Below are 144,179 nucleotides of genomic sequence, written 5' to 3'. Positions count from 1 at the left end.
TCCTCTCGATGCGCTGAATTGGGGTGACCCAGACGTGGACTGTGGACAGCAGCAGTCCGACAAACCAGCTGAATTCTGAAGCTGCCAGCAGTGACAAGCCCACTTTATCCACCTGAACTATCGCATTCCTGCTACACATACTCTGGGTAACGTCCTTGGTCAGAGTTTCTACTGCCACAATCCCCTTGTTTGTGAAGTTGCGAAAAGTCTGACAGAACAAATTCAGAGAAAAATTGCCTGCACCGGAGTCGCTCAGAGCTGTCTCATAACGTGTCACAAACACCAACACGAAAGCCAGTAACACAGCCGGGGATGTGAGAATCGTGGGCACGATGAAGCCACGCCGGAGAGCGTGAAGTTTACAGGCCACCACCACAAACCAGTGGCAGAGGGCTGAGGAAATGGCCTGGATGCCAAACAGGCTCAGAGTGACTATGACTGTGTTTCTTGACACTTTTTTGACAGAAGCCCAGTCTTGTCCTGACAGGGGGACATAGATCCCTACAACAGCCACAGTGACCAGGATTCTGACAGTGCTGGAGATGACATAGCAGAAGTTTTTGGAGTGGTGGATGTCCTTAATGACTCCCCGAAGGAATCTGATGTCAAACCTGGTTGAAAAATTCTCCCACCAGTTAAGGGAAACGATCAATGTCCCTCCTATAGCAAGGCCAGCATACATGTACATATCTCTGCTGGCCTTTTGCCCACTGATCTCAATTTGGTAACCAACAAGTAGAAACACAAGACCAGCTACCAGCAGGACAACAGCTAACAGAGGAGGTGCTATGAACCGTCTGGAGCTATCTTTTGTTACAGCCCGACTGGCCACTTGCAGGACTGCAGGCAATGCACAAACACCGTTCAGTATCATCACATTCGTTAGGATGTCTAAATGAGGCATAGCAACGACGGTGAGAATCGCTGCACCAGCAGCCACCAGAAGTTCACTTGCAAGCACCTAGGAGACATAACCAAGGAGTAGCAATAAACACTGTGACAGTAGACCATATGGAAAAATTGGTTTTATGTTTGCTAGAAAACTGGAAAACAGGAGAGAGACAAACACACATCACTACAATCACTTTTCACCACTCTTACTTTATATACAGCATGTTTCTCTACTCTGAATGATTCTTAAAAGTGCTCATGTATTGTATGGTAAAATGGAAATACAAATAACGTACTCAGAAACTGGATCAATAACCTGCTCTATTGTATGCTTTACAGTTTCCCAATTCATGCAGTATAAGAATAATCCAGATATACAATTAGTAGAACAGACAGTAGCATTTGTTGTGGTGATTATTGTCTTACCCAGAAGATAGTCTTTGCTGAGGGTGTCTTTGAGTCTTTAAAGGCAATTTTCCAAAGGCTCTTGGCCAACGTGAGGATGCTGGGAACGATCAGAGTGCAGCCTAAGAGCAGGAGTCCGAAGGCTCTTGTTGAGATGGTGGTAGAAGAACTGCTGGACACTGTTATTAGGAGGAGCAGGGAGGACTGTAATAAAAAGAGCACAGTAGTTGCGTCTCGTTTATAAGGATGGCAAATATTAGCAAAACTGAAATTCCGTCAAAAGAGCTAAGAATTTGTTTTTTTAGTTCAGTGGTAAATATTTTGCTAATAGATGTTTAGCACATTTTTTTAAATTACAGTAGCTTTGTGTTACACCACAATTTCAAGCACAATGTATACAACATAAGCTGTTACCAAATAATATAAATATGTTTGATTTAGCATTTTTTGGGAGCACATTTGCTGTAACTTCTTTCCTCTCCCACAAAGAAACTTCTAAAGATTTTAAAGTTCCCCTGTGCATGTGAAAATGTAATAACACTGGTATATAAATCTGCTTTTTCATGAGTCTTTGTTTTATTACAAAGCAGGCACTTTTTCCACCCTAAAGATACAGAAGCAGTTAATGAGAATCAGGTTTGATATCATGTGGATTGAGGGGTATCGACAGTAACTGCCTTACCTTGCTGAAAAAGCCAAGAGCAAAGACTGTCAGTCCAATTAGAGTGCAGATAACATAGTGGATGAACCTGAACAGCTTCCTGGGTTTCTGTTCATCCTGAATGTCGGGCACCTCTCTGAAGTGGTCCCAGGACTGCCTGATTGATGAAGAGAGACAGTCAAGTGGTAAAATAATTGTGTGAACAAATACTATAATTGTTGTTAGACGTTTTAACTGATGATACCCCCCATATGTTTCATGTCATAAAAATTACATTTCCCTCTCCATCATTCAAAATACACAATCAAGCCATTCCTGATCTGCTTAAGATATTGTACTACATGTGCTTTGGGGTAGTAATTAAATACTAATGTATTCTATTTTAGATTTTAATATAAATGCATAATAAATAAAAATACTTTTTTCATTATTTATTATGATTTGGTCACAGTATTTAACTTTTTCTCACAGAGCTCTGCTAATTTGGGATAATGCTGTTGTATCTGATAATATTAATAATTATACAATGTATGAATTAACTTAATACTTAAAAAAAAAAGGATGTTACCTTATTTCTTCTTTCTTCGTTCTTTCATCGTCCATAGTTCCTCTACTCTGCGCACAAGTGTTTTGTCTGGTGTGAGTATCAGTCAGTAGCTTTACCTACTCTTATCTGTAATAACTGGTTATATTATGCTGTACACAAAGAGGTGTGTCCTTTCATATTCATGTAAATAATCATAAAAATACATGACCCTCCCCAAAGTTCTTGTAGTTGCTGTATTAGTGTAGGAATTTCACACCCAGTTAAAGAACGTCATACCAAACAACACACCTGTTCTGGTGTTTTTTGTGTAAAGCAGAAGCCACGCTAGGGATTGTTTAGGAAATGTCTGTATCATTTTGGGGGGAAAGAGGCTTTAAAATGTTGATTTACAAAACTTAAGAACATAACATTTCTAAAACGATTAAATGCAATTTCACAATATTGGCAAAACTCTATTCTTACAGCTTTCTGTTTAAGAACAAAAGTCTTGGGAGGCAGATTATTTCCTGCACTGTTAATTATTTTTCCATACAGTAGGTGGAATAACCCTGATTCACAGTGAGTTTGGTTAGTGTTGCTGCCTCACAGCGCTGGGGCCCTAGGTTCAGTTCCTGAGGTACTATCTCCATGCACTTTGTACGTTCTCTCGGTGTTCATGTGGGTTTTCTCCTGGTTCTCCAGTTTCCTCCCACAGTCCACAGACATGCTGGTAGATTAACTGGTTCCTGTAAGAACTGAAGCCAATTCAGTGGTCCTGGTGTGAGTGTGTGCATGTCTGAGTGTGTGGCCTGTGATGGACTGGCGTCCTGTCCAGGGTGTATCCTGCCTTGAGCTGATTGCTTGTCTCCTTAGGTTCTGGTTGCCCCATTACTTTGTACTGAGTAAAGTGTTTTAGAAAATGGATGGATAACCCTGAATTAATAATTACATGATCTAACCTAAATTAACATGTACAGTAGTAACATGGTGTTAACTAATGCTAGATAAAACTGTTCTCCCAGACACATGAGCTACAGTCTCTGGACCTTCAGCTTCAATTTTGGGACTTGAAGTTACAAGCGGGAGCTGGCTATAGTGTTGCTCTTTCACCTGGAGTTCTGCCTTTTCTTTGGAACCTGCATGAGCACCTCGGGGCTTTTTTCTTTGGAAAACTTCCTTATTTTTTTCAAAGTAAAACAAAGAATTATATATGTCAAAAAGGAAAGATGAGTTATAAATGATGCACGAATAGGCAGCCTTTTTCTAAACCATATGCAAAACCTTACAATACCTTCAATTCCTTTATCAACCTACTGCCTTCACACACAAACTGTTTCCACCACGTCTTGCTTTGTAACTGAAACCAGTTGACCAGCCATCCAGGCGGAGGGGAGTCCCCATTACCTGTAAAAAGCGTTATAAGTAAAAGCAATTATTATTATTGAAACATCAGACTACGTTTTTTATATTGTCTTCTGTGTTTTTTGTTGCTTGATTTAAAAGAATATCAACAACATGCTTTTTGAAAATGTACATGTACATAAGCTTCAGTGGGTGCCACAGTTTTGTAGTTAATTTTGAAATACTTCTTGTCATTCAATCAGGACTTTAGCCAGCACACAAAATAATAAAATTATATTGATATGGGTAATGTAATACTGCCATATTGTGCTTAGGGAGACAAAATACTGCATTTCCAAGGAAATATTTCAGTGAGAATTAAGTCAGCTCAGGGTGTGCTGCAGCTGCAGGGGCCGGAAATGGAGGGGATATACAGCAGCTGTTGTGAACAGGGCAGGTCTGTAAGCTAACACAGTCTTCAGGCAGGGACAGACAGGGGAGGGAAACTGGTGGTCAGCTAGGTGACCTAACCTTTCTGGTGACAGGCAGGAGACTGAAATTATCAGGGATGTCAGGTTCTGAACTGACATGGAAGTCTTCAGGCAGAAAAAAAACTTTGGACACACAGGTCAAAGCTGTTTAGCGCACTGCTGTAGTCTAAGAAGCTTCTCAATGACAGAGCACCGCACCAGTGCCATAACAGGGTTTAAATAGAGTGGTAATTGGTCAAAGGGAGTAGAGCTATCCATCCCGAGCAAGTTTGAGTGGCGTTGGGTGGAATATGGCTTGTTGTCCAAAAGCAAAATTCCTGTCATCACACCTGAAAGCCCCACGACCGAAATGTTGTGTTTTTTCTTCTCTTTTCAGCATGGAATAAACATATTACTTGTTCCTTTAAAGTCATTGTTATTACTGTATGACTATTCGATTTTTTCATTTTCTCTCCATTACTGTTCCTTCTTGTTTTTACTCACTTCGCTTTTCATGAGAATGATTACAAACCTGAATAGCTTGATAGCTATTTACAAACTTGATTAGTTAGCTAGTATTTATAGAGATTCATGAACTAGTTTGTGAATTTGCAAAACCCCTTTCATTTATACAGTATAAATTAGGAGAAGCAGTTATCCTAATGCAGATCCCTGAGGTACACCACATCACACTATTTCAGTTTTTATCGCTTATCTGTGTCCTTTGTTTCATGTACTACTGCCTGCAATTTGAGAATCAAGAAAAAAATTCTCAGAAAAAGATGTATTGCCCTAAAACAAACCACACTGGAGCTCTGTTGTTTATTTAGCAGCTCCTTTTTTCTTGTGGGAGCCCAGGCCAAGCATCAATCTCTATTTCCCTAGCTCTCAGCTCTCCTGATACAGGTTTAGGCTCCTTTGCCTCTTCTGTCCACTGGCATCTCACTTGACATCCTTCCTGACTTTGCCTGTGGAGTAAGAAATGCTGTCACTGGCCAAATGGTCATGCTTGATTTTTCACAAGAATGCCCTGTACTGTGGCTAAGGACCTGCATCTGTGGCTGGAAGGTTGCCAGTTCGTATCCTGCGGCCAGCAGAGAAATCCTACTCCATTGGGCCCCTTAGCAGGCCCTTCACCCCAACTGCTCCAGGGGCACCGTATAAATGGCTGACCCTGTGCTCCGACCCCAAGCTTCTCTTCCTGTCTGTGTGTCTCATGGAGAGCAAGCTGGGGCATGCGAAAAGACAATTTCTAATACAAGAAATTGTATACAGTATGGCCAATAAAGTTATCTTAATTCATTAATGGTTACTCACAAAATTCAAACATGAGTAAACACAAAAACAAAAAAACAAGACTGTTCTCAAGTATTTCTTAGAAGCTCCTTTAGCTTCTAAGCTATAATGTATTTTACTTTGTTTATGTCCTTATTTATTTTTTGTATCATGTAATGTATCTATTTCGCACACTGATGACCCTACTTTGTCTTTCTAAATGGTGAGGATTCCTGAAAGCTGTTATCTTGTTTTTTGTCTTATGCATGTATGTTGCTTATTTGTAAAGGGGTCCATGTTGTGTTAAATGTATTGTGTATTTGTAATGAAGCGAGGCGGTCTGACAAGCGTGCTCACAAGCAGATCTCAGGCAGCAGCGAGGTGAGGAACACCGCAAACAAAAAAAAAGTAAGTCAAAAAGAAAAAGAAAGACACAAAAGTAACCCAACACTCAGGGCTGCAGAGGTGTACTGTAGGTGCAAAAAACAAAGAAAGCTCTAAATACTGTATATATTTAAGCTCAAAGCCGTAGAGCGGAAAAAGAAAACTGGTGTAAGGATGCTAGAGTAAGCAGTAACTCAGCTAATAACAGAGCCCTCAGTGAAGGGCAAGGGAAGTATTTAAAGAAATAAAAAGAAAGATATTTAAAGAAACAGGAGGTGCGCTGTCCCGCGTGTGTATGCATGACAGAGTCAACAGAATACATTTTCCATTTATTTAGAAGTACAGTAAGTGACTGAGGTAAGAATCTGTGGAAGGTGTGTATCAGTGAAGTCCTCATATCAAATCCACAGGCATAGACGAAGGCAAAAAGATTCTTGGAATTAAAAATACAGTATTTAAAATAAAGAAGAAATGTAAAACCTAACATTGGTCATTCATTTGAGTACTCAGTGGGGGTGTACTGTTTTCTGTCTACTGTATATCTTTTTCTTTCTACTGATAGACTACCTGATACATTCAGGTGGGTGGCTGCGTCAGCATGCGTAGGCTGCAAAGGAACAAGTAATAGGTTTATTCCATGCTGAAAAAAAGAAGAAAGAGAACACAACATTTCGGCCGTAGAGCCTTCTTCAGGTGTGAGAGAGACAGGGCAGTAGCAATGTATCAATACCTGATACATTGTCAACCCTTAACACACATTCTCAACTGACAGTCAGCCAAGTATCCTAGCCCCCATAATGGATCCTAGATCAACGATCCCTGCATCAAATACCTCTTCCAGCAGAACCTTTGGTTTTCCCAGGAGTCTCCCATCCAGGTACTGACCAGGCTCACACCTGCTGAGCTTCAGTAGGTTAGCAGTTGTGAGCTCCAGGGTGACATGGCTACTGACTACTTTGTGAGATGACCTGCATGTGATTTTAAACACGCATAAATACAATCATTATAGGTAGTGCTGGACTGCAGACAGTTAATGTATTCACCCTTGTAATTTATTTGCTGAAACACTGCTTAGTGGAAAAACATCATTTTAATCACTGCCAAACTGTCAATGTAAAATCACTGAAGACATCAAGAAACATTAAAACATTAAAAAATATGAAGTCCAATTTTAACTAAAAGCCATTTTTGAAAGATTTATCTTCAGTTTCACATTCAAAGTACTGTACTTCAAATTCAGCTTCAAAAACAGATGTGGCAACAGCCATACTGAAAACATCTCATTTAAAATGCATTATAAGTGTAGTGGACAGCGTTGAAACCGAGCTCCTTAACAATGTAAAATGTTTAACAAAATGTATATTCTAAATGTTTACCATAATGAATGTTTTGGTATTTTAATTTTAAACATCTGTTATCTACAGTTGTGCTGCACTATTATGTAAATATCACCAGTCTATTCATAACCACAGCATTTATTCAATGGGCCTTGTTCACGAGAGTCTGACTTAAGACACATGTAAACACAATCCAGTAGAATTATTCTACACAGGTAAGATGTGTCTAATAATTATCAGCTGCTATCCCCAAAGGTGAATTACCCCTTATTAACACATACAGCACAACACAACTCATTAGTGTATCCTTAGTACAGCAAAACAAGCTTCATTTCAAGACTGAGTTAAACTGAGTTTAAAAAGACCAGGATAGCCAAGTATTTACAATTACAGTAGCAGTGCCTTAACAGAAATTGCACCTGCAGATAAGGCACATTTTATCTTGGGGGATATAATTTCAGCAGGGTCGGTGATAAACATATGATCACAGCAATGGAGTGGTGAAGTGGTGGCTCTGTGGCTCAGGATCTGCGCCTGTGGCTGGAAGGTTGCCGGTTCGTATCCTGTGGCTGGCAGAGGAATCCTACTCCCTTGGGCCCCTGAGCAAGGCCCTTAACCCCAGCTGCTCCAGGGGCGCTGTATAAATGGCTGACCCTGCGCTCTGACCCCAAGCTTCTCTCCCTGTCTGTGTGTCTCATGGAGAGCAAGCTGGGGTATGCAAAAAAATGAATTCCTAATAAAAGAAATTGTATATGGCCAATAAAGTTATCTTATCTTATCTTTTTGGAAAATGATCATATATAGTAAGATAGTCTATAATAGGGCAGCACAGTGGAGCCTTGCAGTTCTGGGGCCCTGGGTTCTATTCCAGACCTGGGTTCTGCTGTACAGTATATGTGTAAATGCCAGGATCTGGCAAATTTTCACATTTTGAAAGCTGGCTGACAATGAAAGATTTGGCACACAGAATTGTTTACGGCTTCTGGTTTTCTCCTGTGACAAGCGGAACAGGGTTTGCCCTACCCCAAATTTTCCCCTGGCACTGGTCCAATTTCATCTTCCTTGTCTCTTTGATACAGTACCTATACCTTACAATGAAGGTGTTAAAGGGAGGACTTGTTCCATGAAGAGATACACCACACTTGCTGCATGACAGATTACTGTCACATAAAGTGCGGTGAGCCTTATTGTTGCAAAGCTTTGACAAATATCATGCTAATATTATTACTCTCATGGTACTGTCTTTACATATTATTTGAGTGGATTTCGCATATTTACCAGTTGCAAATGCACATTTAAATTTTCAGGTCATCTGATGCCTTTTTTTGTGAGTCATTCTCCTTGGCTCAGACACAGTCACGCCTGCTGTGAATGAGGCGCTATGAATGTAACTTTAAGAACGTTTCCAAGCTGAATGTCAGAGCTGGCTGCTACCACAGTGGTGTCCGTTTAAACATTCCTCTCCAACACTGAGAGTCAGCCATCTGAAGGATGAAAACAACAGGGACAAACCCATTAATTTCTTGCTATTCCTTCATTTCCATTGCAAATTAATTTACACAAAAATACTCACTACAGCCTTCACAATGCATGGGTATTATTTAGATCGCTTTAGACATGATGTTATTAATTCTATACTTGGGTTGCATTAAAGCATGTGCTATTTTATCCATCCATCCATCCATTTGGTTCCGATTCAGGGTTAAGGGGGAGCCGGAGACCATCTCGATAAGAAACAGGTGCAAGACAGAGTACATCCTGGACAGGACACTAATCCATTGCAGGGCACACTCAGGCACAAACCCCCCCCCACACACACACACACACACACACACACACACACACACACACACACACACACACACACACACACACACACGAGGGCCCAATATCCTGGAAGCCCATTAACCTACCGGTATGTTTTTGGACTGTGGGAGGAAACCGGAGCACCTGGAGGAAACCCACACAAACACTTGAAGAACATACGGACTCCACACAGACAGCACTCCAGGAATCAAACTCAGGGACCCAGTGCTGTGAGGAACCGATGCTAACCACTGCACCACCTTGCTATTTTATTATTTTCATTTTAAAAAATTACAGTCATATTAATTTGTGTGAATCTGAACTATTTAATTTTGAATGCTGTAATCTGTATCTTTTGTAAATTGCTTTGTATTCCTGTATGTTGCCTTGAATAAAGACCACAAATATCCACGTAAACGAATGTTTAAATCATATTCATCTGCTTCATTCATCATCTACAACATTCATCGTCTTCACTATTCACCAGTATAAACTACAGGATCTGTCTGTAGGGTTCAATAAGCTCAGAATTTCTGAAACAAGACACCATACAGTAAACAAATACACACATGCATAATCAGTCATCTCAGGAAACATCCTCGAAATTTAAAAAAAGACAAATTAAGCATTTAAAAAAACACAGATAACATGTAATCTTGCTCACCTGCATTCTTTTATTCAAGAAGACCAGTTTGTCACTCAGGAACTCCATTTCCTATCCAAAAAATGTTTTAACACAACATTTGGCTTTAAGAGGTTTTAAATACAAGTGTAGTTATATTTTACAACAACAATCTGACCATGAATGAGCATGTTGGGAAATTGACTAAACACGGTAGTTGTATATACGAAGTAGGAAATATTTAGGATTTATGACCAACATTATAATCCTAGAGCCAGAGCCTATCCCAGCAAGCAACAGGTGCAAGGCAGGGTTTACCCTGGGCGGTACGCCAGTCAATCACAAGGCAGATGCAGGAACAGATGTAAACATGCACACACTCACACCCGGGACAACTGTCTCAGAAGCCAATCAACCTACCGGTATGCCTTTAGACTGCGGGAAAAAAAACTACACAAATCTAAGGAGAACATGCAAACTCCATGCAGATAGCACCCCACATCCAGAATTGAACCCAGGGCCCAGGTGCAACTAACCACTACAACACAGTTCTGCCCCTTATGTGAAACACTTAAAAAAATAATAGTAAATGTATCATAGCCTTTTTAGTACTTCTACTGTGATTTTAAAGTATTTTTGCTAGAATCTCCTTTGGTTTTAAAATATCTTGCTTGTGTTTTATTACATAGCAAATCAGTTTACGTAACTATTTGTTTCCTTCTTTATGTAAAATGAACTATTAATATAAATGTGAAGAGAATTCTGGGAAATTTTCACAAAGGAGCAGCTTCTAAAATAAATATTCACATAGTGAATCTCAAATCTCTTAATTCTATTGATTCATTTCCATTCAAAAAGATTACCGGACATTCGATACACTTCAGAATTTCAATGCCAAAGCAGCAATTTGATATTAGAATTAGTGAATATCACTGTTTGGTATGGATGGAGGAAATATTTTGAAATGAGAGTAGGGAAAAGTTCAGGCATACACAAACATCCACAACCTTTTTAAGTCACACTGGAAAGGTAGGCTCAGACCCTTGCTGTTATTCGACAAATAACTACACAGAGCAGGTTAAAGACAGTAAAGACACTTAATTTTACCTGATTCAGCCTTCTGTGGTATCTTAGCTTCATCTCTGGAACAAGCTCTTCCAGCCTTTCCATCTAAAAGAGTCCCATCAGATGAAAATTGAGTTTTCAAGGAAAGTCCAGGAGGTACTGTAAGACCCTAGTCTTGCCCACATCTATCCATCCTCACACATGGAGACAAGTCCCGGCAACCAGGATCACTATCTCTCAGCCAGGAGACTTCAGCCCATAAAGGAAACTAATTCAATTTACGCCTCTGCTCCACCTTAATTAGGGTTTATCTAAACCACAACTTTAGAAATGTTATGTTCTACGTCGTAAAATCAGCAGCAAGAAATATACATCTTCCTTACTTATGACTGGAGTTTACACGGGGAATAAAGCACAAAAATAGAAGAGTTCAGTTAAGATGCACAAATCGTGGACAAAAGAATGGAAACATCAAAATAAAGTCACTAAACAGGATGTTGGACCACCACATGCTGTACATACAACACGACATACAATGTTTCTGCATGATTTAATCATCATTAAAAAGATATAGGCAGACACGCTGGTATAGTACTCATCAGACACCAGACTAATAGCAGTGAGAGAACTTCCTCCTCTATAAATCTCTGATTCAAACAAGCAGAAACAAAGAGAACAATAATAAAAACTAAAGGAAAGTTTAGCTTTACTTGCCCTTCTTATGATGCCCTGCAGTCTTGTCTTCACACTCTTATTGATTACAGTCATGGCAACTGTACATGGCTTTGGAACAACTTGGAAAATACAATATGACATGTACAAACAACACACAATCCATGACACGCAACACTGCTCAAGATTATCAGTATGCAAGCAAACGCTGAGAATTCATGTTAGCATGTACTGCTTGTGTACGTAACTGCGTGCTAATCTCCACCATCTGAAGCCAAACTTGTTACTGTCACAAGACACTAATGGGACATACGGTATTTTGGCATATTTTTAATTCAAGTGCAAAATTCACTACACAAAATTCAGATACAGTACAATTTTAGACAGGCTTTCCTGAGAAATATAACCATTCCTCTTTTCCAGTCTACAGTATATACTGTACAGTCGTGCTTAGATGTGCACCTTGGAACTGTATCAATTATTGTGTGAAGATGGGGCCAAATTTTGAATACTGTCCAGTTTTTAAAAAAATGCTACTTAAAAAAGTTATTAAACTGTGAAAACAAAGGTGCACCTTTGATCCAGGTGAAATTTTGCAATTAAGCAATGAAGATTGATTCAGATAAGCTTCCAAAGCACAAGTGATATAATTCTGTGGAAGACAATTACCACAGATGATACCAGTATACCTCAATTGATAAGTGTTTGTTGTGTAACATTACTGTTTTGTTCCTTCTTTATGTAAAAGCAACTGTTAAGATAAAGGCAAAGAGAATTCTGTATATTTCACCAGTTCTTAATCCACTTTACTATTGACCTGTTACTTACCATGCTGAAAAATCTTCACCACTTCCAACACATAAGGCCTATAAAGGTAAATACTAAAGATTAAATTTGATTAAAGTAAATATGTATTCCTGTTATCATATCTGTATGTGCAGTACAGAATTACTATTAATCTAACCATCTTATATACACAGGCAAGACTAAGCAATGATCATCACAGCAGTGATTTCAAGTCACAAATCGGTCACCGTTTTAGGCATAGCTTTTTCTAATTACTGAATGTTTATTGAAGATAGACTGTGACAGGTTTCTGCTGATTACTGTTACAATTGTGAGCATGAAATTGTTATTATCATTTACATAAAGGTTTAGCCGTTATTCTTGTTGTTTTATGTTTGTTGTTTTCTGCTCCCAGTTACTGTGTGTAAAATAATTTTCTATACCCTTTCTCCACCCAAGGATGCTATACAAAGTGATAGAGAAGAAAAAGAGAATAAAAATACAATAAAAAGGAATAACATGAAACAGGAACATACAGGATAAACTGTCAGGCAATTATTTATACAGCTCAGTCCTTAATACGCAGACATAATAGTAACATAATAATAATAATAAAGAAGAAGAGGGACTAATTTAACCTGACCACATTTATTTATTTACTTCTTTTACTGATTTACATGACATTGCCAGACATGTAAATAAATCAGAGGAATTCCACAAAAACAAGGAACACGTTTCAAATGCGAATCATATGAAGTGAAAGAGACAGACGATGGTGAGCAAGTCTTAGAAACCACAACCCTGCCAACCCAAACCATTTCTTGTACAGCTCTCCAGGACAATCACGAGCGGTGCTTTCCCAGGAGTCTTAAACAATATCACACACTGCTTCAGTGCGGCATGTGTGGCTCCGATGATAATGACCTCTAAATGTATGCATGACCTTGAGGAGCTCAAACTATGAGTAGATTTAACAAAATAAATGGTTTGTATAAATCAGGATTGTCCAAATTAATTAATATTGTAGGTGGCAAAAGTGTATGAAGAGGAGAAATTATGATACATTAATTAGTAAAAATTGTTTTATTTCTAAATACATACAATTAAAATGGATTCGTGTCCTTTGTTAACATATCGTCTGTTATTGTTTAGGAGAATCTTTGAGCCATGACTGTTTCCTAAAACTTCACAAAGCCTCCAAAGCTTGTGGAAACTACTGAAAGTTACTCTCATTTGTCCCTTGGAGTTTAAGAAAGCTGAAAGCAGATCACAACAGGCAGCACCACATCATCCAGGGGAAAGTCGGAAAATTATTAAGGTAAAGGGTTATTGTGATGGTTGTAAAACCATCAGAAATGTGGTCTGGGAGGATACCTCACACCCTAGGGCAACAAAGGAACAATGGAACATCATTAAAAAGCTCCACCTGATGATGTTTTCTTAATCTTTAAAAGTAACAAGAACCTGACTCCTTCTGCTAAGACTCTATGCTTAGCCATAAATTAACTTCCCTGAGGGATAGCAAACCAAACAAGTTCAAATATGCTGACAAATGGTTGCTGGAGTGTGAATAATTTTGAATGTCATCTATTCTGAAATATCAGTAAATGTTTCAGAATAAAATTGCTTCCTTTGGGATATCCAATAATGACAGTCACCCAATCCCAAAGCCTTTGCATGTTTTCCTTTATTTATGGAAAAAAAAGGAAATTTACGTGTTTTATTTTTTCTGACACTAACTTACAGTTGCATTGCATCTGTAAAAACATGAAAACAAACTGAGCTAACTGTACTGTACTGTATGTCACCTACAGGCTTCAAGGAAGGCCTGATCATCAAAATTATTTTATTGGATTTTCAAAGCTGCTCTAGAAAGTGTGGGTCTAGACCTAAAGGTACAGTAAATACTGTACCAAGAGTTTTTTTACAAAAGTTATGTCAGTGTGCCCTGTTTTCTGAATTTAATTTGGGAGCATCAAGTGCTTAACATCAATCTACTGTATGCAACGTTTTGGTCATAGTTTGATTTCAATCTGATACACTGGACTTTTGGGGGGAGTGAGTGGTGGGAGGGTGCATAAGGAAAGTGAAATACTGTACCTACAGTACAATGCACATTCAGGAAGAACGCAACACAGAAATTAATACCAAGTCTGGTACCAGTACTTACAGTGGATGATGCACAAATCACATCTTTTACACAGAAAATATTTCGCAGTTATTGTTAACCAGAGATCTATTTAAAATATAATAAGGAAAAACGACAACTTCCCTTACGACCGGGTGTGAGTGCTGTACTTACGTGTGTTTTCTGTTTGCTGGTAAGCTGCTGTTAAGGGGAATCATTGAGCCATGGCTGTTTCTTAGCTGAAAATAAATTATTTGCATAATTGTTAAAATAATACACATGGGCAAAATATCTTAAAATGGGAAGTATCATAATGTTTTACACGATATGCATACTAATAAAAGTCTTCCAGTACATGATGTATTTTAGTATTAGAAGGAACGTAACACCAGAAAGAGGAAATTCTTCTCATCTTCCCCCTTGGTTTCTGGTAGTTTATCCACCTGTATCTCAAAATAGCCCAGAGAATACCTTCTTTTAATTAATTTAATTAACTAAATAATAACTTATTTTATTGAATATAGCACATTTTATTCAGTCAATAATTAGGACTCAATGAAAAAATATTAAACTGGTTTGGCCAATACTTTTCAGTTCCTTAATTAGAATCCCCCTCTGAGCAAATACTTCTTTCAAACAATGCAGTGACTGAAAAGGAGTATAGGCAGAAATGGAGTAATTTTAAATGAAATAAAATAAACAGAGATTACCTTTACAGTCATAGTATCACTGTTCAATCCAAAAGAGCAAAAAATAATCTGGAACAAAAAAATAATGTACAGAAAGGTTGAGTACCAAAAATAATTCCACAATAAATCTGCCTAATTTAAATTAATGAAATAATGGCTAATGTGGTTTTAATTAAGCTCACCAATTAAAAAAATTAATCTAAAATGTAGGCTTTGGTTTAATTTCAATGGACTTACTCTAAATTGTAAAAGTCAGCAAACCAATTCTCACAACAACCTTTATACATGACTAATACCGATAAAAGGGGGTTTTATCATACAGCTCCCAAATCCTAAAATGATCAAGTCGGTTAGTGAGAGATTCTTTGAAATTAGGCTCCAAACATACTTCTAAAGATGGGATATTGACTCCAAGAAAATTCCAGGCATGTTGAAACACCCAGATGAGAATGTAGCTCCAAGAAAGATATATTCAATGAAAATATCCATCCATCCATTTTCTGACCTCTTTATCCAGGACATGGTCGACTGAGCCTAGCCCAACAAGCAACAGGAGCAAGGAGGGGTACACCCTGGACAGCATACCAGTCCATCACAGGGCACACAGACACACACACTCATTCCAGGGATGGCTTTTTGCCAGAAGACTACCAGTATGTCTTTGGACTGCGGGAGGAAACCCACATGAAAATACCAAAACATTTGGTATCCGTACCTCTGGGTTGTTTTCAATGTGTCTTCCTCTATCTTTGCCTTTGATTTTTTTACTATTGCAAAACCCAGATCTCTGCTAGTAAGCTACAGTGCCAATGTTGCTCATCTTTGGCATGGACTTATAATGACCAAAGCCCAGTTTCCCTTTTAATATCGAATACAGTCATCACCCTCACGGAAGTACCCTGTCACTGACATAGTGAGCTCTTGGACCAAAATAGTCTGAAGTGATCCAGTGAAGTCGTCCCCGGGCTCACCCCTCCTCGTGGAGTTGGGATATTATGAGATAAATCAACACACCATACAAACATATTGCTTCACAATCGGTATCAGTAATCAGTCTAAAAAGAAGGTCACGGTTAAAAACAGCACAGATCATCAGCAATCAGTGTAGCAGAAAGATCTTAAAGATAGATACTTCTATTTTGGATTCTTTTCATGTGATATTTAGCACCTACAACTCAAGAGTTCGCATGTGGGTACACACTCTCACATATGTTTGGGACACTTCAGAGATACCAGTTAACCTAGAGAACAGCTCTCCGGACTGGGAGGTGAAAAGAGTGCCCATCAAGAACCCATGGAGCCACTTTTTCACACAGAAGGCCAGAATTAAACTCAGGAACCAAGAGCTGTGAGGCAGCAGTGACAATAAACCATTCAAAAAAGGCTCATTTATTATTGAATTATGCAATTATCAATAAAGTCTACTAAAATAAACAGAGACAACTAAATGTTGAAAAACATTCTTAAACTTTGTGATGCAAAACATTTTCTTCTCACAGCATACTTTAATTCTGAAGCCCTGTCAGTCCCTGTATTCATAGCCGTGCATTACTGCTACAGCCCCCAGGACACACGCAGATGATATTCATGGGTTTCAGAAAGCCTTGCCTGTCTGACCGCAGCTGACTCGGCTCCTGTCGGAATGAGAACTTCTCTCAGTGCTGTGATTCTGTCATCTGCAAGGGATTTAAAGGCAATAAAGGATGTTAAAAAAAACTTATTTTAAACAATGTTATTAGGTTAGGATAGAAAAGGAAATTTCAATGATGGCATAAGTAATTTGTTGTGTTTTCCTAAATCATTTATTTTAAATTAAGAAATGAATACACCAAAATTACTTAGAAAATAAACTTCAAAGGCTATACACAAAGAAACAGGTTCCCTCACATGCAAGACGATTGTGAAGAAATTGTCTATTGCCAAGTTAGCACAAATAGTAAATAATTACTGTATGTACTGTATCACACTCAAAATTGGACAAGTACAGGCGTGATTCATATGATACAGTCATAGATAAGACCATTGAGCATTCAAGTTATTTAATGCAACAATGGTTGTATTTACAATACCATTTGTTGTTAGGCGTAAATGTAATGCCTACTACCCTTAATTATACAATAATACAATAACACCTACACGCAATTCTTTTAATAGTACAGTAACTGTCCCATAAATTATTACATGCACCATACTTTCAAGAAGAACCTGTTCAATAACCCCCGCTCTACGCAAGTGTGTTTGAACCCTGGTTGTCGCTTATAGCCTGCTTGTTGCCTAGCTACAGTTCAGCCACCTACCTGACGGACCCACCTGTTCAGTTAGCCGCTGTGTGGTCTGTGTGATCGCCACACGCTAATTCTTCAGAATTTGTACACTCATTATTTAAGATGTTTTTTAACGGTAGGAGAAAACTCTGCATATGTTACACCGTTGACTACCAACAGCAGGTAGCTGCAAATGAGCTCCTTTCTTCGTCGTCTATTCAACCTTTTTTGCAGCCAGGAAGCTCTAACAGATCTGAATTATGAAGATATTGTTAAAATACAGAGGATGCCTTGCATCTCTGATGACCAGTAATTTATGACAAACCACCCCCTTATTTACAGTTCAGATGTTCTCCCAGGCTAAACCCCAGTTAGCAAAACAAACAAAACACAATACCATTATAGTCAAGTCTTTTCAGTGCAATCCAGATTTTGGAAACACCTCGTTTTTCATCCATAGCATTGATCATCTCTTTTTGCCCAATTTCTTCTCTGGTGCGGCTTTCGCTGAGCCCAGGGAGACACTGAACCGCAATCTGTTTCCACTGGTGAGATTGGTTTCACGGAAAAGCGGACTCAAAGCACTACATTACCCAGAAACCTATGGAGTGTATCAGCGCCTGCTGATTTTGTGGACGATTGACCGTAAATTCACAGGCAATAATTAGCCTTTATCTTGGGTTATTTTATAATCGTAAACGCGTCTAATGCTAAAGGCAGTCTGCGAAATCGGTTATTAAAGTACAGTAGAGCAGGAAGCTGATATTTTTGTATTCAATTCCGGACCTTCTGCGAACAAAATAATTACGTAAAAAACTACCTTATATTTTTTTTATTAAAAGAAAAAATATTATTTAAAATGACGGTTCAACAAACCCTTATGTTATATAAATGGATGGCCATCTAAACAATCAAAATTGTTTTTACAACTAAAACAAGTAAACGTATTTCTAATAAGTAAAATACGTATACTGTACAAGAGAAATTGTAACGTATTAATATTATCATCAAATGACACTGTAAAAGCATGCAGATTTTCTCCATCTCAGATAATCCCAGATTAATAATATCTCTTTGAGAGGAGCCGCAGATATTTTATGGCAAGACTAGAGTTACCAGAAAAAGGGTAAGTAAGAATAGTTTGAATGGGGCTCTCCATGACCAGGTATATCCCCATTAAAAGCCATTAAGGACAGCTAGCAGTGGCGCAACAATAATGAAGCGGTCTTCCGGATCACAATCTGCTTCAGAAGCACGGCTGTAAAATGAACGGCCACATGATGGCGATCTAGGGTAACATTTCGGGCTTGCTTCAAAAACCGCAGGCAATAATAATTCAGCCTACGTTCAAAAATAAATTAAAGGCAAAATAGATTATTTTTAAAGATATGTACTGTGAACTTAAATTCTTTAGAAAAAACATTTGAGAGCATGAGGCTTTAAATGAGAGGAAGCTATTCAGACTGACAAGAACCTCGTCTGTTTCTGTTAAGTGTTTCAGAAACTCCCACCTAACCTCTATGAAAAGTAGCATTTTCTGTCCTAAATGCTAATTAATGCATTTGATATACAAATTAACCAGGGGTGAAGAAAAAAGCGAACGTTTTCTATTCAGAAATCCTGCTTTCTGCAAGAGCATTAGAACTATGTGAGTAGTAAACTAATATGTGATCTGTGATGAGCTGAGTAAAGTGCTGTAGGTCTTTAGGAAAGGATGTACCCTGTACAGTAGGTGCTGTCTGAAAGGGGGAGACAGGGACATAGCTCACAGAGGGAAGGGCCTTCGATTATACCGATGTGCATGGCAGAGGAGGGAGAGAGGAGGCTATAGACTCAAGGGAAAAGAGGGCAGAGCAATCAGAGGGACAGAAAGAAGAGGAGGAGAGGAAGTCTGAGGAGATGCCTGCCTCTAGGATGAGATGGCTGAGTGGCACATACTGTACAGTAGATATCCCTGAAGAAATCCAGAAGAGAAGTTACAGAAGGGAAAGGAGGGTCTGTCTGTGCATCACCACTGTGTTGGAATAATAGATTCCCAAGCAATGCCTCTCACTGGTGGACTACAAGAACTAAATCTCTTCAAGGCAGAGAGGACTACACAGCACACTCAGGAGCTACCTTTAATATCATTTACGTATTTAGGTTTTTATGTTGACTCATAAAACATACCATACAGAGTTGACAATCGGTTCAACACATGGTTCATGTCTGAGTTTTGATCTGCTTCGTTCTAAAACTGCTGTTAGTTAAGAGTTTCTGTAGTACGTTCTGGGTTGGCTTAGTCCTCTTTTGTATTTGTTTATATGGATGAAAAGGTTTGGGATTTAACGTATACAGTATGCGCTATTTTGTTACTGGTTCCCATTTCTTCCTGTGATCTTTCTTTCCCCAACATGTGACAGCTGTCAGAGATCCCTGTATCTCTCTTGTCTTCCCCCACTGCGCTGCTTCTGAAGCCATAGGCTGGAGATGCTGAGGAGACCTGCTGTCCACCCATCTGTAGCTTTCAGTAGAGTTGCTACATGTACATACTGTAGCTGCTCAGGATGTATTTTGTACAACATTTCTTCCTTTTTGATTAGTAAAACATTTTGGATCTCTGTTTACCTTCAAAAAGATCAAAGATTTGTCTAGTAGTGGTAAAAGTGCTAGACATTAATTAGTCATTTCAATACATCAAACAAGACATCAGCTGTTGTCCTTAATTCCTTGTATTTTCATGATCTGGTTAAAGTACATATTATGCTGTTACTAAAATTAGTAATATTACTGTATATTGCATATTTTCTTTTTTTATTCTTTATTGTTAATGTGCTACAGTATATGGTTCTTTATCTTTCAAGCTAGCAAAAGCAAATTAGCAAGTAACATATTAATGGATTGTTTTTTATATAACTTTTATATAGCACCATGGAAAGCTCAAAATTATTGCAATCATAACGCTTGTAACCTTATGCCTGTAAGTTCTGTGTAAACCAGTAGTTATCTCAAAGCAGCGATGACCTTGCATGTGTCTGTGTTTAAAACGTTTTAAAATCTTTTGTTAACAATATGTCCTTGTGATTCTGACATCATGCTTAGACCACAGGCAGCTACAAATTACGTTTTTTTAACAGAAAGGCAAGAAAGGAAAGTCACCCAGCTGCTGGAAGAGGGGCTGTGGGGAAATGAGAATTGTCATTTCTCTTATCTGGCTGTGAAGAGAGCCCTGCCAGGGGAAACGGGCAGGGAAAAAGAAAGGAGAGGAGTACTTTTTCTTCCTCTCATGCTACTGTGCCTTCATTTCAGCTGACATCAAGTCCTGGTGATCGCTTCACCTCTGTAGCCTGGAATCTTTTCCCAATCTCTCACCCCTCTGTCTTCAGAGTACACCCCCAATTGCTAGCAGCACTCAACTTCTACCTCAGCTGAACCCGAAAGTGTATTTATTATTTAACTTCAGTGCTGGAAGAAGTCAATCAATGTTCAAAGTCTTTGCCTTTGGGGGAAAAATGAGCAGGAAACAATGAAACAGGAAACAGGATCGCAAATGGAAATTGAAAGGGATTTTCATTACAGAGTGCTTCTTCACACAGAGTACAGGATGTTGGGAAAAGGCTTTCTAGCAATGTGGTTGGTAACCAAACTCTGGGCTCTTAAGAAATGACTGGATGAAATATTAGGTTCAAATAGCTGCAGAACTACCAAATGAGTAAGACTGACTGAATGGATTCCTCTTATTTTCAACCTTTTATATGTTCATAACTAACGATTTCTAACATGAGAACATGTCTAAATTACATACGTTTTTAATTTAGTTGTCACATTTTCCCTGATGCATCTTTCTAGCCCTGTGGAGATCTATAATGGCTTTATGGAAATAGCCATTAACTCCATTTGTCTTGAATTTGCTAATCTTTATTAGATTCTTAGGGTGAATACGTTTTTGGGATATTCTTTCCAAGAGTAATTTAACAGACATTTTATTACTTTTGTTACATTTGTGCATTATGTTGAAGATGGAAAATGTAAATTGTCATGTTTCCAAGTGTATGCTTAATTATACCGACTCTTGTACTGCTCTTTTCCTGACAAGGAGTATTTCTAGAACATGAGCCAAGACAGGATACACCTGCCTCTTAAGGTAATTAGTGTTGAACATAGCTGCTCTTGGATGAAAATCAAGAAGGCCTTTCACATCCCAATTCTAATTCAGATTATATTTGTGCTTATTAGCAATAATATATTACATGGATTAATTTAACTTGATATCAAAGATAACCATCTTTCCCACTTTGACTTCAAAATCTGGTGTTTTATCTACAGGAGGTACACTGTACAAAGGCCTCATTCTAAGAGGCACTGTTAAGTCCTTTGTGATTTAAAAACAGCAAACACAACACAGCTAAGTGAGGGTGGATTCATGGTGACATCTGTCACAACGCAGCTCCTGCAGATGCAGCCACCCTGATGGTGATGGTCAGAACCCAAATGCAAGGTGCCAGAGGGTGGCGGAAAAGCCCGAAGAGACCCAGGACGGGTGAAAGGTGAAGTAAAAGGGGAGTGGTAGGAGAATAATAGACCAGCAGGGGTTAAATCAGCCCAGGCCGGTCATCCATGAAAGAGAAATATAAGATAAGATCACTTCATTGGCCATGTACAATTCCTTGCATTAGGAATTTGTCTTTTTGCATACCCCAGCTTGCTCTCCATGAGACACACAGACAGGGAGAGAGAAGCTTGGGGTCAGAGCGCAGGGTCAGCCATTTATATGGCACCCCTGGAGCAGCTGGGGTTAAGGGTCTTGTTCAGGGGCCCAATGGAGTAGGATTCCTCTGCCAGCCGCGAGGTTTAAACTGGCAACCTTCCAGCCCCAGGCACAGATCCTTAGCCACAGTGCTACCGCTCCGCCCCTGGAACAACAGTCCTTGGTCCACTGCAAAAAACCCTGGCAAAAAGGAGAAAAGGCTGGCATAGCACAGAGCCCTCGGACACAATGCCCACAGCCCATCGATCACAATCAGGGAGGCTTGGCCTCAAGATGTGGTAAAGGAATGTTTAAATTGTCATTGACAATTATGGAATATTCTTACGTTATTCATTTGTTCAATTCATTTATTTAATTAAAAGTGGACCTGCACCATCTTCTTAAGTATTAACACTGTTCCAAGTCTTAGTAAAGTGCCTCTGTCTATTAAGGATCATCTATAGGACTAATTTTCTGAGACAGAAATTGACTGTATTACTTTCTGAAAAAGTAAGCATAAATTACATTCCACAGCTTAGGTCCTTGTATGTGAAAACAAAGAACGTTGCTGTATTATTCATGATAATATATACAAGTGCCATGTGCATTACTTGAGACTGATATTTTAGTTTCACGGTTATTTTTACAATTAGTTTATAGTGGACCCTGCAGCAATTATAGCAAAAACTAATAGTAAATAAACATGTAAGTATTTTAAATGCCCTGTGAGCACAAAGAAATGCTGGCAAGTTACAAAACCCAGGACAAAAGGCATTGTGGAGCTATAAATCACAACAGAACTGCAGGTCTTGCCAGCTAGTGTCTTCTTGATTAGCATGTGTCAATTCACAACATTCTGTACTGCAGAAGAGCCCAGGACAACGCTTTGCCTTCGACCAATTATCTGTCATTTTTCCAGAACGCAAATGTCTGCGGCATCATTGCATTCAGGAAAAATCCATGTCACATGAATCATTTCACCCAGTCAGATATTAAAGAACTCCTCATTTAACATTCAGTACATTCAGGACTAAAGACAGCTGACTTTGCAAAGGGTTCCTGATGTGTGAAACTCTTCCATTAATCTCTGTACGCAAGGCTTGTTAATTAGCAGAAGAGAAAAATACAGTACATCTTGGTCATATATTTCCTTTCAATGTATGCCAAATGTTAAAATGATTTAAATGGAGAGATGATTTACATAAGGATTACAGCATATGACTGAGGAAAGATGTACAAGATGAAACAACTAGCCAACGCAGTTTTGATGTTGTACTTTTACCAAGTAATCACTTAAGTAATTGCACTTTGATTTGTGAGGTATCAATGACTGTTTGCTAGTGTACCAAACTGGCTGCGTAACAAAGGAGAACACATTAGGCTGAGCTGAAATTGTGACTGAAGGGAAATCAGAGCCATGTTTTTTCACAGATGTAGATTTACTCCTCTGTGCGCATCTTGTAAAAAAAATCAAGGATGAAAGGATTCCTGGCACAGAACTTCATTGTTGGAAAAACATTTATACAACACCAATTGATTTGCACACCCACATATTTCAAAACATGGGATAGATATGTTTAGCCTTTATTATATTTCATTTTGTCTGTTCTGTTCTGTCAAAATAAAAATAACATGGCAAAATAACATCCTTAAATGGAGGTGTCTTTAACTTCCCCACTCTGTATGGAACTAAATCCCCAAAATACAAAAACAAAAAAATCCCAGGTTAAAAAAGCTTCATACCCCAGCCAAATTAAAAACTAGAGAAAATGTTCCTGCTTTAAATACAAACATTTGATTTCACAGGCTGGGATAATGTACTGGAAGAACAGATTGGACTCTAAGGTCACCTAGGAAAATCATACCCCTGAATGCCCAAGGAGAGTACTTCAACCAATATATCAACAAGTGGTGTTTGTATAGTACAGTATGTTCTTCCAGTGTTTGCATGGGTTTCTTCCAAGTGCTCCAGCTTCCTTCCACAGGACAAGCTTCCTTCCCAGTGGCTGTAATTGAGAATTATACCTGATGGTGCTCTTGCATCTAATTTGCAGTTAAGTTATCCCAGGCAATGTTCATGAACACATCAGGTATTATGCTGAATGGGAGACTGAAACTAGCTTCACACATCCTAATTAATACTGCCTGCTCTGTCTTGCCTTCATGGAAAATCCTGCCTGCGGGGAATTTTCACACATATGCTGTAGTCGAATTTTACTCAAAACTATGTTTCACACAGCATTTTTTTCTTTTTATTCCTAGTACATTTCTGCAATTTTCAAAGGAAGATGTGAATCTAAATATTAATCAAGTAATCTGCCAAAAGAAATGAATAGCATGTGAGGTCAAGCCCAAACCACTCTAATTCCATTATTAATATACATTTAAAGTATCTGGCTGGCTAGACCCCAATTAGTGTTAGTATTTGAATACATTCCCTACATTAAGTTGAATACATTTTTTTGTGAAGATAGTTTGTGAATCTGAATTAAATTACTGTACATCTCAGCCTGGTTTAGACCTCTTCCCTGTGCTCTGCATCTTAATGGCAAAATATGTTGGTGCTACACATTTCAATAAATAATACCTACCATCAAACAAAACATACAAGTATGAGCAGGATTATACGTACTGTATTCTGCATCAGCAAATGGTTTCATTTTTTGTATGATTTGTCTGGCACTATAAGAACACTTACATAATTAATTCATCTCCTGAGTTTTCTACAGTGGAAAATAAAATACTGTCAACTGCTACAACTGAAGTCAATTCACCTGAAGGATTTGAACCACATTGTCAACCTTCAATGTAAGACTGTAACAGGTCTCAGTTGAAGCTGTGTATGTTAACATGATGCTCTGGAGGTCGGCAACTCCTCAGGGCTGTTCCAATCTGCTCCAAGGCAGAACTCGGATGCTCCTTAATTGCTGTTGCTGCATAACTATAAAAGCAGGATCTTTGGAGGAGAGAAGCACTCTCTACACTCAATTCCTGAGGAGTGTAGTCCTAGTGTCTTTTGATTTCTCTCTACTGTGTCCTCAGTTTCATACATGTTGGTCTAATTGTTTAATGAGCTGCATAAATAACATACCTCTAACCAGTGTCTGAGGAGATTTACATTATAGGTAACAGTACTTAAAGTTAATCTCTTTTGTAATCAACTGTATATGACCTTGACATGTGTATACAGTATATGTATTTGTCTGTATATATTGTACAGTATATGTCTAACTTAGAAAATAACTAGTTTAATTGTTGAATTGACTACTCAGGCTAACTGCATATAATGTATTATTTAATCTTTTACCTCATCTCCCACACCACAAAATTGGACAAAAGTTTGCCCTCTGCCTGTCCAATGCTAATCAGTAAAATTTTTGATCTGTTATAAATTAAGCATGAAAAAGGATATTAAGAAAACTCTTAGCTTTCAATTATGCTAAGATATACTGTGTGAAATGTTTGATTTTCATATTAAAAACTGTAATGTTACAGAATTTCCCAAAAATGCCATTCTTTTCCTATTCTTCCATTTTTAACAAGAGGTTATTGTGTTGGCTAGCACCTTGTGACTGTAAAATCTTTAAAATAAAACATTAAGACCAGTTACAGAAGATAGATTTCTCCAATGTTTTTTTTTCTCTATAGAGATTCTTTCAGGGCATGTTAGTTTTTTACTAGTGACTTCAGGCTCACCCACAATTCTGAGCTGCTTTCTCACTGGACTGAAAAAAAGAGACTCAGATATTGTAATAAAATAGACAGTCCTGCTTCTTTCTCATACGCTTCTATGATATTTTTCCTCTCAATTCTATAAAAGAATCCACTGACAAATCCTACAGTACCTGTGGGTGTTTCACGTTCTCTTTCAAGCACTTTCATTTAGGCTGTAACAAACTATAAGATCTCAGGTAAAGGACGTTCTAATAACAAATATACAATTTCTGTTTATACTTTTATTGCCTACCTTATTCTTAGGGTACCCTCATCTTTATGTCAATACTTAAGGTCGAAATCTGGGCATTTCATATAAAATCGGTGTAATCTCTTATATCTCGAAAGCAGAAATAAACAGTAATTAAGTCTGCTTTGGCAATACACTGTCTGAAAATGAAATATGTTTTGTCATTCGGCTGTAATAATAAGAATCCTTTCATTATCCGCTGCCCTTGTACTCTTGTAATAATCTAGTGGGGCTCCTGTGATTGGTATTGAGTCTATTTCTTCTAGGTTTTATAATGGGGGGGTCAGAGCTGGTATTATCTTGAGTTTAGGGATGAATCACCAAAGGAAATTGAAGGATGCTCAATAAAGAAATTACTATCGTGATTGCAGTGGTAGATGGAAACTGTTTCGACAAATCTATGTTTAAGCAGGTGGAATTCATTATTTTTTTCATGGCTCTGTGTAAACAACAGTTTAAGCTGTTGTCAAATGTAGATATTATTTTTGCAAATTAAGAATAAAGACATTGCAGACTTTGTTAAGGTTTTAGCACATTACTAATAAACATATTATCATCCGTTTACTAAATATTACTATATATAGAGTTCTTCGATATGTACATTTAATTTCCAATAAATACTACATTTTATTAAACCTGTCAAAGATCATGCATTGAGACTAGCTTGCTTCAGCATTTTAACAGAGAAAAAGTAGAACTAGACGATATTTCATTAGAATCTACAGATATATCTCTAAGAAACCTTTTTAAGATTCCACCCATCATCTAACTAAAGTCTCCACAAGATTTTACTTGTGTTCTCTAATACATCACTAACATAACAGCTCTGGAAAACCCACGTTGCCTGAAGCTGTCATCGTCCAATAAATATTTTAATGTTCCAGCATTAACTGCCAAGCGAGGTCGTAATTAGTGTCACTCACAGTACTGCATGTGCTGTAATGATCTTGGATTTTAAAGATTCTTAACCTCTGCCACAGGCAAGAAAATAAAATATAAGTATCTGTGATATGCTTGGCAACAATTTAAGCAATTTTGTGCATCACTGTACTATATTGAATTTTATAGCTCCCTTTCTGATTTACTTTTGTAATCAAAGAATTTGTCTGTACAGCAAAACAAGCTTTTCATTACTTTGAATGAAACTATTGGACTATTGTCAGGGAGAAGGGGGGTTAAAATACAAAAACTCTTCCTGCTTAAAAGAAATTTCCTTCTCAGCACACTGGCACAAGCACATATATTTTGGTAACAGTTAAACATTGGAGTTTAAAGTCTTCATGCAGGGTTTCCAAGCACAGTAGGATCATGTAGAGATTGACAGTTCTCATAACATGAAATTTAGCTGTTTTTAAAAAGCTTCAAATACGTAATTAATAAAAGAACATTCCAATACCTGTAGAGGTTTGCTTTATTCCCCCACACCAAGGAATGCTGCACTAAGCGGTAGAATAGAGAGTTACAGAGTTAAACCTCTGTATAACTCACAGCTATATATATCATTTCCAGGAGGACAGAGGATGGAGCACGTTGCGAATATTATTAAAAAGAGTGTGGAGGTTTCCAGTGAGAATAAAATATTCTGAATGTTTCAAAGAGGATAAGAGTTCATGTCACACATGAACTGGATAATTCAGGAATTCTGACCTCTGTTCTAACTTAAAAAATATTTTTGATTATATATGTATTGCTGCTTAAAATATTGAAATATTAATGAGAACTGAAGTCCGCCAAATAACATGTCCACATAGACTTATTGCATCAGATTTCACACAGTAGAGAACTTTAAATGGATGAAGAACTCTGTTTCTTGGAGACTCTGGACAGTTGCTGATGAATCTCATACACTCTGTGTGTCGATGACATCTATAGCAAATATAATTCCAGTCAGACGCAATTACAACCAGCTAAAATTGACCATACCTTTTCAAGCGTAGATCAACAGTTATGTAATTAAAACAAGAAGGACTACAGTCTAAAACTCAAAAAGCTGCAGAAAGTGAAAGACATAATAATAAGAGCCACTTTTCTCCACAGATGAAGTGTTGAAGTTAGCAGTAAAGAAATACTTTCCAGTCTGATATTTTCCAACCTTTCGCCATTGACAAGATCTGTAAAATAATTTGTCAAGGATAGAGAAACCCTGTGTTTGTTATTCAGAAATGTAAATGGTTCACCATGTTTACTCTCACACAGTTTGATGATTATTTTATTGGCAATGCTTTGATTCCTTTGAATCTACTGTATTTGATATTATGACATTGGTGGCTCATACAGTACTTGAAATGTAGTTGTTTAATCAAACAATATATAACTTTCTTGTCTATTTTGGAGACCATAATAAAGTGAAGATTCCCTGTCACATGTCAGCCTATGTTCCAAACAGTAGATGCAAAACTCGATATTGCAAACTACTGTAGTTCTATTGCGCTAATGGGTTAAACAGCATGTGGTCAGTCTAAGCACGCACACAATACTCATGTAAGACAGCAGCAGTGCAGACAGCTGTAGCTGATTTTTCAGACCACATTAAAGTGGAAGCTGAGTACAGGGGTTTAGAAATCTCCCTGCTCCAAACCTGCTGATAGTTATGACACCCTGCAGCACTTTTTCCTACTCTCCATCTGTAATGTGTATATTTTTAAAAGCCTTTCTGGATCCTACATCACATCCCCTGAATAATTTATAAATGGAACTTTCACACCGAAAACTGCAGTAGTAGGCATTAAGGCAAAAGGAACGATATTATCAATTTAAAAGAAGGTATCAGATGTGTTTTTTTAATTTATTTAAAAACATTATAGGTACAGTACATACATACTTTTAAAGTCTCTAATGCAATGACTCTAGTCCTAAGAGACCATTTCATCATGTCTCAGGTTTGAGATCCTTAGTGACTTCAAGGAAATATACAGTAACTGAACTTGAGGGAACGCGGGTCACAAATAGGTTCTAATTGCTGGGGCTCAGGACACAGATAATTACACTACAGATTAAATGCAAGGTGTGATGTGAATAAAAATGTAAAGATCTTGCAGCTGCCTAGAGAAACAGAACACACTTGCAGAAAGAGAACGAGCCACTGGCAGCCGTAAAAAGAAATACTGCAGCACTAAATTAAGGCAGCCTTAAAGATCATTAAAATCAGGTAGCAAGGCTCAGAATAAAAAAGCAGCATTTGTCTCCTCAGCTGAAACGCTTTGAAGAGTGGGAAGGCTTTGTACCTCTGACATAATGAGGCTCCTTATTTGAAATTTTAAACATGGGATCAGAAAAAGGTATATCTACCCTACCTACTGCATTATTGCTCTGAGAACTTCCTAAGAAGTGGAACCTGCAGAATGTGCTTAATAAGAGACCATGTGGAGAAGAGGTACAGTACACAGGCCAGGCTTTCTATAGCCTCTGTGCTTTTGATCTAAATCGGCAATAAACTCCACTTTATCTTCATTTTTTTCCTTCCAACACACAAAGGCCCAGCATATTTTAAGGTTCTGAGGTCTGTGTCGTTAATTACCATCAAAGCACCAAGCTCAATTTTAAGGTCCAATGAGTCTGGCATTTAGAAAATGCACATCACATGGAGATCATGCCATTAAAGAATCAATTAATTGAATTATGGAAATTCTGAGACAAAGAAATAGCTTTCATATAAAAAGGAGGTATTGGATATTGTGCAAATAGAAAGAATCAAGCAGTGATATTGTGGCAAGTGTCAGTGTCTCCCTAGTATTTCTTAACCTTTTTATCTTCTATCTAAAAAAGTGTTACTTCAGATTTCGGATTGCAGGAGTGAGAGTTTGAAGTTATAATTGCCCTAGTGACAGCTGTTCAAGAAATTACTATAAAATGAAACGTACTGACATGCAACTTCAGCAGTGATTTGACATAGAGAAGACATTTGTTTTTCAATTGAAAATTCTAGCTAGACTCTGGGAAGAGATTCTGCTGTAAGAAAAAATCAATGGAATATTTTAATTTACTCATACAGATTTATTGAGTACAACTGATTACAGAGTTTTTTTTTTCCTGGACACAGCACACAGTGTACAGCGGTGGTTCTCAGTCTTGGTCCAAAGGGAGCCCCGTGTCTGCATGTTTTCACTCCAGCAAGACCCTTAATCACTGGTGCTAATTGATGCATGTAACTGATTTACTTGCTTGTTCAGATGTTTATCTGCACCGGGGATTCAAAACTACCTAAAGTACAATAATTTACCATACCTTCAGTAGACAGAACATCATGCAGTCTCTCCTCAACTTACCAATTAGGAATTTGCTTACTACCTCTTATTAAAAAGCTCCTAATAGGTGACCAGCTTAAGTTGAACAGACACCAGTGGGAATAACACTGTATCAGACAGTCCAATGAGTGAGTGTTTTTCCTTCTGCTTACATTCAATTAGTACAATTTCACCCAGTGAGGGTTGCTCATTGACAGGAACTCACACAAATAGGAGGGATTGATAACAGTTATAAATCTCATTCAAATTTTAAGGAGAGGAAAGCCAATTCCAAAACAGGCTTCAGATGCCAATTTGAAATCAGTTAGCCTGTGGTTTGAATTAGACTGCTAAGCTGGGACAAGCCCCAGAGAAAACATGGACCCCTCGCATATCAAAAGAGCACTGCTGTCCTCCTGTCAATATGCTGGAGGCTGGACTATGTTGCTTGCCATCTAGAATGTTCACTAATCCATCAATAGTTCAATCAATAGGTCAATCAGTTTCTAACTTGGCAAGATATTACATTTAAAGATAGTCTGACAATGACAGGTCATGATCTGGGAAACCACTCCAAGATCATCGCCACATCACCTAAATTGTGATAGTCGGAGTCCCAGATATGTCAAACGGGAAGTTCAGCTTTAATGATCAGGGAAAGAGTGTCAAAGCACAACAGAGCTCCACTTGAAGTGACTGAGTGTTATGCTACTGTAGCTGTCTGCTGCTACATTGATCAAGTGCTGGCACCTCACTTTCGGGCTCATCTTGACGTGACAACAGTACAGAAGGACAATGTGTGTCCTCATGCTGCCCATGTCAATGTGGGTTTTTTGTGAGAGGAGAATGTGACACGTGTGCTTTAGATGCGCTATTCACCAAAGCTGAGCACCACTGAATGTTTATGGGATGAGCTGGGATAACATGTGGCATCTAAGGGTCACACGCTCGTAAACAGGCACTATGTAAGGAATAAAACAGAATACCATTAGACAGCATCTGCAGCCTGGTGCAAAGCATTTATTGCAGATGGACAGCTTGCATTTCTTTCAGCGTTGGTCACGCACTGTACTACACACAGTAGTCACAATACAACACACAACACAGGCAGCCCCCAAAATGGTCAGCTCTTTTGATGACAAATGTTAATCATCTTAAGAAATTTACTGATGCCAAATTTTATTTGAAAAACATGTCGGTGCACCAGACATTTATTTGCAAATAAATAAAAAAAAATGTTTACATTGTAATAACTTTGTGAACCTGATGCAACAACACATTTCGATTTTGATGCTTGATACAGTATATAAATCTGCGCTCAATGAGAAAAAGGGGTGTGACGTCAGAAAGTTAAGGAAATCACTTCTGAGAATTCCTTTCTTCGATTGCCTGTTCATAATGATCCAAGGGGAAAAGTGCATGTGAACCTCATCAGTGTTCAGACGTAGGCTGTCATATAGCGAAAGGAGTAACACCCTGACTGGGATGATTGGGTGGAAACAGCCCAACAGAGAAACGGTGAAGGTTTGTCACGGACTGCTGGAAAATGAAGGGCATGCACTAGATGGCAGTGTTGTTGTGTCTGAAGCATGTTCTATGTAACACAGATCTTTCCCAGGCTTTTGGGATAATTTACATAAACATCTTGACTTCTCCCAGCCATGCAGGCTACAAAATGAATTCCACAATTGTTGGGGATATACTGTTCTGTAAACTAACATACTGCATACTGTACCTTCACTAATGTCATAATAGAAAATTTGAAGAGGTAAGAACAGTGTCCTGAAAGTGTCTTAATTTTTATTCCATTCTTGTCTTTTTTTGCTTCTTGCAAAAATAAAATTTCATGGCAACCCTTCACTGAAAATGTATTCACTTTGTTTCAAACCAACAAATGATGTTAATGGTGAGGAACACCCAGCGATAAGCCAATTAGATAGGAGGGGTATAGTACTGTATATGGATTAACTACAACAAGAGTTTGTGTAGGTTATTCTTGTGTTGTTCGAGCCAAATTGTTGTGAGACAAGTTTTTGAGGATTCTAATGAACTATGTCCACATAATCAAATCACAGCCCCAGCTAAAATAAAAATGTCACCTTTCATTCAACAAAAAGAAATATTTTCTTTTTCAAATGTCTTCTTAAAGGAGAATTCTTAACAAGAGCTGAAACTTTTTTTTGTCATTGTATTAAGAAACTGTCAAACTCTATAATACTGTTCTCTCATTCTAGATCTCTAGATTATTATTCATTAATTCTAATATCATTCTATAATGCCCTACAGCCCATACATATAAGGACAGCCCTCTCCTCTGCGGGATAAACCACCAGCTCTGCTCTCTACTTCAGAGCTACAGTATGTTTGTTTATAATACACAGTTACAAGCTGAAGATTCTTTAAGCCAGGGGGTTCCCAGTCCTGGATCTGGGGACCCCCACACCTGTTGGTTTTCACTGGAGCTGAGCTCTTGACTTAAATTAATCCTAAATTGAACCAACAATATGCTTGGTTGGAACCTATACAAAGGTTGGAGATTTTAAGTTAGTTAAGATATGTAAGTTAAAAGGCAAACTCTTACATACTGAAAACTGAAACAGGTTTGAATTAAACCTATTATTTAGTCAATTAAGGGTTCAAGTATTTATTAAGCGTTCAGATGGAACAAAATGGCACAGGTGTTGTGGGGCCCAAGCACCAAGATTGGAAATCCTGCAAGTGTGTCCTTTGCTTGACAGATGGGAATGTACTGTACTTGTTTGCATATTAATTTCTTAAAACACTGGGGCTCATTCTCTGCAAATGTGAGAGCAAACTTTAATCTTTGTGATTTACTCCAGCTATCTAGTGATTCCTATCTGTATGAGATACTATATAAGAGATGGAGTCACAATATTCTTAGGATTGGACACTTAGATACTGTAGCTCTAACCACAGGTACTGTAGCTGTTAACTGTGCTCTTGTGGGGTTTCCTCCCACAGTCCAAAGACATACTGGTGGGCTAATTGGCTTCTGGGAAAATTGGCGTGTCTGTGTTTGCGTCTGCCTGCCCTGGAATGGACTGGTGTCCTGTCCAGGAGGTATCCTGCCTACCTGTTGCTTGCCGAAATAGACTCCTGCTCCCCATGTGACCTCAACTTGGAAGAAGCAGTTCAAAAATGGATGGACGGATGGATGGCTACCATCTACTCGGAGTTCAGCAAATGTTCATCAGGTTCCCACCATCTGTATTAAAGGAAAGCCTTCCAATTATCATCCTCAGCCAAGACTGCACTGTAGGACATGCCCTGCAATATTCTGGACATGGACGTTCAATGTTCATGATTAGAGGCTTTATGCGCAGGTTCTAGTTGTCTTTAATTATTATTGTCCTACTCCTCTTTTTGATGAACTGCCTCATGTTTTCCTCTAATTGGCAGTTCAGCCGGACTTTCGTTGAATCTCAGCTGACTGTTGGCATTTGCTGCCCAGTTGTAAAAAATGACTGATTTGTCAACATACAGTATGACCTAGCAGGAAGAGGTCTCTGTTATTTTCACATGGTGGACTGGTCATTGGTCACACACTCTCAGTGGTCACTTCATGTCACCCTGGTCACATATCAGATGCGTGTGTATCCTTGTTGAGCATTTGTAAGCCCTAATGACATGATTCATTCAAGTGGTGCCACACCTGGGCACTGGCTTCAGGCTGGGCAGCTTGTGAGTTACTGTATCTGAAAGCTTGTGAATGACAGCTGAAACTCTTTAATGGGAATTACCAACCTCTGCTGCTACAGTAACTAATCTAACCAGTAACAACGGTCTATCGTTATTCAGCTCTTAGCACAGGAGACTGCGTTGTCTGTGGTGACACTAACAGAGTGTGAAAGCATTGCAAGGCTCATGTCCCTACTTGAGCTTTGTTGCTGGGCTGAGTCTGCTGTGTGGTTCAGTGGGTTTTCTACACAATGCACACACCATTTCTGCTAGATTCAGCAGGTCCTCCACTTTCTTTGAGCACGATCTTGACATTGACGTTTTCAGGTAAGTGACCTCACCGTAGCAGCTCTTTTAGACAATAAGAGAGAAGGAAAACCATTTTTGTAGTATACAGCTGTGGATTGCTTCCAAGTGAGTTGTGAACCATTCCTCTGTTGTTGTCATCGGTTTACTGTAAATGTTGTTACATGAACTGATTACTGTTCCTTACCCTGCTAAAAGATGTTCTCTATAAAAAAGATTGTTTAAATATCACTTACCTGTACATTGCACATCGATCTAAAATCGCTCAAACTTTTGTTTTGTGTTGGGACTTTCCTGTGTTGATTTAATCATACGATAATTAAGCCATGATTTAAGACGTGCAAAACATTTACATCGTGGCAGCTGTGATTAAAGACAAAAGGTAAAAAGACAGGGACATAAAATGTCACTGAAAACTTGCTAGCACTGTAAATCAGAAGCCAGGTACCGGATTGTCGTAGTGCTTCGTAACGTGTGCACTTTAGGACCGAGAGGAAATCTGACCGACCACAGCTATTCGGTGAACCACTATGTAGAGGACCACACAATACTACTACATTGCTGTATCCTTACCTCAGCTCTCCACGGTCACTCCATCTCTTTTATAAAGACGAGTTGAACACCGAATTCGAAACAATCGATCGTAGCGGAAGAGAGAGAGGGATAACCATCTTAATTTTGCCAAGATTAAACTATTTGAAGAAGTTCTCTAATTCTGTTTACAATTTCGAATTTGAGCCTATTTCGTTGATTTCATCCCGGACGTGCTCAGAAAGCACATCTGCAAGGCAATGTAGTGGATGTTTGGGACTTTGCCGTAACTCCTAGAGGCGACTCACGGTGTGCAGCTTGGAATGTGGAAATTGCAGAACAGGCTGCGGCTCCAGAGAGCGTTTCTCCCATGTTTGGCACCGGGAATCCTGAACGCATAAAGCTCTTTCACCTTGGAAGGTAAGTAGAGACGCTTTAATAGTCTGATCACGGATTCTGTACAGCAACTGTTCGACACAATGCGCCACACATCATCAGTGAGGCATCGGTATTCCATAACATTTGATTCAATATAAACTGGTCATCTTGTAAAGACATTTGTGTCGGAGGTTGCAGACAAAAAAAAACTATTGATGTGTTCAGTTTGTATTACAGTACAGTACCTATTTGTGCCTGTTTGGTACCAAATGGTAGACCTCAACGACGATGAAAGTTGATGTGCCTTTGAAAATGCGAGGTGTTTCTGTCAAAATGTGCTCATTAGATATTTGGAAAATGTATAGCTCGAATGTGTATAGGTGTTAAGGGCTCACGACCACAAACAGGCATGGACATTGCCACGTAAAATTACTGGGCTTTGTGCGTCTTTACTGTTCTGTCCAATTGTGATTTAGAACACGGAAAGACTCATAATTGTGAGGTTCTCTTTACATAAAGCACCCTGTCTTTCAACTCACGATCTATTTGGTTTACAGGATCTGAAAGTGATATATTGTAAACTTAAGATAAACATGTGCTTATACTGTATCGCCTGGTCAAATTGAATCAGCGGTGAAACGCTGTGTGAAAGTGCTGTGGACAGCTCCTGAATGCTAGTTCACATCAGCCACTTAGATTTGGTGAACGTTTTAAACAGCGGGTTGCAGTAATTCAGATATTTTTACGGTAGGTCGTGTACTGGTGGCCGGAAAAAAGCTAAGCATTATCAGTCTTCACTAGCACAATAGTATTTCCATGTGTACAGTATGTAATGTGTTGTATATACTTTAGGTTTCCGTATGAAATCGTCCTTATTTTGGGCTTTGCTTCAATTTAGAATAATGCGGCTTCAAGAATAAATTAAACTTAAAATAGATTTTTCAAATTTAGATAAAATGTCTACCTGGTATTGTTTAACGGGCTGTCACTTTGGAATTTTGATCGTGTTTTTAGACGTTTTTACTTAATCTGTAAAAAAAAACACTTTTAACCACTTAACAACATTGACATATTTAGACAATTTCCGCCTGGAATTTCCTCCCCCTTAAACATCTGTTATATCTCTGCAGCAGAACATAGCAGGAGCCTGGTTCAGGTCTTAAATTGAAGCTAATCGAAAAATAATACTGTACGTATGAAACGTCAATTCTGTTTGCCTTGTCCACTGTTCTACATTTGTGTAAGTTTTTATGGAGAATACACTAAAGCTGGTGGATATTACTTTGTGGAAAACTGGAGCAGAATATGAGAGAGAAATAGAAATGTCCGCATGTTGCCAGCAGCACAACAACATGGTCAGTTCGGACCTGATGGGAACGCCGTGATGGTCTATCTTTTACATCCTAGAATTGACATCATAATATGAAACGTACTGTAACACACTGCCCTGCTCTTGCAGTCCCGTGTACTGTACAGTATAACATTGCTTTTCACAGCTACTGTATGTGGTACCTCTGGTACTTTCCAGGTACAGTACGTTCCTTTTGGTACCATTTTAGTCAAACGACATTAGCATTGAGCCATTTTCAGTTCATACCAATGTTAATAGTGTCTAATACTTTACAATAATAATAATAATAATAATTGCTTACACTTATATAGCGCTTTTCTGGACACTCCACTCAAAGCGCTTTACAGGTAATGGGGACTCCCCTCCACCACCACCAATGTGCAGCATCCACCTGGATGATGCGACGGCAGCCATAGTGCGCCAGAACGCTCACCACACATCAGCTATCAGTGGGGAGGAGAGCAGAGTAATGTAGCCAATTCATAGAGGGGGATTATTAGGAGGCCATGATTAGTAAGGGCCAATTGGAAATTTGGCCAGGACACCGGGGTTACACCCCTACTCTTTTCGAGAAGCGCCCTGGGATTTTTAATGACCACAGAGAGTCAGGACCTCGGTTTTACATCTCATCCGAAGGACGGCGCCTGTTTACAGTATAGTGTCCCCGTCACTATACTAGGGCATTAGGACCCACATGGACCGCAGGGTGAGCGCCCCCCGCTGGCCCCACTAACACCTCTTCCAGCAGCAACCTTAGTTTTTCCCAGGAGGTCTCCCATCCAGGTACTGACCAGGCTCACACCTGCTTAGCTTCAGTGGGTTGCCAGTTGTGAGTTGCAGGGTGATATGGCTGCTGGCATGCTGGCTACAAAGCAGACAAGACTACAAATATTTTAATATATTAATGTAGGTAATAAATAAATCTGTGCAAGCATTCACAATTAGGATTCCAAAACCAATTCCATTAAGATGTGTAAGATAAGAACGTGCCGCACAATACAGTATAGAAAAAACTTGCCAGGCAATGTTACAGTATGTAGGCTATTCAACCTTGTTTATGTTATTCACCACCGTCCTGTGTTTTTGCCCATGAATCAATTTTTGCTGACATAACAACACTGTTTCCCTCCTTGTGGAAGCAAAGGTTCTCTCTGAATGCGCTCAGGCAGCTTATGTGGCTTCGTCAAAATAATCATAATGCATACAAGCAGGTCTGATTTACTTTCCCAATTATTGTTTTATTTTGTTTAAATTATAGCAATAGGACAGAAATCCAATGTGCTGCTGCACTTGATATGTACTGTACTGTAACAGGCATTAATGCTTGTCCACAGGTTTAGTGAAATGTACTTGTTCTATGCTATATTTAACATCTGTTAAAACAGGTCTAGGAGAAGGTATTCTGACATCTCCGCACACCTGAGGAAATTCATGTCCTAAAATCTGACTAAGTACAAGGATTTGTGTATTGTTTCTTAGTAATGTCTGTGAAAGCCTGTAAGGTTTACTACACTAGCAGACAGCACAAGATATAAATGAGCAGCTAATCTACTTGTCACAGTTCTTTCATCTTAAAAATTCTCATGCATTTTTTGGTGCTTGTAATTTTTTTTAAATTAGGCTTTACGTGATCGTCTCCATCTAAAAAATATCTGTATATACATTTGTGAAGCCAGATTTTGATTTTGATTCAATAGATGAAAAGATTCAGTAATATTCAATTTTTAAGAAGGATCAATTCTATTCATCTTTTAAAATATCTTACATAAAATGGGCAATTATGGTTTCAGTGCAAAAAAAAAACAGTCATATGTTAATAATATTTATAGCAGCAACAACATTACCGTAGCTTGAAAGGATCAAGTTTGTTGTAGTAAAGAGCTTTTTCATTGTGCTCCTTTTAAGGATTTGTGGTGATCACATGTCGTAAATCCTGTGGGAAAGCAAATCTATTCTTCTACAGTGATTGCCCTTTGCATAATAAGACATTCAATAATGATGGACAATACTTTGAATACTAAATGTTGGAAATACTGTACAATAACCTGTCAGATTAAGCTATTTTCCTTTGAGATTGCTCTGTATCTGTGCATGTCATAGTCCTTAGAGTAGTACAAAGCCTTAGATAGAAGGTTACTTCAAGATCTCATTTAACTTACAATTGAATCTCAGTGCTCCAGCACAGATGTGTATGTTTAACAGTGCGTACCATTGAGATCGGCTGTCCTTTTCCTTCATACACCTGATAATTCAGGCGTTCATTTCATATGCAGTCTGAGAGTTTAAAGGTAAAATCCTTATTTAGTTCTTTGGGACTGCACAACCCTTCTTCATTCAAAAAGGTTAACTAACCAATGCATTTTACTGCTGAATTTATGGTGTGATAAATTAAAACTGAACAATTGCAATTTTATGAGAGAATCTCACAAAGGGCAAATGTATAGGGTATGACAATTAACCCTAGAAGGTATTGAAGGACAGACAACATCTAAGAAAGATGCATGTTTTCTAAGTGTAAAAGATTTTAACATTTGTCTTCTCCTTGATTTTCTGAGTCACCACACTCTTTAATGCCACTTCTATGTTTTAGGACTGATGTAGCAATATTGTACTGAAGGTCTATGTCTTTTCTAGTCCTCCAAGCCTATATAATCTCAGACTGCTTCAACGTTGAGACTCAATGGAAGCCACTGCATTGATTGCAAATTTCCACTATATCCTTGGTTAGCTGTAGCTTTACTAATAAGGCATTATTCTTTAAGCTCATTGTCATGAATGGCGTTTGAAAAACCTGTCTGTAGATTTCCTCAGTCGGGACATTTTATGTCTATATATATATACTGTATTCCTACAACTTTTTAGAGTATGTGCCTCAGAGCAGTTGTACTCTAAATCCTTTGCCACGTTTCACCATCAGAGGGTATCCAGCTTCTTTTCTTTGTCACACTACAAATCTTCCGTTAGGGCCAGATATCCTTATTCTAGTTCCATGTATTCCAGACTGGATGTTCTCTTGCAAAGTTAAAATACTCCATTATTTGCAGACCTAAACATGATTATTTGCAGCACCTCTGGTGTGCAGTCCTTCCTTCAGTCCAGTATGAACTCTTTTCCTGGGGTTCTGTGTTCTTTGTTCAGTCTATTTAATAAACCCCTGCTGCTTTTCTTCCTTTGCATAGTTTACTTCTGTCTACCACTCCTTTTTTGATCTTTTGTTTCTCCTCTTTCTCTATAGTATTTGAGGGTATTTCAGACTCCTGTGATGGATGTCTGTGCTTCTTTCTCATGTCTTCTTCTGCATTAGTTCTCTCCTCAAACCCTATATAGCCACATGCATTGCTCAAAACCATTCAGACTCTCAAAAACACTCTGTAAACTTTCAATTTTAATGGTGCTCCTTTGCTGCCAATTATTTCTAATTGCTGTTGATTACTGTGTAATGGGTTGTAAGCTTCAAATTCATTATAAATTATTTTTTACTTTGTTGAGTGCACATTAATTTTAGAGCAGAGATGCATTCGTAAGGAGGACTACCGTTGACTTAAGGGCACACAAAAGTTTTGTAACTGTTTAATGAGGATCAAAGTTGAAAGAAATATCATAATAAATTGGCATGAAATATGTTTGTATTTTATATTAAATGTCATTGATAAATATTTACTTTCTTCCAAAAATTAGTTGGTGTTTACAAAATTTAAAAAATGCTGTGCCTACAGTATATACCATACAGTATTTGTATACAGTCATTTTACATACTGTATAAAGCATTTTTGTGATTTAAAACATGGATTACTTTTAAAGCAGTGATTATATATTACAGATATCTTTGTAAAGACAATTAATCAAATAAAACTTCAAATCTTTTAATTTAAATTAAATCTTTTAAACAGAAATTAAGTGTACAGAACAAATCAATATATGTGGTATATAAGTGTTTTGTTTCTTTTGAAAGGGATTAACTGTTGTTCCTAAATTACTATTGTCAGTAAAAACACTTTCCAAATCTGTTATATAATAGTTATAATTAGATAGATAGTGTTTTTTTAAATGGACTGTATCATTTGATTTGCTCTCTTCTATGAGTAAAACATTCATTTTCAGTGCTGTTTTGTGCATATTAGTTTCTGAATAGTCATCACACTAGTTCACATTCAAACCTCTCTCAATAGATTTATTAATCATGTTCTATATTCCCTTCATATTGACATGGCAGCCAGCTTCCAAGCACCATAGAATTCTGCATATGTGTTTTTAATGAAGACATGATTAAAAAAATGCATAAGAGTGGTTACCGACAAGAGGAGGCCATTCACTCCATCTGCTTCATTTGTTTGCTTCCAGACAGTTTATCTGAGGCTGTTGTCCAGCCATTTCTTGGTATCTTGATAAGTCTGGGTATCGGCTTCGGTGAGGTGGGTAGCGAGTTTCAGACTCCCACAGAAGCACCTCCTGTTGGTTTTAAATGCACTTTCATGTAGCTTCCACATGCGTCCTTTGGCTTGTGCTGAAGAATAGCATTGAGTGGATTCTGTTGATGCTTTCAGAATTTTGAATACTTCAATCAGATCCTCTCATTTTCTTTGATTTTCAAGAATAAAATGGTTAAACTCTTTTAACCTATCACTGTTGCTCAGGCACTTCTTCACTTGACTGGCTGCTTTGTGTTTACAAGAAAACAGGCTCTCTCTGGACCCCTATATTGCTCTAAAATCTTTCCTACACTCTCCAAAACAAATAGAAAACAACTCCACTCCTGATGCAACAGCAGGGAAATAATGTCACAATGTGAAATGGTAATGTCATCTCCTGTTCGTGCTCAATGACCAGATACATTCAAATAATATAATTGTGCACAAAGAAAGCACTACTACTTTTTTCATTACCTTGCATCACAACAATGAAAGCAATGTGATTCACTTTAGATTGATTCATATTCTTGGGAAAACCAAGCAAATCCTGGAAGACAGCACTAATAAAGCCTTCCCAAACGTTCGTTAGTAACAGAGTGAATAAAATGTACATCCATCTCTATCAGACAGATGGCAGAAAGTGACATTCAATATCTGGAATTAAAGTAGCTACATACCAGGGGGTAGTGTATTTGGACACTGACTAAAGGGGTTTTAAGTTTATATAATTTTCCCTCTGAGATTTGTTGCTGGGTATAGTTGACGAAATGGCCATTAGAGAAACAGCCTTCTCTGCATCTATAGTAATAGCCATTTATCAGCTCAGATTTACTGCTGAGCTTTGCAAGAATCCCTTTTTTGTATTCTAAACTTGTAACTAAGCTTATAGATAAAGCAATTGTACCCGGAATGGAATCAATGTGTGCGACATCTATTGCTCATGCAGGGGCTCATTTGCATAGTGTTCGTGCTTCTGGAAACAAAAGCATACTCGTCTTTTAACACAAAAGGCAAATGAATGGATGCAATACTGTCCTTGATGTTTTCAAGGGGGTTCAGAACTGCGTCAGTGACTCACTCTTAATTTACAGCATGCAGGATGATGCTAAGTGGATGTTTTATTTACCAACAAAGACCACTCAACTAGACAGAAATTCTGGCTTTCGATTGGTAGACACTCATATATCACCACCGTCCCATATCATGCTGTACCTTCTCAATATTCATTTGCATACCAAAATTGAATTGAATTCACTATATGCTTTTATTCTTGTTGTTGTGCTTATTTTAAAATAAAATCATCACGTGTTACAACAGAAAAAAGCTTTGCATGCTAGTACATGATGTGGTTTTGTTGCAATTAAAATACTGTGTTGTTTCACTCCTTCCTGCCTTTAAAAAAAGGAGCCAACATATGTTCTAAATTTCTTTTTTATATATTGTAACCCATTTTTTCAAATAAATACCATATACGCTTGGAATGAGGCGGATTAACAGATAACATCATAAATATGATCAAATTTAATTGCCATTTTAATCTGATATTCTAATCTAAGCACTTTTTCTTTGAACTATCACAGGAAAGCACAATCTTCCAGGCAGATGTGTTCCAGAAGAGATTTATGAAAAGCACCCCAGGGGAAACAATAATGGAGGGACAGGTGGAAGAAAAGAATGTTGCCATTCACAAAAATGGCACAGAATCTACCAAGAAGAACGGCCTCATTAACACTCGAAACCTCATGGTGGAGACTAAGGATGGGCTGGTGTCTGTGTACTCAGCACCGCAGTACCAAGGACATGTGGTTGTCAACCTGCCACCACAGAACTCTGTGGAGAGCAACAAGAGCAGCCCCACTCCACAGCTCCTGAATCCCAGCACTCTCCCCCAGTCTGTGGATTCACATTATCGACCCAACATCATTCTGTACTCTGAGAACATGCTGAAATCCTGGAGTGAGAGCATGGGCACAGAGTGCTGTGAAACCACCTTCATCGAAGACCTGTCTCCCACCACAGACGGCCTAGTTTTCACAGAGGGCAAGTTTTTGGACCTCTCTGCCGAAGATGCTAAAATACAAACGCTGTCTTACGATATCGATGACGACGACGAGTTTCAGGAGCTGGAGGTAGGTGCCGTTTTTTTTCAGCAGTGCAGCTTATCAGACGTCGTAAAGGGGATACAATGGAACGAGCAGTTCACTGTGATCATGTCTGAGACAGTATCTCTGAATAATCAGAATAATAAACCACCAGGTTTACTGTACTGGTAACTGTAGTATGCATTTAGTCTATATATGGAGTTCAAGACGAGTTTCATAGTTTAACTCAGGGATGAGTGAGTAGAAAAGTACTTGTTTGACTGGATACTGTAGGAATAATACCATAATGAGCATCAACAGAACCTCAATATATGCAATCTATGCAAGTACTGTATGCTCTTAGATAGGTGTTGTCCAAATTACCCCCCTAATAGTCCCTGTCTATTAATTGGCTTCATCACTCTGTTCTCCTCCCCACTGAGAGCTGGTGTGGCACACTCTGGTTCTTGTTGCATCATCCAGGTGGTGGTGGAGGGGAGTCACCATTACCTGTAAAGCACTTTGAGCATAGTATCCAGAAAAGAGCTAAATAAGAGTAGGGATTGTTTATTGAATTGAATTTAAGCATCTCATGTCTATTCACTAACACGTTAGGGCATTCGCTCGTAATAAGATTATAATTTTCATGTCAATAGCATTGTGAATTTATTGCTGTTATACTGTAAGTAATACTTTTCTTTGATGTTCAATATTTTTTTAACTTTACATTTAAACTGTAATGTTGACTTAAAAAAAGACCAGTACTTGGATATAAAATCTATTGATGATGCCGGATAACAGCCATAAAAAGCATCAGAGTATAATAATTTCAAGATCTTTAGTGTACTAAACAGTATATTTAAGAAATAAAAATATTTGTTTTTAAGTTCCATGCAGCTACATACCTGTAATTACTCAAATTATTATTTTGAAACAATTTCTGTTTGTAACTAGGCTCTTAGAAATATTTGTCAGACTCTAATTTCTCTTAACTGTGAAATACAATATTAGCCCAGCCAGACTTGTGAGTGCCCAATTTCACTTTAATTATCTGATGGTTTAGCATAAATTCCTACAGTACATGTGCTATAATAATTTGCTGAATAGCATGTCACAGAGAACTTTTAAATCCAGTGAATGTAATGCTCAGTGGCTTTAAAGATGAACCTTCATAATGCTCTAGCAATTTTAGCACAATACAGGATCTGCAAGGCCTTTATATGTTTCTCCAGCACTACAATGACACTAATTTAACGTTAAAGAAGGCTTATAGGAAGAGCATTGGCTTGTAGCTGGATTTGGATAACAGTTTCTAGACTATCATGCCCATATTCCATATTTCAATTTTCTTTGCTCCGTAGACATCAATTATAAAGGCAAGATAAATTGTAAGGGAAACGTGCTCCAGAATACCAATGTTTGACGCCTTAGCATCTCACAGGGAAAGAGAGAAACTGCCTCAAAAATATCAGCCATTGAAAATAATTTTAGACAGACTACTATCTTGTCAAATAAATTAAAAGGAGGAAATAGAAACAGCTAATCTGATTACGATGAACTTATTTTTTGACCAATTAAAATTAATGTGTGTAAATTTCAAGTTCATTTAGCTTTTTGTCTGCTGTGATGTTGAAGGGTGAGCTGGTGTCAAATTAATTTTAATTTGGCCAACGTGCAATATTTTGCACACTGTTCACTGACATGACTTGAAACACAACTGATCAAAAATTCATGTTCCCGGAACTCTGCACACTAGTTATCATTAAAACAGGGGTCTTCAGTCTCCCACAGAGCTCTAACCCAGTTATCCTTATACAGTATTCAACTTAATTAAAGATCAGGAACACATACTGTATTTAAGCAATCAATCAATTATGCAAGTAATGTTTCTATGGAGGAAGCACTGGTTCTTGAGTGCTGAAGAATATTCATATATTTGTTCCAAATTCTCTCTCTAAATAACGTAATTGAACACACCACCTGTTGTATTGATCATACTTAATTGTTTCAGGATTTTAATAAATAAATTAAAAGCCATCTGTAATCCTGCTGCACTGCATTTTAAAGTGATTCTTATCACTCCCTGGTCCATGTGGATATAAAGCATAATAGATGGTTTATAAGCTAGAATTTAGCAATAAGAAGACTACATTTATTATGTACACTTACTGCATTACTACATTGTAATGCAGTTACAGTATGATGCTTTGTGGTTTCATTTTAACTTGTCATTAGCATATTTTTAATCATAAAACATTACAGATAGGTTATCACGTTGTAATTTATTTAATAATCTATTTGATGTCTAAAAATATTCATTAAAATTAACAAGCTTGATGGGTTACTACCTCTTTAGTTAATGGCAGAAGCCTGATTGTTTATCTGATCACTGTAATTAGAGGTATGTAAAACTTGCTTGTTTTGTTGGGAGTAATGTTGTTTACCAGAATGTCAATACAGCTCATTTTGTTCCACATTGTTTCTGCTGTCACATTCTAACAGACCATGCACAGCATCTCCCCTCTACTATTTGCATATTCTCTCGGTTAAAGAGCCACTGATACACCAGAATCATTTCCTTTTCGGCTCCAAGTCTCAGCACTTATCCCAAAATGATCCACATTCCATTAATCGGATTGTCTGGGACCCTGTGGAATCACAGCCCGTTTCCTCCTCTTTTGAACTCTGTGGCACTTCTGCACCTCTGTATAGTTGCTAATTCATGTTACTCCCCAAGATCAATTAAAACATACTGTACCTTCCCTTGGGGGAAGCAAATACTGTACCTGGACATATTGACAAGACCTTTGCAAATGAAGTGATTTCACCATGCTAGTACCATGCAGAATACAAGAATCCAGTGCAATTGGACTGTCATGGGGTGGCATGGGGACACATTGGTTAACATTTCTGCGTCACAGCACTTGGGTCCTGGGTTCGAGGTGCTATCTGAGTGGCGTTTGTATGTTCACCCCATGTTCCCTTGAGCTTCCTCCCATAGTTAAAATATACAGTACTGGTAGGTTTATTGGCTTCTGGGGAAATTGGCCCTGGTGTGAGCGTGTGCCCTGCGGTGGACTGGGGTCCCATCTGGGCTGTTGCTAGCCGGGATAGACTCCAGCTCCACTGCAACCCTGAATTGGATGAGGTGGTCAGAAGTTGGAAGGATGAACTGTTATGAAGTGTCCTTCCCGCTGAAGGATCCCAGGGTGGTGGAGTGGTGAGGATAAAACAAGGGCCATTGAGGAATGCGCCGCTCCATGATAAAGCACTTTCACAGATGTAGGTGTGAAAGAGTCCGTGTGACAGGATCACATTCTAAGAAACCAAAGTTCTGGGAAAGTGATGAAAGCAGAAGTAATCTAGTCTGCTGTCGATTGTGAGTTAACATCCTATGGTCTTTTTAAACTGCAGGACTGCGGTGAAGCCAGGCATTTCAATAATCCAAACTGCAGTGCAAGCCATTAAGAAACAAAGTAATGTGCAATTTTACGGCACATGTCTCCTTCAACATGTCCTTTTACGTCTTCTGCTGGAACCTTTTAGCTGGCTCAATACATTAAGGTTATTAAAACAATATCTCATTCCTTGTCTAATTTCACAATGTTCCCTTAGGATTTCAGCATTTGCTTCATTTTGTTTCCATTTTTTAATTAATGAGCTTCCATTATATCTGACTCACACTGTTCCTATAGCAATATGATTGCCGCCACTGGCTTCTTGCATCTCAGCTCAGTTTGCTGCACTAATTATTAATGGTGTTTCCATATTATTTAATGCAACAAATATTTTCTTTCATAATCTTTTGTTCTAAATATAGCTAATGAATCTAAAACAGAATGAACCTTAAAATCACTGAAGAGGTAAATGTCTTAGAATGTATTCATTTCTATGGGTGAACTCATAGGGTTATGCCACAAACCATCCCATTCAAAATAAAAGCATTTAGAAGGATTACAAACAAGAACCCATTGGTCCTGTTTGGTAGTTACAGTAGCAGCTAATTGAGAAAAGGATTTTATCCAGACATTTCTTCAGACATGCCAGGCTATCAGCTTCAACAACATGGCAACCCTTGGTGTCAAGACCTGACTCCTGTTTTCAGTTTTAAATGCCCTTCCATGTAGATTCCACTCATCTCCTGCATGGTGGCGGCCTGCCTCATTATGTTACTGACAAATGTACGTTGCTTTTCAGAAATTAATTATATCTCAAAATAAACAACAATCAAATAAGATGTGTGAGTGTGATATCAGTGGAGAACAACACCACTCTCTGATATGGCCAAAGCAGAATGTGCAGCTTTGAAAGTTTCAGACATTTTTACATTTTAGTCATCAAACACTGCACTCTAGAGTGCTATAAAGCAAACAAAGGACACGGGATATTAATACTAATAAGGTAATGGAATGCTTAATGTTAAATTTCAAAGCTTTATGATCTAGTGCTCAATATCCCTTTATGGTCATTTACGGTCAGAGGAAGGAGTCAGAATGGATGTGGAATCAGTAGAGATGGTCACACTTCAAAAATGTATTGCTGGAGACAGAGACTAAGTTCATCCCAAAAGTAAATTAATCAAAAGTCTGCATAATATAAGCCTAATTCATTAAATAACTTCGATCAAGGAAAAGAAAATTGCTTTCTGGAGCACGAAGGTAAGACAAGTTACTAGCTAGAGGACATTTTAACCCATTTGGTATTAGCTAAGTGATCCAAAGATCTCAACCCAGAAGAGTTTTTGGTGCTACAGTGTAGTTGGATTAGAAAAGTAAAAGATGCAAGACTCAAAAACATAACTTTTAGAGGATGAAATGCAAATTGTTAAATTCTGTATTTATTGAATATTTACACAGGTGGCCACTATTTAGAAATATACAAATATAACGTGCTCTTAAGAATAACACTGCTTACGTACTGAACTGTCTTAACACCTCTGATAAAGGAAAAAATGTCATGTTGTGGAAGCTGGTATATCTTCCTTTATTTGTATGAGACAGAAGTTAAAAAGAAAAAAAGGTTTGGTGTACAGTGCACTACAGTACATTTACTGTGGAGGAGATGAGTGGAATCGACATGGAAGGGCATTTAAAACTGAAACAGGAGTCAGGTCTTCGCACAAAGGGTTGCCATGATGTTGAAGCCGATACCCTGGCACATCTGAAGAAATGCCCATATAAAATCCTTGTCTCAGTTAGCTGCTAACTTCCACACTGCACAGGAGTGCTAAAAGAAAATAACTTGTCAGCTGCACTTCAATAAATAATAAACATTCTTCACTGACTGTTAGTATTAAAAGGCGGATCGTTGACCAGTCAGGTATGATAGGAATTACACTCACTAACTGGAAAATTGTACTTAGAATACCTATCCACAAACGGAAATAAAACAGAGCCAATCTACACATCAACAACTGGCACTTCACTATGGACACTGAATATTATTTTGTGTATGTAACTCACTAAAAAATGTTTACTGTGTATTTCATTAAAATACAATGTACTGTAGTAGTTTAAGCTTTAGTTTAAGCAAATGACAAAATTGGTGTGCCTACAGTATGGTGCAAACCAATTTCAAGGCTACCCATTATAGTATAGAAACAGGTTTTTGGTAAGATTGTGCCTCCATTTGCCATGAAAAGCAATGTGATTTGTGCCCCCTCTTAAAATCAACTAGGTCTAGCAGACAGTGAGAAAAGGAGAAACTGAAGCTAAGGATACACATTGCAGAGGCTACGTTGGATGGTCTTAAGACAAACTAAGGCATTTTCATGGTAAGACTGACTCCAAAGCAGGCTATTGAGGGAAAAAAGCACTACGCTAAAGATGCATGATTAGACCATTATACGAGCTTGTCTTCTGCAGGCACATCAACAAGTAATTGCAATCTGGGACAGGCAGAAATATTTAAAGAGTACTCAGGAGATAAACTTGATTTTAAAGCAGGAACATGGCTGTCACTTGAAGAAGGGGCGTTAGAAGGCTTTCTACATGTGGGGAAATTTGTAGGACTTTGACCATTCACTGCCCGTGCACTTCACATAAGAAGGAAATTAATTTCTGATGCAGAGCAGTTTTATTTAGCAGCTAAGCCACATAATTCTGCACACACTCTATTCATGTGCAGATTCATGTTAAATACAGCAGGTAGCACAATTACTCAGGTTATACTATATTTGAATATCAGTGCATTGTTTGTTTTATTGTTATAATATTTCCAGATTTGTGTTTAATCATTAACTGTTTTCTGCTTCAGGTCCTTTACATTGTCCAGATCTAGGATAAGGATAAAAGTTCAAGAGATACACGTTCCACACCTGTAACATTTTCTTGAAAAAAGAGCTTGATTTTCTTCAGTCCCTCTTTCTTATATCTCTAACAACCTTTAAAAAAAACACGTCCAGCGCATTCAGGATCATTGCATTACCTCATTCACTAAAAGCTCTCATCTCTGTGCCAAATGTATTCTACATCCTGGGTGCCCTTCGGTGTGAATCTTCACCTTGTCATTTGCCTCTTCTGGCTGATTGATCCCAATGATATTGGGATTGGATGGATCAGGAGTCTGCCAAGTAATTAAGACCACTGGCAAGCCCCCCATAGTGTTGGACTTGTGCTCATTGCAGGACTCGTACAAGATCTAGGCCAAAACAAAAGCTCCTTGCTGGCCTGCACCCACCTCCAGAAGCATGCGTGTGTGAGTGGCTATTGGCCTTTGACTTTTGCAGATCAAAGCTAGATTATAAGTATCAATTGTGTCCAAAGAGCCTTCCATCATCAAATGACTCTATCCAGTAATCAAAATTTTAAATGTCAGTTTCATGTGTTGAATATTAAATAACATGCTACTAAAAAGATTGTTTTTTAGTAAAAGCCCTTTAATTCTTTTTTTCTTCATCACTTAAAAAGCTTCTTACAAAATTTCTATGACGTGCATTTGAAACAAATGCGTTTTAAAGTTACTCTCAACCTGTTAGCTGTATGGCAAAAAAATAATATACTGACAGCAGTAAAAATTATGTCACATTTCATTTGTGTTCCATAAACGAGTGAAGCCTGAATATGAGCAGAAGTTAAAACCAGAACTTCATGTGCAATGCCTTTGAATTGTATTTCAATGGCAGGACTGCAGATATAGAAATATAGAAATAAAATCTAAATCTCCTAGTGAAATTACACAATCATACTTCAGAATGGAGAAAAAGCAGCAAACAGGTATTAGCTGTAGACACTGTCATCTCAATACTTGGACCATTGTACCTAAATCACTCAAAATAATATGATTTTATGCACAAGCAGTGGGAGTTAAAGACAATGATTGAAACTGTGAAGTGTGTTCTCGTATTCACTTTGTCTGTGCGTATAGCTTTTCTGACTAGGGAAAATCAGTGATTAAAAAACTGACAAGGCTCGATCAGGCTCTCCTGTCAGTAGTCTCCGATATCTCAAATGCGATGCTGAGTATGAAAATATAACTCTGTTTGGAAAAGAAATGAGCCAATATTTCATATGCTCCTTACTGTCAAACAATAAGAAATGAGAAAATTAAGAAATGCTGCCATAATCTGTCCAAAGGCAATTATTGTTCTGTTTGCTGTAGAGAGCAGTACATGTGGGTTGTATTAAATTAGCTGCTCTTTTAGCAGTATGGTTGTGGAGCAGCTTCAGCTGCGGAGGATGGTGTGCTCAGTACAACAGAGTGAAACAATGCCTTCATTATTCTCACTTGTTTCAAGGTAAAAAGGCAGGTACTGTAGATGCATCAGGCTATGGTACAAAACCACCCTCTGCGATGACTGAAGTGGTTTGATGGCACGTACAGTTTTCCTTTTATAGTCTGTCCCAATAAATAATGACTGGGACTCATGTAGAGTGCAGCCATCTGTGCTAGCTTTAGGCCCCAGCAAACAATCATGACTTCTTATACAACATGTCAGCTTCGCTCTCAGAAGTAACTTTCAGGGTTTTTTTCCCCAACAGTGACACAGGCCTAATTCAGCGTTTTGCTTAGAAAGACTGTCTTATTTTTCTAACGCTTTAAGAAAATAACAGGCAGATATGATTTGTAACCTATTTCTGGAATGAGAGAATAAGCCTCTGGTAGACAGTCTTGTTTTGGCTTTGAGTTCAGATGTGGTAATGTACCTTTAAATCAGGAAAATTGATGCACCCCGTGCACTGTTAATTTTCCAGATCTTCAACAGATGAGCCCTCATCAGCAAGTCAATATTTACCCTGAACTTTCCTGCACTTTGCTTAAGTTTGAACCTGCCATGGCTTAGTTGAAAAATGATTTTCAAGAGAGACGGATGCACTACAAAATTAGATTACTTCATTCTGATTTGTTGTGTAGTTGTTTTTGTTGGTACTGAAGATGAAGCTCAGTCTCTTGCTTTCTTTAATAGTGTCCACGTCTTTCATCTGTTTTGCAGAGTGATTATTCTAGTGACACAGAAAGCGAGGACAATTTTCTCATGATGCCTCCAAGGGATCATCTGGGTCTGAGCGTCTTCTCCATGCTTTGCTGTTTCTGGCCCCTTGGAATAGCAGCATTTTATTTATCACATGAGGTAAGATTCTTCACATCAGTCTGAAGGTAAGGGATCACTCTTGAATCTTTTCACAAGATGTGAGACCTACCTTCTGTCCATTTGGTTCAGCATTTTCTTGTGACCCGATTCCGTAATGATTTTCTTTATCCAACGTCCACTACCAGTGAACTGTTAAGGCTGTTTGAGTTGACACATTAGCCAGGTCTGATGTTTGAGCATTATAACCTTAAAGAGGTTACAAACAGCACCAAGGGCAGGGTTGGAATGAATCAGCTAGTGGCTTTGTGGCTTCACATGCTCCTACAGGCATGTGCACATGCAGTGTGTTTCTCTATAGGATTTGCAAGGCATCAAAAGATGAATGACTCCAGTGAGTGGGCTGGAATACCTACAGTTTGTGATTTCCTCAGTCACCCTGTGTAGGTATCGGGGTCATCATTGTGAGCGAGACAAAGACACTACTGGCAAATCCAAAATATTCTTTAAAAATAAAAAGGATAAAGGTGAGCAGTACTTCTGCACATTTTGCTCATTTGTTTAGTAGTAGATTCTTGATGTAGCTTCTTGATCCAAGGATCTTATCAAGCTGTTTCTTAAAGGATCCTAAGAAATCAACTTCAGCAGCTTAGGACAAGATGTTCCATACCCGCCACAAACGTGATTGCATTGATCAAAATGTCTGTCAAGGTCTCAATGTTGTTTAATGCATGATGGTGATGGATGAGGTCTGATCACTTGGACATGCTTTCAGACATTTTGAAGTCCTCTGAATCTTTGATTCTAACAACACAGGAAAACCTGTTTTTGTTGTTTTTAGTTTTATATGTTGTCAGGCTGGTATAGATCAGTGGCCTGAATAGTTGTGCAAATGGACTGTACACAAGTGCCCTGATACTTTGAAGTGATGGTGTTCTGTTGCCTTTTCTTTTGCACACAGTACACATTAACGGTCTCCATCCAATTTGTATCATAATGATCTAGTTTTATTTAAGAGTTGTAATTGATCACTTCTGTGGTGTTTATGAGGGTATTCAAAAATGATTCTGAGACAAGAAATCTTGTGTAATAAATATAGGTAGTCTGTCTGTCTATCCAACTACTTAAATTATGTTTTGTAGAAATCCAGTTATCTACTGTAGGAGTAAAGAGCATTGTCAGTCAAAAATAAGTTAAAAAGCAAGCAAAACAGTATGTAACATTGAAAGTACTTTATAGACTTCTCAGAAAAACTGAAAAGATAAAGTGTATAACAAGCTACGGTACATACCTGATTTCCACCAATATTAAAACCAAGGCTTAAAAAATATCAATCCATTTTCTAACCTCTTTATCCAGTTCAGGGTCACGGGGCCTAACCCTAGCAAGCAACAGGCACAAGGCAGGACACACCCTGTACAGGACAACAGTCCATCTCAGGGCACACACAGACACCGATACACACACTCACACCAGTTTCCCCAGAGGCCGATGATCCTGTCTTGAGTCTTGTGAGGAAACTGGAGTGACCATGGGGAGAACACAAACTCCACCCAGGTCTGGAACTGAACCCAGGTTCCTGTGCTGCAAGGCAGCCATGTTAAACATGTGTCAGCATGACTAAAACATTACAATTTTAAAAAATATTTAATTCTACATATTATTTATGTACGCTTATTTACCCTTTTAATGGAACATGAGTGGACTGGTTTTAATGCACCACGGGTTATAGGACTAGGTAGATTATTAATGTGGTGTAATTCTGAAAGATTTTTCTAGTTTTATCACTCAGACCTAGCAATGGGTGCTGTGTGAATACATCTTGTTTTAAAAATGACTTTTACTTTTTTTAATGACTGTGTTGCTTAGGCTTTTAAGTTAGAAGCCATGCAGTTTCCGCAAGCCCTTGAGGTCTGTGAAGTCATCTCTCACTGTCATCTCTGCCTGCCTGCCCACTCTGACAGTGACAGGGGCGCTCCTCCGCATCACGACTGCACACCTACTGTACAGCGTACTAGCACTCGATATAAAATGCAACTTGTGTTCCAGAGCATTGCTGCCCACGCCGAGATCAGACTGGAAATCCCTCAATGCAGCTGTAAAGCTGCAGAAAATTTAATTCGGAAAAAACGTTCTGTACTATTGTATCTACAAAGCACCATCATAGCTGCGATTAATGTTACATAAGAATCGCACGCAAAACTGGCACTACATTAATCTTAAAGCAAAATGTTTTTGAAACTCAACTGAATTAATGAGCAGGGAGAAATGTTTTTATTCTCTCATACTGTAAGTTCAGTCTAAAAGAAGAAAATCAGGGGTAGTCATGCTGTAGATAAATCTAGTTACAGCCAGTACCTGCCAATTTGTACTCCTTCGTGCTGTCTAATGATGAAAAACGTGTAGGATGCGGTCTTGTAGCATCTGTTTGCAGGTGTCAAACTGAACTGGTGAAGCACCAATGAGAAAAACTCCATGATTTAAACCCTTCAAAATCTGCACGTGGAAATGGAATTTGAACTGTTGATCTGCAAAACAAGTTGGTTTTATTTTGTACTATAGATAATATTTAAACATAATAGGAGACTACTTTTGAAACTACTGAAATAATCGATAAAACAGTAGATCATTTAGTGTATTAATACATTGTATAAAGAATATATATATATATGCATTTTCTAATCACTGTATAACGCACAGTGAAGCAGGAGACTATCCTGACCAGCAACAGACGCAAGGCAGGGTACACCCTGGACAACTCACTAGTCCCTCACAGAGCACACACACACAGACACACACCAGGGCCAATTTTCCCAGATGCCGATTAATCTACCAGTTTGTCTTTGGACTGTTGCAATAAACCAGAGAACCCAGTGGAAACCTGTGTGAACGTGTGGAGAACATTCAAACAGCACACAGATAGCACCCCAATAAGTGAGCACAGGGTCCCAGCCCTATGAGGCAGCGATATTAACTGCTGTGCCACCATGCTAGCCCAAAAGCTACCTTGTACTGTATATATTCTCTTACATTTTGCAGTTTGTTCAATTCTATTTTTTCATCTCTCTAGCAGTTTAGGTGAACATCTTCAGGACATACAATATGTATTGTGCAATAAGGCATTAAAATTACATGCAAAATTCTATGAACATATAATACACAAAATAGTGCCATTTTGTACATCATACAGTACATCTAATAAAAACTTTATGAAAAATGTAATTAAATAAAATAAGAATTGAGCAGGCATGAAGTTGATAACAGCTACTGTAGGTATTAACGATCCAACCTATTATTCTATATTCATACAGTATTTCATTTAAGCAGAGGCAGGGGAATCAAAACTTCAGTGTTTTTAGTTTGTGATTATGCAAAGGTTGGATTATAGGCTTTTGTAAACCAGATTTTGTGACAGTAAAAAACTAATGTTACTGTTTAGAGATCAACTGATTGAGATTTTAATCATGTAGATGGTTAACAATGTATTTTATTGCAAATCCATTTAAAGCATTCTCCCTCAAGTGCCACTGAGGGAGAGATTTTTAACCTGAAATTTAATGGGTGTCATTTTTACCATCGAGAAATCTCCAAATAAATTTGAGTACCCACAGAAATCTTAATTAAAATCTTTTTGGAAAAAAATGCATTTGTATTATGCTAGGTATTTTATGCTATAAATGTCATTTTTCATATAAAGACATGCAACATCACCTTCTGTAGCAAATAAGGTTTTCCCTCAGAAGGAATAAACTCCAATTATTTGTAATCACTATCAGGCTCCATGTCATACATCTCAGACTCCAGATGGAATATGAACAAAATTAATTCATTTTCATTATACATGTGCATAATTAATAAATGTATTGTGTATTGATGATTGTGAAATGTATCAAAATGTCCAAATGTGCTCTTTTTGAGTCATATTCCTAAAGTTAAAGCAGTCACTGAATATTGATAGTGAAAGACGTATAAATATGTTGAAGGTATATCTTTTTTAGTGAATGGGAGTTAACATGCCTGTAGATTTTAGTGAAGCGAACAGGATCACGGTGGTGTAGGAGTCAATGATGTACAGTATGCGTTTCAGTGAAACCTGTTTAAAACTAATTAGCGTTTCTGACGTTCATTCTTGCAATAAAAGACCTAAAGGATGGAAAGTAAGCCCTTAAGCATGCATTTGCACCACTATTTGAAAAATGACTTAAATTTCAGTGGATTCTGCAGTCACGCAAGCAAAGGTAGTTGTTTCAAGCTCTGGTTGACACTATAGCCCCTGTGTCACTGGTCAGCTCTTACTGGGATTCCCCAGAGTGGCGAAGCATCACTGGAGGTAGGGTTGGCGTTAGGTGGCCAAGTTCTCTTGTCTCTCAGTAGAACCTTGACTTCTGCTATTTCCTGCACAGCTCCAGTCTTACAGCAATGTTGAAGACATTCACGTCAGGGCTAACTTCCCTGTACAGCACATTGAACAGCATATCAAAGGATGAATGGTTCAATGGGTGAGCAGGTCTGAGCTGTCTGTCTGCCCATTTTCCCCATGTGGAACAAAAGTAATTTGTGTGAGAGAGTACAATAATAAAAAAACAAAGAAAAGTAAAAAAACAATGAGATCCTTAGTTGCTTAATAATCACAGAGGTTTGTTAACAGACACCCAACTGCATTGGCTACCATGTTCATATTGAATGTGAAAGGGGAATTATATCTCTGATATTATTTAAAGCTACTGTTATGGGCTGGGTCTCCAAAGAAGCTAAAGAGATGATGCATTTAATGCCGGCTGCGTTCTCCACATATCAGTAGCAGTTTGCAAGGTCAACCATAGTTAAAATTGGCTCCTCTAGCTTTTTTGTCTGTAGAACTCCAATTATCCCTCTGCATTGACTAGCAGCAATCGATATACAGATAAAAGACAATGAAGTGTAATAAATTATTTTAAATACAATGATCTGCATATCATATCATAGTTTTTCAGTATGTGACCTTAGGTTAGAAGTGCTTTTCCAATGCTGTAGTGAGCACTGGAATAAACCAACACACTTTAAAATACATTTACTTCAGGCCCAAGAGCAACAAGCAATTCACATAGCTGGGGGTTGCATTTAGGTCCCTAGGGATGGGTTTGTAACACAGGCAGTTTATCTCCTTTTGCTTGACACACGCTTGCCCAAAGTCTAATGCTCTGCAGGAACACCCATGATCTGTGATATCTTGCAGGGCACAACAGCCTTAAGAAGCTGAGCACGGTTTGTGCAAGGGTCATAGGTCACTGTGGAATAAGCTTCCAGTTTATACAGGACATTTTCAGCTATTGTGTACTTTTAAATGTGCAGCAGAGAGCATTGTGTAAATCCAATGAGGGAATGATTGATCAAATTATTTTTATGACCGTTCAGGAGTTGCTGGCATGGTTATTGGTCATTAACATGCCTTCTCAATAAAGACTGCATAAATATCCACTTTTAAACCTGTTTTACATGATTAAATTGTAAGCTTTAGACCAAATAGCTGTTATGAACTGGTCAAGGCTATCATTCTAATCTTATGTAATTATAGTCATCTGCAGAAATATGTAATACATATGGAATGAAACCCACTTTCTTGTTGTTATACTGTAATCATGAGGGCTTTTGAATAGGGAGCCCCAGAGCTTAATTTGCATGTTGTTGGAGAGACACTCTGCTTTGAGCATCTTGTTTGCTTCAGCTTGCTGCTCACTAGCTAACCTTGCATTGCATCTTTCATCTGCTCCACCTGTCCTGCACTGAAATCTTCTTGTAAAGGACACAGCACAGGCTCTGGCTACAAATACCGTTCAAAAGTGCACGTCTTGTAGCAGACATGAAAACAACGTCAAACTAATTAATAGCAAAATCATATTAAGCTAGAGGCCAGTCACAGTTACATAATGACATTAATGAATTCTAGACACAATGATAAATTACTGAGATGAAAATTAAACATAACAGTAAACATGCATGTTAATCCATTCTCAAATTAAGCAAAGGCTTGCAGTTAGGATGAAAACTATTAATGTGTGTTTGTAAAGAGCTCAAAGTATACTGTATGCAGCAATTTTATATTTGATCAGATAGCCTCCACGGGCTTACTGTTGACTACAGACAGCTTTATCTAAGCCTGCCTCAGCCCTGATTCTGAATTCCAAACAATCAGTGCTGATACGACACTCCCGATATCGTGAGAGCTTACAAACAGTTTGGCACACTGGAGATGACGATGAAGCTCTTATTACGGTACTGTATGTTCCTCACATCTTTAGGTCACAAAGGAATTAGGTTAGGACTCAAATTGTGACTTGATGAGACAAAGTCTAGCACACCAACTCCAACTACAGCAGTTTTACATTTCCCTTATTTGCATTTTCTTTTTAGAGTAAATGTTTCAGCTTTAAGGATGAAAGTCAAAGACCAGTTTTATCATGAAGCCAAACTGTAGCAATCCACTTGCAATAAGCTTGTAAATATAATCTGAATCCCTGCTTTTAGACCAGACTCCAACACCGAGAGTAAGCTCTTTACACAATATTTTGGCTAGAAAGCATATCAACGTGGGCAGCACGTTAATCTGCAAACACACCAACTCCCCAGGCAATAAAGACATTCTACAAAACACAGATGGTTTTCTGCATGTACTTGCTTTAACAACAAATACTTATCTTTTGCCTAAGGTATCATGCATGGCCCCCTTCACAGAAAATCTGGACCTTTTCCCTGTTCTTTGTACAAATAATGCTGAGGTGTTTGTTTCACAGGTGGATATAAACTGTAGAACACTGCACACCATGAGTCAAATGATGTGCATCTGATGTACTTTACAGAGATGTTAGTGTAAAAAGAGGAATGCACACCAGATAGTTTCAAAATTAATTAACTTTCATCATTTTAGATTTTTAGATTTTAAAATTTTCTGCAAAGACTGCATTTCATATCAGACACTGTCATGAGACTTTTCTGACAGGGACAATGTGCTTTAATATTTTGGACTATTTATTAAGATTAGTCTTAATATGTTTTTCCATTAACATCTGAAGTAAGGTCTTAGCGGATTTGTAGTTCACCTAATTTTTTAGTGCAATTAATGAAGGCAGTCAAAATTGAAGCCGTAATTACAAAGGGAAATGATTCCAGGCGGAACAAAAAAGTAATTATAACATTTACATAATTAGTAACACTAAGTAAAAAAAATATTAGCTTTACTTTTTTGTGATGTAAATCCAAAAATTGAAAATTACCAATATATTAATAACTGCAAATGCTTTACATAAGTTTAAGGATTGATCTGGGTTCAATTCCAAAACACTGGGGTGCTGTCTGTGTGGAGTTTGTATGTTCTCCCTGTGTTCACATGGGTTTCCTCCAGGCAATCCAATTGCTTCCCACAGTCCAAAGACATGCTGGTGGGTTCAAACTGGCCCTGGTGTGACTGTGTCTGTGTGCCCTGCGATGCATTGGCGTCCTGTCCAGGGTGTACCCTGCCTTGTGCCCATTGCTTGCCAGGATAGGCTTCAGCTCCCCAGTGACCTTGAAGTGGACAAAGCGGTTTGAAAATGGATGGACGCTCAGATCCACAGAATTCATTGCAAAGAATACTCAGGCATTCACAACAGTCTTGTGGCCTAGATGGACGCATACACAGACTTATTAGGACAGGAATTAACGTCTCACTTTCTGGACCGTCTCGCGTTCAGTGGACTTTTTTTGCTAGAACAGTGAGAGGCTTACAACACCATTAACAGCTCGAATAAACAGACAGGCCCAGTGCACATGAGTCCTGCTGCTCTTCTGGGACCTGGGTTCTTTCTGTGTGAAGCTTGCATATTCTCCCAGTTCACATTGGCCCTGTCCTGGTACTCTGATTTTAAAGAAGTGCTGACTATTGTCCTGACTACTGACTTTAATTGTCCCTGTGCGTACGTGATTGACTGATGTTCCGTCCCTTTCCTTCTGGGACTGGCCTCCTGCTTGCTTTGACCCTGAGTGGCTTTCTGAAAGTGGATGGATCACTGAAAGAGAAAATAATTATGTATGCAATTATTTTCACCAATAATACAGTACAGTATGTAATTATGTTCTCATCAATATATAATGATAATATAATGGTAATATTATTGTATATGTAACTAGCTATGGTATAATAATGGGAATTTATTAAATCGTATCGTTTTCAACAATTAGGTCATTAGATAATGCTGAAGTACATATTGGTCTCTCGAGCGGTTCAGCCAGTGAAGGAGCTCACCTGTGTGCAGGTTGAGCTCTGCAATCGCGGGTTCGAACCTGCGAACCGGCTGTGACCAGGATTGGCCAAGCATGTCCGCTTATAGCTTCCCTAACAACGCTGCCAGCAGCTACACAGAGGGCAATGGAAGCCGTGACCGAGCTCCCCTGCGGGCTTGTCCCCACCCCTCCGTCCAGTGAGCTGCCAGCGGGGAAGACGCATGCCGAGGGCAGGGCCCACAGAGAGGTCAAGTGACACAACCCTGCCCAGGCATGTAACACCTGGACAAGATAAGAACAGGACCCTATCAAATTAGGAAAACCGGCTAAAGAACCTGACAGACCTAGCAGCAGCTGATTAAAATTAATTACCTTTTTCACATACAAAAAGCGTGATTGCTAATTGGAGTAAATCTGGCTGTATACTGCATCTGTGTCTAAAACACTTCCTAGCAGCTTTGTTTTTCACAACCAGGGTGTGGGTTGGACAGCATAATGTTTTGCGTTCACAGGAGCTCATAAGCTTTACCCTATAGACTATACCCTAAGTGTGTCAGATTTACCTTGAGGCGAACCAGACTTTCAGGTGAATTCTGAAATTACACAAGAACTTTGCAGAGATTGCCAAGTTATTTAAGTATCAGTGAGGAGAACAGAGTTACTTGCTAGACAAACTAAATATTTTATATCAGCACGATACCACAATTATTTGTCTTTTGCATACTGTATATTCTATGTAATATTTGACATGTAAAATAATCAAATGCAGTGTTTATTATCAGCTCAACTCAAGATTGTCCCTTCAGTAAAGGAATGCCACCAATGGCAGTAAAGTACAACATCAGCTCTGGTATTGATCTGTGTGAGCAAAGGGAGTTACTTGTATCCCCTGTATGAAGTAACATCGTCCAGAAAAGATTAATCATGTTTAAATAAGGCATCATTATGCTATGCTAGTCTATTATTTCAATTTTTATTGCATCATTGGAAATCGTTAAAAAATATACAATATTATATTTGTATTTATTCATGGTTAATCTGGTTAACCCATAGGTCTCTTAAGGAAAGGTAGACATGAATAACAACCAAGAATGCAATCATGCAGCAAAATTTCATAGCACTAATACTCTCTATTTTATGTACTTAAACTTGAAATAGATAAACCACCCAGTAAAATACGATGTCTCACATTCATTTTGGAATTAGTTTTCCATTTGCACAGGGTAGATTAAACTGGAAACATTTTTCTTCAATATCTCAAAGAAAAGGCAGCGATCTGCTAAAAGTCCAAAAATGATTACTGAAATTTAAGTTTTTGAGCTTGGTCTCTCGTCTTTAATGTACTGTAGGATTCAGACTTATTTGTATTGCTGAAATCTTCTTTTTCCTAAAAAGATTAATGCTTTCATGATTTTTCCTATATTCACAGGAATATTAGCCATTTAGGTTAAATACGAAGACACCCAGTTAAAGTAGGGGAAATCATTACACAAAATGTGCTAAGAAGTCTTTTTTTACTGTAATATTCCACAATTCTTTGTTGTGTTTAAGCATGTACAGTAAGATAACAGATAAAGACATAAGACATGGAATCAGAAAATGTTCCAGGAAGAGTCGTTTCTTTAAAGGATGCGACATATATCTTATCACCATCTTCCAGTTAGTTTGCTATTTCTTGCTTTATTTGTTCCAGCAAAAAAAGCTTCTAAGTCATGGAAATAAACTGAAATGAAGCATTGCATGAGTTTTCACTTTGCTGGAAAAGATAGCAAGGTGAACAATCTCACCACAAGATCTCTATATAAGGGTTTAAAAACAATATGGAAGAATAAAAAGAAAGTATTACTGTCACCAATGGGCTTATACAGTATAGCCATTTTCAGTGTGGAAAATGATCGTTCATATGGGTTCTATGCTTTATGTAAAATTCCATATTGCTTTGTTCAAAAGAACAAGTACAGGTATTAGAAGGAACAACCATACTTCTTTGACAAAGTAGATTATTTTTTTCCCTTTAATCTCAACTTTAAGACTAGGAATAGCTAAATGTTCTAAAGGAGAAAGGAGTGTTTTAAAGGAGTGGAGCAGTGGCCCTAAGTACAGTATACATATCACTTCACTGTCACAGCAATGTGACAGAACTTCAGTAATAACTGTTCTTCATATAGCATTGTATCATACATCCCTCCATCCATTTTCTTACTGCTTTATCCAGTACAGGGTCATCTGGAGCCATAAACTATACTGCCAAGCAACAGCCGCATGGCAAGATATACCCTGGCCAGGACACCAGTCCAGCACACTCACACCGGGGCCTGTTTTCCCAGAAGCCACTTAATCTACCTGTATATTTTTGGATTGTGGAAGGATGGGAATACCCAGAGGAAGCCCACACAGACACGAGGGGTACATACAAACTCCACATTGAACCCAGGGCCCCAGCATGGAGAGGCAGAAATGCTGACCACTGCCCCACCGTGCCACCCTCTTCTGTACATCCTTTTGTGCAAATTGAATTTGCTTGGGGGTTTCATCACACCCCGGACGTCCCTCAAAGGACTAATCATCAGGAACTGAAGCTACCGATATTGACTGTCAGCCTGGAAATTAAAGGATTAGATTAGGAATGTCCCAGCAATGGTGAAATGCGCTTGTAACCTTCCTGAAAGCAGTCTTGTATGCTGTGCATGTTTCAACAGGACACTCATGACATGTCAATTGCCCCGTGTGCATGACCTTGCTTTGTTTACACCAGGATTACAGCACTGGCACATCTGCACTGTATTAGTCCAGAAGGCATAATTAAGTTTATTTTCCTCCTGATTGCGCCACATTCTCAATTATGGAAATTGTATTTAGAAGCATTATTTTCTCAGGACTGTATAAGACACCTAGTTTTCATTTTTATTTTAATCGTGCCACCATTCTCCCTCCAGTAATCTAGATTTTATTTGGCCTCCGCACTGCTCCGAATCCCATGGGACCTTTGTCAGCTGTGTATATGAATATTTCAGTCGGGGAAAGTGCTAGGAGTCACGTGCTAACTAAGCTACAGCGGTTTTAGCAAAATAAAATGACAAGAAATGCAATCAGGTCGCTCTGCAAGGCAGTGGAATCATCTTCCCCAGGACAGGGCTCAGTGCTGTGCTCTGCAATGCAGTCTCTTGTGCTGCTCAAGGTACTGTATGTGCCGCCTGAATACAAACCACAGCTGGAAAAGAGGTACTGCAGATACGTTTGTTGCTTCTCAGCAGTTACTACTGTTCTAACTCTTCCTGTTGGCATCCACTAAAAACTGAAATCACCGTAAAGACATACAGTACATAACGCTGGCCTAGAGGGGTTTCTCGGGTACCTGAAGTTATTTTATTTCCAGCTCCCCAAAAAAAGGCATTGTCTTGTCCCCCATTGTGATGAGATTAGCCAAGATGACTGCTGCCTGATCTTCTCACTGGATTATTAATGTGATCTGGTATTTCCTTTTCTTGTCCTAAACCACTGTATATACAGTATACACCTTTATATTTTTTTCCAAGTCAAAGGCTTTGGTCCACATTCAGCATTATGTTGTCACCAAAGATTTCCCCTTTCTCCGCTGTGCACAATGTGGAGGTTATCTCCATTTCCCAATCTGGCCCTCGAACAAGCACCAGAAACGCAAACACTTTCCTCCAGAACGGTGATTGAAAATTTTACAGAAGACTTTTGTGTGATCGTTCCTTTTTTCACATTGAGAGCCCAGCAGTACTCAGCGCTTCAATTCAGCGTCGGGTGGAAAAGAACTGCAGTGCTCAACGATCTGAGCGAGGGCCTTTGCTGGGTAACTCTGGAGCTCTATCCAAGCATTTCATCACATCAAGTCAATTAATAATAATAATAATAATAATAATAATAATAATGTGAAAACCTCCATAATGCAGCCTTTTGAGTTATGACTTCACTGTTGCAGTTGTGTCTCATGACTCTAATGTGACTCGGGCACCTTCCATGCTGTCCAGATGTTTTGGCAACCGTACTTGTTGCATTGCAGATGCGATTCCTCATCTGCATGGCTGCCTTTCAGAATTCAGAACCTCGCTGATCCAGCTGTTAGGTCACAGGGGTGCTTCCCGTCATCTTGTCATGCTGGGACCTACTGTAGCAATCGCAACTGGGTGAGACCTTATCATGTGATCGTGCCAGGAAATTCCTCTTGACATTCCTTCCAACCACAGTCCCAAGACATGTTTCCTCTCCCTTTCTGTGAACCACACCATCACTGTTGTGCAAATCACAGTGCCTTTCATGTACACGCACATCTTTACACATGCAGAACTCGCAGACTCACATATCACACTACAGTACACATATTATAGGCATTAACTCACAAGCTTAAATATTATATTCAAAACAGATTAAATGGTTAATGATGCATATTAAGAATTAGGGGGGTCGTTTTGGAATTGTTGGAATATGTAAATAAATTTTATATGAATTACAGATTTGTTTCCACGTCAGTATCAGACAGTATCACATGCGTGTTCGTGATTGTGTAGCCTCTTTACATTTAAATCATTGAAATAAGAAGCTTTATCTACAAAACCAGCCTTGCATTGCTATGTGCTCTCTTCTGTTCAAAGTGCCGATTGCCTTCGCTTGTTCAACAGGACACTGGAAGCTAGTATGAAAAGACTACATACATTTCAAGGTCATAAATTGTGCACATGGCAGCAGCAAATAATTTATTTTTAATTTGTCTGCTAACACTTCCCATGAAATATTCTTGCAAAATAAGCTTCACAAATTTCAATATAGCACTTTTACTTCCTCTACACAACCCATGGGGTTAAATTATCCACTGATTAAGGACAAGTGTAGAGGGGAGCTCTAGAATTGGCTTTTCTTTGCTTGATTAGGTTGGCAGGAAATGCTAAATTGTAAAGTATAAATACAGGAGTAAAACGGCAATGATCAACATCAACTGAAGATCTTTGCTGAAAAGTAACTGATGCTGATTCAAGGGTTTCAGGGAAAGAAAGTTGTAGTAGGCATCAGCAACTCCATTGTGCCACTGATTCTAAAAAATAAACCTTGCCACAGCACAGAAAACCATGCTGACTGCAAGAGAACAAGTATCTAACGGCGAAACTAATTATAAATTAGTTAGGGAAGATGTCTGTCTTACATATTTGCACTTTGAATTGGTATCTCTGAACTTCAAAGGCAGAAGGTTCCCTCTCCACAACCAACCAAATTTGCATTATTAACGAGGTCACTGCATCAGAGGCCGCTTCAACCCCCTGAGTGAAAATAGTCTCAGAACTCGAACAAGAACCGTTGCAATAGTGACATGAAACTAAACCACGCAGCAGCGGCTGGGACCTGACCTCTGTTTACCTCTCTTGCAGACGAACAAGGCAGTGGCCAAAGGAGACTTTCACCAGGCAAGCTCCAGCTCCAGACGAGCCCTGTTCTTGGCTGTGCTGTCCATCACCATCGGAACTGGCATTTATGTTGGAGTGGCCGTGGCCCTCATAGCTTACCTTTCAAAGAACAATCACTTATAGCTCCCTGTGCCTGGCAAGGAGCTGCGACAACTACAGGGCTGCACAGGGCAGGACCTGGGAGCACCTGGAATAATATAACCCAGCATATCTCATTTCAGGCAACCAGCTAGAAGTCAAAGCAAATGTGGGCCTGACAAATAGGCCTCAGAGGTTAGAAAAGAACAAGAGAAAGTTCTTCACTGGGGTTTTGTCTTTATTTTAATGACTAAGGACCTCCCAGTCCTCGAGTAGTGGGTTCCTGAAGATCTTAGAGGTACCTCTCATTTCAAGTGTGATTGGGACCTGGAAATCACACATGTTTATGATTTTGAACTAGCTCAAATAAGCCGTTAAGGCCTGAGATGGAACACATCCTGGAAACAAATGTGGTCCTCCAGGACAGAAGCCCACTACCCCTGCTATAGGCAAAGGAAGTTGGTGTCTGTTTCTGCTACTGAATTTTTATGGGAGCTGAATTCAATTTATCAAGGCCGCAGAGACCTAATATGGATGGGCCGTTAAGAAATCAAAAGTTAAAAGCATGCAGAGGTTACCTGTTTACTTTATATTAAAAGCTCTTCAAATGTACATCTGGGAGACCTCAAATCAATTTCTTATACAGAATACTCAAAGGAATGGTTTTGCACCTGAGGCAAAATCAATGGTTCAGAACTCTGTCAACGGCTTTTTAATTTCTAGAATCTAGACATTATTTCTCTCTGTTCCTTCAAAGCTTCCGCATCTACAGTAACTGTATCCCTGAAGCTTTTCACATCATCTTGGCCAAGGACCAGGAGTGTAAACAGGTGGTGAAACAGAGGGGCAAAACAAATTTTATGGACACCCCTTTAAGTAGTCTTTTTATCTGCAAAGCCTGTTCTATAGCCAGGGCACATTTGCATTTCTAGTGGCAGATGAGACTATGAAAAACACACCTCCTGCCTCCTGTGTGGGAAACAGAAGTCTTTAAGGAAAAGAGATAAGAGATAGTAAAAGTAAGTTTCCATGACTTCTGGGAAAAATGTAACGGACAGAAAGTCTTTAAATGTAATTTGACTTCAATGAAATTAGTTCTATTTTCAAGTGTGTGCACTTCTTAAATGTAAAAGTGCTGTATCCAGCAGATGTACAATACGGATGTAGTACAATAGGTCATATACAGTAGGATTAAGTCATGGATTCATCAAAACATCACATTGTACACTTGCTTCTACTTGCTAATAGAATCCTTTACATTACAGGATGCAAATAAGCTTGTATCAGAAGCAAGCACAAATTAATAGACTGAATTCTCTGAAGGAAAATAAAACATTGTAAATACAATGTAGTCATCTACAGATTTATATATACACTAAAACGGTGTATGTGAAGTGACAAACTGTAATGTCCTCTTTTCAATTCTGCTTTCTCCTGAACAGTGTGCAAGACATTTTTGTTAAACTACCCTAAATATTTAGTACCAACCACTAACTTTTAATTTACAGTTATTGCAATGTCTGTGGACATGTTTCTATTTTAAAATGTAAGATTTCAAATAAAGCCCTGTATTTCCCACAGATATTTGCTCATGTTGGTACGGTTACATTCTATGGCAAAGTCACAACTCTTTAATGAGACCCTTGTTTCTCGCAGTGGAAAATTTAACTGGTGTGAGACGAACCAGACAGGCACTGCACAAATCTAATCACCTGTTTGGGGTTACTGACAAGCTTCAATGAGCTTGAAGAAGGCAGACATCTAAACCTTTGAAGATTCCTTCCATTTCAATCCTATCAAACTGCTGATCTGAGTACAAGGGGAGATTGCTCCATGATGTTTTTTTTAACAATTCAGAATGTCAGAACAATCTTTAATGCTCGAAAGTTGTCATCTCAGCAGAGCAGAGGCAGCCAGAGAGTTAGTGCCCCATGTGCAGTTCATCCCTAGCCAGGATCAGTTTGGCCAGAGATGTGTCTCATGTCTTCTGTGCCACACAAAACCATTCAGCACACAGGCAGGAGAACAAATCTGCAGAGCCAAAATTTCATAAGACCAAATGGGTTATCAATGCCAAGCTCCAGAGAGTGATGTCATCATCACAGGCTCACGCTATGTGAGCCCAGATACACTGGCACCGAGGCTGAGCTAAACCTTGTGCTGTGAAACATCTGCTAATAAGCTTCATGGGGTGAACAGAAAGGCTGGCGTCTTGTCTCTTGTTCAAATATGGGTCATCTCAGTCCTGTATACAAACCATCTTTTTATTCCTCCTAAATTGGAAAGAAGCTAGCAGCAAAAATAAATTAGGGACCTCCCAACAACACAGCAAAGTAGTGAAAGCAAATCTTCAATTAATTATATTGATCATGTAAGACATGATAAAAAAAACATTTTACAATACTGTTTTTAAGTATGCATTTCTTAACATGACAGCAACTTTACAAATCACCCACACCACACCTACCATGGGCTCTGCTGGGACATAGCCAAGCTGAATAAACAAAACTTTCTTTAATGATTTTCTTTTTTAGTGATGCATTTGGAAACAATATTCACTCTTTATTAACAGTCATAACACATTTTATGTCTTGTCAGAGAAGAAACATCTTCACACAGATCACTGTTGTTAATCTAATTGACTTCTGCACATATTTGTACCTGATTTATTTGTTATTGTGTTGACTGCAATGATTGTATTGAGGCAAATACAGAGATTGTATGTACTTGGTTACACTTGTACTTATTTAAAAAATTAAATATAAAACATGAATTAAAAATAAGCAGACCATAGTTTTTTCAAAAATGTTTGACTTCATTTGAGAAATGGAATGATCCTTCTGGTTTGGTCCATGCAAACTTTTTTGCAGTGTAACCTAGAATTAAGAATGTAACCAATAAATGTGACTTTGATATTATCCCTTAACTTTAAATATCCATCTTTGCCTTTTTATTGAAACCAGGAAACCATCTTTGTTTTATTTTGTGTCTGAGGTAAAAGTAACGTTTGTGTTAAGGATTGAATATTATTTCAGTCTAAACTACATGTTAAACAGCCCTGCTGTAACAACTGACCATGCGGCTTCTCTGAAAAGCTGAGGTCACAATTGTATGGGACACACTGATGCAAGTGCAGACAGCGGCGTTGCTGGGTGGCTAATCATCGACAGTACATGCATATTCAATACTTGAAAGAAAATGTCAGCTGCTTTTCAGAAATATTTGCTCCATTGGCTTTGCACTGATTTGTATCTTTTAGGGAGGTAATCTGTGCTGCCGTTTTTAATGTGATGGAAGCCTTTCATAAAATATTAATTTCAGTTAATAAAAATATGCAATTGTTCAATAAAATTACTATATTGCACAGACAGTGCTAAGAAATGCTTGAATAGAAAAAACTCTCAAGTCAAGGAGCCACGCAACAAGTAACAATTACATTGAGGCTGATTCCAACATTGACATGTTCTGGAAGCAAGATTTTGAATGTGGTAAAAACTACCACATTGCTTTAACACGTAACAAAATATATTTTCCAAGATACTATGTATGCATAGGGAATAAGAATGGCTTCATGGATTCAAAAAGTACTGTAATATCCTATTCACTATTGCTAAATAATGCATGAGCAGTATCCAGTGAACACAACAAGCATATGGCCAATAAGTAGCAGTTTATGGCTGATCTGCTCAATAAGGCCACTATTATCTCTGTGTTTCCAGCAGGAGAGTCTGCCTGTGCCTACTGAAACTGATTAACAAGCCCCGAGACACTGAGAAATCAGCTACTTTATATGTTAAGTGTTTATACCATCTGCCTTTCTGTACATAAAGTACAATAAAATATATAACAATGATAAAGAAGTTTGTGATAGAATCTTAGCAAAAATGTATTCTTCAGAATAGTGATACAGGCTAATGATGAACACATACTGTATATATGATTGTGCGTGTGTGTTTAATATGTAGATTTCTCACAACGTAATAGAAATAAGCAGCCTTGAAATGGAACATAAAAACACCTTTTGTATATTTGGGTTGATTAATATCAGCAGTTCAAAACCAGCTGTCCAAATTTAAGAGAAGCTTCACAAGTAGTTTGGGTAGGTTCTCCTTCATACTTCTTTCCAAGGTGGGGAAACCACCTTTGCACCTTTGTATCTAAAAACAAGCCTTTGACCATTATGTGCTGCTTAAGCTTACTGTCTGACCACCTGCCTGATAAGACAGTATAATTGAGGATGGCTAGAAAAACGCTGGCTCAGGGAGGTTTCTTGAGGAATCTGGATGAGGCCAGCCATGGAGGGATAAAGACAGGCAGTAATAAAATGATGAAGAAACAGCTCTCTCTTTTCTCCAATGAAAACCTATTATAATAATGCCACCTTCCAGTCCTCAGTGATACACATAGTGCAGTTATCACCACACACATGGATTACTCTGTTAATGGACTAATTTAATATTGTCTCTCAAAGGGCTCTCGATCTCTGGGGCCAGACAGCAACATTTACACCATAATGAGCCTAACACATTGCTATTATGCCTATCAAGGCACTGACATTTCAGAAACCATCCCTCATATACAGTAGTGTGTACTTGCCTTTCCATTTTAATTGTGAGTAAACTCGGAGATACTTTTTCATACCAACAGGACTTTGAGTTCAACAGCACAGATCGCAGTTCACGTGTTTCCAAGCTTGTGTCTGTAAAGCCTGTTTACCAAGCTGGATAAAATGTAAATTAATGAGTCACGAACACTGTGCGGGAGCCGCAAGAGACTAGGAACTGGCCCTTGAAGGGATCTCGAACTGCTGTAGCTGCTCAGAGCAGGACCACTCTTAATTAACACAAGAGGAACAGTCTCTCCTGTAGCCCTACTAGTCAGTGCAAAATGGCGGAGCGGTGGCTGTGTGGCTCAGGATCTGCTCCTGTGACTGGAAGGTTGCCAGTTCAAATCCCACGGCCTGCAGAGGAGTCCTTCACCCCAACTGCTCCAGGGGTGCTGTACAATGGCTGACCCTGTGCTCTGACCCCCAGCTTCTCTCCCTGTCTGTGTGTCTCATGGAGAGCAAGCTGGGGTATGCGAAAAGACAAATTCCTAATGCAAGAAACTGTATAGGGCCAATAAAGTGATATTAAACCAGCACAAAATTCATTGTAGTACTAAAGGACTAAGATTCCTGATTTTAATGCAGCAAAAGTTCTATTACAGTATGTACAGTAATTCACCTAGTGATCACTTGTGTCAAAAATACCTACAGTAAAGACTTTTGACCAATATAAAACTATACATACTGTAATGCATGTCTTTTTACACAAGGTGAATGATTTGACTTATTTTAAATAATCTGGTGTATTTATGTGAATTATCTTCATTATTTGTTAATAATAAATTGATAGCAATGTAATTGAAAAACAAAAGTAACTCAGACCTGTTTGTTTTCTCCTAGTCCATATTGTTTATATTGTTCTTTTTTGTTCCAGTGCCTAGAGGTTAAGTGCCAAGAAGAATGTTTTTCGTGTATTGTGGTACAGTAAAATGATAAAAACAAACTGACTGAATCCCAAGGGAACATTAACATTTGAAATAAATGTCTTCTGTACTTAAAGAAATTTTGAATTAACTGAAGACCAGTGTTGTCTGTCCAATTACGTTTAGCAGAAACAATTTCTATGCTAACTCTTGATTAGATCAACAACTCACCAACCAACTGACAAAGTCATTCTTCAGTAAAAGCAAGCAGGGTGACATGCCATCGATAATACTGTGGAATTGATGAGGCATTTGACACAAGTATATTAAAATACCACCATCATTTAGATCTGAAAGAAATCTTGTACCTTACAGAAGGGCACCAATTTTTCTCTTCTGCTAGGACTGAGTGAAAACCTGTCAAGAATCTTTCAGATACTCTTTATGAGTTTTCAAAGTGATAAGACCATAGTCAAGCATAATACAACACAGCACTGTACAAACCCCCTGTATTTACACACATTAATTAAACCCTATTTGGAAACCCTTTGTTACAACAATATCTTTTTTTCCTATCTATCCTTTATTTGGTGTAATGGTTGTTTTTAAAGCCCACTTGTATTGGAACATATCTTTCATTGGGCATCAAGGCAACCCAACATTCTCTTCCATGGCTCTTCACACAGTGGGCACCCCTCGTTATTCCACATTGCAATAATACGTCGGTACTTCACGTCCATAGCAGGCTGGTCTTTGGTCTTCAAAAGCTTCAACCCTGAAAATGCATGCAGGGCAGTGTGATAAAACTCCAAAAGCACACTGAAGCCAAAGACAAAAAAACTTAAGTATTAAGTCTCAACAGATGTTGACTAAAAAGCGTTAAGTGTTGGCAACTCCATAGTCCTTATATGTGAGCAGGCAGTACACAGCTAGTCAATTCAGTGCTGTCAAGCCATCTTCCTTCTAACTAGTGTCACTGCTGATGGAAACCAGGGTCAGATTCAGAGGCCACTGGACTCTTATAAAACCAACAAATAGGAAGAAAATTAAAAACAAAAAGAACAAAAGAGGGGAAGCAGAGAGCATGGAATAAATTAACCTTTAAAAGAATTTTAATAGACTCTAAAGGAAATAATTTCCACTTCCCTTTTAAGAGCAGTGGTCTTAAATTATGCAAATGTAAGCTGCACAGAGAAACTATGTCACTGGAGAGAGAACAGCCAGCTGTGTTATAGTTTACTGAAATACCTGAAACTCCTTTGAACAAAGAAAAACCCATGAGCCAAAATGTGGAGGAGAAAAACAATTGCTCGTGTTATGTATAATCAATTGTCTGCTGCATTCCTTAACCTCCAGCAAATGGATTGAGCTTAAAACATTTAAAACTCGAATCAAGAAAATTACAGAACACAAGGCATATAAAATCCCTCCTTATCATCACTCAAGAGCATTGTGATCACTTATTGAGAAACCTGTCACTGAATATCACATAAGAAATCTTGGCCTGAAAGCTGGTCCAATCTATTCTATTAAAATAATTCCCTGGTTTTACATTAAATTCTCCAATACACTAACCACAACATATTTAAAAAGAGCAGTACATAACAGTAAAGCAGCTACTGTAGCACAATTACAGTGTCATTTTAACAGAAGTGAAATGGCTGGCTACACTTTCCAAAGCAGTTATTGGTCACTTTCCTACTAATGTGAATGAGTAAAGCTTTTCAATTTTTCTAACAAGTGTTTTTATTGAATTAATAGTAACCTCCTACGTTTCCAATTGCAGCTTCCAACACGTAAGCAATGCCTTGGAAGACAGACCCCAAAAACATACAGATATGCATCCCTTCAGTTTCTGCCTGACCTAGAACCTAAAGTGGTCAGATAGCTCCCAGGTTCAGGACTAAGTGCTTAACATTGTTTAAGCAACCGAGGTTAAAGCTCTTATCCGCGTTGTGTACTGAGTTTTGATACTGTCCTTAAAGACCTCCGGGTCTGCAGTCCTATAGTCCCTCTCGCCACGCAAGATGGCAGGAGCCTCTGTATTCTGGTGGAAGTGTTTGATTCTCCAGGCCGTACAAGTTAAGTAAAAGATCACAGGTTTTGAAGCGGAACGGTTAGCTTTGACTGGTGTATATTCATGTTTTATATTGGACTAATGTCTTTCTCCTTTTCTCTATGGGACTACAAGGACCTTATTTTTCCACAAAAACTTCGGATTGGGTGAGATTTCTTTTTTAGATTGTTGGATGCTAGACACTGGTCTCTTGTTATTCACAGTTGGCAGAAAACACGTGTGTATTTTCCCCCGATCCAGGAATTCTTAATTTCTGTACTTTTTTGGGGGAACTATAACTGTGTATGAATGTTCTGTATGCATTTGTTTGGTAACTAATGTTACAGCTAAGTGTTTAGAGTCAATCTTTGTGTTATACTTTAGTTTTTTTAACATTACTTTTATCAATGTCGATCGATCCTGCTATCCTGAAAGACACAGGATACAATCCTTGCTGTAATATAGATTTGTCCCACAAAAGGTGAGTTAAGGAACAGAATATTAATCCTTCTGACCTGGAGAAGGAAACACTTCCACCAAAATACACAAAAATTAGCCAAAGGGACCCAAGGTAGCTGTAGTTGTGGTTGTCAAAAAATGGTTTCTCTCATCAAATGTTTTAGTATTCTTGCGCTCAACAAATTAATCAAGAAATAAGGCAAATCAAAATGATACACAAAACCGACAAATCATAAAAAATAGGAGGAAGGAAAGTAAAATAAGTCATTAGAAAGTGAAGTCTCCAGTACGTGTACAGCAGAAACTCTATAGGGCTCTATTGCGTTAATCGCTCAGCATCAGCAATATTCCCACAGATGAGCGCTCTTCTTAAATATTAACTGTGTCTTGGATAAGCTGCCACTGACATCTACTGGCAGGAGGTTGCAGTGAGTGTCCATTGCATCCACAACAAGACGGGATGAATATAAATAAAAATACTAACTTGTGAAAATATGAAGCGAGTACACACATTTTCTTGTTTTAAACAAATAATTAGCCATGCTATTAAAAATACACATCAGGGGAACAAACGCCTAAGCAGTCTGTGTAGCTCTGATTAAATCAACATTTTCCATCAGTGAGTTTTGGTGGCATAGGCCAAATCTTTTTAAAAATATCCCTAACTCAGCTGTTGAACATGTGCCTTGGATGAGCTAACAGACGCCCCCAGGGAATTCCAGAGTACACATTAAAATAACAAGTTATTCTTTCATATTTATATTTCCTTGCCCCTGTGAAGATAGGTCAGGTTTGCAAGCAGGGAAAACTGTTTAAAATAGACATGAAATATATAAAAATAAAATAGCGCTCATTGTGAGTTTATCTAGGCCAAAATAACGGAACATGTACTCGGCTGTTTCTGAAGCAGAAGATGGCGGTCTTTTGGGCAGATATACAGGAGCAGTAGAATTTCTCCATAAGAGCTTTCGTTAATTCTGTCAGGGTTGTAGGTTTGATGGCTTAAGCCCACAAGAGGTTACCAAAAGGATTAAAACCGTTTATTTACAATCTCTCACTCCTCAGTAAAGTACCTATTCTTATTTTTCACTTGAAGATTGGTCAGTCATTAATCTTGCAGCATTCTAGCAATAACAGAGCATCTACTCCTGTAGCAGTCATATGTTTGGATGCCAATAACACACCCTGGTGAGGTTACATACATTTATCTTGTGACAACCTATTTGAATTTGAGGAGTGCGGTCATAATACAGTAGGTACAGCACATATACACAGAAAGAGGAAGAGAGAAAGATGTCTGCTGTATATGTATTATTTAGAAAATCTGCTTTAAAAAAAGAATCACAAGCACTGACATGAGGTAAAGAATCAAAAAGCAGTATATAAGTAGGGATTATCTCCAAACAGCATGACAGAATGTCTTTTGAAAGCAGCAGTAGATGACATACAATTGCTGTAGTCTATAAGCCAAATGTCACCCCACCCCCACTTACTGTACAAGGCACCCGAGTCTGAAGAAACATGTGCACAGATTGGCTTCTACTAAGGTTCACAAACAATTTAATTGATCATGGGTTATTACCATGTTATTTTAGCATCTTAAAAGAAGAAAATTATAATAAATCAAAACACTAGTATAAATAACACACTTACAGTATAAACCCCAATTTAATCTGCAGAATTTGCAGTTTGGTCTTTCGAGAGGGAAAAAAAAATGTGCCGTGGCCTACATTTAAACAAAGTTAGATTTTTTTGTAGACTGTTTTAATAATTAAACAAACCTCTTTGATGTGGAGTTGCAGAAAATGAAATACATCTCAAGAGGAATGGAGCAGAGCGAATATTGTAGAAAATGAAACCGTTTCGTGGCTTTTTACCCCTGGTGAAGGGAGATGGCAGACAGTGTGTCTGCTCCAAGCAGATAGCAGGTAATGAAGGGGACATCCAAGTTCGTCCCCAAGCACATGAACAGCTCAGGAGAAGTGTCAGTGACTGTTAAGCAACTGACGGTGGATAAAAGCACTTTGCTTTCTCTCTTCCGCGGGAAGGAGCTCCACGATCTTCAGAGCAAAATGTCCAAAATCAAATCAAACCAGACACCCAAATATAAATAAACAGGTGAATCGTATAAACATGAGTCTTCTTTCCTAACATCTGCCCTAGTCTTTAAGCCCTTGCTCCCCGTAGTTAATATTTTGCATTTTCTCTGGATGGCCAATTAAAATCAGCCCACAGTAGGAGGATTTACTGATTTTGTTCGTGTAAAGGAATAATTGATATGTGATGAGCAGCCGTGGCGAAGGGTTTCCAGGGGACTGGATGGTGTGCTCAGTGTCGTGGGGAGTCATCAATCTCAGCTCCCAGCCAGCTGGAAAAAAGGGCATGGAGTGCATTCCAAATCAGAGAGCAATTCTCATTCTCTTGATCCATGGTCTTCCAAGCAAAAACCACTGGCATAGACCCCTCATCAACATCAGATTAAGCAAATGTGGAAGACTTTCAAAAGCATCCTGAATAATAATAACAGACATTGTATGTTGCAAATAAACTGCAACATTTTAAAACATCCTAAAATTGGATGGGAGGCACAGTGGGCAACATTGCCACCTCAGAGCTCCCAAGTTTGAATCCAACACAGTCTATGTAGCGTTTGCATGTTTTCTGTCTCTGTAGGTTTTTCCTCAGGTGCTCCACATTCCTGTCACCATCCAAAAATGCTGTCCAGGTTTCCTGGCATCTCTGATGGAATCTTCATCCTCCAAACACTACAATTTTATTTGTGCCAATTAGGGTCAATACCTAACCTTTAAATGCTTTCAATACCATCAGAATGATTTTAGATTATGGGAAAGCTCAATAATTTAGGTATTAAATGTCACTAAAAATATGTAAAAATGACAAAGTGCTTTCTGAAAGTATTAATTCCCTTTCTATTTTGTCTAATTACAAATGCTGCACAGTAGATGGTTGAAATGCTCAGTTGACACCCCAGGTAGGGTTAGGGTTAGCATTCATACACTACTTAAACAATTTTTAAGCTCGTCATTGGATTATGAGGCTGAAGTCAAGTTTAGGACTAGTGATTTCTTGCGCTGATCTGGATTTTTTTCAGAAACTCTGGGGCCTGGATAACAGTGCACCATGTGCTAATTGTATCCCAAAACTGAGTTGGTTGGATCAAATGATGTAACTAAACATTATTGAATCTCATTCTCTTGCAACAGCTTTTTATTAATGGTCTTGATTGTTTCCCACTCATACTTTCTGGTTTGAGGAACATGTCAAAAACAAATGCCCAGAGAGGTTCATACAGTATATAGATCACGGAAATACATCTCAGGTTAGGGTTAGCATGCACACAAAACTTAGACAATTTGTAAGCTCAGCACTGGATTATGAGACCCAAGTCAAGTTTAGGACAAGTGATTTCTTGGTCCTATACGAATGTATTCAAAAACTGGGGCCTGAATAACATGGTGAACCATGTGTTAGTTGTATCCCAAAGGTGAGTCAGTCATAATGTACAAAGTTATAACCAAGTATTATTGAATCTCATTCACTTGCAACGGCTTTTATTAATGGTCTTGAGTGTTTCCCACTCATACTTTTTGGTTTGAGGAACCAAGGCCCAGAGAGATTTAGATATAGACCACAGAAATTCTTATTTGCCATCTCAGGTAGGGTTAGCATTCCCAAAATACTTTGGCAATTTTTAAGATTACTACTGGTTTATGATGCCCAAGTCAAGTTTAGGACAAGTGATTTCTTGCTCCAATCTGAATTATTTTTTCCAAGAAAATCTAGGGGTTATCAAAATACAATATCCAGAGAGGTTCAGATATACAGTAGTTTTTAAAGTGAATATACATAAACAAAACTACATAGTTCAAAGTAAACAAATTCATAGTTGAAAAGGAGTTTAATATCAGAAAAAAAGACCTAAAACTAAAAAATGCCAATTCCATATGCACCTGCTATGTTATTGCAAACGTAATTAGTTCAGGTGCACACTATTACTTTCACAAGTCATAATTTGTTGAATCACCCAGGCAACACCATCCCCACTGTCAGGCATTGTGGTGGCAGCAGCATTGTGTTATGAGGCTGTGTCTCATTAACAGGGACTGGGAACTTTATCAAAACTGAGGAGAGATTGGATAGACCAAAGGAAAGCAAATCTTAGAGGAAACCCCACTTCAGTCTGCTAGAGCACTAAACCTGGGTTTAAAATCCAGGTTTCAGCACTTCAATAGCCCCAAGCACAAGGTCGAAGCTGCACTGGAGTTACTTACAAGAAGAAAGTGAATGTCCTTGAGTGGGCCAGTGAGAATAGAACATTTGTGACAAGACTTGAAAATTGAAATGTTCTGATGCACAGTCCCCTGAAGTTCAGCCTAATTAGTACAACACCACCAAGCCTTGGGAACCAGATTAAGCACAAGTTCAACTGAACTCCAACTTTGTTCCACACATTTTTTCACTGCAATTGAACTGGGAGCTGGAGATGATCTTCAGAAAGTACCATACTAACTAAAGTGCAACTTAGTATGCACAGTTACATACTAACTCAGTAAATTCATTGCAATTGACCCAGTTAATCTAGCAGTGGCATCCCTAACCAGTCTTCTCCTTGCCTAGATGCTCACTCTGAAGGGACAGCCTGATTTAGACAGTACCTGGTAGTCCAATACCTGTGTTTGTGTGGGTAGCACTGGCCACCAGGCATGGGGATCAAAGATTAAAGAGGCTCAACAGCAAGTTAACAACAAAAAATGGCTTTTCCCCATTATATTTGTAACTAAATCCCAGCTGGGACCACAACTACAATAAGTACAGTAATCTTCAAGACCACAACCACTTACCATAACATTCCTAGAGCTCTCCTCCTTGCATTACTATTACTGATGAAACAGTTCCCAGCATCCCTTTATATACCTTTGGGCCATACCATTAACAATTAGAATAACATGAATCATACAACAAACAAACATCAAATATACATTAACAATCTAGATTGTTACATACTTAATAACAGACAAACAGCATAGTATAATACATACATCACATCCTTCATAATATGTGCAAATTATATGTGTCATTTCACACCCCTTCTCTATTTGCATTGGTAAATTCTCATTGCCATCACCACAGGCATATAAGAGGCCTACTAAAAGTGGGGTCCCTTTCTTCCTTAGGGCTCTGTAGGAAAGACTAGGCCTGAAAATAATTTACTCACTCAGAATCCTACTAAAACAACTTGCCGACCAGTATGTGGTTAATTGGGGTTATATTTCTACCTCACCTTAAGATGGTTAATCAAGGAATTCATCATAATCCAATGTCTTTACCTGCTTCTCTCTCCACCACACACAGAAAACATGGGTAAATAACTGTGTAAACCACAGTGTTTGCATCTGAACTTGCTAACAAGAAAGGAAGCAGCAGTTAAATTAATGACATCTCAATCTGACTTTAGTTTTTGTATCAATGTAATGGTCTATTCACTTATTTTGTTTGTTCCTTGAACATGTGGAGTAGGTCATGGGAATAACTTGCATGAATTGCTTATTCAAATTATTGTGCAAGCTTAAAACACTAAAGCATATGGTAAATAAAGCACTGTCCTGTAAATAGGTTACTATTAATACCATTGAGGAACAGTGACATATGTCACCAACATACCCAGAAATAATCATATACTGAAGGCAGTGTTTTCAGAACTAGATTTCTACCTCCAAGCAAAAGAAAAAAAAAATCCCAGAGCTTTATAAAGCCCACACACACTTAAAAATTTAACAGCAGCCTGCTAAGGAATTCAGATTTTATCTAGCTTCAGGTAACTGTTCGCTGGGTTCTTGCAGGACTGACTGAAATGGCCTACCGCAGCGTATTCAGAACCACGCTGGCAGATTTATGTGGTCTGAATGATATGTTGACATCACTTGCTCTTATTTCAGGGACCTGCTGTCCCTTAAAGCCGTCACAATTCCCATACATTCGGATCTCCGTGAGCTGCAGACCGAACCAGGGCGCGAAGCCTGAAGATGGAGGGAGGGAGTTTCCCATGTCAGCATTGTTCTGTGTGAAACGCAGGCTGCATGCAACTGGCAAACTGCCTTTTCCTTCTGATTCGTACTGGATTTGTTTTTTAAGATTTGCAGTTTGTTGTGTTTATAATCCAGTCTCTTTTCAAAAGGTTCTTGTTTTAAATGGCTTATCATGCGAGTTCCACTATATACAGTTAAAAATGACGATAAAGCCAAATATGAAACAAAAAGCAACCCTGCCTAAAGTTTTGCTTTTGGAACACAGTTATTCATTTTACACCAATATAAAAAACCTTTGCAAGGTCTTTTAAAGTTCAAATTAGCGTTCAACAAAGCAGATTAAATACAATTGGTCATTGAAAATGTACAGTGTGGTTCTGTATTCGCAAAAGATGTTTAAATTTAGATGTGTACTGTATATACAAAATGAATAGGCACCAACACATGTTACATCAATGTACAGATCCATCTCCAACCTTTTAGGGTTTTGTGGGGTGTAGTGAAGGAGACGTGGTTTTAAACATGCATTCAGCTCTGCTTCTGGAATCGTTGCTAGGTTACACTTAGGTAGAGAAATGAAGACTGCCCTTAAAAAAAAAAACAAGTACATTTATGTTTTTTAAAAGGGCTAAAGGTTCACGTCTCACATGTTGTGGCACTTCATGATGAATAAATTAAATACACAAAGCACGTTTTATGATAATTTACTGTGTCTATTTATATAAAATTCTGTTGTGGTTATTACCAAAGCACTGACAACTTTGGGCTAATAGACAGAGATGTGCAGCTGCAGTTAGATATGAATGTGAAAAGAAAAACCCTCTTGATTCAAGAGGTGTTCAACAGAGACATGGTGATCTGTCAGATATTTATATTCTGGCACAGGAGAAACTGACCTGGTTCACATTTTTATATTTTACCCACTGGAATACAGGTATCCATTTGATATCAATATGAAAAAAACTTCCAACAAAGACTTTCAGACTTTGTTTAAGAAAATGGGTTCAATACAATATACTGTATGAACATGCAGGACCAACTCATAGAAAGGTTCTATATTTTAAAATATTAATACTGTGTCTTCTGAAGACAATCTGTCATAGCAAAACGGGTGAACACAGTTCAGTATGAGATCAGTTATTTTCTGTTTAACATTTAGAATTAAATTTGGATGATCTGTAGAATTGTTTTCCCTTTGATATTATAGAGTGTTGTTGATCAATGACAAAAAGTTCCAATTAAATACATTATGATTCCATATAATACTCTTAGAAAGTTATTATACTATACATCTTGTAACAATAAATTGTGAATAATTTTAAGAGCCACTCCATATATTTATAAACAAAACCAACTTGTTGGCCTATTACGTTTTACTGCCTGGCCAAGGGAAGGTTGTGATTTGCCCACAGAGCAATTACAGTATTTTCATAGTGCTCTTATAAAGCCTGTCTCAATATTGTGCTATAAAACCACATAGTCACGTACTAATAAGTATGAAACTGGGTGTGTGTGCCCTGCTGTGGACTGGTGTCCATCCTGGATATTTCCTGCCTTGTGCCCCTTGCTTACCAGGATGGGCTCCAGCTCCCCCGCGATCCAGGATTAGATGAAGCAGTTAAATAGTGGCTGGATTTATTGTACAATACATTTAGATAAATAAGGAAACGTACTGTTGAAAGAGAAGGAACAGCAGTACCCTTTTATTCACTGAAAGAAATCAAGAAAGCGCACTGAGCCTGGAGTGAGGCTGAATTCAAAGGCATATTATAATTAATTGTTAGAAGTAACTTTAAAAATCCTTCTTTTACTTTTACGTGTTTTATCTATTATCAAATAAGTAATCGCTCTTCCCATGGTGTCATGACACTCTAAAGGTACATCACTGAGATTTATTGTCCCCCGAGGGAAAGCTTTTGTGGACACAGCACTTCTGTACATTTAAATATAATGCAACCCCCCCCAAAAAAAACAACAAACATTGCACATCACTCTATTGCACATGTATATAACATTTATAACGCATTACAAACCATATTGCACTCAAGTGGATTGTAAAGGTGAAAAAGATTGTTTATCCTTGCCATCTGCATTGACAGCTTTAATGGATAGTGGAACAAAGGAATGTTTGTATCTGTTGGACTTACATTTGGGAACCCTAAAACGTTTGCCAGAAAGGAATAAGTTGGTATTCAGAATTGAGCATGTGGGAAGGATCTGATATATTTTTTTCTGCCTGTTTGATTATTTCTTTTTCAGAGATTGTCTGCAGGGAGGGGTGCTGCTTCACTCCCATGACCTTCAAAACTGTTTGGATGAGACAGGTAATTTGTGATCTTAATTGAACTGATAAATTTCCAAACCGCACTGTTATACCATATCTGATGATGCTCTCGATAACAGTACATGTGGTCATATTCTGCATTGCATGTTGCTGGAAAGGTTAATTTCCTGCTTTGACATCTGGCATTCATAACCCTGATAAGTGGAAAAGGAAGCTAAAGTAGTATACAGTACTTCCTGAAGTTCGAGTGTTTTCACAGTGGTAATCCCCTATCTTCAGTATCTCCATTGCTAGTTCTAGGAAGAAGTTTTAAGAATGTTTTGTGTAAAAAAGCATACAGGAACAGGAGGTTCTTTTTTTACACAGAAGGTTGAGGTGGTGTGGAAAAAATCGTGGCTTCAGGAAACTGCTGGATGAGATCTTGCATAAATCAACTACAGCTACCAAATGGCTACATCACCTCCTCTCATTTGTAACATTTCTAATGTTCTAATGTCAAGATAGCGACTAAATATTATTCCTTTCAGAGGAACCCACTTAATAGCAAGGAAGTGTGCTGCATGACCTGAGTACACAATGTATTCTTTGGTGATGGTCTTGCAAGACTTTTACACTTTAATGTTTTTACACGTAAACCACTACCATCTGGATCTATATTGCACTGAGAAAAATAATTCATGACACTGCATTTTTCTAGAGTCTACACAAATTACATGCTAGAGGAACATGGTGGTTATCTTATCTAATTTCTCACTTTATTGCTTTACTTTCTTACCAGCTCTTTTGCCTTTTTTGTTATTGCTCATCTTTAACATTCTGTCCAGGATAGAATTTTGCTTTCATCAGCATTCCATTACGAATGTCGGAGCAGACATTGAGAAGACAATAAAACTTAATGTACTCGTACTCCCCAAAGCTACGCAGATGCTTAACTGTTCAGAAATAGTTTTTCCTTTTCTTTATTTCTCTTTCTCTTTTTTTCCAAGAAATTGACATTTTCTCATTATTAAAAAAAAAAACAATTATTTGGTTCCTTTCGAACATTTTGTTGGGACTAAAGGAATGGCCATTTCATTCAGACAACATTACTAGAATTTGACAGTAGTTACAATGTGACAATCTAGTTTGCACGGATCATTTGAAAATTTCTTTTGGGGCCCAGATATCTACAAAACAAACCTAAAATAAATCAAAATGTTCCTCTTTTCCTCAGTAACATCAAATACACTACAGAGAGACCTATATTATATTCATTTGCAACTATATCGATTTGTTGGTATCTAAGAGTATGGTAACATTGCCTCATGAAGGTCTTCATGAAGTACAGATCAGTGAAACAAGAATTACAGAGCCCTGTCTTAGAATTTCAGGAGCTATTCTAAGTTTATCATATTGCCTGTATATTCAGAGAGGTGACTTGACTGCTTTTTCAATGGCTTTCAGGGAGGGAAGAATTAAGCAGTTACTGGCTGTAAAGAAATAAAGCATGGGCATTCGTGATTGGCTTGAGATGCCGTGAGCAAAGCCATGCATCATACTGTACAAGCAATGCCAGTCTTTCATTGGCACCTAGTGAGAGAAGCTTTGATCAAGGTGAAAAACCCGAGCAGTGGAGTAATGATTAGGGGTCCCAGACTTATTGGAAAGTTGTGGGCTGAAATCGGAGGTGGGGTGCTGCTACTGTATCACTGAAAATGACGCTTCGCTCAAACTGTTTCGGCGCAGATCCAGCTGTGTGAGCGTGCACAAATGGGAGCTGCTTTAAATAAAAGCACAAGCCAAGAAAATTAAAAATAAAATTGATATGATTCTCAAGGAGACAATCAGTGTGAACACTTAAGGAACAAGCCTGAAACAAACCTGTACTGCTGACAACAAATGCCCTTCCTACATGCATGATTTCCCCAATAGCTTTTTATCTATGAATAAACTAATGGACTAGGATATAGGATTCTTCATTTCCCCAGAAGTGCCTCATATCTCGTACACTGTGGGTCAATAACATTGCAGCACTTTTTGATTCAGATGTGTCCCGTAAGAATTTCATTCCACGAAGATTAATGGTAGCAATTTTGCGAACATATGCTCCTGAAAGGGTCATCAGTGTTTGATAAACTCTGACAGTCAAGCCGAGGAAAGGACAGTAGAGTTAGTGAGATCAGCCTGAAAGTTCACTGTTGCGGAAAAGTGCAGAGGACAAAGTTGAAGGAGAATTTATACAGTTCTGTTTCTAAATCACATTGCCCATTGCACATTGATCCTACCCAATGAGTCCTTGTTGGGTAACATTGGACCCGTAACACCACATGATAAGCTTTAAATTTTCTGGAGAGGCACAGTAGAAGCATGTTCTTTGTGGATGCTTTTAGTTTAATTCCCATCACATTGCATATTGCAACACACTGAATAGTTTATCATAGCTCTGAATCTGTGTGCCAGTCCAGCAGTAACCCTGACAGCAGCATGAACAATTCTTTCAACTGTGTGGCAGCTTGCATATGTCTTGGGCCTACCAGCTCAAACCAAAAGAACAGGAATTGCAACAAAAGTAGCAGTTGTAGAATAAATATCATTAATGCACATTGCCATCTGTCAGTGAATGTCTTTTTCTTCTCAGTCATTCTTCACTACGTAATTTGTTCCATGATAACACTCAAAACCTGGGTTATCTGAGTGCACTGTGGGCACCTGGCAGTTTTGTAATATATAATTATATTGTAGCACTTCACAGTGACAGAACGGGTTCTGAAAAATGAAGCAACAGCAGTTTACTCTTTTGTGATGGGGACACTGGACTGTAAAAGGGCGCTGTCCTTCAGCTGAGACGTGAAACTGAGATCCTGACAGGGGTCATTAAAAATCCCGGGGCGTGTTCCCCTGGTGTCCTGGCCGAATTTCTTTTTGTTTTGGCCTTGTGCTCCCTGCTCTTCCAGACTGGACCCTGAAAATAGGGTAAGTCTAGTCCGGACGCCGCCGATTGTTCCTTTGCGTTTTTGCCCTCTTTTGTGTTTTTTCCCCCCGTTCTCGCTGGCCTCACACCAGTGCCTCCGCCTCCTGCCTCCTCCACGTCAACGTGTACAGTGCTCTTCCCACTGCCGCACCGCTACAAAGGTTGTGATTGTTCTTGTTAATATTGTGTGTTTTGAAAATAAGTAGAGTATGGGATGGGCTCTGTATTAGGTACTGTTCTCCTCCAATAGCCAGAAGCTCTGTTACTCTGATGTATCCCAGTTAACCCAGCCTATGCCCAAACAAAGTTGGAAAAAAATTCAATGTTGTCTTTGTACAACTGTGTTTTTTCTCTGACAACATCATGAAGATTAATTACATACCTGTAATTTCACCACCATACTCTTTATGCAATTGACTGAAACTTTCTTATGGCTTATCAGCTCGATGAATGGCTTCCTCCTATAACCAGATTCCACTGCTTTACACAAACACTAAATGCTCTCTGCCGGAGTTAAGATGAAAGCGGTGCCCTGCCTGCTACTGACAAGCACCGCAGTTAGAGTTTAAACGTGTCACAACTGTGCTCCTCTGTCTGAATGACAAGCCCTGCTGTGCCTCTGTTTCTGTTACTCTGTTTTCATTGCAAAAACAATGTAACTTTGCTAAGAAACTCACAGATGCCCGGTATCTCAGATCATAGGTCATTTTAAAGAGGTTTAAATCTTCTCAGAATATTTTGCTCTGTACAGTTCTCTGCATATCTTCTGCACAGCATTCTCAATTGCTTGAATCAACATATTGTTCAGAATGAAACACCCTGTGAATTGACACTGTATTCTGCTCACATATGGCAATGCAATATTTGAACTCATGTTGTTACATTGATATTCAATAATGTAAGAAAAGAAACAACATTTCAGCTGTGGAGCCTTCTTCGGGTGACACCCAAAGAAGGCTCCACAGCTGAAACGTTGTTTCTTTTCTTCTCTTTTCAGCATGGAATAAACCTTTACTTGTTCCTTTGCAGCCTTTGGATGTTGACACAGCTTCCTACTTGAACTACTTCCCTAAATCATGATGCCATGAAATCAGTGCAAAAGTCTATTTGTTCTTGCACAGTTTGCCTTTGTGTATCTTAAAGTACCAGCAAAATGTAATCTAAGGCCTGAGAAGAGGAGACTCCCAGAGTTCACTGCTACAGGCAAACAAACATCACAGTCAGTCACCTAATGATCACTTCTGTGATTATTTAAAGCTGCATACTATGTTACTGTTTTGCTCTCTGTGGCGGTTGGGGATATACAGTATTGTGCCATAGAGACTTTGGGAGTTTACAGAGTCAACAGTGAAAGATCTGCTTGTAGCTCTTCCATTGTCTTCATGTTTGACCAATTTATCCCAGCAGAGTCCACAGGGGATTTGTAATCGTCGGCAGTGAGCGTTCATCATCTTATCATAATTGTGCATGAAGCAACCGATGGGGAACCTCTTAATTATAAAGACAGCTTAACAGTTCACTCCAAGTGTATTAGTGTATCATGTCTTCATCTAGAGATAATATTAAACACAACTTGTGTGTGTGCGCCGCTAACTGAAATTGCATATAAAACTCTAAACGGTCTTTCAAAGGCAGAGCAGACCGAGCTGGTGGTACAGGTTGGGCCCTACTGTAAGGCATTGTTCTCGACTCCCCCACAGACATTGCACTTCTTAAACACTCATCCCCATAAACTCCCCTCAGGTCAGGGTTCTCACATTTTAAATAGGATACTTGTGCATTTTCATTGCATATCAGTATATATTGAAAGAGAGAGAGACCTTATGATGTTTATTTAAATTCATTTTGTTAATTTCCGTAAATCTTTCACTTTAAGCATTTTTACAATATATTTTAAGTATATTTAAAAAAAGTTCTATTTGATTTTGTCCAAGGCGTAATAAACAAATGATAATATGGTTATAAATACTTGCCAAAACTGTTAGCCTTCTAGTGTGATTGTGCAATCAGTATGTGCTTGTTAACTTTAACTTACAGTATCAAACATGACTAGCTTTGAGAGCTGAAGCTACATTTATCACAGAAAAGAAAGGAAAAAGAGTTTGTATACCAGATCAAAGATAATTCTGTTTTTCTGCATCCTTAGGTGAGACGAAATACTTAAAATGACATTTCAGAACCAAAGTAAAATTAGCTACTTTAATTGCAGCAATAGCGACGGTTTAAAATGAAATACTGTGAACCTCTGAGCAATACTTACAAAAACGGCTCTCTGTGGTATCTCTTCAGTTTAAAGAGAGGAAGTGGCAGTAACCACTCCTGGCTATGGTTTTTTTAAAAGCAAAACTGACTTGCAGTCTTGTTCCAGGATGCTTTTGATGACAATATGTTTTGCCTATTTTTGTGGGGGAAAGGTAAATCAGATGACACGCATACATTTAAATCCATGGATTGTTTTAATATTCCCAAAGCAGAAACTGCTGCAATAACAAAAGTACCTGCAGTTTTAGAAATATAATCCTGCCGAGTTAATATTTTCAAAAACTCCATAAAACAGACGTGATCCCTATTCTGAAGGAGCGGAAAATATGCCCTCCTGTGTCTGTGGCAATTGAAAGAAATTTAGTGTAACATTTTAATTAAAATTTGACTGAAAGAGAGGCAGACCAGCTTTCTTCTATTGGAAAACATACTGTAGACTTACCGTAGATACTGTTAATCAATAACACCTAGAATATATGGATGATTGATGGCTCAGCATATCGTAAGGCCTGGTTTCTCCAACATTGTAGAAGGGAATAATGTATAGGGCACTGGCCTTGTATGTGGGAGACTGAAAGATCAAGTTCCAGGCAGATCAGATCAGTTGTGCCCTTAAGGAATTGCTCAAATGTTGTTGCATTTTTAATCAAATGCAATGTTGTATAAATGAGTACAAATGTACGTTGCTTTGGATACATGTATGAACTAAATAAATTAATAAAGTTACCAATAATTTTATTATCCCCCTCCTGTTGCTCAAATAGTTAAGGTACTGTATACTGTACCATGCAAATTGATTTTATTAATTATATAAGGTACTGGACATCCTTTATTGACTGGTAAACTACTTTAAATCGTGCTCTGCAGTTATTTGTAAAAGCAGCAAACGAACAAAGCTGAAGAAGCTCCAACTGAAACAACCGCATAGATTGATATGGACTTCAATCATTAAAAATCATCATTATGTATAAATGGGCTGAAGATCGATGAAAAAGAAGAATTGAAACTGCTTATATAAGTTTTTTTTTAAAGAAAGCATTTGGTTTAGAGGTATTTGCTTATATACAGCACCAGTAATTTCTAAGCTAATGGGCTGCAGGCAGTGACAAAGACACTTTGCAGAGCCGTGCAGAGATGTTGTACGTGGTTAAAAGTGTTGCCAGGCAGGAAGTGTGTCAGTGCTGCCGACAACACGGACAAGAATGGCTGTTGGTGAAAGACTGATATTTCTGTGTGCTCTGGGCTACTTTGCTTCTTCTCATGGTAAGAGAGCACAACTTTGTCAATAATTACTTAGCAGCAGCTCACAGAATTCACCATGTAAACTGACGACCATTGAACGAGTACTTCTCTTAACTGACCATCTACTCCCTTGTTAGAGCATCTGGTGGTTTGTTTCTTGATTCTTAATTTTGCAAACTGCAGTGCAACAATGAGGTTAACTGAGCAAATGGTGTAAAAGAAAGGCGATGAGAGGTTCTACCATCTTGCCATCTCGCCATTTGCAGCAGATGTGGCTTTCCTGCTTGATGTTGTGGAGTGTAGGCCTTGGTTGGGGAGACAATTCTAGGCGAAACCTGAAATCTGAGCCCACTTTCATTGTGTTGAGACTCTTCCTGTCCTGTATTTCTGTGCTGTTGACATTGGCATTAAAAGGGAATAGAGTGAATGACAATCGTGCATCATAAACTGAGCAAACATTTGAGGTGCTAAACAGAAACCACGCTGAAGCTTAATGTCCTACAAAACGGTTTTTGTTCTTAATACTGTTTGAATAAAAGTGGCACTTTTGAGAAAAGACGAGAAAGCTAAGGTTCTACAAATGCAAAGAACCCTTGCTAAAATATCACTTTGACCAAATACAGTGACGAAGCCTTCGATAACCTTACTGTTCTCTGTTTCAGGATTTCTGTATGGGCAAAGTCAGACCACACCTTCCAAACCTGGATCTGCTGAACATGTCAGTAAGAACGACCCAGGAGTTCAAAAAGCTGTAAAAATATCCACCTATGCATTCAACAACAAATCAAATGATATCTATTTGTTCAAGGCCTCTTCCATTGATGACGCACAGAAACAGGTACGACTCAGTCCACGTGAAGTTAAGGGTTATATTCTTAGGAGAAACATAATTCAAAACAATCTGATGTTAAATTGCAGAGCCCCTGCTACTACCTAGGGAAAGAAAACAGCATCATTATAAACATGCTTTGATGGCAAAAGCTTTCAGCTCTAAAAATACCTTTTTTACAAGATAATGTTCACATTTGTTATGAGGCTGTCTGATTAAAACAGCACATCAAGGTACGTCATTCTCAACAGTTACCTATAACCCTTTTATTTTAGTGGACATACCACCCTTTTTTTGTGAATTAGAACTGAATTAAATCTCAAGTAAAGATTTACACAATTACTACAATATTTGTGCCTAAATGAATACTTAAGAATAATTTTTAATTTGGGGGCTCATCACTGTAATGGATGGTTATATATCTATTGCTAAGAGATGAGAAGAATGTTTTGGATTAACGTGAACCCAGCGACGGCTCATAAGGCATAGCTTTATAGCTCACACTTGAAAGTCCAGGTAGGAACTTACCCATAAACAACATGGTATACGGTTGGGTTTGTTTTCTGTGTGAAAGATGACTGAATATTAGTCTTTCAGGATACTACAGTATCTACTGAGGCCTGCTTGGGGGCTAATGCTAACTAGTGTTTTTAAGTGTCTTTAACATTTTGTGATTGTAGGTTGTAAAAGGAATAAAGTACTTTCTAGAGGTGAAGATCTCGCGTACTGTGTGTCGCAAGACAGACCACCCAAGTCTGGACAACTGTGACTTTCAGCCACATGGGAAACTGCACCAGGTACATCTTCGGTCAGGGCCAGCAGTGCCCCTGAAGAAAAAAGACGGAGAGCTTGCAAAGGGCAAGACACTGCACCCCCCATCATCGGGGCTGAAGTCCCAGTCCCCACTGGGCACCTGCCCTTATCTTTTATATGGTTTCAGCACTTCTTTTCAATCTTGCTTGCCAAAATGAAACTGGAGTAATCATTACTGACCAGTAATAACAATCAACTTTATTTTATAAAGCGCTTTTAAAGGTGGCTTCTCAAAGCACTCTACAGAATGACAACAACAATAAATAAGAATACACAAGATAAAACACAATTACAATATATAGAGGAGACCGTGGATAGAGGTATTAAGAAAAGCAGGGGGGTGAAGAATAGAACCAGTTAAGTAAAGGCTCTTCTAAAGAAGAAGGTTTTGAGTCTGGATTTGAATGAGTTTAGAGAAGGTGGCTCTCTGATATCCTTGGGCAGAGAGTGCCAGAGCTTGGGGGCATAACAGGAGAAGGCCCTGTCACCCATACAATGTAGACGGGCTTGGGGGACAGTTAGGAGACCAGAATTAGAAGAGCGAAGGTTGTGAGGTGGGGAGTAGGGCGATAATAGTTCAGACAGGTACTGAGGTGCCAAGCCATGCAGAGCCTTATAGATGAGTCCACATGGAATTTGACAGGAAGCCAGTGCAAGGAATCCAGGATAGGAGTAATGTTATAATTTGCACTAGACCTAGTCAGGATTCTGGCTGCTGAATTTTGGACATACTGCAGTTTGTTCAAAGTAGATTTAGAAACCCCAGTGAGTAGAGCATTACAGTAGTCAATTTGAGAGAACACAAATGTGTTGATCAGCTTTTCAGCCACAGTTAGTGAGAGCATAGGGCATAGTCTAGCAATAACAGTAACAAAACATTTTCCCCTTTGTGCCGCAGACATTTCGCTGCCATTTCGAAGTCTGGGGCATACCATGGCTCAGCTGGATGAAAGCCACCTTTTTTCTGTGTCTGCCCTAAGAGCTGCAGCTGAAGCTACTGCAGGAGAGAGAACAGCTTCGCCGGGAGTACCTGTTAACATGTACCATACACACATTTATTCAGACAGTTTGGAGTGAAGACCTTTCATGAATTTATTCAAAGAAACACGGGAATTGCACTATAAAGGATTTTTATAAACAGTAACCTATCTCAAGAGGGAATATTTTATGAGGGGTTGGAGGGTTTCTTGGTTCTGCTGGTAAAAAAAAAACTATTTATGTAATTTAAAACACAACCACAAGCATACTGTACATTATAATCCAACTTTCATTTTTCTTTACAATACAAATAAAAGCCAAAGCGAAGAACATTTTGTTTCTACAGTACTTTACTGCAGTAATGTTAACGGTCCCTCAGTAAACTGGTGCTGCTGGGAACACTGCCAGCTAATGCATTACGACCCCGGGTACAGTTTTTTTGTTTTAAATGATGTTCTTTCAGACACCCTGGAATGAATATAAAGATAAAGAATGCGTGCTTTACGAAGTACGGGTTGTGTTCACTGCTGCCGACTGATTCCAACAATGCTTTAAAAGAAAGCACATGCAGTACACTCGACCAAAAGTCATCATTCTCGAACACACTCAGTTTCAAAATGACATCCATTCTAATTTAAGGTCAGACAGAACATTACAACATTATAAGGAAAAAAACAGCAGACACCCAAACTCTTCTTTTTAATTTTATTTCTCACTGTTTTGATGCAATCCCATTTTAGATCATTTAAGGAATGACGAAAACTTTACAGTGAAGCTTTTTTTCCCCTCTAACAAAATTCAGATGCTCACAGGGATTGTTATAACAGTCTTGATGCAATTACATCTGAACTTCAATCCAAGACTGCAACAATATACCACCTGATCATGACAGTCCCTTCCCTTGCCCTGGACAGACAGAACTCCTGGATTACTGAGCTCTTGTGTGTGCGTGTGGTGCAGAAGTTCAACCACACGTCTCCTAGCAATGAGAAACCACGCCAGACATGTTAGAAAGCTAATTCATCTTAACAAGGAAGTAACAGATACAGTATATCTGCTATGAACACACAGCAGGACAACAGGCACTACAGGTCAGCAAGCAGAGTCTTGTCTTGAAATCTAAAGGTGAGAAACTCCTGGCCTGTCTAAATAGTCATGGCTGACCACAGCTACTCTGTGAAAATAAGGATCCTAATAGACTATCCCCTGTTCTGAACTCTTGTAATTAAAGCAGTAATTGTTCAGTTTTTATTTGGGCCAATCTACCTTAATTATTTTTAATTTTAGCAAGCTCCTATTTTCTTAGCAATAGCCTCGTCATTTCAATCTGAGGCATTGTAAAGCATGAGCACACCAGCCTTGTTCTACTGTACTGTCAAACATACAGTACCTTAGTCAGAGAGCACAAATATCGAATTGCTCAAATAAACAAACCCAGAATTAATTTATCAGGGATTTGCATTTAAAGGCACTAGTCATGACAGGATCAGAAATAATAACAGGAGCATTGAAGAAAATGGTTCTGTCTATGCATGACTGTACTACAAAGTCAAGGAGGAAACCTAGTGAACACTCCTTGTAGGTAATGGACATTTACTGTTGCTGCAAATGCATGCATAGGCAAGTGAATTTTTCATAAAAGTACTGAACGTTTACTGCTCTACCTGTATTGCAAATGAATGAAAGGACAAATGTATGACATCACTTCCAAGATTCCATTATTTTAAGTAATGTGTTATAATCTCTTTTAAAGGAACATTGTAATCTAAGTGACTTCTTATTATTGGTTTATCATCAGGAAATCCGGCATATTTAGCACTGGAGCAAAACATTTTGAAAGCACTTAGTGTAGACAAACTAAAATAGCATACTTGTAAGATGCGTAGGGAACATCCTTACAATTATTTTACTAATGGCTAACCAATGATCATTCTTGTTGCTGATACCAAGGTTGTTTCTTATTTTCTTAGCAAACTCAGCTTGCCCACAACAGATCTTGACTTGATATTTAGGTTAGTGACTAGCATCATGCATCCCTCCACAACCCACACTATGTGCACAGCACTGTGCTCTGAACTCCACATGGCATTAATCGTTAATATACCTCATTACCTAGGGAGCCATCTTCAGAGGCTGCGTTCTGAGGCACCAAGACTGTCAGAGCACAATGTTACACACGGATACACAGAAAAAACGCAATATAACCTGATTTAATCAAAAAAAGCAAAGGAACTATAGAAACGTCATTTAAAAAGTCTGTTTTGAGGACATTAATCAACTCTATACATTGTCGTGCGATTACTAGAATACAGTCGAAAACCCACTTTCAGCCTAAAAAAAGGCCAGACGACAAGGCAGAAACTGCTGAACAGGAAAAGACGAATAGCTGATGTGACTACTTAATATAACTAAGAGTAGAGTGGCATTTTTTTAAATTAGTAGAAATCAGATTGGTCTATTTATTATTGTACAAATTGTACTAATTTGCTCCCAAAACAGACTTGGTTAACCAGACTCTGGTTTTAAAGCAGAATGAACAGAGGCTTGTACAGCATTGTCAGCCAGTTTACTAAGACTCCAATACTGCTTCTCTATATAAATCCTACTTAGATGGAATAAAACACTATATACAGTACAAGAATCAGCAGTTGGCAGCTTGAATAAGATTAATATGACAAAACTAAATCCACATAAATTGAAAAAAGGACTATGACAATATTTAGGTAATGGATTATAGTGACGTCTTGTTCACTATAATCCATTATTCACATTATACTGATGTACGTCTCAAGCATCAGAGACTTCTTGCTCTTCAGTGCTTTAACAATCTTCAAAAATCAGTTCCCAAACAAACATTTGGAAGACAATGTTAAAAGCAGACAACGTGCTTTTAGCTTAACACATGACAGCTTCCCGATTCAAGTATTTCTGACATTCTCAACATTTACATGTAAATGGCAATATGTGCCTTAACGAGACAGCAGAAAAGGTGTCTTTCTGTTCTATTAAGTCAACATTTCAAATGAGATGTTGAATCAGAGCTCTTTTACGGAAAAGCTCACAGGGATGTAGTGCCAACTCTTAACATGCTCCAGGTTAGCAAAAAAATATTACTCCCGTGCCAGTGTCTTTCTAACCAATAAATCAGGGAATCGGAAAGGAATAACAAGGCTACTGTTTTTTGGGGTTATAGTTTCTCCTCTTTCAACAAAGAGGAAGAAGTGTTTCATAGTAACAGAAATGAAAAGGGGGGTTTGTGAATCACCATTAAAAAAGAAACACACCTACGTTTCAAAAATCATTGAAACAAGTTGGCTTTTTTTTTTATAACTTCAAACGTTGGTCCTCAGACTTTTCCATGCACACCCTTCTCTTTCTGTTCTGTAATGTCAAGCCGCGCTCCTATTATGAAAAATCTAACTACCGCACTTTTCAGGACATCATTTACAGCATGCTCTGTATTTGTTCTCCCTTTGCCAAATATGTTTTCTATTTTATAACCATTTTATTTTCTATTGTACTATGGACTTTTACTGTAAAGTGTGCTTCCCATTTCTTCACTCTGGAAGGTGTTTGCTTTTCAGCAGTTTTTATCTCCTGTGCTTCAGATGAGACAACTGACGATACAGTGGACAGTAACGGTGTCACTACTGCCATCATAAGCTGCTCAAAGCCAAAAATTTAGGAAAATCCAGTGGATAATTGGATGACTATAAGAACATATGAAAGCTTACATAGTTGAGGAGGCCATTCAGCCTGCCTCGCATTTTCGGTAGTCAGTAGCTAAATGATCCAAGGATCTCTTCCACCTGTTTCTGCAAATAAGACATGGTGTCAGGTAGCAGGGTATACTTCCCAGATTAACTACAGAGTTTGGCAAATCAACGACCAGTTCCTCCATAAAGCCACACTTACACTCATACCAAATCCAACAACTGCCATAAGCCCGTAAACGTAGAGCGCTATTCCAAAGCAAGCGGTTTTCTCTACCCCAGCAAGTCAGCGGTCCGTCGCATTGGCGATGGAGAGTGGCAAATAACCACTCACACGGGGCTAGTTTTCATCAAAAGAAGTAAGTGCTTTTTAATACAAAGACACCTAGAAAAGGGGCTTTAATGCATCAAATGCAAATGAAAGATTAAGACTACGTTGATTGTTGAGACTGGGACAATTTTTTTTTTTTATTTATCTGATTTACTGTACTGGATCGTTGTACCAAGGTTACTGCTGCTTGGCTTGGTTAGCTATTTTTCCCCTCGTCTGATAAGAATTTCCATACATAATTGAGAATATATCTTTAAAAGCATCACCTTTTCAGTTCTGTACTTACGTTCCATAGGTAGCCATCCAAGCAAAAATGCTTGCATCAACTGTAACAAAAACTGATAAATTCAAATTGCTCCCCAGTATAAATTTTGCATGTTAGATATGTCAGCGTCTTGGGAAACAGAAAAATGGATAAATCACAGAGCATAAAAATGTGTTAATTTCATTATCTGTGATTTTCATGCATGTGCATACCAAAGAGAATTACTTTTTGGATGAAGTCTGTTGTCTGCTGAACCAGCCCAGCCTCATGCAGATCAGTCAAGTGTACAATGTGTCATCTAGAAACTGCGAAGGGTCTGAACCCATCAGTAAGATTTGATTAAGTGGCTCGATGTTGCAGATGAAGCGCGTGGTAACATTTTATTCCCCTTAATCCTCCGAGAAGCACTGCATCCCCCCTGCCCCAGCGAGGGTGTGCCCCCCCAGTTTGAGAACCACTGCTTGAATGGATGGCATGGTGCAGTGCACTATGGGAAACACAATGTGCAACAGGAGAGCGAGAGGCCTCCGTCCTCACACCTGACTGAGGTCCAGCCTGCACAGGAAAGGAGATCTGAAGGAGCCCAGGTAGAGGTGGCCGTCGTGCTCGTGGGCCTCGCTGATGTACGTCGCCACAACGCCGTGGGGATCGTGAAAGCTCCGCTTACAGGCCGCGCTCTCGCTCAGCTCCACCACGAGGCTGTACTTCGGCACAAACTTCATCAAGACCTCTTGACTGAGGATCTACAAGCAAAGTTTACAACGGCTCAACTCAACCACACACACAGTGCATGCAACCGCCGTACAGCACTCCTAAATGAATCGTGCATAAACCACAAAATAACGTGACTTCGAGTAATCAATACCTAGACACACTCGCCAGTCCAAATACTAGGACTAGCCTAATACCGAAGACTTGTTGGGCTGAGAGAACAACTTGAACAGAAAGAGACATGTATTACACAAAGTTCTGAAATATTTGCAGCTCCACTCAATTCCCCTCAATTCCTTCTTGCGGTTTCTCTTTAAACAGAGGTGCTGTTACTCTGTGGGACTGAACTTCGGTTCCAACAGTGTTCAAGAGGACTGAGGTTTTCAGGGAATTGTTCAGGCTAGGGATTAAATAATTTTGCTTTGCATCTAAAAACAATGCAGAATTGATGCCAAATGGCCTCTGAAATCCTGAATATGTTGAATAAGCTATGACCCTGGTTTATTCTGCAGTATATCTGCATACAAATGTCAACAGCACCATCTAGTGGCATAATAGAATCAATTGTTTCACTGAGGGAACAATTACTGGTAAAAATTGATTTCTACTTGACTACAAATTGTGTCAGATGAAAAATTAAAAACTGGCATCTCTCAGGGATGTGTAATAGAGCACAGACTTTATATACTACTTTTTTAAGTAATATACAGTACATAATACTAATTCTTCCACATTCTTTAGGAAAGTAATCAACCATATGAACCTTAAAAGTATGCAATTTTGTGCGATTTGTTGCTTACATTTTACACAGAAAATATCTCTTTTGCAGAAATAAGGTAATCACTTCCAATCAAGTAAGCACGTACTACGTTTGTGGATCTATAAAGATGGGAGTCGTACTGCATATAACTGTGCCTCTGGCCATTTAAGATCAATAGTAAATTACTTCCAGCTCTTCAGAATTTGTTTCAGAAGTTATCAAAAATATGCCTGTTACTTTAGATTCCTGTTGGAATTGTCAATTGTCAGCTGGTGCTACTAGTCCAACTCCTCCACTAATACGGATACTCTGGAGTCAGAACCGTGCGACCTGACCCTTGACAGACTGCGAAGGCCTCTCTGCATTTAGCACTAACTGGATTAGCTTATTTCAAATCGACGTTACTGAAGGCTCAACACGTCACAGGTCTGGGGGAAGCACTTGACTCACGGGCTGCTGAGGAAATGACTGACTCAAGCCCACCCAGACTCCACATCACTTGGCCAACTGTGGACCACCCTATGGAGACTCTTCAGCTGGTGACAGTGCAGCCTGCAACTAGCAGCACCTAGGCTAATCCTGTACTTTGTGTAAGTGTGCAAGAGAAACACTGCAGCCCAGGATCCATAAATTCCCCTTTTAAATACAAGTTCCTTCTACTCCCTTACTTCTACTCAGTTTCTTACCTTAAAAATCATCTTTTTAACCCAAGGCTTATCAGCCAAGAAGTCCAGCATGGAAAAGCCAGGATTAGGGCGCACAGCTGACATGGAAACCCAGTAACCCCCCGAGCTGCTTCTGCGGATGTTGTCGGGAAAACCAGGAAGGTTTTCTGCAAACGTTTCCATTCCTCCTTTCTGCAGTCCGGACACATGACACCTCAAGAGAAAGCAGGAATGTTATCTGTGGCAATGTCCCTGGGGAATTACCAGTAAGAGCAATTTTAAGGACTGTCTTCAATAACATTGTGGAATTACTGGGAAAGATCTGTTGTGAACACACACTTGTGAACGGCTCGCCTACTTGTTTCACTAGCAACAATGACAAAGATACAACATGCTTTTGTGGTCTATCATGCCGTATATACCGTATATTTCAATCAAGATGAACTGCATTAGGTAGGAAATGCAAAACAAAACAAATCACTTGAAAAGTAAATGACACACTCGGTAGATCAGGAACAAGAACAAAAACAAAATGTTTTGGTGGAGTGAACACCATACAGTTCAAGTGAACTCAAGGTCTAAAACATTTTATTCTTTTTCTTTCTGTGCTCTCTTTCATTATCTCCAGTTAACACAGCATCACAGGAGAACAAGACCTCTGAACCATTTGCAATTGCCTAAATGCCACTTCAACAGTAGACGCTCACATCAAGGCTGAATATCATTCCTTTCAACTGTAAAAAGATTAAAAACTTGGGTATTTCAGCGACTGCTTGCCCAATCAGCCCACTTATTCATTAAAATAAAAAACTCTGCGTCTTCCATACAGCTGGGAAACACTGCTTAAAGAATGTTTGGTTGTCTAGGCAACCTTTTGCCTTGCATCACCTATTACAACACTGCCTTACTGAGAACACCGAGTACTTTGTGATGCTTTTGTAATGCTGGTTATAAAGGGCAATTAATTATTTTTAGCAAATTAATGCTTCTTTGGTTATTTACCAATTTTAGGCCTTGCACTTTTTCCCCCCCACTGTCTAGGGCAATGGTATATAGCACTTTACCTTCAAGGGGGTACTCTGTGAGGGGAGTAAATAAACTATTAACTGTGGACAAAAGACTGTGGCTTCCCCTCAGATGCATTATTAACATGATGCTTTTCCAGTTCTATTAAAGGAGAATGTGGCTAAATGTAAACTTCTCTATAAGCAAATATACATTAGCCAATACAATAAATACAATTAATCTAAATATGCAAAAAAACTACTTGTATTGTCATGGTGTCTCAGTGGTTAGCAGTTGGTTTACTGATGACCCCAGCATGGGAAGTGGGAGCATATTAAACCCTGCTTTCTCAGAGCCACTCTGTTCTGAACTGCAAGCAAGAGATCATGGCCACTAATGAAAATCAACAACACGCGTCACAGCATGGGCATTTATTAAAGGATCTTGGAAAATCATAATCCGCCACCTAGTGCTAATCTTGCATAAATCACACCTGCGTATCCTTGCCATGGTTGTCTCTGCCACCAGCACAAAGTCTTCATTGGGAGATAACTGGACTCCGTTGGGAAACCTCAGGCCATCCAGGAGAACACTGACCTCCCTGGTGACCGTATCATATTCCAAGAGGCTGCAAAAGAAAAGATAGTTCAGGTGGGGAGCTGCGTCAGCATGCGTAGGCTGCAAAGAAACAAGTAATAGGTTTATTCCATGCTGAAAAAAAGAAGAAAGAGAACACAACGTTTCGGCAGTGGAATACTTCTTCAGAAAAGATGTCCAGGTTCCTTCCTTCCGATTTGTTTTGTTATAGATCTTCACAATTGCTTTAATGTTAGAGTTCATATGTACCAGAGAGACATCTGAATAAGCAGAACAAAGGGCTTTCCTTTACAACCAAGGATACAGTACGAGGTAAAGGCCATAAAGCTTCAATAAACTACACTAATCACATCAGGTCAAAGAAACACATTCATGTGCACTGTTTCAATCCAGAAATCCTCCCATCTGGTGAGCTACCCAATCTGCATTCATAATGCCAATTCAAGATGATAAATTCTGGCTGAGGTTTAAGTCTAGCTACATACTGGGGTTTGCATTTTCTCCATTGAGTCCTATGAAAATACCTACAGTTACTGCCCAACCAAAAATCAGAATCAGAAAACTTTGAGAAGAATTTGTTTTTAAAAGATTCCAATCCAGCAACACACGGATTAAAGTCGGGATTCAATACAATAAATACCTGTCCTGAGTCTAAAAAACACATTATAAGCCAATAGTGGCCAAAAGTTTAATTTTAAATAAAATATTTTAAATATTTCTCAAGTCAAGACAAACAGCATTACAGTGCTCATCCAACTTTCTTCAACCTTTAACCTCAGTGTTATTTCACCGGGCGGCATAGTGATGAGCATTGCTGCCTCAAGGTCTGGGGCCCTGGCTTCAATTCCACACTTGGCGTGCTGTGCATGTGGAGCCTGCATGTTCTCCCCATGCTCATGCGGGTCTCGTCTGCGTGCTGGGTCCAGTTTCCTCCCCGAGTCCTAAGACTCGCTGCAGATGAACTGGCTTGTGGGAAAATCGGCCCTGGTGTAAGCGCGTGTCTGTGCCTGTACGTGCCCTGTGAAGGACGGGCCAGAGCCTACCCTGCTTCGCGCCCAGTACTTGCCACCACAGGCTCCAGCGCCCCCGCGGGCCGGAACCGCAGAGGCGGTCAGATAACGGACGGACGGAGCAAGACTATTACCGGCCATCATCGGTGCCCTCCATGATGAGGTAAGAGTAATCCCTCCGCGGCCACTTGCTGCTGGAGTCTGTGAAAAAGATCTTCCTGCCATCACGGGTGACGTCCAGGTCATTCACAAAGGACAGGCGCCGGCCCGCCACGGGGTTCTTGGTTGACACCAGTGTGTCCACAGCCCCTGATTGGAAATCAAGGAGAAAGCATGGAGTTCAGCGTGGCCACACAGACTGCACTACAGCCCTACGGAAGCTTGCAAGAAATCCCCTCAACTAAAAAAGGCATGTTAGCATATGAGTGTTTACAAAACGTTTTGAATTTCAGTCATTCTAATAAGAAACATCTTTAAGCTTTTGCATTTATGCAGGTGTTTGTTAGTGGAGCTCTACCTCAAAGGGCCTGCGCAAGTATTCAGGCCAGTGTATCTTTACAGAAACATAGACTAAAGAGCTACTGACACAAAGGCAAGTGCCATTACAGCATGGTCATACTGAGATCAGACAAATGATAAACATGAACTGGCAGACAGCTAACAACTTACAAGAGTTCATGCCCCAAAGGCCCAACAGCCCACAGAAACTAAAAAAACATGTTTCTTTATCATTTTAAAAACAATTTATCGTAAAAAATGTTCCAACGATCCTTTCCTGCTGCAAATAAACAGCAAACACAGCAAATAAATAACTAATGAATAAATATAGCTGGGAAAGCAACCCTCTTACAGACAAAACCATGCAACTTTATGTTATTTAACGCAGAGTATTTTCCCAGTATTGAACAGTTGGTATTTGGCACCTGGTATTTTCTTTTGTGTGCAATATTGACATAACAGCCTGAGGCAAACAGGCAAATACCTTTCACACACAGCCAGACCATCATTCAAAGACCTGCAGTGTGAAAGCAGACGCAGTCTGGCATGGTTACAGTCGTAAAGCACCGAGGAAACCGAGTTTCAGCTGTGCTTTTCAAGATTTTTAGCATTTTACTTTTCAAATGAAAGGGAACATTCTCTCCCAGGAAGAAAAGCCCCCAGAAAAGGCCGCCCCCATCCCACAGACCTGTGACTGGATTGACTTCAAACAGTCCCAGGTAGGCATCGGCCACAAAGAGGGTGCCATTCAGTCCGACTCGAATCCCCAGGGGTCGTCCACAGGTTGGCTCATCGTCTCGAGACCCTGTAAAGTCAGTGAGCAGGACTTCATGACTGACAGAGAGACAACAGACCTGGCTCAGCCTGCGCACTCTTCTCTGGTCCTGGGGACCCTCCATGCCCACTGATTTGCCATGCAGCCCAGCTCTCTACTTCATTGAATCAATGTGTTGCTTGATTGGCACTTTTATCTATCTCTTTCTTCTATGCAAAGTTTGGAGATGAATCGGAATGGCTAAAAGGTCACCTCTGGCATATTTAGGGTGAAAACAAACAAATCCTACTGAGAGGTCAATAAAAGGCTCAATTATGCATAATGAGAGCCAAGCAGGAATGAAAATCAATTTTGAAACCTGTGTCAGGCATCTCTGGAAAAAAATAACTGGGCAAATGACAACCACACCTTCATACTGCTCTTCTACGCAGATAAGAAACACACTATATAACTCCAACCTAATTTCATTCATTTTTGATCAGGCTCTAGTAACATCCTTTTACCATGCACCTTATACATAACTTAGTCCTTTCACCCTTACCACAAGGAGGTCGCCCCAGTGTTGCTACAACATGGATGGTATTGCCCTCGATTTTGACAATTTTCCCATCTGCGGTTCCTGTATACAGGACATCTGGAGACAAGGTGGAAAATCAAAAGTCACATAACTGAAATAATTTTAAAAAATAGTAACCTTTTAATGTATTAAACATCTTCCACTTTAGTAAAATAATTCTCTTTGGGACCACGACATCAACAGAGACATTTCTTGGTAAAGTACCAACAAGGGAGTTAAGAAATATTGCCTTTTACCCCAGAATGTCCAGATGTAATGAAAACAGACCACGATCTTTGAATTCTTAAGAAGAGACGTGTCTTGATGTCAGGAGTGTACAGAAAGTGAGTGGTTATTGGCAGACCCCAGCTCTTATGTCAGCATTGTCCCATACCTACCTCCTATATTGGCAATGGACTCTGGCCCAATCAGCTGGCCTTCAAATAACCTCTCCGCTTGTCTCAGCTTAAAGTTTGGCTCCAAACAGCCAGACATGAGGGGAGGTTCACTAAAGCTGAAATTGTACAAAAAAGGTCTTCGCTCAACATTGTGAAATATTGCCGCATTTAGCAACTCTTCTGAAAAAGCCAACAGAACATTTCAACAAAACAGTTGAGAAATGTGTGCATCCAAACTTGCCTGCCTACAGATGGACTTCAGTCGAAATACAGTAGTAGTAGTAGAAGTAGCACTAAATGTAAAATACACTTATAATACTGAGCGAAAATGAATGAAACTATTCTGGTCCTTTGTACAGCTCAACAAAAGAAAACCATCCGCTCATTTCTGAGACTAGAATGAAAAGACTCAAATGATTCTGTGCTGCAGTCTGGAATGAATTATACCCTCTGATGCCAAGGCAGGATTCTCTTGCATCAGAAAGGCACTTCTGATGTGTCTACATCTTCCTGCTCTATGAAAGGTCATCGGGAAGCTGAACTGCCGCCCGTCTTACCTCAAACGCTGAGGCTGGATGGGCGACTCCAGCAGGAGGATGGCCACCAGGAGAGGGACCAGCAGCAAGGCGGCCAGTGTGAGCAGAGTCAAGCGGAACACTCTCCCGCTGTAGGTGCTGAAAGGGGGAACAGCAGGGCTTCAGAAATTAAAGACATACTGTGCTTGCAGTGCAGCGTGGAGGTGCAGTGGGTAGCACTGCTGCTTCTTAGTGATGGGGCCCTGGGCTCAATTTTGGACTATCTGCGTGGAGTCTGCATGTTCTCTCCACGTTTGTGTGGGTTTGCTCCCATTTCCTCCCAAAGTCCCAAGGCATGCTGGCATGTTAACTGACTTCTGGAAAATTTGACCCAGATCAAGTTCAAGTTTATTGTCATTATACTCATATACAGGTATACGGTATAACAAAATGCTATTTAGCTAGCTCTCAGATGGTAAGAAGTACAAAAAAAAAAACAACAACACAATTGTATAGGAAAAGAAAGACAGAGACAACAGGCAATGTGCAAAACAACAACAGGTAACAGGTAATGTGCAAAACAACATAAGATGAGCAAAATCATACATCAACAGAATGAAATAAAGGATAGAAAATGATGGGGAGTGAGCTTCTTGACATGTGAGGTAGAGGTAGATTTCAATGTGTGTTTGAGTTTTGGTAAGAGAGAAGGCACTGTGAGGTTCAGATCATAGGTGAGAGGCGAGAGAGGCTGGGGGTTTAATAGATTGATAGTGCGGGGGTAAAAACTGTCTCTGAGTCTGGCAGTCCGGGCCCGAATGCTGTCAAACAGTCTGTAGCTGGGGTGTGTGGGGTCTTTGATGATGCCTAGAGCTTTCCTGTCTGTGTGTGCCCTGCGATGGACTGATGTCACTTGCAGGGTGTACCCTGCCTCGTGCCCGTTGCTTGCTGGGACAGGCTCCAGCTCCCCTGTGACCCTGAACTGGATAAGGGGTGAGAATTTAGATTGATGTGCTAATGTTCCAGACATTTGGAGTAGAAAGAGCTTTGCTGTACATTTCACACTACATTTAAGAACTGACTTCATGAGAAAAAAGGGAGTATTAACTTCACACCGACTCTTTCAATGCCCACCAGGCAAAACCGCAACATACTTTCCTTCCTTCCAGTTAATAAAATAAACTGTTTATTAAGGGTTTAAATAATTTAAAAAATCTTAATTGAGCCAGACTGGTTTAGCGCATTCATCATGACAGAGCTTGTTCCGTTCAGCACTTGGCAGACATGTTGTTTTTCTCCGTGCACCCAAGTGTTGCAACCACTCTTACTGCAGAGCAAGACCTGGCTCGACTGCCTGGGCTGACCAGATCATGAATGCTGTACAAAGGTGGCCCGTCTGTGTAGTCCCATAACTAGAGCTGATCTTGCGCAAGTGACGAGGTGGGGAGCAGGGGGTCCTGCGGTATCTCTGTGGAACCAGTCAGACCTGACCAGCACGCCCCTGAGTGGTGAGAGGAACCAGAGCACCCCGAGGCCCCCCAGCCAGTGAGAACACCGCACACAGAAACAAGCCTGTCAGACACAGGACAGTGAGAACACCGCACACAGAAACGAGCCTGTCAGACACAGGACAGTGAATTCCTGAAGCACTAGTGCTAACCACCAATTAATTACATTAGCACCGTATATTAAAATAGTGGGATTAGCCTGCAGTTCACAGGATTTCATCTTTAAAATATCATCTTTTAAACATAGCCCACATGTTGAAAAATCTTTTTTGCTAACCATATCCCACTTACACCCTTCTTAGTTCAATCACTTAGCAAAAAAACATTACACCAACTGCTCCAGCTTATTGATGTCATTTTCTCAATTGTCATACACTGTAAACTTTTTGACAAGGATCTCGTATGTACTACTGACAATACCACTCGGTGAAAAGGGAGCAAATCGGGTTCTGTAAACATATAGTCAGTTTGAATAAACTTCCACTGCAGTTTCTAACGGATTCCTAAAAGTTTGTACCCCGAAGCCTACTTAAGTACCTTCATTACGTGCTGTTCATCACTGCACATTCCGAAAGTCACCGAATTGCAACGCCCAACACCAGCTCTCCTTTTTAAAACCTACTCAACTCTGAAGCTCGACAGAATGAGCAGTAAACTTGCAAAATGTTCTGTCCCTGTCATCGTTACACCAAAGATCTATCGGACATTTGTCAGTATCATTGTTGCTCTTTTGTCTCACTGTTGACTGCAGACAATGATGCTCACTAGAAGGATAAACGTAAAACAATCGGAAACACTGCTATCTCGTCTGCAGCGTTCTGCTCTTTTCAGTCTGACAGCATTTCCGATATGAACATGCAAGCAGAAACACAGCAGTGCTCCCTCGTAAATATGCGCAGGCTGTCGGCAAACGTAAACCGGTGAGGCAGCTGATAAAGAAACAAAAACGCACACATTCGCTCATAATGCTGAACGCGTCAGTTTTTCGCGCAGTGTGAGACCATTCACATAATGCACGATCAGCACTGCTAAATCAGTATCGAGGGCTCATCAATGGGTCACACCTACCTGCACACTGAGGTGAAATATCTGTAGCTGAGTACAGTCTCTCGTAATGTTCTGGGTCATAATGGGGAAACAACTAACCGACGGGCACGTTGTAATAAGCTTTTTGCTGACCAACTCGAACCCCGTCAATGATAATTACTCCGGGAACGAAAAAGATACCAGTACCTTGTACTCTTGTGCTCGGGCTCCTGGGACTCATCTGTGATCACCTGAGGTCTATTCAACCTCCTGTACCGCAAACCATCGGTCTCATTCATCCTGAAATGCTAGCGTGTCCTATTGTCGATGTTCCCAATTCCGGTCTTCGCCGCAGTGTCGATTTACAAAGACATCACTTGAACAATCTCCCAGTCCTAAAACCCTGCCGTTGCCCTGCTGCACCTATGCGCTGTTTTGCAAGAATGAAAACAGGCCCAGCTCACGACCTTTAACCTCTCGAGAACCGCTGGGAGCTGATTGGCTGTCATTCATGACGCAATTCACTCCTTTTCAGAATAAAAGCACGAAGCTTATTCTTTGCTGAAAATACTTTTTTTTTACCACTGTATTTTGTGAAATGTTGCTGTGTTATACAATCCGTTCTGATTAGTGATTATGATAAGTCTTAGCTTAGAAATAATAATAAAAATGGGACATTGTGCAACTAGAAAATTAAATTCACTAGAATGCATAGAAAATACGATCATTCTTAACAGAATCCCTTATCATAAGTATCATAAGTGTACAGTATGTGAATTTTACTTGTCCTTTCACCATACATACATTATCTTTACAGGAGAAATGGTGTACTATATGTTATACTGTATACTGTATATAAGAAGATACTAAATATGGGACAACTTGGACCATTTGTACCGATACAGTACGTGAAAAAACGGGGCAACGGTACCAGGTTTGTGCATTTTGATAAGTTCTGAAGGGCAAGGAACAGGCTGCACACATCCGTGACCATGCAAGGAGAAGCAGAGATACAGTAGCACCAGGGAGCCTCGCTGACAGGACTGTGGATGTAGTGTAAGCATCCTTTAAGTTAGCATTATTAAGAGTGACTGGAGCAGCTGACTATGGGTGGGAATATGGATTTTGCACTCTACCAGGTAAGCTTCCAGTGTCTCAAGTGGAAGACTGAGCAGAATGAGCTGTTCTCCTCACCAGAGTAAAGTTCAATAAAAGCCCAAGTGGACAACTCAAGGGTTCAAAGGTCAGCTAATCTCCTTGTCACAACATAATGACAAACCATATTGTAATGAAGGTTGCTCTGTACATTTATTTATTAAATTTATTCATGTAAGTAAATACAAAGGATGGTGCTTGGACTTGAGGGTCCGAATACCTTATTTGAGGAACATCTCTGAAACAATTCATGATCGTTTCATATATTAATTTTGTATTTTCATCTGATTTGTGGCTGTGCAATTCTTTATATATTTTGTCTTTGAATCTGGGACAAAAGGTTAATTTTATTGCAATATCTCTGGAGGTGATATTGCTAAAACACTGAATATCCCTCACTATTACTGCCTAAATTATTTTTAGAACACAAACATCTGAGCTTACATTGTTTCCAACAGTCATCTATTTTGTAAATTCTCAAGTCTTTTGGTCACTGTGTGCTGCTGTAAACATCTGTCCATCCACTTACTAAGGAAGATATGGCATTCTGTCATGAAGATATACAGTACCTGGGGTGTCTGCAGGATCTGTGGGGCTGAGGACCCCAGAGATGCACGTTGGTTCAGTAATACTGTGTTCAAAGACATGTGGCCACTAGGGGGTCTCCGTTATACTGTTTCTGTCACATCACTTTCAATAAGCACTTATCCAATTCAGGGTCACGGCTGCCCGGAGTCTATCCCAGGAGTTGTTACAGCCTGAGCGAGACACCAGTCCATCACAGGGCACACACACTCACAGACACAACCATGCACACACTCACACCAGGGCCTGTTTTCCCAGAAACCAATTAAACTACCAGCATGTCTTTGGACTGTGGGAGAAAACCGGAGCACCCAGAGGAAACCCATGCAAATGGGGAGAACATACAAACTCCACACAGACAGCACCCCTGGAACTGAACCTAAGGCCCCAGCGTTGTGAGGCAGCAATGTTTACCACTTCATCACCATGTCGCCCCGACACTGTTTACAGTCTGTATTATTTAGGACGGCTTAATAAAATACATTTTTTTTTAATAATGCTTTTTATTGACTTCCAAAACACTTAATGTCTTCTGCGTTAAACTACATAATCACAATCATTATACAGATAACATGCTGCCTATATTAAGGCTGTGTCTAAGATACAGATATTTCTGTATGACATAAGTGTGGTCATCTCTTCACCAGAATTTAACTCAAATTAAAGTTGATTCTTGATTCTTTAAAATTACCCAGCAATCTCCTTGACTGGATTTCAGGATAAGCTTCACGACTCTGACACAGATTATAACAGACATGAATGGGAACTGGAGGAAACCTGCCGATTAAGTGACTGTGTAATGTCAGTGAATTATTGATTTGGACAAATGTGGTACTACTGCACTTATCAGCCAATGGTGTCAAATCACTAGCTGATTAGTGCACAAAACCATTGTCTAATGAGATACGTTATTCAATATAAGGTTTTAAAGGAAAGTGTCCGTAGACATCTGTATCTGACACAGCCTTACCCTGTATTATGCAGTCCCAAACATTGTGAGCAGTCTGGTTTGCAGTTGTAACAGAAAGGAGACAGTACATTAGACATGTATACTACACAGTATCCTTAACTGTGAAAACATTGTTTTGACCACACTAATAACAATATTCCAGTCGTTATGACTAGACAGTAGGGTATGTAATAATTGAAGCATTCACAGGTATGGATGAACATTCAGAGTCATGTTACAAGATGTGACATTACAGTCAATGCTGAACAGATCACAGGACAATCGTGTAAACACTGATTGAAATGGAACAGGATGTGGTAACAACAACAATAAAGTACACAAATCAGAAGAGTGGTTACTGTGTTTTTACATTCCTTCACTTATCATTATTAACCAGAGACAACTCTTTGGATTCTAGAATTAAATTTAATCATATTTAACCGCTATCAGGCCTCCATTCAAATTGGTTGAAGTGGAGCACTGGATTTGGTAATAGATGAAAACTGGATTTAGTAATAGATGATTCTAATAATTGCAGCTGACTGATCTTTGATTAAAAACAGACCTGCTTAAATCATACAGTAAATAATGCACTGTAAAAATGCATCTTGTTTTTGAGGATGACGAAGCTGTATTAGAATGTATACATGTTTATAATGGCTTTACATTTTTCTTTAAATAAAATTTTTAAAGTTCATTGTTTAATTGACTACACAGGTTGAAACAAAACCCTGAAGGCACAAGGTCCTCCAGGAATGGAGTCAGACAGCTCTGCATTATACAAAAGTGTGGCGGTATTGAGCCACTCTGTCACCTGCTTTCATAATTAGAGCAGTGCAGTCCCCAGAACAGGGCTGTTCCTGCTGTATTTTTTTTAAAGAGCTGCCCTTTTCTACTTTTTTAACAAGTACAGTAGCTATCTCATACTACTGTCCCTTGTGTAACGACCATTCACAGTGTATTAGTGAAGTTCACTTGAGGTTTCTGACAAAAATGAACCGCATTCCTGTTTTATAATGAACATTTCCGGACCAAAAAAAAAAAAAGCATATAATTTTATTTCAGTGAAGCATATTACTAATGAATAAGTAAAATGTTTAGTTTTGTATACTTAAATTTGATAAATTGACCTGTAGAGGTATACAGTAATACCAGATATGAAGTTAGGATACTGTTAAGATTTTCAGTCAGTATGAAGTATAGAAACTGGGAAATAAATCAGATCAAATTACTGATAAATCTGATATCAATAAATTACATTTTCAATAATTCGATTTCATTCCTTTTCCTTATAATATTACTGGACTGTTACATTTTATTTTAATCTCAACATAAGTGATAGTAAGTAGGTTTTGACTGACCAAGAGGCAGCTGTCTGCTTTCAGCTCCCCTGAGAGCCCGGGCTCTTGTGTCGAGTGAGAGTCTCCACGATTTCTGCGATCACACTCGGGTCATCCAGCGTTGTCACATCCCCCAGGTCGCTGGTCTGACGGAGAGCTATTTTCCTCAGGACTCTTCTCATGATCTTGCCAGACCGAGTCTTGGGCAGCCGTTTGACAATCTAAAAATTGATTGAGCAGAAAAAAAATCCAATCAAAAACACTACTTTAGGGGAAATGGATATTACTTATGCAAACAGAACCTCTCTCTTTTTTATGTGCCAGTTTGGTGACAAATGTACACTTTGATAGTATGCATACATATTTCTACGACGCTGGTAATGGTTTCCAAAGAATTGACTCAGGAGGGTGAATGCAATCAACATATTAAGAACATGTTCAGGTGGGGAGCTGCATTACGCTATTATTAAATACATCAGTGCATAACTCTGCACCATCAGGGAAAGCTGTACAGTTCTGTTCATCACTGTATATTTCATACAAGACTTGTTCTTACCAGAAAGTCATCAGGAACAGCATACTTGGCGATTTTTGAAGCAACCAAGGCCTTCAGTTCTTCAATGACCACAGCCTGACTGAGGGAAATGTCCTTTAACACCACAAAAGCAAAGGCAGCTGGAGAAACAAAAACAGCAAAACGTCATTCTAGCAGTTCTTCTCACAAAAAAGCAAGATCACACAGTAAGAGACTATATCAGGGCAGACTGTTAGTACGGTTTCAGCAGGACGACAGATATACTGTAATATCATAGCCGCCTGCAGAATAAGACTGCGAATTTAGAATAAGACTAAGGCTATATTTTACCAATACTAACAAGGTCACTTGTGAGTGCACATTTCTGGCACCAGTAGCAGATTTGCCTGTGCAATTGTTACAGTAAAGTCTCTACAAGTCTCTGTTCAGTCCTTCGTAGCTAAACGTCTCAAACGACAGTTTTTTGTCCTGTTGTGAAAATCCAGTTGTGAAACCAGTTGTTCTGCAGCCAGTTAGTTAACACACATATAAAACATACGACACTGGTACCGATGAAACAGAGCTGCCTTTGTAGTTGCTGGGTGGACATGTAAGTACTTATTGAAAATGTAACCACCCCTGCCGTTTCTGTCTTCCAGCCAGGAGGGTGCTACAAGAACCAAGATAAGAGTTTCCTTTGGCCTCCTTCTAAAATACTTCTGCCATGCATGATAACTCCTTTGGTTATCTTGTTGTGTGCTTGTGATATGTGCTATAAGGAACCCATGTGCCGGAGACATCATTAGTTAAATATTAAATACAACATTCTCTTTTATTGCCACAAGTGCACTGACTGGCTATGTTAACAACTGGAGCTCCTGTGGTGCCAAGGTCCGGGCAATGTGGGCAGGACATCTGCACTCTCATGGAGGAAGGAAAACACACAAGCTCAAGGAAAGAACAAATATGTCTGTCTAAGCCTCAGTATGAGTGGCCCTACTCTGAGTCAGTAAGAATGTAGTAGTAGTTAAACTAGTTAACGCCGTCATACGTTCTCAGCTAAACCAGTAAGTAGAAATAGGTAGCCAAGCTAGAATTAAATCCCACAGTCCTCTAGCACCTGAATTGGACACAGATACAGCTTTACTTCAACAAAAAATAAGTCAAAGCATTATCATACAGTGTTTCACAATGCATCATCAAATGATACATTTTTAGAACTTTTCTCTGCTAAGAACAGATAAGACTGTGTTGAGAATTTTTGTCACTTATTGTCACTTGTGTGGGAAGATGTTGCATGAAGATAGCAGGATTCAAAAATGCCTTTAATTCCATATTTATTTTGGCCACACCTGGCCGTTTGTACACCTACCTTCCCCTTTAATGTCATGAGGAATTCCCACCACAGCCGTTTCTGGAACTTCGGGATGCTCATCCTGAAAATCAGCATCGCTGTTAAAATTTACATTCCTGACATCTCAAGCGTTTTGGAAGATATAGAAAACAAATGTTTACGGTGGTGCACAGCACAATTATTCACGTTTTTGTTTTTAAAAAAGATACATCTCTGACAAAAACAATATTTCTTGCCAAGGCTTTTTGACCAGCCAAGGCAGTGTCTTTTTAAAGATCAGAGAGGATTTACAGATGATCATAATTTTACCGAAGTGAAGAGACCAAAGCAAAAGCAAACATTGCCTCTTGCGAGCACCACTGTGTGCATGTGTCTTAAATATTAATATATTTAAGCATGGCACAATTAATGAAACAGAGACTGTTAAGCAATGAGTGGTCCTTTACCCAGAAAAGCTGAAAACCCTGATCTCACAAAAGGCACAAATGACCTATATACAGATGAGTTATATACAGTACAGGCGGCACAGTCGTGCAATGATTAGTATTGCTGCCTCGCAGTGCTGGGGCCTTGGGCTTAATTCCAGACCTGGGACACTGTCTGTGTGGTTAGAAAATGCAAGGATAGTTTATACACTAGTACACAGTGACCTCCAAAATACATAACTTCACCATCTTGGCGCCACATTCTTTAACACTTCTGCAGTCTTCTTCATGCTGGTGGGACAGAGACAACACAAAGTCTCCCCAGGCTCACCAATGCGTCCTCAATCTCTGCGGTGCCGAGACGGTGGCCGCTGATATTGATGACATCATCCATGCGCCCTGTAATCTGGTAGTAGCCTTCTTTGGACCGGTATGCCCCATCTCCAGTAAAATAATGGCCTGCAACACAAATGGGCAAGAGAGAAAGACAAAATATCTGTCTGAACAGGCAAGAACACTTAGTGACCTAATGGGAAATGGATTTAAGGTTGACCAACCTGGATACGGTTTGAAATAAGCGTCTACAAATCTCTGGTGATCTCCATAAATGGTCCGTGCCAGGCCAGGCCATGGCTGAACAATGCAGAGTGCACCAGAGACATCATTCCCAGTCAGAGTCTGCCCCTACAGGAGGATACAAAGGAAAAACATATAAGCATTTTTCCTGAAAAATATTTCCCATTTCCTAATACCACATAAGAAATATGGCTTCTTCCCACATTTAGATGTAAAGCAAACAGGAGAAGTCAGAAGACACAAACTCCAATAATCTAAAAGACTCATTAATGGGACAGTATGTTTGGCTTTAACCTGTTTCTGACGAGAGATGACTTTACATGTTTACATGATCAACCAAAGCTGGCAAAAGAACAGAAAAAAAACAAGTCAGTCAAGCCTGTAAAGCTGCTATATCCCAGCCTGTTTTAATTGTGCCATTAAAGAGGTCAGGATTCTCTGCCCTGTCTGACCCTGGAGTCAGTCCCTCCGACCCCTCGGTGTGACAGCTGAAAAGCGCGTCTGTCATGAGACAGTGGGATTAGAGAGGATTTGTCTAATGACCTGGGCGCAAGATTGTTATTGTGGGACTACAAGGAAAATAGGTAGACATTCCAGCGTGGCTGAAGCCTCTATTTCTGGGACAAGCCAGTGTTGGGAGTTAAGTGAGACGCGGCTTCTGCGGTTTCATATTAATCCACAGCTCCACAATGCCGTGTTTAATTCAGGACGTCTCCTTTTACACACAATAGTTTTGAAAGAAGAACATGAAAACTGGGAGAACTGAAGAGCTTTTCATTATCTTTCTTGGAATGAACATCTAGGCAGGCTGGTAAGATCACACTAAATCAAACCTGCAAAGACGAGCAGATTGTTTGCTCTGACCTTAAATACTCCTGATTCACAACAGGGTAAAGACCCAAAATATTTTGGTACATGGAGGTGTATATTAGTGTAGCATTATTCTCAGATGACATACATCTAATGGATCAAGTGCCTCTATATCTATATGTAAAATTATAAGTAGTTCAGGTGGGGAGCTGCGTCAGCATGCGTACAGTAGGCTGCAAAGGAACAAGTAACAGGTTTATTCCATGCTGAAATGAGAAGAAAAGAAAAACAATGTTTCGGCTATGTTTTCTTTCTTCTCTTTTCATCATGGAATAAACCTATTAATTGTTCCTCTAAAATTATAAGGTAGGTTAAGATTAAGGTAAATCTTAAAATGGTTAAAATGTCATCATTACATGGAATATTGATAAAACCTTCTTTAGAAAAAATATTTGTGAAGAGAATAAGGTAAGAGAATAAGAGCCCATTTCAGCAGGGGAAATCTGCAGGAAAGACACAGTTAATGTTGACAAAATGCAAGGAAACCATAAAATGAAGCTCCTGTAATTTGCAATATCCTATGGAGCAGCTTATCACTAATACTGTAACACACAGCCAGGAGCAAACGCGAGCCGGCGATCCCATCACTCATGATTCTCTAATTCTACATGCGATCACACTGCTGGCACAGGAGGCCATATGGACAACACTCTTCCCATAAGCCACTTTCTGAGGTGGATTATTACCAGTTGATTATCTCTCAAACCTCACCCGCTTGCTCTCTGATAAGGACCATACCCTGCCTCCTCCTCCCTCCCCCCGCCTCTCCCCCTCTGACAGATAAACCATCAAAATCCCTGGGGATACTGCCGTTACTCCTCTCACCCTCGTTCACTCATTCACTGTCAGAGAGCCACTTCATCTTGATAAGGGTCACAGCAGCCCAGGGCCCATGTCAGGAGCACAGAGTGTGAAGCAGGACTACACCCTGGGCAGGAGGCCAGCCCAAATCAGGGCACACACGCAATTTAGAGACACCAGTTATCCTAACCTAACCTGTATTCGGAAGGTGGGAGGGAACTGGCGCTCCTGAAGAAAACCTACACAAACACAGGGAGTTCGTGCAGATGGACCCCCAGTCCAGAATAAAACCCAGGACAAAAGCTGTCAGTAGCACTACTAAAGCTCATGCTCTTGTGCTAAGTTTGGGATTTCTTGGGTCTACCAGAAGTCCGCTTTATCGAACCAAAGTTTGTTTTGTGTGCTCCCTGTATAGATATGGATCTTCTCTTATGAATTTGCCACAGGTACCTTTTGGCCCCGTTTTTTCTTTATGCTGCAAAGCCTTGTTCTCTTTGTGAGGGCTTTTCAGAGCTGTCTGTGACCCCTCTCAGAGCAGCCATCGCAGCCAGAAACAGCTCACCAGCACACTGACACGGCAGAGGGCTTAGTAGAGGCATACCTTCTCATCCACAAGTACAGGCTGGACACCGAAGAAGGGCCTCATGGCCATGGCGGGCAGAATCTCCGCCCCCTCCTCTGCGGGCCGAGGTGCGATGCAGATCCCTCCTGTCTCTGAGAGAAAACAGCAGGATGACGCCTGTGAGCTCTCCTCCTCCGGCAGCTGGCCACACAGGGAGATTACACTGAGACAAAAACAGTCACTTCTTGCACACTGGAATGGAATATTGAATGACTTTTGTCCTGCTTTACAGAAAAAACAGATATCCATCCATTTACTCTCCACTTTATCCAATACTTGGCCATTGCAGGGCAGAATGACGCAAACACACTCACACCAGGGACAATTAAACTGCCAGCAAGTCTTTGGACTGTCAGAGGAAACCCACACAAACACAGGGAGAACATGCAAACTCCACACAGACAGCACCCCAGGTCTGGAACTGAACCCAGGACCTCGGTGCTGCAAGGCAGCAATGCTGACCACAGCTGCCTGAAAATACATATAACATTTGTAATTCAGAATAATAGAATTGCTTAGCATAATCTTATCCTAATCTTAATACTAATAACAGATCAGACCATCTCTGCTGGAATCGTATGAAGAAAGCAAAGGAAAAGCCAAATTTTGCAATTGACTCACTGACCATAGGGTAGCATTCCAAAACAGTGACATTCAAAACTTTGTTAAACAAATGACATTGTGCTTTTCAGTGCTTTTCATGTATACAGTATTCTGCTACTATCGCTTTCGGAAGTTCTTTCAGGCAATTCCTTGCAGGCAAATGGCAAGTTCAGCGACCCCGGCAAACAAGTTGCATAGAACTACTATTAACCTTCTGTAACAAGCAACAAAAGAATGTGATACGAACTGCAGATTTAACTTATACAGGACAGTGCCTTGCTGCTCTGTTTTGGTAGAGTGTGCAAAGCCTTCATACAGTATTTTACACAGATCATCTTTTAGGAGTAGATCTTGTAGGAGAAGTGTGCTTTTAAAGTTAGAGGAAATAAGGAGTTCAGTTGTAAAATGGGATAAAAGTCAATAAGAATTTACATTTGTTTCCAAAAAATACTGCAATATACTTAGATGTATAGAGGTAATAACATTAAATTACTGACGGAAAAAGGGCACCTCAAAATATTTAACATTGTAATTTAATTTTTGACTTTAGCCAAACTTCTTAGGCATTAGAGAGGCCTGGTGACACAACACACTGGGTGATTCTATGTGAACACTTCATAAAAAATCTGGAAAGGTTTCATTCAGCTTCTCAGGCCATCTGAAAAGCAATTCAATTTGTAAGTATGCATTAGACATTCTGAAATTTATCAGGCAATTAGGCACCAATGTATAGAGTTACCCTTCTTGTACAGCTCCTAATGACACCAGCATATGGCATCAGATGAGCCAGAATGGATCAATGGCATTTTAAAGGGACAGCCTTTGCATTCTTGTAAAAAGACCTTCATGCATGTAGGCTTTATGCTTTAGAAATTGTTAATTCATTTGCTATAAACTGTGCAGCTGTTCTTCATGCTAATCATTCTTCTAGTTAAGCCAGTGATAAACAGAGTATCAGACAGAATTAGTGACAATACTGCGTGGACCAGCGGAAAAGCCATGGATCTGACACCAAAAGGTGTTTAACGCATCACGCCGCCTGCTTGCCTTGCTGACACACTGCGTCAATAAATAACCATGTCAGTGCTCGCAGACATGTTTTGCTTTTTTCTGTTTTGTTGTTTGTAACATACAAAACAGGTCAAATACTGTACAAGTCAGGCTCTGTGTGCACTGTCAGTTCCCTGAGTGTTCATATAGCACCTATAATGCCTGCACTTGCAGCACAAGCCATTAGATCAGACCTGCTGTCGGGGTGCAGCAACTCTGAACACCCAGTTTGCACAGCCGAAGCAAGGCTTAGTATGCCCAAGAGACAGTGCCCTCTCTGCAGGGAGCCGCCCGCACATCTCTGCATTTAGAAATTAGTTGGATCCATCAGTGATGTTTCCACACAGTCCAGCTCTCTGCTTGTTAACGGAATTTAATTTGTATTACTTTTTTGTCACTGACAGGCTGAGGGAACTGAGTATTTTAAGTCTGGAACAGAGAAGCCCACGAGGGAACCTGATACAAGTATTCAAAATTCCCATTGACAAAGTCAGCCCAGCAGATCTCACCAGAATGAGCACCAACATCATTCAGGGGGCGCAAGTGAAAACTAAGTGGAAGTGCGTTTCAAACCAAGAACAGGAGGCACCTCTTTACCCAGGGAGCGGTGGGAGTGTGGAACAAGCTACCCAGCCACGCTGGATGGGATCCTGGGATCCAATAACTACTCACTACCAAACAGGCTAGATGGGCTTGATGGCCTCCTCTCGTTTGAAACTTTTCTTATGTTCTTATTCAACATCACTTTTCAACTGAACTGAATTACCTTGCACCTATTTTCAGTTTTCCAAGAAACAAGTATTACAGTGTGGTTTTCTCTGAGTGCAAAGCAAGATCACCTTGCTACACTGACAAATGAAAAACAAATATTTGATTTATCTGTAGATCTGGTTCCTCATTGACTTTGCATTCCATTTATGTTTTATTCCAGGACATGATAGACATACAAAAAACAGCATGGCTCTGAGTATGCACTGCATGCTTTTATCTACAGCATCCTCTGATGCCGAGCTCGAGCTGATTTGCATATTAACTCTCAACATCAGAGGGCTGAAGCTAAAACAAGACTCAGCGCAGGTCCAAATACAAACATCTCCATCTTCCATGTGCACTGTTTCCCCACTGTGCCACGTGCAGTCGCTGATGATGTCCGCCCGTTCGTCCGGTGACACACTAAGAGGAGGATCGGTGCATTCCTTCGCATGCACGGTTCAGTAGAGGAGCATCTGAGAACACATTACTGGTAAAGCAAGAGGAAAGGGGCACACTTGGAAAAGCAGGTACGATACACACTCGGGTGGCAGAATGAAGGAAGATGGGAGATGTCTGCAAGCGGTTTACCTGTCTGCCACCATGTGTCCACCAGGGGGCACTTCCCATCCCCAACGACATTGTAGAACCACTCCCAGGCTTCGTGATTGATGGGTTCTCCCACTGCAGCGGCACAAGAAACACATTTCTGTCCTGTTCACTACAGCCATTCCTGTCATTACTCCGACTATGCAGAACAACATATTTGGCACAACTCACAGGTGGTTTCCCCAAAGCCATTTTGCATCCTGCAAATTACCGTTAGTACCACCCTGCACATTTTTATGCGCATTTTTCTTACTTCTGTACTTCACAGCAACTTTTATCCACAAGATCAAAATCCTCAAAGGCACTGACAACGTCAGTCCAGTGCACATTTTCAGAATACACAGTGAAACAGCAACTAAAGGACACAAGTGGACCCTCCGTGGAAGTGCACTGAAAACTGAGAGCAGGAAGCACTTATTTCTGTAAAGGAATATGGGAATGGGGAACAAGCTTCTAAGCCATGCTGTTGAAGCCAAAACCGAAAGGCCTGCTCGCATCAGTAGCCCTTCCTCAACCAGGTGTGTGCTCATTCCCTCAAGCTGCACGCACCTGAGCCCAGCGTTTTCAAGGAGGATCGGTCGTACTTCTTCACCCAGTTATCCCCATACTTCAGCAGGAGCCTGATGGCTGTGGGGGCTCCATAGAACTGGTTAATCCTTAACCGTTCCACAGTCTCCCAGTACCGGCCTGGAACACAACACACAGCTCCTGTATTTAGCGCCTAGACCTGGGCCTTAAATCTGTGCACATTTCCTCTTCACAGCAGAAGGTTAGAAAGGAGCACAATTTGTGGCTAGTTTCATACACAAATCTCTTATTTTAAATAAAGCGTTACCAGAATTTTCTGAACTCTCATTAACAGTGCCTATACAGTACTTCTAACTCTTAGAAAATAATGATTCAACAGAAATCCAGCAACCTCTTCTCTCTCTTTATGTTATTTACTCTACCTCTCAAATTTATTCCACATTCATTCACACTCTGAGATCCTGGCTTTAAAGACCTGGAAAATGACAGTGAATTTGAATCCCAGAGATTATATATTCTCTTTTTCTTGCTTTTTAATTAATTAAAAGCTTTATTAATAACTTTAAACATATATTTATATCTATTCAAACATAAAATGTTTTAACATACTGTACATAGCCCACTCCTTTGTTTATTACTGGCAAAGTACTGTAACTTTATTAACTGAGATGATGAATAAAACTGGAGAGAAGCATTTTAACTTGGGACTTTGAGCATTCCATCAATTACCCATACAAGCTAAACACTCTGCCAGGTTAATGTATATCCAGGAGCTCTTAGTGTCTGACAAACGCAAATACACTGAAAGCAATAATCAGAAAAGGTATTTCTGCACATCCTGTTAAAAGACTCATCTCACCAGGGTCTGGGTATATAGGTGTGCTTTCAAACAACACGGTGGTGGCACCATTGCAAAGTGGGCCATACACCACGTAACTGTGCCCAGTGATCCAGCCTATGTCTGCCACACAGCCGAAGATATCTCCCTCCTGGTAGTCAAATACATACTGAAAGACACAAGAGGAAGGAGCTGGTTTTGCAGGGCTCATTTTCCAGCAGCCAAACAAAGAAAGAGAAATAGGTCATACAAAATATATTTTCTGATAGGAGAGTATTTTATGGTGTACACAGTGAGAGGAATCATGTAAAAGCTTCATGATAACCATTTTCATGCATACTAAATTAATTTAGCATTTGATAAAATTATATGATATGTGTGTAGTGCAGCACGGTGGCCTAGCAATCAGATCTGCCGCCTCACAGCTCATGGATCTTTGTACGATTTCAGACTCAGGCACCTTCTGTGTGGAGTCTGCATATTCTAGTATGGACCTGCAGCCACTCCAGGGTGCAGTCCAGCTACATACCCTGTACCCCCAGGATAGGCAGTCACTGGGCTGCCCTGGTCCTTACCAGGAAAAAGCTGTTTTCTGATAATAGATGGATATGCAGTACAGTACATAGTACAAAGTATATATTTTATATACAAATACTGTACATAGAAACACAAAATGTATTTGAACCCCCAGTTAATATGTATGTACTTGCTATCATAAACCTGTCTGTTAAAAGATAATAGAAAATACTGCAAAGTGCCTATAGAAAATAGAGATCATAACTCTTTTATGATTTTGTTTTCCTTATTTTGTTCTCCTTATTACAGAGTATACAGTATGTTGATCAGCAGTGTGAGACAAAGTCCATCCAGAGTACAACCATGAGCCATCCAGACCGTTTTTAATCATCAAGCACTTCCAAAGACCCTAAAACAGGATCATCACCCTCCAAGGGTCCACCTGCAGGACTGTTGCAGCACAGCATTAGCTACAGGTACTAACACAACAGGATAAAAACACAACCCTGAGAAAATCACCAAGAAGCCCTGCAGTGGTGATTTCAACACTCAAAGTCACCGATCCATAAGCGTGCCATTTATATGAAGGTTAACTCCCATTAGTTGAAAAGATAGATGTCTTCTACTGAATCCACCTTAATCTCATTACACACTCATTTAATTCTTTGGAGTTTGATTACCTAATGGGTTACCCAGTTGAAAACTCCTGTTCTAAATGTGGTTACACCAAACAGAATTGATCATGTTCTGTAGTGCCCAGCAGACTTTTCTAGCTTATTCTGAGAAACAACCATGCCAGTTAATTCTCTGAATTTCGTTGGTACTATTTATTTCCCAATGTAGGTGTATACAACAGAAGCACTTCTTTCCATTTTGTTTGATATTGAATTCTTTCATGGCTTGTTTAGCTCTTTCTTTAATCATAATGCTTTCCTCAACTGCTGTATTCCTCATACTGTCGCCTGTATTGTACTGCATTTCTTATATCAGTGGGTTGCACTGTATCTCTGGATTTATTTAGATCCACACACTAACTGCACAATGCGACGTCATTATAGTAAGATGTAAAACATTTATACTTTACTGTGTACCTTATTTCTTGTTTTTTTTATTATGGAATGCCTTGCTTAGAAATTGTACATAAAACCGAAGCGTGTAATCTGCTGTAGATACAGTACATACTGTAAAAATGGCAACATTTCACCACCTAACATGAAGCATCGCTGCGTTTCATATATGCGCAACTGATTAATTCCTTTTGTTCCACTGACAATAAGATTCCGTGACAGGGTGTTACAGTAATGTATGTGGATTATGCCAAACAAGCAAACTCTTTTCTTTCTCTGAGCGACCTGGCATACCTCAGAGTTTCTCTGGCCGTGTTCCATGAAGGCGGTTGGTTTGTTTTCATTAAAGCTCATTTTGCCTGTTGTTTAATTTTAAACAAACTCCGTGCCAAAACGAGACACTGCCAGCCAAGATTTGTCGTTTTGCCTCTGTGGGACAGGAGATACCTCCGAAATGTGTCTCGCATTTAATTTTGATTACCGATACACAGACTGTCAATATGGCTGAGAAATCCCAAAATCCAGAAATGGCTTTGTTCTGTCAGTAACTGTGACTCTGTTGGTTACTATGCCAAACTGTGTGACACTCCCTCAGAAAATGCAGACCAGAGCTGGGCTTAGGTCAAGACTAAGAGCTCTAAAAGTGGAACAGGAAACAATAATGAATTTAAAAGAAAGGTTAACAGTTAGACCTTTAAGAATTTTGTTTTATTAAATGGTTAGCATTGCTGTCTTGAAACAATGGGGCCCTGGGTTCAATTTTGGACATGGGGCGCTATCTGAGTGGAATTTATATGTTTTCCCTGCGCACTTTAGAAAGTCAGAGCACGTCTAGCACAGAAAAGTGTCATTTTTGTTGAATTATAAATAACATATAAACATCTTGTGTGGAACAGTGGTGCACTGATCGGCATTGCTGCCTCACAGCGATGGGGCTCTGGGTTTAATTCCAGATCTGGGGTACTATCTGTGTGGAGTTTGCATGTTCTCCAATATTCATATGGGTTTCCTCCTGGTGTTCCAGTCTCCTCCCATAGTCCAAAGACATACTGGTAGGTTAATTGCCTTCTTTTAAAAAAGTGGCCTTGATGTGAGTGTTTGTGTCTGTGTGTCTGCCGTGTAACTCCCTCTAACGCTGGGCTAGACAGGTAGCGTGCAGCCATTTTCATTTCATTCCAGATAATTTGGATAATTCATAGCTAGGCTCCCAGAATCATGAGGAGCTCTGGTGCAGGGCCAGGAGCACCTCGATGACAGCAGGATATCAGAGGCTTGACTGTGACCACAGGGGAGGTAACAGCCATTCTGACGCCTTCCAGCCCACCCGTGAAAGCAAGTGGCCCTAGGCTCTGTGTACTGGCATCGCCACCGTGCAGCAAGAGGCTCGGTGTTGCACTTGATTGTTTAGGTGGTTTCGTTAACTTGCAAGGCAGCGGCTTCTATCAGGCGTTAACAGCTGGGTATTTAAGAGACAGAGTACCTCATGCTGTACAGTAGTAGGTAAAGGAACACAAAGCAACACACAAACTCAGTTACCCTGAAACCGAGTGTGTGCCAGTGAGGGGGAGTTTAGGGGGGTGTTTCTTGTTTTATGGTTGATTGATGTGCTTTTGTAGGCTGTTTAACAACTTCAAAGCGGAATAACTGTCCTGTACTGTATACTGTATCTGCCTGCAGTCTCTGCTGTTTAAGGATGACGTTCTGAATGAAAAACTGACAGGAAGGTACTGAGCTCGTAGAGAAACAGGAGCTGTACAAGACAGCTGTAATGAGTTACCTGGTGTGTCAGGGCAGCATACAGCAGATAGCCGGCCTGGGTGTGAACAATTCCTTTGGGCTTGCCTGTGCTTCCAGAGGTGTACAGCAGGAAGAGCATGTCTTCACTGTCCAGGGCCTCAGGCGGACACTCAGGCAGCTCCTTAGCCATTTCCTTTAAAGGGACAAATATAGATGTAAGGCGACACATAAACACCATATTCTAGTACTACTCAATACAAACGGAAATCCACATTGGTCATAATCATCTAATTCACATGTGGGTACAGATACTGAGGACGTGCATCAGCACAGCTGATGTGCAGTACTGTGCTTTGCTTCTTTTGTTCCCTTATCACTATGTGCCTGATGTCTCCCTCTTCTCTCTATTGAAAAGGGACTCCCTTTTCTCCAGTCAAGTTTAAGTTATCAAGGGAGAAGGGTACAGGAAAGAGACAGAAAGGCCTCTCGATTAAAGGATTTCTGTGAGGGGGAAACAGAACCTGGTCGTGAAGTTCCTCAGTTAGACCCTTCAGTTACCTCCTCAAGTGGTATGTCGAGGTTGCCCATTGGGACCTTGGCATCTGTCCTCTGGGCCACAAACACATGTCTGACTGTGGGGCAGCTCTTCACAGCTGTATCCACTGTCTTCTTCAGCTCTACCACACGGCCACCTCTCAGGCCCTGGTTACAGGTAATGACAGCCTTGCACTGAGCTGGAACACACAGATACATGTAGACCCACTTACAACGTGCTGTTGACTTGTGCAATTCGCCTCATGTCTTGAGGGAAATACAGGGTGATCTTTAGGATTGTGTCTATCGGATAAAACTGGCAGATTTGGCTTTTACATGAAAAGCAGTGGCCTGCTTAATCAGCCATAAAAACACAAGGTTCAGGAATCCAGCTCAGAATTGGAGCACATTGTATATGTCACTAATACTCTAAAGAGTGTGTATCTACAGATGCCTTCAGCTGCCAGGTTTTAAATTCAGGTTGGGCAGGAAATATTATCAGGAGTGTACAACACCCTTTATAAAACATCAGATGACAGTTTATCATCTGGCACTTCCTGGAGGCCTTACAAATTAACCTACCCCTTTTCTAGTCAAAACAGGTTGCCTGCATTTGCATTTTGACAGACAATGATTGTCATTTGAATTAGTTTAATAACTTGGAAAAAACAGCTAAGTCCTGTTACGGCTCATCCGCTAATTCACTCTTTAGATGGCAATTCTGCCACTGATGTTTTCAAGTCTTCTGGATGTCAAGATGTAACACACATGTTTATGGGGTCCTCAGTCGTCCACTCACGTGTGGTGTTTAGGTACTGGTGAGTGGCAATGTGTACAAAATAAGAGTGCCCTTGAGTTCCCAGTCATGAGTTACACAGTATCATGTGACCTATAGTAGAGTACAGGACGGGTGGGTCTGCTTACAGAGCCATGAAAATCACAAGACCTTTTGGTTTCATAAAACACAGAGCTGAATAACTTTTCAAGCCAAAAAAAAAAATAGTATTAAAATAAAAACTATAAAACACACAATCACAGGGGAAGACTTACAGTCTATTTTTCAAATAAAAAACAGTTCCGAGGCAGAAGCACAATAAAAACAAGAAAAAAAACGACACCCCAGCATAAAAAATCCCAGAGACCTTTGCTTCTTTTGCTCTCCGTTATTCACTTGAAGACATGTTCCTGAGGTAAATAAGTCAGTTCACAATAACCATGTCAGCGCTTTCGTGACAACTGGAAAAAAGAGCCTTATTTCAAATAAGCCCTTAACATATTCAGCAGCCGAGTGCCTTTGTTTGTGGTACAGCAGGCCGCGTGTGCGTGTGCTTCTCTCGTTTCACCAGCTCGAGCTAACTAATCCACCTACCATCCTGGATTCTTCCGGCCAGAGCTTCTGCGCTGAAGCCAGCGAAGACCACCATGTGCGCTGCGCCTATCCTGGCACATGCCAGCATCGCGGCCACAGCCAGGGGCGAAACTGGCATATAGATGGCAACTCTGTCCCCTCTCTGCACCCCATATCTCTTCAAAGTGTTGGCCAGTTGGCAGGTTATCCCCAGAAGTTCCCTGCAGGACACGGGCTCATTAAGGGGTATAGAGCAGCTACAGTATAAAGCAAACACTTGTTCTATCAAAACACATTTATATAATGTCACAAGCGCACACAAAGAGCTCTTATTTAATTCACAGAACCTTTCAATGCAGGACAAACACTCTTCCCAAGCATATCTACAAAATACTCTTTTGCTAATACACTGCCAATGCAATGTCATGTTTACATTCCTCCTTAAAAAGTGGGACAACAGTAAGCCAGTCTCACATTTAATGCACACAGATTTACTGAAACAATAGTTTGAATCCAAATAGATGATTGTCCCTATCTGAATAATACTGAGTGTAAGCCTGCATGTGTTCAGGGCTGGGTCTTGTTTAAGTAGCGCATGACAATTTCTCGCACAAGCAACAGTGGAAATGGGCACAAGTGGAGTCTATTACAGTTTATGGTGTGTTTAGATTTCCAGAGGACTCTGACGCTGAACTCCGTGGGAATCCAAGGTGCTCTATGAATTGAGAACTGTTTAGAACACAGAAAAACCAGAAGGATAGTAAAGAGGCAAGATGTCAGGTTGGGTGAGGTAATTAGGGGAGTTCCACACCGAAAAGATCTGTTTAAGGTTTACTGCACATTTTGCTTTACATCATTCTGGTTTCATACGGATTCAATAACCTGGGTAGAGCTGTAGAGCGTACAAAAATAGGAGGGTGCCAAGTTAATGTGTTGTAAAACCACCATAAGAGTAACAAAGCATTCAGGATTGATTCGACACCTGGTGCATATCATTAAATGTATGGTAGGTCAATGATAAGTGTTATATTCAGGGAGTGATGTCCATTCTACATATAAGGGTATCTTCAAGAGGCCACTTATAGAAAGAATCCAGGTGTTTACATGAGCCTGTCGGTGTCCTTATCCTATAGATCTGTGGGTCTCCGTTCTGGTCCTGGGGTGTCTCTGGTGTTTTTAGCTGCACCTGGATTCTTCTGTATTTGTAAATTTTCTGCCCTCAGTCCATGGCTTCACAAATACCCTAGTCACAGTGTGTTACATCCATCCATTTTCGAACGGCATCATCCAATGAGGGGGAGCCGGAGCCTAGCCCAGCAAGCAACGGCCTCACAGACACTCGGACTTACACCAGAGTCAGCTTTCCCAGAAGCCAATTCACTCACCAGCACATCTTTAGACTGTGAGAGGAAATCAGAGCACCCAGAGGAAACCCAAGCAAACACCTGGAGAACATACAAACGCCACATAAACAGCACCCCACGTCTGGAATTGAACCCAGAACCCCAGCACTGCAACCCTTGTGCCACTCTGCCGCCTACGCAAGTCTTCTTATTTCCAACATTTTCAGCACACAGAAATTGAATTGCTCATTAAAAATTTGCTTCCTTATTTCTGATTATGAGTTCGTAACAGGTGATCTCACAATGACTCAGACACAGGACTGCCCTCATTCCAGTGTGCTGCCCTGAAATATAACTACAGTAAATAGACCAAAGATTTTTGCTTTGCTCAAGTTCATCTAGCTATTTTTCAGCCAGCGCACCTGAATGAGGGAAGTCCTGAAACCCAGTAATCAGCAGTGTTCATATCAATTACAAACCCTACTCAGCTTTTTAAGGGCTGAAATGCAAAAAAAAAGGCTTCAAATATAAAACCACAATAAATTAGTTTGAGATTAAGAACTCGGGTAGCGCAAGTCACAGGTTTTCCAAGACCAGGATTGAGGACAGCTGCTCTAAGCAATATGAAGAAAAAATGAAACAGGAACAGAAAATGTCAGCAGTAACAAAGTTTTATCATGACGAGGCCTGGGGCCCTGTCTGACACCTAATATCAGCGTGGGCCACGGTCTCATTTTGCATGGACTTCCACATGGAGGAAAATACCTCACACAGAAATCCTAATTTCCACTAGGAATGTGTAAGAGGCACTCCGAAAGGTGAGCCTCAGTTGGACCCTAGACTGAGTAGAAGCAGGAAAGAAGCCTGATACCAACAGAGGCCCATGTCAGCAACAGAAAGACCCATCCTTACACCCCTTCATTCAGCCTCTGCACGTTCTCAGATGGGGATCTACTAACAGGATCACCATGAGGGGATTCAGAAATACCAGTTACTGTTTTACTTCTCCTCCTCTGAGCACACAGACAGACACGTGTTTAGCAAATGCAGCTGTCAGATCTTCCCGAAAACAGAGCAAAGGATGATCCGGTGTGATAAACCTTCTGTTTGCACAGTCATCTACTGTATCTCAGTGGTAGGATGAGATAACTACGCAGAAAGGCAGTCCTCTCAAAGCTGCTATCCATAGGAGTCTACAGCTATGCACAAATGTCCTTTCTTTAGGATTTTGCCTTTATTTGCAAGTTGGTTAATGCTAAATTAACTGTAAATGAAAGCTCTCATAAGCTCTGTTATTTTGTGGCTCATTCTGTTGAAACAGCCAATTGAGCAGCTTAACGTTTTTTTTTTAAGCAATGTTGCCAGCAATGTTATGACACTCCTGTCAAAACATAACAGTATGATGTAGTAAAGTACAGTAGAAGTGTAGCCAGCACACAGTGATACTAAGGTAAGATAAAGCACAGTACAGGAACTATAGTGAAATGAATTAACTGCAAGGTTTAACTCTGATAAAATAAAGGAACAATTGTAAAAAAATTGTAATCAAATGTGAAACAAAAAAGCAAGATCACTAACTTTGTAGTAGGCATGTCTTGAAAGATCTGATTAAAGATGTTTAACAGCTACAATGAAATGTCCTTTAACTAAACTTTCACTGTCATGTACCCTGACAGTTTCCTGCTTTGATTCTCTTCCTGTGTTAAACATATGAGACACAGCAGGCCTTAGCTTAGACTGAAGGCTTCTCTTTCACTCTGTTCACATCATCGTCAAAGAAGTTAAAAAAGGCACCAGTAACCAACTCGTGAAGGGCAATAGAAACAGATTTTTGGGTCTGTTCAACATCCGTACAGAGTATTAATATTGTTTATGTCATGACGACACAGGATGATGGTGTTTGCTCATCAGCTGTTCTTTGGATATTTTATATACAACACTGTAGTCTTACCCATGTCTTTAAATTATGTGTTAAGTAAATGCGCAGGTCATCTGTTAAAAAAAAGGTGAAATGTTGCATATAAAGAGAAAAAACATGTACTTCTGTCTGAGACAAATACTGAGTCATTGTGAAACATATTAGAAAGAGGAACCTTGGGTATCCCTTTCAAACACAAATTAACCCTTGAAGTCCTTCCTTTTGTTATCATATATTACATTGAGGGCAGCACGGTGGTGCAGCTGTGAGCAATGCTGCTTTGCAGTGCTGGGGCCCTGGGTTCAGTTCCTGGCTCAGGGTGCTGTCTGTGTGGAGTTTGCATGTTCTCCCCATGTTCATGTGGTTTTCCTCCAGTTGCTCTGCTTTCCTTCCATACTCAAAGACATACTGGTAGGTTAATGGACTTAAGAGAAAAGTGGCCCTGGTGTGAGTGTGTTGGTGAAGGACTGATGTCATGTCCAGGGTCTATACTGCCTTGTGCCTGTTGTTTACTCCCTCGTGACCCTGAATTGGATGAAGTTGTTAGAAAACAAATGGATATTAACTTGACTTGAAGATAATAAGTAATACTTTCCATGCGCCATACAACACCATCAAGTTCAACGCTAAAATCAGAGATCCCCTTCCACAGGACAAAAGGCAAAAATGCAGACAGTTTGTGCATTTTCTATATGTTAAAATATAAATTTCAGCCCAACTTGTTATCGCAAATCTTAGACAGATGTGGCCCAGACAGCTACCTGTAGGTAATTTTCAGTTCGGTGCCGGGCTCATCTCTCTCCCAGATCAAAGCCACTCTGTCAGGACTCGTCTGGGCATGCGGGTCCAAACAGTTGACTGAAAGTCAATATGGTTTCATTAGAGAGAATAATGCAACCCCCCCATAGTAAGCTCTTTAATATTTCTGTGTTTTGAAAGAATTAGACGTACAATTTGTTCCTGTCTACCGCTTTTTACAAACAATACCAGATACCAGAGAGCAGTGCAAGTTAACAGCGACTCGGATATTTCTACAGTAAAAGCGGCCACATAAAAGCTGCAAAACGTAGATGAGTAATTACCGAGCATTCTGATAACTGGTGCTTAATTGTAGCAGTTCTTATTTATATCCCCCACATGTTTTCACAGCGCGTCCTTTTAGTGTTAAGCGATTTATGTGTCAACAAGCCTATACCTGCCACAAACTCGAATAACGCTGACTTTCAGGTGAAAATGTCTAGAATGTGTATTAAGGATTAAAAGGAGGCAAACGTCTTCATATAACTTCGAAGAATTAAAGTTCTACAAACAGGCGACGATAAAAATTAATACTATTGCTAAAGTTTCAGAGGTACTGTATTATTTTAAATCATACTGCTTTTTTACAAAGACGTTACTGCGAATTATTTCAAGTACATTAAGAGGACAGGCTTATCAATAAGGATTTGCTCAAAGCTAAATGTTTTACGATGTTATACCTCACTGCGTTAGGCGAATTCATGTGGATCTTGATGATCTGTAACAAAGATTTTGTGACCGTTTGTACAAATAAGATCCCTTACCAGAAACATTGAGCTGTCCTTCAAGAAACCAACTGATTCTGCCCTGCGTGATATCGCAGTCTGAAACCCGACTGAAAGGCTTGCTCCAGTGTAACTTTTCTTTTGCAACAGATCTCCAGAAAGTTTCCGGATCTTTCACTGATAGTTCATACAGCTCTTTATATGATCTCGCTCCAGCTAATGAACTTATATCTGGCTTTAATGAATTAATCTTCCTGCTAGATACATTGGAGTGAGTCTGCCTGGAGCACTGCAGCGGCAGCGAAAAAGCGAAATAACCTCTGCTGCAGCCAGTGACACCATTCTTCAAGGAAATGCCTCTCTTGCAAAGCAAATACCACAGACTTCTGCTCTTATTTGCCGCCATGTTTCCATCTGCTTTTCTTGCCAAGAAGTCTCTTCAGGTGGCAGCGGGATGGGTGGGGACAACTTGTGCCCCAAAGTCTGAGACAGACATCAGCCACTATCTTTAACCCTTTAATTTCAAGGTCCGTTTGAGAGCACAGCGGTCCAGACAAAACCCACCTTCGACTTTAAATTAAATGTCTTTTAGGTTATAAGAAATCTGTAATGATTATGACGCCTTAATTAAGAGCAAGTGTATTTCGGTGCATGTAATTGTAACGGTAACCTAAGATGTTGCAGGACAGCAAGTCTGCGGCAATCTGTTGTTGCTTTAAAATAAGTATTCTATTGTTTTATAGTTTTTTTTTAAACACAAAGGGAACAATAGTGAATTTTATATAGGACGCAGAAATTCTGTAGCACCTTCTCTAAGAAAAACGTTTGTATTTTATAGAACAATAAATTAATTTTCACAATATTTTCTGAACTTGGTCCGACTTTGTAGGTGTCTGCAAGCGAATTGCAATTATTTCATTTTTGTGAAAGTATTATAGAAAAGTAATTTTGCACATAAGTAATTTGTTAAGAAAAATATTATGAAAATTATATGTATTGAGTTTTAACCTTTTAAATAACAGATTTAAAAAGTGGATACATAATTCTTTAGTCATTTTTATGACAAATACAAATCTACATTTCTCTCAAGCACCCAAACCTTTGCATTTAGATGCTGACACGAAAGTGTTCTCCAAATTTAAGCTCTGATTTTTATATTTCCTGGAAGACTATAAGCTGTTAAATTTCTTGAATCCACAAGCATGTTACACCCTTACTGATACAAGTGCTCCACATGTATTTCACTATCTCATAGTTTTACAAGAATGCTTTTAAGCAGCTACTTTATAAAATACCGTAATACTGTTTTAATGTTTACATACAGGAGACCACAGCCCATCTCACTTGTTTGCTACTAGCTACACATTAGCAGTCATTTGATTTCATCCAGTTTTGATTTCTCGAAAGAAGCCAGGGTATCAGTTTCAGCAACACAGCAGGGTAACTTGATCCATTCTCCTAAAACTTTTAGCATAAAGAAGTGTCTCCTGTTCTTCGTTTTAACTTTCCATGTAGTTTTCTCTTGTGCCCTATAAATCATGTTAAAGTATTGGTTGTGAAAAGCTCGTTAGGTAGACTTTGTCAGTGCCTTTGAGGCTTGAATCAGGTCTCCTGGCAGCTCAGTCTGATCTAAACAGAAAAGATTCAGTTCTTGTAGCCTGTCAGTGTTGGACATTCCCCTAAGCACTAGAACGTATCTGGTTGCTCTACTCTGGACAGATTCCAGAAAAGCAAAATCAATTTTTGTAAGGTGGTAACCAAGATGTTCTTAGTGTAGTTTTATTGGTGCATTGTGCAATTTTAACATTGTATACTGATATAAATTGTACACACTTTTCTATATATTATTTATATCTCATCTATATAATTATGTCATTTTGCTTTCCTTTTTTAATGCTTCTTCATATTGTCTAAATCAGTGGTTCACACACCCCTGGGGTGCTAGATGCCCTTTATAGGGTGTGAGACAGGCCAGATGCATTCATTAAAATCATTGAAAGCACCAATCAAGCCCAGCCATGTAAGTACAACTACTTTTTAATGTATTCTTAATTTTACTGCGAAATTAAAATATATACCTCATTTATGCTGGGGCCCTGGGTTCAATTCCTGACTTGGGGTGCTGTCTGTGTGGAGTTTGTATGTCAATCCCTGTGTTTGCATGGGTTTCCTACCACAGTCCAAAAACATACTTGGTGGCTAAGTGGCTTGTGGTTTGTGTCTGTGTCTGTGCGTGCCCTGCGACAGACTGGCGCCCTGTCCAAGGTGTGGCCTGCCTTGTGCCTGATGCTTGCAGGAATATTCTCCGGCTCCCCCCACAACCCTGAACTGAAAGAAGCAGTAAGCAAATGGGTAGATGAAATCATTCTAAAAAAATTCAATGTATTCTTAATTGGACTCTAAAATTTATATAGATAGATACATTCATTCTATCTCGTTTATTCTATGGTTATGGCACGTCTTAAGTTTCAAGAACTGACCTTCTTCAACCCCTTTTCGATCAGGGGTGCAAGAACATATTTGGAGAACCGAACTGGTGCAGGTTGCAGTAAAAGTCCAGAACCACCAGTCTAAATGACGAGTCCGCATAAATACTCAAGTGTCTTTTAGAAATAACCTCTTCAAGCTCGGTTTTTCCGATTTTATATCTATACCGTAGCTTCTGTTTTTGCCACCCGTATGTAATACTGCACCATTTGTTTCCATTAAACGTAATCTTCCGGGTGTTTGCCCAGTCTTATCAAAATTGATAAAATTGAGAGTCATGAGTCACGATAATGTGAGAAGAGTGAGTTTACTTATATGAGCAAAAGCAAGTTGAGGCTCAACATTGGAGAGAAAAACTGATAAGAGAATTAAATGCATTAATATTTTTAGTAACTCTCCATAACCCCGCTTGCTTCACGGTGATTTAGGTTTCGGAACAATGCGGCAGTGGGAGGAGCATCGGTCAGAGTCCACACCCAGTCTGAGGGGGTGAAGGCACCGGTGTGAGGCCAGCGAGAGCCAACATAAAAGGAAAGAAAAAAAAGAACTCAAATTGTCTTGGTGGGAGACAAACAGCGGGACAGGAGAAAAGGAAGAGAAAATAATATTAAGGAAAAATACGTCCTTAGCACTCTCGTCACAATCCCCTCCGGGGGTCCGCTCGTCACTCCGGTAGGGGCTCAGTGTGTCTTAAAGTGCCCCACAGCCGCGGCTCGTCTCTCATCAGCCGGGACAGCTGTGGACAGCTGTGGTTCCTAAGGAAACGCGTCTCCCTTAATCCAGGGCTCCGTCTCCACACTGAAAACGACCCCCGCGTTTTGCCACAGTTATTTTTCCATACTCGTCTCACTAGAGACGAGAGAAGTGCTTTTTTTGATCCAATTGATCATTTCACTGTGCTGCTGTAGGTGTTACAAGTTCTGTGTTGTCAGTTTAAATTGTTTTAAACTCAAAGGGAGCAGTTTGCAAAAATTTGGAAATGTTCTTCACCAACCAATTTACGTTTTTGTACTCTGGGTCTCTGGGGTCATACTGAATCACCTCTGTGTCCTTGTTGAGATGACACTTTCTCAGTCGGATCACAGCAGGGCTGTTCTGAGTCTGCATGGATCTTCTTTAACTTCCTTACTTCTTTGAGCCAGATTGGGCTGTAAGAATCCTCTCTTACAGTCTTTAGGGTTCTAACTATTCTTTTCTTGTTTGGATCTAATTCTCATTTTTCTGATCTTCAAGCAGGAGACTCTATACTTGTTTCTCTGCTACTACCCTGTTTTTCTTTCTCTGGGTTGATGTTACAGTCCCAGGGAGGAGAGGGCAGGAGTAACCAGCATGTTAAGTAAGACAGGGCATTAGCATTCCCACAAGAGACACCTTTTCTGTGCTCCGTGTAACATGAGAAACCAGCATTTTCATCTTTGCTCTACGTTTGTTTATCCACCTCATGTGGGTGGGTATGGTGAGGGACCGGTAAGGAATTTTCTCTCCAATGGGTGACAGTGCACAGATTTAATGGCACACTTTAAGATTATCACCATGCACCCATGGCTCTACAGCAGACCCTATGGAAAAGGTCCTATGAGGTCCATGGTGATCTGTCCAAATAGCTCTACCATGAAGGGGAAGAGGGTAGAGTGGAGTTCTCAGTCAGGACTTAGGGCTAATTAGCTGGCAGCTGTGACAAATTAGACAGCACTGTTTCCCTTGCACATACCACCACAACACCTTATCCTACATTTATCTCTTCCTCAACGCCCTCCAAATAGTTATCTACACGCATACTTCATTAACCAATTTCAGTGTTTTTGAGGAATAAGCAATTAATCTCCTTCCTTTCCATTTACTCTATATCGGAGACCATTTTTTGTCATGAATGAAGCGGCCGTCTTTGTCTGGCCTTCCACAGGAACAACATTTAGTTCAACCACTTGGACTCAGGTGTGGAAGAGGGAAGGCTCCTACTGCTGATTCCAGATCAAAAAGCTCAACTAGGTCCCAGTTTCCCAAGGTCCGGCTGTAGAAGTGGTAGGAAATGGATCCGAAGAGGGAGCCTCAGAAAAGAAGGAAGGCTCTTGAAGTTGTGGGAGATGTTCTGTTGGTCTACATGGACACTCTCGTCATGCTTGGTTCATGGAAATTCTCCCCACGGGCCAGGAAACATGCCATTGAAGGCCTTGTTTACACTTTATTCATTTTTTTCACACATACTATTGTAATCCTTTGTATGGGGTGTTATGACGTGGAGAATGCTCGTCTGTATGACGGGCTGGGGAACCCACTCGTTAGGCAAGCTGACACACCAGAGCTGGGAATGCGCTGGGGTGACTAACAGGGCAGGGGATGAGCTGGGCAGGCGGACTGAGTGCAGACAGACCAGGGAAAGCTCGGTGCAGCTGGGTAGATCACAACAGGGACACTGCTCAGCCTAGCAGGTCAGGTTAGTTGCTAAGGATGCCACCCGTGAACACATACTGTAGCAACAAGGAGGCAAACTGGGATCTGGCTGTCTGTCCGGTTCTGTCTCAGAATCTGGATCAAGGAGTCAGACTGATTGAGGTGGAGTACTAAAAGCATAACTGGCAGGCTGGTTCCTACCATATACTGGTAGGAAGCTCAATGACAGAGTGTCTGACTGTGGACATGGCAGGGCTTATGTAACCAGCGCTGATGAGGAAATGACCCATTAAGGGCAGCAGGTGGTATGGAAAGCCTCCCCAGTCACATTCGCACTATGCCAGGAGGTGTGCGAGTATGGCAGGTTGCCTTGGAGACTGTGAGCCCTGCCTCGCCCAGACATAACCCAGGGTGTATCATCTTCTCTTCTTCTGTGTCTTTGTTTTCTGCCTCTGGTCACATTACTCCAGCCTAAGCTTGTGTACACTGGTTTTTAGATCCACCTTTACTGCCATTCTTTTAATTTGCTCTTATAAAACTGATGATTGATATCGTCATAAATGTTGGTATATTAGGCTATAGTTCCCGTCAGTCATCGCAAAAATTTCACAGATCCAAAGAATGCATTCACAGTACATCCATAATTAAGCTCCTGACTGGAATCACTTTAATTCTCCTAAACGTAAATCAGGTTTGTTGTCACCTCAATTAAAAACAAAATGTCATTCTGATTACTCACTCACCAGTCTACTATATGACTTATCTCTTCTTCTACCGATAGTAAGGTGTTATTAGACCCCTGCAGATAAGTGATTTGGCAGAGATGATTGCCAAAATAGCTTTGATAGTTGTGCATGGTGACTAATACCTGTACTGTATGTACAGTAGCTTCCTCTTGTAGGGATGCAAGGAGTCACAGACCAGTTCAGTGAATGTCTGAGATGAACTTATTAGTGAGATTTCTAGCCCCTCTTGTTTCTTTGAACATTTTTTTACAGTTGTACAAATGAAACAAATAAATAATTTGTGTGGAAGAGTTATGGGTGTAGTTATTATCTTGATTTTGACAGACAGTGATTCTGACATTTCCATCACAAATAGATTGTCAACAAGCTCTTAGATACACAACTGATGCTATTGCAGACATCAGTTGCACTGTGTCCTGTAACAAACGTCTAGAGCCCTCACCACCATGAAAGGCCTTCAAAATCCCTGCTTCTTTGTGGATGAGCTCAACCACCAGCCTCTTTTTTACACCTCCTCCGCCTCCGTCTTGTTCAGGCACTGTGTGAGTACAGACGTGTTGCTTTGTTCACGGCCTCCATCACTCTGGCAGCCGCAGTGCTGTCTGTCTCACAATCATTGTCCCATCCTGGGAGTGAGGGGAGTTCCTTCTTTGTCCCGGGATGCTTTCCTCGTGCTCTTCCCTGGACACAGACGGTCTGGGGCTGCTGATTATACAGTAACCAATCCCCACGTATACTTGAGTGTCCCTGTTTCACACGAGATTCCAATGTGGCTGACAATTTGCATTGTTTGGGAGGTCCACTAAAAGCAACATCATTTACCAATATCTTGCTGCAACTACATAAACCACAATGAGTTTTAATAATTTAGTGTCGTCTACAAATTCACACTTTTTGTGTTGACTGTGGCACATCACTCTATCTTTGTTTGGAACTGTCAAACCTTATTAACCTTTCATATATATTTCTACGTTCTCAGGAAAACATTAAAAGTAGTTTTATCATTTTAAACGTTAATTTTTTACAGTTTTACATTTTTCCTTTTTTTAAACTAGAAGTACAGTATGAGCGATTTTCACAACAACCTCATTTATTTTGTGACACAGTTTCTTTACACTCACATGATAATTGCAGTCCGCATATTTCATTGTACCAGTATTTTTATTTGTTTGTGTTTTAGGGACAAATTTATACCTTCAAAAAGAGAATTCAAATATTTTTTAAACACTATGTTTTACCTCAGCACTTGTCAGATGTCATTCACTGTCAATGTACAGTATATAAAAATTATATTGCAGTCATCGCAAAGTATTGGATTTGTATGCGCAATTTGTACCACTGTAATATTATAAAATAACATTTGTTAAACATACGTTTACAATACTTTAGACATGTTCACATTGTTTTACTTACTGAAAAAAAAAACATTTAAAAAAAGAGAAACAATACCGTCCTTAAAATCGACACTGCCCACTTGCGCCCGGTTTGCAATAATTAAGCACAGCTACATTGCTGTGAAGGTGTTAAGTTCCTTCTTTTCCATAAAGTTTGGTGAGTATCGATGACAGTCCTTATGGTTGCACCGATCCAAATTCTCGTTTTGACTTGATGCTTATACGATGAATAATTTCTTGTGCGCTGTGAATTATGGAGTGACATCTCTTTTTTTAATTAACTTTTAAATCTTTTTTAACGCTTATTTTGTCAATAATGTAGATATCTCACGCTTATGAGTAAAAAAGGAACATGTTCGTTTTTCTGGATAAGAAGGGCACGATTAGTTACAGTACATTGGCTTGGCTCTGTTACTAGTTGCAACCTTATAGCAGCTTTACGGATTTAGTGCGTCTAATTTAGTTTTACATGGTAATTCTCCCTTAGAAGCTTTTCGCATTGGTGAGTTAGTATCTCTTTAATACTATAGAGAACTCGAGTTCTGGGGCTTGTGCCCTCGCCACTAATTCGTCTACCCCATGGCTTCGAACGCGGGTCTCCGGCGTCGCTCAACAGGGGTATTGCCGACTGAGCTAAAGAAGACCTACAGTACCTCAACACGGGTGACCAACATCCCTGTTATGAGCAGGGCGTTTTCGTTACGATACGTTACGTATAAACAGCATTTACATTACTTTGTATATAACTCCCACATTATTTTTTACATAACTCTAATCTTGATTTTGCAAAGGTCTGTTATGGTACCAAACTAAAATAAATTGGGTCGTTCTACAGTACAGGTTTTGACTTAAAATAGTTCCCGCACTGCTTGTAGTCCAGTTCAACTGAATTGAGTTCTCCTCAGAAGAAGTTTCTGTATCTTGTATTTTATTACACCACTCTCTGATTCGTTCTCCTGTACTATGAAAACATAGAAACAGACTTTAGATTTTTCTTACATTCCATTAGACAATTATAATAATCTCATTTCGTTTAAAACAGAGTTCTGCTTTGTCTATTTAATCTTCTGTTAATTCGACACCGGGGGTGTTACCGTTGCTGTAATCTGGTTTCGTCTTGTTGGCGGCTTCGCTTTTATGTTGCTGTTATAAACTGTCTCTTGTCTTTTCAATATAGATTTTATTCTGACTATAGTAAATACTGTATAACCAATTTTTGCTTTTGTATAATTCCTACTTAAAATATTGGAGGTTTTTAATTGTTTAATTACTGTAATTGTAATATTATGAGTTGTTAATGTAATTGAAGATTACTTCACTGTCGAAGTAGTAAAAGACTCATCTTCGCAGTAAGATGACAATATAATTGGGGTTTAAGCTCCGGCTACATTAAATGCTGTTTGTTTACTTTAAAAAAGTAGTAAATGTTGTGATGATCAAGCGTATTAGTCTTTGATTACATCTAACATGTAATGAAACGTTACAAGCGACCTTTTTCTTGTGTTGCAAACTACGTGGTAATGGTTTAAAATTAAAATCATATAGTTACAAGTGCTAAACGCACATCATGCTCGGAGAAAAGAACAGCGATCTCAAAACACAGTTCAGATCAGATCAGTGTAACGCGTACCATTCAGTTTTGAGTCTTTGAGATCCATTTACTAGAAAACGGTAGACAAGCCACATTTTCTAGCTAGACTTGTAGACTGCTTGAGTTGATTTATTAGAGGTTAACAGATTCATACTTCCCGTTATTACTTTTCAATGTTAAAAATATTTCATCTTTTAAAAATATTTAAAAATATTTCATTGTGAAATGTGCGCTTCTTGTTCTTGTTTGTAAGTTATTTTTCTGCTCTTCAAAGCTGGTTAATTAAAAAATTCTAGTTATATAATTCATTTATATAATCATTCTAAATAGTTAAATAAATTTGGGTGGGCAAATAAATGTAATCTGGGGGCCCCATCCAAGATCTTGCCTTGAGCCAGCAGAAGCTGGGCTTGGTTTACCACGCCAATGGACTTGAAAGTCATAGCTGTGCATTCACATACCTGAGATGAAATTCAAATGTTAAACATAAACCACTATTGTTTGTGAATGGATGGGTGCCAGTGATAAACTTCCATAGAAATTACAGAACATCTCTTGCATAATAATAACTCAACAGCTGAATTAGTTTCTAACCCAGGTGTGAAGCAAAACTCAAAAACTGTAGTGCAGCACGCAACCAGCAAAAATGAATATGAGGTCAAATCACATATGAAAATAACTGTTTAAACATAAAAAGGACCAGATGTGGACACATGCTGTTACCAGCATCACATGAGTTAGAATCCATATGTCAATCCAGCTTCTTTTCCTGGAGTATCAGGTTGGTTGGTTGTAGTTCATTTTCAGTCAGGCACCACTTGGAGCACACTCAAGAAAGACTAGTTCACCCCACGTGCCACAGATTTGGTCATTCCTGCTTGTGAACAAGCCTGGTTTTCTCGCCAGGTTTTACCAGGAGTAACATGGGCTGAACCAGTGCCAGCTGTCTTCTGTCAACATGTAGTTTCAGCTCTCAGTGGAGTTTAGGGTGGCACCAACAAGTCCACAGCTTGAGGAATGTCAGCGAAGCTGATGTTGTCTGAGACAAGATGAGACATTTTCACTGCCCTACCTGCAAGACGAGCTTTTACAATTTATTTTGTTTTAATTGCTAGGTCTTGGAAGCTACAAATCTCCATAAAGATACTCAGATCTTTCTGTCCTGGAGTAATCCCTACTGGCAAGATTTTTATATTTCCATTTTAAAAAAACTTTCACAAAATAGGCTTGATGCCCAAAAGTGAATCGATACCTATCTTCTTATTCTAAAAGTGCACTGGCATACAAGGGGAGAATAGAGAATTAAGCCCGAGGATTCCACAACAAAGGAAATTATAATCTCTTTAAATAACAGGGCGGCAAACTCTCTTTACAAGGCTCAAATTACTGAGCTGTAATCTGATCTTTAGGTTCCTCTAACCTGACTAAAATGTTCTTCCATCTTAAATTTTTATTCTTTACAATGATTATCCAGAGTACTTAAACAGAGCATTCTTCCTGACCCTCTGTCTCTTGGCTGACCTACAGCTAGGCAAACATCTGTTCTTTTCATCTTTGTTTTTAAGATAAACAAATTGTTTACTACCCAAAATGGTCTTTTTTCAGTTTTCACACAGCTGTAAGGATCATGCTTACTGTTTATTAAAAGTCAAATTCCTAATGACTGGGCACTATTCACTCCCATATGACGCTTGCATCAACCAAGAGATGCATGGGGAGGTGTTTCTAGGCCTGCATCCAGATACCACGCTGTTGATGGGATCATTGACAGACAATGCTTCCACACCGAGATTGTGCAGCTCCCTGACGATTATGAGCAGTGCACTTCTGAGTCAGGGACTGCTAAGCCTAATGGCGGCTTTTTCATTCTCCCTTCCTTGGGTTTTGCTATGCCTCCAGCGACTTCAGGCACGGTTCTTCACCTTAGAGGTACATCTGCTGAGAAAAGAATGTTATGATGGCCCAGTTGGCAGCCAACCTCTGCTGCAACTTCTGTCGATAGCAGATCCCTGCTGCGACTGCAGTGGCCACTGCCCCCAGTCCACAGTCTGCTCGGGCTGCGACTGCCACAGTTTCTTCAGTCCGTCTCACCCCGGCAGCCAGTCCCTGACCCAGCCTGCTGTGGCCTGCCTTCACCAGTCTACTGCGGTATCTTTATTTTCACAGCCTGCCATGGCCACTTCAGTGCCACCCGTCAGCCACGAGCCTGCAGACAACCCCTGGTGCAGTCTCTACTGCCCCTCCGACCCACTACAAACTAGCAGCTCGGCGCCGCATCGCCCTGCAGTAGTTTTTAAACCCCATGTGTAAACAGCACTTCTTGTTCTGTAACAATGTATGTGCAAACACAGAGGATAACATGTGGCCAGTAGGTCTGTAGAATTCTATGCTTAATATCTGAAACGTACTTGTTTAACTCTTTTTTTTTACTCTCACTGTTCAACTTCTGACCATAAATCAGGGTTTCCGATTCCTTCTGTGGGTGCACTGCTGTATAATATGCATACTTGCACTAATTCACCTGTGAAGAGCACATCTGTGGCTTAGTTGGTGCAATCACAATGTTTAATACATGAGCTACAGGTCTGTACTTTATTCACACAATGAAACTGGTTTGCGTGAGAACAGCTGTTCTGTACCTTAGTTTTGTAACTGCTGTATTTAATGAGTGAATGTCAGTGCTTTAGCTGAGTGTTCAGAAGAGCACATCTGCAGATAACACAATCATGAAGTTTACAAGGTGAGCAGCAGATACAGTATGCTGTTCTTTCTTCTCACACTGACGCCCTGTCTCCACTCGCTTGTCTCACCCATGACAGTGCAGAAAAGCTTGTATGTGTTTTAATGTTTTCTGCCACAGACTACTGTAATGTTAGGCTGGGTGTGTTCTTCTAAATCTATTCTCAACAAGCTGGATAAAGTACAGCCCAAATTACAACTATAACTCAAACTCCTAAGCAGATTATTCCTGTGTTAGCTCCATGCACTCAGATCATCTTATTGTCATTCTTTTTAATTTGCTCTTTATTTTTTTCTCTTTTGTGACATACTTTATGATATTTCACTTGGAAAAAAAAGTAAAAACGAACTAAAAATGAAATAATGATTCATAGCAGTATTATCATTACTGTTTACAATGCTAATATTCTAGTCAATAAATTCCATAATTTGAAAAATTCTAAAAACTGTAAGGATGAAGGATGTATTTCTGGATATGAATAAACATGTTTACTGGTAGCACTTTGTTTCCTCTAAAAGTAAATCACTGATTAAGTGCCACTTTAATGTTAATAAAAATCATATTTCTCTGTTGACTCACACTGGGAAGTCAAAGATATGATCTTTTTTTCTTGACAAGACTTGGCAAAGCAATGAGAATTACTTTTGTTCTAGTTCATGTTATGTCCTGACGTATTTCTCCCGAATGTAGCTTCCTGCATGTATTATTATAGAGCCCATGAAAAAGTTTGATCTGTAATCTTAGAATTATAAATCAATGACAGGCTGGATTTTCCCTTTTCAAAAGTAACCACAAAATTTGATAAATATTAGTTTTCCTTTATGCCAGCTTGAGGAGGTAGTCAGGAACATGTAAAGGCTTATTCCATCCTGAAAGGAAAGGAAACACAACGTTTCAGTCTCAGACAGCTGAAGAAGGATCCACAGCCGAAACATTGTGTTTCTTTTCTTTTCCTTTCATCATGGAATTAAACCTTCACCAGTTCATTATGCCAGCTCTGTCTATTTATGAACAGGAGGACATGACTTTCTAAGCAGGCTTTCTTAGACAGGACATTTCATGACACTTCTTCAGAATAGGCATAGCCTCAAACCTGTTTTCCATGTATTCATGGTTTTAGAAAGGAATGATTTTGTTGATCTTGTTTTAAGGCAAACAGAATGATATTTATAAGACAATAAAAATAACAGGCTTTGTAGATACAAAGCAAGGGATGTGGGGTAAAATATGGGCATGAAAGGTTTGTTATAAAGCTGAATTGTATTTATAATTTCATTGCAGAATTCTTTATTTTTCTCTGAAAAAAAAGTTTAAAACAAAGTTCAGCACAGCCCCAGACTGTAAAACTGCGCAGAAGGGAATAACAAATGCATTAGATGCAAATAGATTTCATAATAACTGTGTAGCCACGGGAATGTAAGGGTATGGCGAGGGCAGGGATTATTTAAATTAAGATGAGCGTGTACACCCCTTTGCAATATAAGCAATCATTTCAATCAGGTCTTACCAGAGGAGCGCCACTGATCACCTATAGAGCAAACTTCTGGTGCTCAAGACAAGCAACCATGAATGATGATAAGACATTCAAAGAAGAATTCAGGTAATTTTATTTTGTCATAAACATAGATCACTTAGATTATTCTGCTGTTTCTGCAATTACTCATTTGTTAATAGTATTTAATATGATATTATTAATATTATTGTTGGTATTAGTAACCATCATTACAATATTACAGTGTCCTTGCTCAACAGTCATAAATGACCAAATCACAATTGAAATATATATCACATAATCAAAAAAGCATAGACATGAACTAAATAAACATACAGAAAAAACAAACATCTTTAATATTTTCTAATGAGAGTATGCATTAAAGTACCTTAAAGTGAATAAGGACAGGCATGACTGTGATTTTTTAAATATGAGAAAAGGAGAATTTATTTACTCCTCAATTATTGAACAACACAAATGTTATTTAGTCAATACCACTATTAACAATATAACTAATTATCCATAATTATTTTTTTGCCTCAATACCATGATCTGTTTTAACATGAGTCTCTCTTCATCAATCAGGCAGTCCTGGGACCACTTCAGAGAGGTGCCCGACATTCAGGATGAACAGAAACCCAGGAAGCTGTTCAGGTTCATCCACTATGTTATTTGCACTCTAATTGGACTGATAGTCTTTGCTCTTGGCTTTTTCAGCAAGGTAAGGCAGTTACTGTCGATACCCCTCAATCCACATGATATCAAACCTGATTCTCATTAACTGCTTCTGTATCTTTAGGGTGGAAAAAGTGCCTGTTTTTTTAATAAAACAAAGACTCACAAAAAAGCAGATTAATATGCCAGTGTTATTAAATTTCCACAGGCACAGGGGAACTTTAAAATCTTTAGAAGTTTCTTTGTGAAAGAGGAAAGAAGTTACTTAAAATGGGCTCCGAAAAAAATGCGAAATCAAACCTATTCATATTCTTTGGTAACAGATAGTGTTGTATACACTTTGTTGTGTTGCTTGAAATTTTGGTGTAACACAAAGCTAATTTAAAAAAAATAAATTGAGTGCTAAATGTGTATTAGCAAAAATATTTACCAATGAACTAAAAAAGCAAATTCTTAGCTCTTTTGACAGAATTTCAGTTTTGCTAATATTTGCCATCCTTGACTGTAAACGAGACGCAACTACTGTGCTCTTTTTATTACAGTCCTCCCTGCTCCTCCTAATAACAGTGTCCAGCAGTTCTTCTACCACCATCTCAACAAGAGCCTTCGGACTCCTGATCTTAGGCTGCACTCTGATTGTTCCCAGCATCCTCACGTTGGCCAAGAGCCTTTGGAAAATTGCCTTTAAAGACTCAAAGACACCCTCAGCAAAGACCATCTTCTGGGTAAGACAATAATCACCACAACAAATGCTACTGTCTGTTCTACTAATTGTATATCTGGATTATTCTTATACTGCATGAATTGGGAAACTGTAAAGCATGCAATAGAGCAGGTTATTGATCCAGCTTCTGAGTACATGTTATTTGTATTTCAATAACACCATACAATACATGAGCACTTTTAAGAATCATTCAGAGTAGAGAAACATGCTGTATATAAAGTAAGAGTGGTGAAAAGTGTTTGTAGTGATGTGTGTTTGTCTCTCTCCAGTTTTCCAGTTTTCTAGCAAACATAAAACCAATTTTTCCATATGGTCTACTGTCACAGTGTTTATTGCTACTCCTTGGTTATGTCTCCTAGGTGCTGGCAAGTGAACTTCTGGTGGCTGCTGGTGCAGCGATTCTCATCGTCGTTGCTATGCCTCATTTAGACATCCTAACGAACGTGATGATACTGAACGGTGTTTGTGCATTACCTGCAGTCCTGCAAGTGGCCAGTCGGGCTGTAACAAAAGATAGCTACAGACGGTTCATAGCACCTCCTCTGTTAGCTGTTGTCCTGCTGGTAGCTGGTTTTGTGTTTCTACTTGTTGGTTACCAAACTGAGATCAGTGGGCAAAAGGCCAGCAGAGATATGTACATGTATGCTGGCCTTGCTATAGGAGGGACATTGATCGTTTCCCTTAACTGGTGGGAGAATTTTTCAACCAGGCTTAACATCAGATTCCTTCAGGAAGTCATTAAGGACATCCACCGCTCCAAAAACTTCTGCTATGTCATCTCCAGCACTGTCAGAATCCTGGTCACTGTGGCTGTTGTAGGGATCTATGTCCCCCTGTCAGGACAAGACTGGGCTTCTGTCAAAAAAGTGTCAAGAAACACAGTCATAGTCACTCTGAGCCTGTTTGGCATCCAGGCCATTTCCTCAGCCCTCTGCCACTGGTTTGTGGTGGTGGCCTGTAAACTTCACGCTCTCCGGCGTGGCTTCATCGTGCCCACGATTCTCACGTCCCCGGCTGTGTTACTGGCTTTCGTGTTGGTGTTTGTGACACGTTATGAGACAGCTCTGAGGGACTCCGGTGCAGGCAATTTTTCTCTGAGTTTGTTCTGTCAGACTTTTCGCAACTTCACAAACAAGGGGATTGTGGCAGTAGAAACTCTGACCAAGGACGTTACCCAGAGTATGTGTAGCAGGAATGCGATAGTTCAGGTGGATAAAGTGGGCTTGTCACTACTGGCAGCTTCAGAATTCAGCTGGTTTGTCGGACTGCTGCTGTCCACAGTCTACGTCTGGATCACCCCAATTCAGCGCATCGAGAGGACCTCAGAGCTCTTTGTGAGGCGCCTGTATGAAGCTGCCTTCATAGACCAGTCCCTGCTGCTCAACATGCGCTTTGAGATTCTGAAGAAA

The 144,179-nt window shown here is 39.5% G+C and overlaps 7 protein-coding genes and 2 long non-coding RNA genes across 11 annotated transcripts in view; 3 read left to right on the top strand and 6 right to left on the bottom strand.

The window, feature by feature from the left end:
• The window catches only part of LOC148646406 (chitin synthase chs-1-like), a 13,571-nt gene extending 8,647 nt beyond the window's left edge, over positions 1-4,924 (bottom strand). Inside the window, exons 1-4 of one of the 2 annotated variants that reach the window (XM_088609836.1) lie at positions 2,526-4,924; positions 1,979-2,114; positions 1,318-1,500; positions 1-961 (exon numbers count right to left, since the gene is read on the bottom strand). The exon at positions 1-961 is cut by the window's left edge and continues 103 nt beyond it. In XM_088609836.1, coding sequence (XP_088465962.1) covers positions 1-961; positions 1,318-1,500; positions 1,979-2,114; positions 2,526-2,560 — 1,315 coding nt within the window. In that variant the 5' untranslated portion in view covers positions 2,561-4,924. The remainder of the gene's footprint in view (positions 962-1,317; positions 1,501-1,978; positions 2,115-2,525) is intronic. The other variant, XM_088609837.1, reaches the window with a different exon arrangement.
• A 1,346-nt stretch (positions 4,925-6,270) lies between these two features.
• Positions 6,271-18,054, bottom strand: LOC148646405 (uncharacterized). Its single transcript, XM_088609973.1, has 10 exons — positions 17,720-18,054; positions 16,667-16,734; positions 15,080-15,127; positions 14,544-14,608; positions 12,284-12,321; positions 11,498-11,577; positions 10,826-10,888; positions 9,761-9,811; positions 6,684-8,774; positions 6,271-6,520 (listed from the first exon to the last, which is right to left on the bottom strand). The coding sequence occupies exons 1-9, from the start codon at positions 17,790-17,792 to the stop codon at positions 8,721-8,723; spliced, it is 540 nt and encodes a 179-aa protein (XP_088466099.1). The 5' UTR covers positions 17,793-18,054; the 3' UTR covers positions 6,271-6,520; positions 6,684-8,720.
• A 16,239-nt stretch (positions 18,055-34,293) lies between these two features.
• Positions 34,294-68,186, top strand: syndig1 (synapse differentiation inducing 1). Its single transcript, XM_088610100.1, has 4 exons — positions 34,294-35,191; positions 42,490-43,038; positions 51,422-51,559; positions 65,140-68,186. Exons 2-4 carry the CDS (start codon positions 42,532-42,534, stop codon positions 65,296-65,298), a joined length of 804 nt encoding a protein of 267 aa, XP_088466226.1. The 5' UTR covers positions 34,294-35,191; positions 42,490-42,531; the 3' UTR covers positions 65,299-68,186.
• On the bottom strand, positions 53,769-60,197 carry LOC148646404 (uncharacterized). The gene is made up of 3 exons (XR_015927933.1): positions 59,775-60,197; positions 59,450-59,538; positions 53,769-54,045 (listed from the first exon to the last, which is right to left on the bottom strand). It is a non-coding gene; the product is annotated as an uncharacterized LOC148646404 (long non-coding RNA).
• Positions 68,187-70,733: 2,547 nt separating the features above from the next.
• LOC148646402 (uncharacterized) lies at positions 70,734-75,810 on the bottom strand. The gene is made up of 2 exons (XR_015927934.1): positions 75,019-75,810; positions 70,734-71,497 (listed from the first exon to the last, which is right to left on the bottom strand). It is a non-coding gene; the product is annotated as an uncharacterized LOC148646402 (long non-coding RNA).
• On the top strand, positions 72,541-90,974 carry cst7 (cystatin f). 2 transcript variants are annotated; one of them, XM_088610102.1, is made up of 6 exons: positions 72,541-72,641; positions 72,708-72,945; positions 81,544-81,608; positions 88,685-88,860; positions 89,532-89,648; positions 90,563-90,974. In XM_088610102.1, the coding sequence occupies exons 2-6, from the start codon at positions 72,863-72,865 to the stop codon at positions 90,641-90,643; spliced, it is 522 nt and encodes a 173-aa protein (XP_088466228.1). In that variant the 5' UTR covers positions 72,541-72,641; positions 72,708-72,862; the 3' UTR covers positions 90,644-90,974. The 2 variants fall into 2 exon arrangements, with proteins under 2 accessions (XP_088466228.1, XP_088466229.1); XM_088610103.1 differs by lacking the exons at positions 72,541-72,641; positions 72,708-72,945; positions 81,544-81,608 and adding an exon at positions 87,890-88,043.
• A 359-nt stretch (positions 90,975-91,333) lies between these two features.
• apmap (adipocyte plasma membrane associated protein) lies at positions 91,334-105,434 on the bottom strand. Its single transcript, XM_088610099.1, has 9 exons — positions 105,183-105,434; positions 102,484-102,600; positions 101,927-102,042; positions 101,514-101,606; positions 100,886-101,002; positions 99,834-100,008; positions 98,586-98,720; positions 97,109-97,301; positions 91,334-95,694 (listed from the first exon to the last, which is right to left on the bottom strand). The coding sequence occupies exons 1-9, from the start codon at positions 105,272-105,274 to the stop codon at positions 95,485-95,487; spliced, it is 1,248 nt and encodes a 415-aa protein (XP_088466225.1). The 5' UTR covers positions 105,275-105,434; the 3' UTR covers positions 91,334-95,484.
• A 3,504-nt stretch (positions 105,435-108,938) lies between these two features.
• Positions 108,939-128,965, bottom strand: acss1 (acyl-CoA synthetase short chain family member 1). The gene is made up of 14 exons (XM_088610098.1): positions 128,570-128,965; positions 127,769-127,865; positions 123,768-123,967; positions 122,423-122,598; positions 121,905-122,057; positions 118,566-118,713; positions 117,728-117,865; positions 117,161-117,253; positions 114,146-114,258; positions 111,855-111,981; positions 111,629-111,756; positions 110,891-110,954; positions 109,561-109,679; positions 108,939-109,225 (listed from the first exon to the last, which is right to left on the bottom strand). Exons 1-14 carry the CDS (start codon positions 128,934-128,936, stop codon positions 109,046-109,048), a joined length of 2,103 nt encoding a protein of 700 aa, XP_088466224.1. The 5' UTR covers positions 128,937-128,965; the 3' UTR covers positions 108,939-109,045.
• A 12,427-nt stretch (positions 128,966-141,392) lies between these two features.
• LOC148646398 (chitin synthase chs-2-like) overlaps positions 141,393-144,179 on the top strand; it is an 11,624-nt gene continuing 8,837 nt past the window's right edge. The window contains exons 1-4 of the mRNA XM_088610552.1: positions 141,393-141,479; positions 141,957-142,092; positions 142,589-142,771; positions 143,130-144,179. The exon at positions 143,130-144,179 is cut by the window's right edge and continues 14 nt beyond it. Coding sequence (XP_088466678.1) covers positions 141,445-141,479; positions 141,957-142,092; positions 142,589-142,771; positions 143,130-144,179 — 1,404 coding nt within the window. The 5' untranslated portion in view covers positions 141,393-141,444. The remainder of the gene's footprint in view (positions 141,480-141,956; positions 142,093-142,588; positions 142,772-143,129) is intronic.

The sequence above is a fragment of the Lepisosteus platostomus genome, chromosome 17 (genome assembly GCF_059453375.1).
Source record: "Lepisosteus platostomus isolate fLepPlt1 chromosome 17, fLepPlt1.hap1, whole genome shotgun sequence".
NCBI lineage: Eukaryota > Metazoa > Chordata > Actinopteri > Semionotiformes > Lepisosteidae > Lepisosteus > Lepisosteus platostomus.
This window is presented reverse-complemented; position numbering and strand designations above follow the sequence as displayed.

What these genes read in the sequence shown, in the direction of transcription:
- LOC148646405 (XM_088609973.1), bottom strand. Translation starts at nt 17,792, where the DNA reads ATGATCAATGCTATGGATGAAAAACGAGGTGTTTCCAAAATCTGGATT. An exon ending in AGTCAGCTGCGGTCAGACAG is followed by an intron (nt 15,128 to 16,666) that starts GCAAGGCTTTCT and finishes TTTTTGTTCCAG; the next exon opens with ATTATTTTTTGCTCTTTTGG. An exon ending in TCTTGAATAAAAGAATGCAG is followed by an intron (nt 8,775 to 9,760) that starts GTGAGCAAGATT and finishes TTCATCCTTCAG; the next exon opens with ATGGCTGACTCTCAGTGTTG.
- syndig1 (XM_088610100.1), top strand. Translation starts at nt 42,532, where the DNA reads ATGAAAAGCACCCCAGGGGAAACAATAATGGAGGGACAGGTGGAAGAA. An exon ending in ACGAGTTTCAGGAGCTGGAG is followed by an intron (nt 43,039 to 51,421) that starts GTAGGTGCCGTT and finishes TCTGTTTTGCAG; the next exon opens with AGTGATTATTCTAGTGACAC. An exon ending in CATTTTATTTATCACATGAG is followed by an intron (nt 51,560 to 65,139) that starts GTAAGATTCTTC and finishes CCTCTCTTGCAG; the next exon opens with ACGAACAAGGCAGTGGCCAA.
- cst7 (XM_088610102.1), top strand. Translation starts at nt 72,863, where the DNA reads ATGTTTTATATTGGACTAATGTCTTTCTCCTTTTCTCTATGGGACTAC. An exon ending in CCACAAAAACTTCGGATTGG is followed by an intron (nt 72,946 to 81,543) that starts GTGAGATTTCTT and finishes TTTCTTTTTCAG; the next exon opens with AGATTGTCTGCAGGGAGGGG. An exon ending in CACATGGGAAACTGCACCAG is followed by an intron (nt 89,649 to 90,562) that starts GTACATCTTCGG and finishes TTTGTGCCGCAG; the next exon opens with ACATTTCGCTGCCATTTCGA.
- apmap (XM_088610099.1), bottom strand. Translation starts at nt 105,274, where the DNA reads ATGAATGAGACCGATGGTTTGCGGTACAGGAGGTTGAATAGACCTCAG. An exon ending in CCCGAGCACAAGAGTACAAG is followed by an intron (nt 102,601 to 105,182) that starts GTACTGGTATCT and finishes TCCCCCTTTCAG; the next exon opens with CACCTACAGCGGGAGAGTGT. An exon ending in ACTGGGGCGACCTCCTTGTG is followed by an intron (nt 101,003 to 101,513) that starts GTAAGGGTGAAA and finishes CTGACTTTACAG; the next exon opens with GGTCTCGAGACGATGAGCCA.
- acss1 (XM_088610098.1), bottom strand. Translation starts at nt 128,936, where the DNA reads ATGGCGGCAAATAAGAGCAGAAGTCTGTGGTATTTGCTTTGCAAGAGA. An exon ending in GGACACATGGTGGCAGACAG is followed by an intron (nt 114,259 to 117,160) that starts GTAAACCGCTTG and finishes GTTTTCTCTCAG; the next exon opens with AGACAGGAGGGATCTGCATC. An exon ending in TTATTTCAAACCGTATCCAG is followed by an intron (nt 111,757 to 111,854) that starts GTTGGTCAACCT and finishes TTTGTGTTGCAG; the next exon opens with GCCATTATTTTACTGGAGAT.